At 41.6% G+C, this 124,915-nt stretch overlaps 1 protein-coding gene across 2 annotated transcripts; it reads right to left on the bottom strand.

Annotated features, from left to right (window-relative positions):
• Positions 1-8,811: 8,811 nt before the first annotated feature.
• Positions 8,812-93,553, bottom strand: gng2 (guanine nucleotide binding protein (G protein), gamma 2). Of its 2 annotated transcripts, XM_043697637.2 has the most exons (4): positions 93,000-93,540; positions 38,578-38,676; positions 23,383-23,476; positions 8,812-10,745 (listed from the first exon to the last, which is right to left on the bottom strand). In XM_043697637.2, the coding sequence occupies exons 3-4, from the start codon at positions 23,467-23,469 to the stop codon at positions 10,617-10,619; spliced, it is 216 nt and encodes a 71-aa protein (XP_043553572.1). In that variant the 5' UTR covers positions 23,470-23,476; positions 38,578-38,676; positions 93,000-93,540; the 3' UTR covers positions 8,812-10,616. The 2 variants fall into 2 exon arrangements, with proteins under 2 accessions (XP_043553572.1, XP_043553575.1); XM_043697640.2 differs by lacking the exon at positions 38,578-38,676 and having other exon boundaries at positions 93,000-93,553.
• Positions 93,554-124,915: the final 31,362 nt, after the last annotated feature.

The raw sequence follows: 124,915 nt of genomic DNA, 5'->3' as shown, positions 1-124,915 counted from the left end.
GTGTGCCACAAGACACACATTTTGATCTCGCCTCTCTGAATTTGTTGTTGGATGCCAGCTAGTATTAACTGAAGTTAACGTTTCAGAAAGAAATATGCTTTGGAATAGATGTCAGAGGACTTATTAGGTTCCCGGGAAGACATTATTTCCTAGTGGTCTTCATGTTTCAAAGGGACATTCAGAAGTAATGCAAAGAATGGAGAATTGAATGGTAGCAACAACGTGAAGTCACCAACATACACGTTGAAAGCATTAAAACATTGTTACTAAAAGGAGTGAGGATAAAGATACCGCTGGCAATTATAACAGACAGCAGGTACTGGAGAATTGTAACAGAAGAATTAACTGCAGGAATGTTTGGGATATGGTCAACAGATGCTTTAGAAGCAAATTGAAGGACAATTATACTATGAGTTATTCTAAATGGAATAATAACATTTTCAAAATTAGTTTGACATGGAACATTCTGAAGAAGAGGTGCTACTGAACAGACAGAGGACTTTGTAGGGAAAGGCTTCAGCCCAGTAATTTTTAGTTACAGCTTCATCCAATTGCATTGTGTTGGACAATGAATGCAGATCCACAGTGTTGGAATCGATTCATTAAAAGGTTACCTAGTAAGGGGCATTATAAGATTAAGGAATTTAAGAGATTTGCCTGCCTCAGGTTTGGGGAACTGTGATTGACATCACAAAAGAAGAATGGTGATTCCCAGTAGAATATTATAGTTGTGGTAAACTACTAGTTCAGCTGCAAAGAACTTAAACCAATGAAACATTAGTGCTATAGACGCAGGAATATTGAATATTCTTTAAGGAAATCATACACAAGGAGCAATCTGAGAAAACGTTTGCTAATACAATGTAATGTGGAAAACAGATCTCTTGGGATAATGTATATTTGACAAAGGCTATTGCTGAGAAAAGTTTGTGAATTTGCATTGCTGACGTAAGGAAATGATTGAAAGAAAATAAATTTCCAAAATAAAATGAAATAATGCAATTGCAATAATTAGACTGTTTCACAAATGAAGGTGTTTTCTCCACGAAATCGATGAAAGTCCTTGAAGAGGGAATCCTGGTTGCATGAGGAGTTACAACAAAATGAAAAAAATAAATCAATTTTGTTTTTGGATACTTTTGTGACATGCCATAAAAAGGGAGAACATGGGAAGTTGACAGTATTGTATGGAATATGAAAAAATCTTTCCATTAGTTATGATCAAGGACTGTTTGCATGTCTTCACAAATTTTATTGAAAAAGAGATCTGTTCACATAACAAGTAAGGAGATTGGGATTAATTCATTAATTAATTGACTGACAGGATCGATATAAAGTGAAAATCATGGGGAAATGTTTTTTTTAAGAAATCAGTGGGGCATAAAAGCATTCTCTGGATAGAAATAAACAAGAAAATAAATGAAGTGGAATCAGGTAAGACTGATGTATGGAAAGTAGCTGACCAGAAAAAAAGTATTTTATAGTTATGGCTGAGTAGAGATTAGATTCCCTACAAGTCCATAGCGACTCTCTGAAGAGTAACCCACCCCTTCTGACTAATGCACCTAATACTATGGACATTTTAGAACGGCCAATTCACCTGACCTGGATATCTTTGGATTGTGGAAGGAAACCCATGCATACACAAGGAGAATGTGCAAATTCCACACAGAGTTGCCCGAGGCTAGAATCAAACCTGGTGTTGTGAGGCAGCAGTGCTAACCACTGAGCCACCAGTAGTTAAGGTGATGTTTTTTTTTCTAAAATCCATAACAGTCATATAGTTTACTCTCCTGCTGACTGTGTTTCTCATGCTCCCTGATTTGTGCCTATTGTGGCACACTGGTAGTGTCTTATCCCTTGACCAGGACTGAGTTCAACTTACACTAGCCATGGAGGTGTTTCAAAACTTATTTAAACAGGTTGATTTAAAAATAGGAAAGATATTTTGGTATGCATCTCAAACTGGCTTGGGTCTGAATTGGAACATGAGAAAATATAAAATTACAGGGCAGTCCCACAAAGTACATCAGTTGTTCACACTACTTATCAATGAAATAATCTAACAACTTGGTCTCAATCTGACTCCGACAAATAATGGCTAAACTGGCAGACAAAATTCATCAGATTATCTTGTGATATACTGCAGTAGTCTGAGATGCCTCTGAATATGAAGGGAGACAATTCATCAAGAACACACATCAGCAAGAAGAGGTATGGAAAAGAAACCAGAGAAAGGAATGCCAGCAATCACGAGGCTAAGGACCAATTCCACCTTCCGAAAACACCTGCCAAATGAGTAGTCAGAGGTGTAGCTCTAGGATCAGGCTCATCAACCATACAAGGACCCAAAGAATCCATGACCAGTGTCATAGCGTCGTAGAGATGTACAGCATGGAAACAGACCCTTCGGTCCAACTCGTCCATGCCAACCAGATATCCTAACCCAATCTAGTCCTGCCTGCCAGCACTTGGCCCATATGCCTCTAAACCCTTCTTATTCATATCCCCATCCAGACGCCTTTTAAATGCTTTAATTGTAACAGCCTCCACCACTTCCGCTGGCAGCTCATTCCATACACATACCACCCTCTGTGTGAAAAAGTTGCCCCTTAGGTCCCTTTTATATCGTTCCCCTCTCAGCCTAAGCCTATGCCCTCGAGCTTTGGACTCCCCCACCCCAGGGAAAAGACCTTGTCTATTTATCCTATCCATGTCCTCATGATTTTATAAACTTCTATTAGATCACTCCTCAGTCTCCAATGCTCCAGGGAAAACAGCCCTAGCCTATTCAGCGTCTCTCTATGGCTCAAACCTTCCAACCTTGGCAACATCCTTGTAAATCTTTTCTGAACCCTTTCAAGTTTCACAACATCTTTCTGATAGGAAGGAGACCAGTGACAAGGGATTTCCCAGGCAGACAATTATACTTGTTAGGGAATGATTGCCAGCGACAACAACTGTAAACTAACTATACCCCTAGCCAAACTATTTCAGTACAACTACAACACTGACATCTACTTGGCAATATGGAAAATTATCTGGGTATGACTAGTCCACAAAAAACAGGACAAATCCAGCACACTCAACTACCATCCTATCAGTCATTAGAGATGTGATGGAAGGACTTGTTGACAAACGTTGTTTGCTTAACAATACTCTGGTTACTGACACTTGTAAAGGTTGTATCTTTACAATTTACTGTAATTTTGATTAGGAAAAAGTGAGGACTGCAGATGCTGGAGATCAGAGTCGAGAGTGTGTGGTGCTGGAATAGCACAACAGGTCATGCAGCATCTGAGGAACAGGAGAATCAACGTTTCGGGCAGGAGCCCTTCATCAGGAATGTAATTTTGACTGTCAACTGAATGGGGATAAGGCCAGTTTAGCAACAAAAGACTGAAAAAGGAATTTCTACCTTTTTAAAAAGTTGTTTCTGTTTTGAAAAGAGTTTCTGAAATTCATTGTGTTTACACTGCTGCTTCATTCAAGAAGCATGAGATGATGTTTGTGGATGGTGTAGCTCAGGGGTCTGTGTACAATGTGAGATTTGGCTGGCGAAAGATTGCTGATTGGTTGTGACTTTGTGACCAGTTGTGGATGCCAAAGACTATCAGCCTGACAACAACTCTCTCATTGGCTCCTGGGTAACCAAACAGCTTGTGGGTGTGAATGATACTGGCAGAAACCTTCAGACTATTGAAAAAACAGATGGCGTGTCTCTCCAGTAAAATACCTGAAGCCTGGAGAAAGACAGTTTATTTTCTCCTACAAGTTGATGGAAGCTGCTGCTTTTACCCAATAAGACAGTTTTTGTAATTCATGAACCAGTTATTCTGTGACGAAGTGAAAGAACCTGATGGAAATGATCAGAGGACTGAACAATTGGGAAACAAAAGAAACATTCCATTGAATGTTGAGGACTGGAGCATTTGAAGCGTTTCCCAGGAATTTATTTTCCCACCACTGAGAGGACCATTTTTTTGTCTTTATGTGTGTCAGACAAAAATTGCTGGAGAATCTCAACAGGACTGGCATCATCTGTGGAGAGAAAGCAGAGTCAAACTTTCGGTTTCAGTGACCTCCGTATCAAAATGTTCTGAAGAAGGGTCACTGGACTCTTAACTGCCCTCTGAGCAATTAGAGACAGACAATAACTGCTGGCCTAGCCAGTGACGCCCTTATGAATAAATGTTTTAAAAAACTGGGGATCTTCACTGATGATTGCACAATGTTCAGCACCATTTGCGATCCCTCAGATACTGAAGCGTCTTGTGTCATTATGCAACATCCAACAGGAGCTGATGAATGGCGGTTGTGCCACACAAGCTACCAGCAATAAACACCTCCAACAAGACAGAATCTGACCATCGTCCGTTGGCATTCAGTGGCACAGCCTTCACTGAATCTCCCACAATCAACAACAAAAACAAATTACTGGAAAAGCTCAGCAGGTCTGGCAGCATCTGTGGAGAGAAGTCACAGTTGATGTTTTGGGTTCCTCTGAGGAAGGGTCACTCAACCCAAAACATCAACTCTGATTTGTCTCCACAGCTGCTGCTCGACCTGCTGAGCTTTTCTAGCGATTTCTGTTTTTGTTTCTGATGTACAGTATCCACAGTTGTTTCAGTTTTGTTTAGTATTTATGCTCACTATCAACATCACAGACATTACTATAGGCCAGTAATTGAACCAAACCAACAATTTAAATACTTCTGACTCGTGATTCATGCATTGAATATAGGAGTTGGAACACATGTTGTGACTGTATAGGACATTGGTGAGACCACCTTTTGAATACGGTGTTCAATTCTGGTCTCCCTATTATAGGAAACATGTTGTTAAACTTGAAAGGGTTCAGAAAAGAATTACTTGGATGTTGCCAGGATTGGAGGGTTTGAGCTATAGGGAGAAACTGGGGTTTTTTTCCCCTGGAGTGTCAGAGGATCAGGGGTGACCTTATATAGGTTTATAAAATCATGACGTATTGATAGTGTGAATAGCCAAGGTCTTTTTCCTCCCAGAGTAGGGGAGTCCAAAACTAAAGGGTATAAGTTTAAGGGGAGAGGGGAGAGATTCAAAAGGGACCCGAGGGGTAACATTTTCACATGGAGGGTGGTGCGTGTATGGAATGAGCTACCAGAGTAAGTGGAAGGCTGGTACAATTACAACATTTCAAAGGCATCTGGATGAGTATATGAATTGGAAGGGAGTTTGGCCAAATGCTGGCAATTGGGACTAGATCAGTTTAAGATATCTGCTCAGCGCAAACAAGTTAGACTGAGGGTCTGTTTTGTGCTGTGCAACTCCATGAATCCCTATTGCCTGTCCACCATCTGCAAGGCACAAATCATGATGGAATATTTGTTTGAATGAGTGCAGTTCAAACATCAATGAAGCAGCTTGACACCATTTAGAACAAAGCATCGCACTTGACTGGTATCCTTTCACATTTAGTCCCTTCACCACTGATGTAAAGTAGCCTTAATGTGTAATATTTACAAGATGGATTGCAGTATCTCACTCAGACTCCTGTAAGAGCATCTTGCAAACCAGCAATCTCTGCAACCTCAGAGGACGATAACAGCAGATGCATTGGAACACCATCACCTGCTACTTCCCCTTCAATTCAAACACCATCCTGCTTTGGATTTATATTGCTGTCATTCTGTCACTGGGTCAAAATCCTGGGACTCCCTTGATAACTGCATTGTGGATTTGAGTAATCCCCAAGGAACAGCAGCAGTTCAAGGAGGCAGCTCACTACCACCATCTCAAAGAAAAAAAAATGCTAGCCACACACACACCTTGGGATTTTTAAAAAAAAATCTTGGACAGACAGCAGGTAATAAATTGTTACACAAGTTCATGGTAGTATGAATGATTTGGAGATGCCAGTTTTGGATTGGGGTGTACAAAGTTAAAAATCATACAACACCAGGTTATAGTCCAATTGGAAAGGTTTAATTGGAAAGCACACTAGCTTTCGGAGCGCCGCTCCTTCATCAGGTGATGGTGGAGGACACAATTGTAAGGCACAGTAAAGCAAGAATTTAATGTGTGACGTAACTGAAATTATAGATTAAAAAAATACCTTGATTGTCTGTTGAGTCTTTCATCTGTTTGAATACCACGATAGTTTCACTTCTTCCTTGCGTAAATCACAAAACCCTTTTTTAAAAGTTACATTCTCTGGTTAGCTGTGACAATTAATGTTAGCTAGACAATATGTTAAAGGTGTTAGTCCCCTGTGTTCCCTGTCTATGCCATGATGTTTAGATTAATTCTAATCTAAAAAGTGAGATAACAAAGTTTTACATGAATTCATGCAGTTTTTGAGCAAAGTACAAATTCACCCCACAAAATGTGTGTGTGTATGTGGGTCTTTGTGTCTGTCTATGTTGGGGGTTGTGAGTGTGAGAGAGTGTATGTGTGTGTGTATGTAGTGGAGTGTAGAGTGTCTTACGTTTGTGAGGGGGTGCATGTGAGAGTGTAGGAGTGTGTGCATGTGTCTGGGTGGGGGGTTGTGTCTGTGAGAGAGTGTATGTGTGTGTGCATGGGTGGAGAGTGGTCCAAGTCTCTGAGAGGATGCCTGAGAGAGTGTGGGAGTGTGTGTGTCTGTAAGGGTGTGTATGAATGTGTGTGTGTGTGTGTGTGTGTAGGAGTGTCTATGTATGTGTATAGTGCAATGGTGGTCACCTGTAATGTGACATGAACCCAAGGTCCCGGTTGAGGCCCTCCCTATGAGTACTGAACTTAGCTATCAGCCTCTGCTCAGCCACTTTTCGCTGCTGTCTGTCCCGAAGTCCACCTTGGAGGATGGTCACCCGAAGGTCCGAGGTCAAATGTCCTGGACCACTGAAGTGTTCCCCAATTGGGAGGGAACACTCCTGTCTGTTGATTGTTGTGCGGTGCCCATTCATCAGTTGTTGTAGCCTTTGCTTGGTTTCCCCAATGTACCATGCCTCAGGGCATCCTTGCCTGCAACGTATAAGATAGCCAACGTTGGCTGAGTCACATGAGTACCTGCCATGTACAAGGTGGGAGCTGTCCCCACGTGTAATGGTGGTATCCATGTTCACACTCTGACATGACTTGCAGCGCCTACCATGACAGGGTTGTATGGAGTTGTCCTGAGAGCCGAGCAGCTCGCTACGAACAATGATTTGTTTGAGGTTTGATGGTTGTTTAAAGGCAAGCAGTGGAGGTGTGGGGAAGGTCTTGGCGAGGTGCTCATCCTCATTGATAATGTGTTGCAGGTCATGAAGAACACGGCATAGTTTGTCAGCTCCTGGGAAGTACTGAACAACGAAGGGTACCCTGTCAGTTGCAGCATGTGTCTGTCTCCTGAGGAGGTCATTACGGTTCCTTGCTGTGGCACATCAGAACTGGCGGTCGATGGGTTGAGCATCGTACCCCATTCTTGTGAGGGTATCCCTGAGTACTTCCAGGTGCCCGTCACGTTCCTCCTCATCTGAGTAGATCTGGTGTACGCGTAAGGCTTGTCCATAGGGAATGGCTGTTTTAATACGTTTTGGGTGGAAGCTGGAGAAGTGTAGCATTGTGAGGTTGTCTATGGGTTTGCGGTAGAGTGTGGTGCTGAGGTGTCCATCCTTGATGGAGATGCATGAGTTCAAGAATGAGACAGATAGTCGAGAGTAACCCATGGTGAGTTTGATGGTGGGATGAAACTTGTTGATATCATGGTGTAGTTTTATCAGTGACTCCTCGCCATGGGTCCAGAGGAAGAAAATGTCGTCAATGTCCCTGGTGAATAATGTTGGTTGGAGATCCTGCATAAAGAGATCTTGTTCGAACCTGTGCATAAAAATGTTGGCATATTGGGGTGCAAATCTGGTCCCCATGGCTGTTCCATGTGTCTGGATGAAGAACTGGTTGTCAAAGGTGAAGGTGTTGTGATCGAGGATAAAGCAGATGAGTTTTGGGTGGAAGACCTTCCCCACACCTCCACTGCTTGCCTTTAAACAACCATCAAACCTCAAACAAATCATTGTTCGTAGCGAGCTGCTTGTAGGATGGTGTTTGGAAATTGGCAGTTGTTGGTGTTTAGTACTGAGGCTGTTGCAGTGATGCCATAATTGTGGGGGATGCTGGTGTAGAGTGCGGAAACATCCATTGTGACGAGCAATGTTCCCGGTTCGACTGGTCTGTGTGTGCTGAGTTTCTGTAAGAAATCCGTAGTGTCACGACAGAAGTTGGGGATCCCCTGTACAATAGGTTTCAAGATGCCTTCAACATAATTTGTACTTGCAGAGTTACATTGGACTTTGCTCAAAAACTGCATGAATTCATGTAAAACTTTGTTATCTCACTTTTTAGATTAGAAACAATCTAAACATCATGGCATAGACAGAGAACACAGGGGGCTAACACCTTTAAAATATTGTTTAGCTAACATGAATTGTCACAGCTAACCTGAGAATGCAACTTTTAAAAAAGGGTTTTGTGATTTACACATGAAAGCAGTGAAACTATCATGTTCTTCGAACAGATTAAAGACTCAACAGTCAATCAAGGTATTTTTTAATCTATAATTTCAGTTACATCACACTGTAAATTCTTGCTATAAATTCTGTGCCTTACAACGGTGTCCTCCACTATCACCTGACGAAGGAGCGGCGCTCTGAAAGCTCGTGTGCTTCCAATTAAACCTGTTGGACTATAACCTGGTGTGTGATTTTTAACACGGTAGTATGAATGTCTTGAGGAATAGCACCATTTCTAATCTTCCCCCTTAATGCTGCATTTATTAATGAAGTATATCATTCATAATACAGTTCAAAATGCATGTAAGTGAAATGTTCTGAAGATTTTATTTAAAACTGATACATTGTTCACATGGCATGAAAATGTGCAATACATCAGACTTTGTTCAAGTTTCCCTATACAAAGCTAACAAGGGTATACAACCAGAAATACAATACACATTTTTACAATGCACTCAGTTTAAGAAAATTCACACATCCCTTTTATTCTCACTATCAGATATAGCATTCCTGTAGATTCATTTAGGCACTACAACTCACTGCTGCCATGAACACAATTTAGAGAAAAATTAGACTCAACAAGCCATAGTCATACATGTCAGTCTTTCTTAGTTTGTAATGTTTTCAATGTAGTTGCTTTGGTTAATGTATCAGTTTGTTCAATGATAATTCTGACTTTTCTGTGCTAATGCGGGTCTAATACTATGATAAATCACTCCTTTGATTTAAACTGGAAATGAAGCAGCGGGCTTGTTTTGACAGTGTAATGGCAGATGTTAGTACATGCAGATCTAAGAAAGTTAGCAATTGAGTAAAAATACATATCTGAAAATATCAAAAAGGTTTGCTAAAAGGCGGTGAAACAGTCGGAGGTAAAATTATCTGATTATTCACAGAAGTTGAGACCTGTTTGTTCATCTGCGCATTACACTGTCCAATAAACTTTACTGCTGTTTTAGCCAGGTTAAAAAAAAACAAAGATTGTATTAAGGGATGAATTCTTTTGGTTTTAAAATTGTTTGATTGTGTTAAACTTATGAACAAATAGAAAATTTTGTCATCTAGTCTTTTTTTCAGTTCCTTGTATACAAAGCTACTTATTGACAATTGATCTTGCTTTTCAAACATTGTCATGTATGTCTATGTACTATTGTTTGCATGCAAGTTTTACTTCCAGTAAAACATCTGTTATATTACAATGTTTAATTTGGTATAAACAGTTTATATAAATGGTTTAATGACACATATTTCTTATAGTGTTCACAAGCATTAGTGAGAGAACAGGGCTGTTAAGAAATAGGCTGTGCTTCATTAACAGTTAGAATTTGAAATTAAAACCTTGTATTCTATATATTTACATTGCATCATTTTCGATCATCTAAACTAAAATCAATTAAAAGGGGAATGGCTGGAACACTTCCATGCAATTCTTTTGTTGCTATCACAAATATTAGGATCACTAAATAGCATGTGTTACTTGTACTAGCAGAAACTATAAGCAACTATACACAAATGTTGGAGGAGCACTAAGATTTTAAGAAAATACACAAGCTGCCAGCTTTGATGTTTTACAAATGACACTCCATTTGCCAAAATGCTTGTTAGTAACATTTCTCTTCCTTGAAAATCAGCTCTCAAAGCAAAGTCCAGCATATCATTGTGCTACTCTAATGCAAAAAGCACATAACCAAATGTTAAGGTACAACACCACAGTAATCTATCTTATTTGTATACTTTGCCACTTAAATTAAAATTATTTTGAAGAACAATTATCATTCCAATAAAATTATACATTTTCCTCAGTATTTACCTTTCTTAGAACAACTGTCATACTTTAGACATTAAACTATCAAACATAATTTATGGTTTTTGCAAGAGCAAAATTGTTACACATCTCTACACTGTTTCATTCTAAGCTGTTTTAGAATCTCTATTTTCACAAGGTAGGTCTTCTGCTTCCATTCCCAATAAGCTGACAAGATTCTTTAAACATGCACATCCCTGTAGCTTCCAGGCTTTGCTAAAAATTCTGTGGACATAAAGGTGTCCACATAGGTAAAATTCAACATCATTGTTCAGAACAGCCTGATTTTCAGGCTGTGTGAGACTTTACAGGACAGCACAAAAGAACTTCTTCTCTCTGAAGGGGTTTTCTGATGCAGGAACTGGTGTCAGCAAAGGATCTTCTTTAGCATGGGCTTCGCAGTAAGCCATCAAATCTGCTGCTGCTTTGGATACCTGGAATATATAAATAAAAGTTAGGCTTTTTTCAGTTTTATGTTTAGACAGTAATTAAATGATCACCTGCAAGGAAAAGAAAAAAGTCAAACAGAGTCAGGTGCTAGTTTTTCCACCAGAGAATGCCATAGCCATACCTTTAAAAATTGTTGCTATAGCGGGAAATCAGTGACATTCATACAGAACACCTTGACTCAGCAACAACAATTTGCCTCTTAGAAGCACCACTCCAAACATTTGCGCATAGAATCCAGAATCATTTTTTGGAGCAGTAATGAAGGGGTGCTGCACCCAGGGTGTCATTTATCAGATAAAATGTTAAATCAAGTTTTCACTGTCTACGTCGAGTCAAAGGAAGCTTGGTACTGTTTGAAAAAGTTTTAATCAAGGTTTATTCCTCATCCAACATCATAAAGACAGTTTTGTTTGCCTATTTGCCTCATTACTATTTACGGGGACTTTCCTTCTCACAACCTGCCTGTGGCTTCTGATTATATTTCAAAAATATTTATATTTATAGGGCGGCAGTATGGAATGCCCTGACTTGAAAACAAAGTTATTACTAGTTCTTTAAATGATCTTAGGTTAAAATTAGTAGACAAAGAAACTGTACAAACATGCTGTAACTGACACAAGAATTACATATCAGATTCCAGTACCTTCAGCTTTCATGCTTTTGCATTAATGTTTAAGCAGCTAGATTACACATCAGGAATAAAGTCAGAGAGCCTGAAGCGTGGAGAGATAAGCTGGAAGAGGGTGGGGGTGGGGAGAAAGTAGCATCGAGTACAATAGGTGAGTGGGGGAGGGGATGAAGGTGATAGGTCAGGGAGGAGGGTGGAGTGGATGGGTGGAAAAGAAGATAGGCAGGTAGGACAAGTCACGGGGGCAGTGCTGAGCTGGAAGTTTGGAACTAGGGTGAGGTGGAGGAAGGGAAAATGAGGAAACTGTTGCAGTCCACATTGATGCCCTGGGGTTGAAGTGTTCCGAGGCAGAAGATGAGGCGTTCTTCCTCCAGGCGTCTGGTGGTGAGGGAGTGGCGGTGAAGGAGGCCCAGGACCTCCATGCCCTCGGCAGAGTGGGAGGGGGAGTTGAAACGTTGGGCCACAGAGCGGTGTGGTTGATTGGTGCGGGTGTCCCGGAGATGTTCCCTAAAGCGTTCTGCTAGGAGGCGTCCAGTCTCCCCAATGTAGAGGAGACCGCATCGGGAGCAACGGATACAATAAATGATATTAGTAGATGTGCAGATAAAACTTTGATTGATGTGGATGGCTTCTTTAGAGCCTTGGATGGAGGTGAGGGAGGAGGTGTGGGCGCAGGTTTTACAGTTCCTGCGGTTGCAGGATGGGAGGGTGGGTTATAGGGAGGCGTCGACATGACCAGGTAGTCACGGAGGGAACAGTCTTTGCGGAAGGCGGAAAGGGGTGGGGAGATAAATATATCCCTGGTGGTGGGGTCTTTTGGGTGGTGCTGGAAATGTCGGCAGATGATTTGGTTTATGCGAAGGTTGGTAGGGTGGAAGGTGAGCACCAGGGGCATTCTGTCCTTGTTACGGTTGGAGGGGTGGGTTCTGAGGGCAGAGGTGCGGGTTGTGGACAAGATGCATTGGAGGGCATTTTTAACCACGCGGGAAGGGAAATTGCGGTCTCTAAAGAATGAGGCCATCTGGTGTGTTCTGTGGTGGAACTGGTCCTCCTGGGAGCAGATACGGCAGAGGCGGAGGAATTTGGAATATGGGATGGCATTTTTGCAAGATGTAGGGTGGGAAGAGGTGTAATCCAGGTAATCAGGGAGTCAGTGGGTTTGTAAAAAAATGTCAGTGTCAAGTCGGTTGTCATTAATGGAGATGGAGAGGTCCAGAAAGGGGTGGGAGGTGTCAGAGATGGTCCAGGTAAATTTAAGGTCAGGGTGGAATGTGTTGGTGAAGTTGATGAATTGCTCAACCTCCTCACGGGAGCACGACGTGACGTCAATGCGGTCATCAATGTAGCGGAGGAAGAGGTGGGGAGTGGAGCTGGTGTAATGATGGAAGATGGACTGTTCTACATAGCCAACAAAGAGACAGGCCTAGCTGGGGCCCATACGTGTGCTCATGGCTACCCCTTTGGTCTGGAGGAAGTGGGAGGATTCGAAGGAGAAATTGTTAAGGGTGAGGACCAGTTCGGCCAAACGAATGAGAGTGTCGGTGGAAGGGTACTGTTGGGGATGTCGGAAGAGGAAAAAACGGAGGGCTTGGAGGCCCTGGTCATGGCAGATGGAGGTGTAGAGGGATTGGATATCCATGGTGAAGATGAGGCATTGGGGGCCGGGGAAACGGAAGTCTTGGAGGAGGTGGAGGGTGTGGGTGGTGTCTCGAATGATGTGGGGAGTTCCTGGACTAGGGGGGGATAGGACAGTGTTGAGGTAGGTACAGATGAGTTCAGTGGGGCAGGAGCATGCTGAGACAATGGGTCGGTCAGGCTGGTCAGGCTTGTGGATCTTGGGAAGGAGGTAGAACCGGACAGTGCGGGGTTCCCAGACTATGAGGTTGGAAGCTGTGGGTGGGAGATCTCCTGAGGTGATGAGGTTCTGTATGGTCTGGGAGATGATGGTTTGGTGATGGGGGATGGGGGTCATGGTCGAGGGGGCAGTAGGAAGAGGTGTCCTCGAGTTGGCGTTTGGCTTCAGCGGTGTAGAGGTCAGTGTGCCAGACTACCACTGCACCCCCTTTATATGCTGGCTTGATGGTGAGGTTGGGATTTGAGCGCTGCGCGTTGTGAGGGTGAGAGGTTGGAGTGGGGGAGGGGTGTAGACAGGTTGAGGCGGTTAATGTCCCGGCAGCAGTTGGAAATGAAGAGGTTGAGGGCAGGTAATAGGCCAGCGTGGGGTGTCCAGGTGGATGCAGTGTGTTGGAGGTGGGCAAAGGCATCCTCGGAAGGTGGGCGGGTGTCCTGATTGTGAAAGTAAGCTCGGAGGGGGAGGAAGAAGTGTTCGACGTCACGGGATGTATTAAATTCATTGATGCGTGGACGGAGGGGGATGAAGGTGAGTCCTTTGCTGAGGACTGATCGTTCATCCTCAGTGAGGGGAAGGTCGGGAGGGATGGTGAAAACTCGGCAGGGCTGGGAGCTGGGATCTGGTGTGGGTGTGGAGCTGGGAGTGGGGGCGGAGCCGGTAACTGGAGTGGGTGTGGTGGTGGGGGGAATAGGGGTGGAGTCAGGAGCAGGGGTAGTGTTCCCCTCAGGGTCCTGAGGGCCGGGAATGGTGACAGTGGGATGTGGGGGGCATGTCTGCAGAATGCAGGTGAGTGGCGTTGGTGGGGGTGGAAGTGGTGACAGACACGGCAGTAGAGGTGGCGGAAGTCACTGAGCGTGTGACATCAGCGATGATTTGATGGGTGGAAGTGATTTCACGTGTGATGCATGAGGAATTGAGAGGGGTGGAAGTGGTTGTGGGAGTGGCCATGATGGGGGAGGAAGTAACATCAATCAGAATGGGGGTGGCAGCTGCACCAGCCGCATGGCTAATGGTGACCAATCAGTTCCAGAGGCCGGGGGCCACATCCTGCACCTCCGCCCTCAGACCCCACCCTCCAACCGTAACAGAACGTCCCTGGTGCTCACCTTCCACCCTACCAACCAAATCATCCGCCGAAATTTCCGCCACCTCCAAAAAGACCCCACCACGAGGGATATATTTCCCTCCCCACTCCTTTCCGCCTTCCGCAATGACCGTTCCCTCCGTGATTACCTGGTCAGGTCCACGCCCGCCTACAACCCACCCTCCCATCCTGGCACCTTCCCCTGCCACCGCAGGAACTGTAAAACCTGCGCGCACACCTCCTCCCTCACCTTCATCCAAGGCCCTAAAGGAGCCTTCCACATCAATCAAAGTTTTACCTGCACATCCACTAATATCATTTATTGTATCCGTTGCTCCCGATGCGGTCTCCTCTACATTGGGGAGACTGGAAGCCTCCCAGCAGAGCACTTTAGGGAACATCTCCGAGACACCCACACCAATCAACCACACCGCCCTGTGGCCCAACATTTCAACTCCCCCTCCCATTCTGCCGAGGACATGGAGTTCCTGGGCCTCCTTCATCGCCGCTCCCTCACCACCAGACGCCTGGAGGAAGAACGCCTCATCTTCTGCCTCGGAACACTTCAACCCCAGGGCATCAATGTGGACTGCAACAGTTTCCTCATTTTCCCTTCCTCCACCTCACCCTAGTTCCAAACTTCCAGCTCAGCACTGCCCCCGTGACTTGTCCTACCTGCCTATCTTCTTTTCCACCCATCCACTCCACCCTCCTCCCTGACCTATCACCTTCATCCCCTCCCCCACTCACCTATTGTACTCGATGCTACTTTCTCCCCACCCCCACCCTCCTCCAGCTCATCTCTCCACGCTTCAGGCTCTCTGCCTTTATTCCTGATGAAGGGCTTTTGCCCAAGACGTCGATTTTACTGCTCCTCAGATACTGCCTGAACTGCTGTGCTCTTCCAGCACCACTAATCCAGATTACCCACTGAACCTAACTTCGAACAAGGTAGCACTATTCCATACTAATATGTATGGGGCTATATGTTCTTGGATGTTTAGGAGCTCATAGCCAAATATCTAAAGGATGATAAATTGGGTTGGGGTTCAAAATGGCCACAATGGAGCTAGCTACCAATTTCCAGCCTGTGAACAGACCCACTAGCATGACCATTAAATTCCATCATTAAGATGCTGCCACATGTATTGAGGTCTTCCAGCTTTCATCTCAGAGTTTCTGCATGCATTGTGTTTTGCTCTTGTAACGAAGGTCAAATGATTGGCTTGTGGTGAATGCAAGTCAAAAGTCTAGTTTGTAGATAATACATATGTTGGAAATTTATAATGAGTCAGGGATTTCAAGGCCCATAAATCAATTATATTGTTGACAACTGTGGAGGTGGTGGTTTACTAGATGAATATCTGGAGTTGGTGGGTTGCCTTATGTTGAAAGGTTGGACAAGTTAAGATTGTATTCAACAGATTTTAGAAAAGAGAGCACTTGATTGAAAGATATAAGTGTAGTGATTGTAACAAGGTCAGCCAGGTAGAATATACGAGATCCCTGATTGAGCCAGATAAACAGCCCCAATCAGGGAACTCTGGCTGACATATAAGCAGGAGTGTCAGACACCTTGATATTCTGAGGGCTGGCTCTGAGGAAGCTAAACCACTGTCATGGACTTTCCACATATAAATAAAGAGTAACTTTGAGACGAGAATGTGTGAGAATGGTGTAGTAAGTCGATCAACCATGATATTTCTGAATAGTGGAGGAGGCTTAAGGAAATGAAAGGCCTGTGCTAAATGTGTATATCAAGATCTCTGATGCACAAAGACTTAGACATTGCATTTTAATCTATAAACTGATCTCTAGTTTCTTGTAAAATAAAGCGTACTTCTTTGTGGTGTCTCTACCAAGATGTAACTGCACAAACCTGAATCTGGAACGGACAGAAATTAGCAACTTTAGAAATGTCAGGGAATGTTGCAGTGTAACCAAATGCTGAAGTGAATGAATACAGTCGTCTACTTTGTTCAGCTCTACACATTAAGAGGAAGAATAGGTTCAGCTCTTGGCCTTATGGGTAAAAGTACAATCCAACACATCAGTAAATCACACAGATAGAAGGGTCCATCAACAATTCCCAAAGTGCTAGGTTAGCTGACCTCAAAAGTCATGAATTGTGCACTACAATTTTATCAGTTGTCTCTGTCTAAAGAGGAACAAAAATCAACCAAGGTTTCTGCTAATAGCCATCTATGTTTGACAAAATATTTGTGTGAATATTGGGTGGAAACAGGATCAACATGACTCATTATCCTCTAAGGTCTCATTTACCAACACTCACTACCAGTACCGCTGGAACTGGTCAACAGGAGTTGGTACTTTCAGGACAGGAAGTCTGAAAACATTTACTAATCTGATGATAATATTGTTTAACACTTCAGAAATACCTCAATATCAGAAATAGCTTTAGCTTTTATTTTTGTTTTGCTGCAAAATTATGTGCCATTCTCACCCCTTGTTTTCTTCAAGATTTCTCACGTCAGATTCAGTCAAGAAATTAAAGACCTTGAATTATTGTTGTGCAGTAAATGCCTAGCAACTGTCTGCCTATTGTTTTACCAGCAGGGATAAATATCAAAGAAAATGACAGAGTAATAACAGGAAATGGATTATCGGATTATTAATCATTGGAACACTAAATCTTCCACCTTGCTTCCATTCTGAGATTATTCTCAATGGCCTGCTACAGTGTTACAATAAAGACACACCACAAGCTGAATGGACTGCATCTCATCTTTCAATCTCAGAATTCAACAGATTTCTGCAAAAAATTAAGTTCAACAATGTTAGATTATAAACTCTATCTTAGCACTTAAGGCTTTAGGCACAGTGCTGTATGTACTGTATCACTCTATGAGTGGGCTATGATGAGATGTGTGGAGAAGGGTTAGTATCGTGATGATTATCTCCAAATTGGGAGCAACTCACTGCCTCTTTTATGTATCTGTCAAATGGGAGGCAAGTTTTTTTTTGCTAGACACATAGCTACCAATTAAACTGGATTATTTTGTTATCATAGAGACATACAGCATGGAAACAGACCCTTCGGTCCAATCCGTCCATGCTGACCAGATATCCCAACCAAATCTAGTCTCACATGCCAGCACCCAGCCCATATCCCTCCAAACCGTTCCTATTCATATACCCATCCAAATGTTTCTTAAAATGTTGCAATTGTACCACTTCTCAGCCCATTGGCCCATCGGTCCAGATCCTGTTGTAATCGGAGGTAACCTTCTTTGCTGTCACTACACCTCCAATTTTGGTGTCATCTGCAAACTTACTGACTGTACCTCCTATGCTCGCATCCAAATCATTTATGTAAATGACAAAAAGTAGATGACCCAGCACCAATCCTTGTGGCACTCCACTGGTCACAGGCCTCCAGTCTGAAAAACAACCCTCCACTACTACCCTCTGTCTTCTACCTTTGAGCCAGTTCTGTATCCAATTGTCTAGTTCTCCTTGTATTCCTCGAGATCTAACCTTGCTAATCAGTCTCCCATGGGGAACCTTGTCAAACGCCTTTCTGAAGTCCATATAGATCACATCTACTGCTCTGCCCTCATCAATCCCCTTTGTTACTTCCTCAAAAAACTCCATCAAGTTTGTGAGACATGATTTCCCACGCACAAAGCCACGTTGACTATCCCTAATCAGTCTTTGCCTTTCCAAATACAGGATTCCCTCCAACAACTTGCCCACCACCGAGGTCAGGCTCACTGCTCTATACTTCTCTGGCTTGTCCTTACCACCCTTTTTAAACAGCGGTACCACGTTAGCCAACCTCCAGTCTTCCGGCACCTCACCTGTGACTATTGATGATACAAATATCTCAGCAAGAGGCCCAGCAATCACTTCTCTAGCTTCCCACAGAGTTCTAGGGTACACCTGATCAGGTCCTGGGGATTTATCCACCTTTATGCGTTTTAAGACATCCAACACTTCCTCCTCTGTAACATGGACATTTTTCAAGATGTCACCATCTATTTCCCTACATTCTTTATCTTCCATATCCTTTTCCACAGTAAATACTGGTGCAAAATACTCGTTTAGTATCTCCCCCATTTTCTGCACCTCCACACAAAGGCCGCCTTGCTGATCTTTGAGGGGCCCTATTCTCCCCCTAGTTACCCTTTTGACCTTAATGTATTTGTAAAAATTCTTTGGATTCCTCCTTAATTCCATTTGCCAAAGTTATCTCATGTCTTAAATGTCTTATTAATGCCACAACTCTCATCATTAATATTCAGCTGTCAATTTCACCAGATGTCGAGAATTTTAGCTATCTGATACCAGTTAGGATCTTGGCCACAATCAGCCAGCCTGTCACTCAGGGTGGTCAGAATCAGGATGCTGCCCACATAATTGGGGAGGAGATGAACGTCAAGCAGCCCACCACCTGTTTTGAATCTTTCTGCCTTATTGTGGGCTGCTTCCCTAGGAAAGCAAAAAAAAAAGGAGAGCTCTAAAGGGAGATGAAAGCACGTGGCACAGTGATTATTTTGGCACCGGTGGGAAGATGGCCCGAGTGAGGGAATAAGCAGTGCTGAGGGCATGCAGGGTTAATGCTGTCGGGGCTTGGAGTGGGTAAGAGCAAGTAGCAAAGGTGTCGCAGGCAACAGTGAGATTGGCAGAGCACGAGCCTTGCTGGGAGGAGTGTACATAGCAGAGATAAAAAGTGTGTGAGATATAACCGATATGATTGTGGCACTTACACAGATGAAGTGGGGAAGGTCACTGACCTTCCTCCTACATAGCATTTTGGAGGAGTCCATAACAAACACTGTGCTAACCCTAGATGGCAATCTCACACCAAGTTGACATTGTGTGGTCTCATGAGCACTTGTGCCAGTCCCATGGGGTGAGGAAGTCCAGTATCTGAACTACCCCCTTGACCAGGATCTCCGGGCTTCTGCCTGCAAAACGGCCTCCAATTTCTCCTTGCCTGATATAATAAGGGGCAAATTTCAGGAAGCATGCAGGACAATTCTATCAGACAGTGCTTGTCCAGGTGCATAATAGACTTTAAAAATTAGTGCATCACCAGGGATTGTGGTCAATTCCAAAATAACAAGTGAATGGGAGTTGTTCTAGGAACAGCATGTGGTAAAATGGAGCTAGAATTGGACTAGAGGTGCCTGAGGGGTGTGGTAGATTGTTAAGGAGGCAAGTTTTGAGAAGATAGTGAGATTCAGCTCACAATCTTTCTTCAGTTCTGATAAAAGGTTATCAATCTCAAGTGTTAACTGTTCCTCTCCACAGATGCTGTCTGACCTGCTGAGCAATCCCCAAAATATTTTAATTTCAGGCTTCCCAAGATCTCAGAATTTTTCTTTGGAAACTATTGTTACCAACTTTGTTTTGCTTCTGAAATATAATCAATTGAAGTTGTTTCACGCAAGAACTTGTTAATTTGGTTTAGGGTTTGTGCCACAGACTGTTAGGATGGAGAATTTTTACTTGCAGTTTCCTTTAGTGGCAGTAACTGGTGTTGATCATGTAATTGAGGGAACATGCAAACTGCTTCCTCAGAGAGGCATAGATATCAGCCATGCATAGGTTTTCTAGCCATCTCCCAGAAGTGGTTTGCATGGCAATGCTCTTTCAGGCCTGCTTGCTCTGATTTGAGGCTGTTTATGCAACGTTTGAAGCTAAAGCCTAGGAAGATGATTTTAGAAACAAAAATAAAAAGTGCTGGAAAAGCTCAGGTCTGGCAGCACCTGTGAAGAGTAATCACAGTTAACGTTTCAGGTCTGGTGATCCTTCCTCAGAACTGATTGTGGTTAGAAATATGTTAGTTATATGCAGAAGGTAATTGGGGGTGGGGGAAGAACACGGAGTAAGGAGTAAGCGATGGGTAAGGATAGAGCCCTGAAAAAAAAACAGATCGACAGACAAATGAGTTGGCTAGAAGTGTGAATAGCTGTTAGTGGAAACTGGCGAGGGCAGAATTCAGATGTTCACTTAGAAATGCACTTTACTTGCACTTCCCACAATCTAGTCACTGCACTCACTACTCACAATGTGGTCTCCTCTACACTGGGGAAATGAAGCATAGACTGGACGACCACTTCGCACAACATCTGACCGCAAAATAAAAAGACACCTCAGCTTCCAGTTGCCTGCCCCTTTAACACACCGCCCTGTTCCCTGGCCAACATTCTGTCTCAGGCTTGTTGCAGTGCTCAAGTGAAGCTCAGTGCAAGCTGGAAGGACAAAACTTCATTTTCCACTTCGGGACCCTGCAGCCCTCTGGCCTCGATATCAAATTCAATAACTTTAGGGCTTGAACTCCCCTATGTCCTAGCCCCTACCCCACACACCACACCTTGTTATTCACAGTCTGCCATTACACAGTACCTATTGTTAGACACTAACAGTCTCCATTAGTAGCTATTCACCCTCTCAGCCAGATCATTATCTATTCCTCTGTCTGTCCCACTGTCCTTCTCTCTCTTTGGACTCTATCTGCACCTATTTTGTTTACTCCAACCCCCTGCCCCATCCTATCTTCTGCACATAAACTGACATTTTTCTAACTATCATCAGTTTTGAGGAAGGTTCACCAGCTCAGAAACGTTAACTCCGATTTCTCTTCACAGATGCTGCCAGACCTGCTGGGCTTTTCCAGCAATGTTTTTGTCCCCGATTCACAGCATCCACAGTTTTTTCGGTTTTTAAGATGATTTTAGAAGAGTTTGTCAATTACCTTATGTCAGAAGACATTTCACAGTTGTTTTACATTAATCATATGACTCAGACATCATTATTAAAAGAAGTTCACACATGTCCAAAGATGGCTTCTAACAGATCATGAAGTAGTGCTGGAGTTCCCCTTCTGCAGCTGAGTGGTTTCTGTCCTTAGCCATAATTTTAAAAGTGAAACTGTGATTCATTGAACTTTAGACATGCAACCTGTAATACTCCCATTACTTTTTGATTGGAATAATCTCTCTCATTTGTCCTTAGATCTAGTCGTGCTTCTGCACGACATTTCAAACTATTTCCCTATCAATGCCACATTTGTCATGTGAACAACAACAGAATATTGATGTGAAAGCAAAATACTGCTAATGCCGGATATCAGAAATTAAAACAGAAAGTACTCAAAAAACCTCAGGAGGTTCATCAACACTTGGAGGAGAAGGAGCATTGTGAAGTCACATTGGACTCAAAACATTACCTGTTGTTTGCCAGACTGAGTTTCTATAGCACTTTGTCTTTATTTTATCATAGAATATTGATGTTGGACCTTGTATAGTAGTTATTCCTGACAGTCATTTCACCCTTTGTAATGCATTCAGTCAATGTATTGCAGTGCATTCATTCTATGTCTTAGAATGAATCTCCTATGCTTTTGACATCAATCAGAGCCATATAATGAAACACAATTATAATAACATTAGATGTGACTACTGAAGGTCTCAACTTCTGCAGCTGCCATCAAAAATGTGTAGAAAGCCTCGTAGTATGAATACATTGATGATAATCTGACTGAAGTGTTTAAAGTAGTCATCTCCCTTCCCCTGAAACTTCTGGCTTTGTCTCAGCTTCCTCAGCAGGTAGATCACCTTAAACTCTGACTTCTTCACCAGATGCGGACACCAACATGAACCCTACGAATGTCATTCCTAAATGTTGCAACATTTATCTTTGGCCAATACTAGCCATCATTGTCACTGCTGCCCTAACATCATTCAACATCAGTAGCTTCATGAAAGTTCTGAGCTGAAGCAAACTCTTTGGCAAGGTCAGCACTCAATGGACTATTTAGTTTCCAGCCTATGCTGTGACTATTCCAACACATTCCTGCTGAAATGGCAAATTTTGGCCTGAATATGTTGTGAACACTGGTTATCTCCTTTGTTCTTTGATCTGGTATCCGGGTTTGATTCCAGCCTTGAGTGACTGTGTGGTGTTTGCACAGTCTCCCCATGTCTGAGTGGGTTTCCACCAGGTGCTCCGGTTTCCTCCCATAATCCAAAGATGTGCAGGTTAGGTGAATTGACCATGTTAAATTGCCCATAGTGTTCAGGGATATATAGGTTAGGTGCATTAGTCAGGGGTAAATGTAGGTTAATAAGGGAGGGGAACGGGTCTGCGTGGGTTACTCTTCAGAGGGTCAGTGTGGCCATATTGGGCCAAAGGGCCTGTTTCCACACTGTCGGGATTCAATACAAAAAATAATCTTGGTTGTTTTGAACATTGCATTTTGTACAAATTCAATTCAGACAGAAGGCCTCGAATAATAATGTAGCAGCTTGATACTTTTGAAATATTAATGGGAAAGAAGAAAGAAGAAACTGCTAAATGTAAAGACAAGGTCCAATTTCTTATTTCTGGGTGTTGTTTCATTGGTGGTAATTAGTTCTCAGACTTACATTTTTTTTCTCTTCAAATACTGCCTGCGTAAATCTGTGCAAATGACTTTTTTTGTCTCTCATGGGGATATTATCATTTCAGTACAGCTGCTGTAGGCATTGGGATTACAAAAATAATTCAAACAATTTGCAGAGATAAACGCATGTGATTTAATATTGAAATGCAATTTGATGATCCAATACAAGTGACTGCCATTGTCTACAAGCACCATCTACGCTGTCGACTAGACTGATAAAAAGAAATCTATTAACACTTTAAAGGATTGCTTTACTGTATTCATCTACTTACTGTGTATAATTCAATCAGTGACTCATAGAATACAATGATTTCTAGTTCCAGGGAAAAAAATGCCCAGGCTATAAATTTTAAGTAGTACAGATAAAAATGGAGTGCAGAGACTCAGAAATATATTGTCTATAATAAAAGTGCTAAATTCCTTTAATCTTGGCAAGTCAAATGCTATGAATTCCAAAAAGCAGTGACAGGAGCTAAAAGTTTGTTACACTTACAACTCACATACATGAGATTTAACACAAGAAAATAACTTCTCTATGGCATGAAGAAAGAGTGCAGACCAAACAAAAGAATAATATAAAGACAATTGAATTAACTCTTGTTCTTTTGCCACCGGAGGACAAGTGTAAAGAATAGGCTTCTGACCTTTATTCTATCAATGTTGGCTTCCATTTTTAGTTGTTCCACCATCTTTCTGGCTTGTGCTATGCCTGTTGTGTTGTTGCTCGCCATTTGATCTCTATAAAAGAGAAAACAGAATATATGTCAGTATAGTTACAGAATAAGAACATTGTTAAACAATATACACGTTGGTAAGTAACACACAACAATTATTAAGTGGAGACTTTTAAAGTAGAAAGGAGTTACAAATGTAGAACCACAAAAGTCAGTTCTGAGGCCTCAGTTCTTCAATGTTAGGAGACATTTTTCATATTAATTCCAAATCTTTGTTTAATTCAAGGCACATACTCAACCTTTCTCTCTTTGCTATTTTCTTAATTAAGGTGCATGAGATGAATGGGTCAAATATTCAATGTATCAATCACTAAACAATTCAGTGTTTTTACAAATCAAACAGCTGAATTAAATGGCAAAGTACTGGGTTGGCTTTAACAGAGGGGATGACACCGATATAAGATGAAACCAAAAACAGAAATTGCTGAAGAAACTCAGCAATTCTGGAAGCATCTGAGAGTTAATGTTTTGAGTCCAGTGACTCCTCATCTGATGTTTTTATGTATCCCTTCATTTTCTGTTTTTGTTTCAGATCTCCATCATCCGCACTTCTTTATTTATTATAGGATGGCAAAGTTATTTCCTAGATGATATCAACTTTAGAAAATAACAAATTTCATATTTGTCCTTTCTCTATGAACTTGGAACTGGACTGTACTGTGCTGTAACAGTTCAAATATTTCCATAACTGCTTACTTTAAATTTATTTTTTTCCACACTACTGCGTGAAAACAAGCCATTTGGCTCAACAAGTTCACACCAACCCTCCAAAAGTGTGACCCACCCAGAATCATTCCCCTATCCTGTTACCCTACATTTAGCCTGACTAATGCACCTAACTGAAACATCCCTGGACACGATGGGCAACTTAGCATGACCAATTCACTTAACCGACACATGGTTTGATTGTGGGAGGAAACCGGAGCAGCCAGAGGAAACCCATACGCAGGGAGAATGTGCAAAATCCACACAGGCAGTCGCCTGAGGCTGGAATTGAACCCAGGTCCCTGGTGCTGTGAGGCAGCAGTCCTAACCACTGAGCCACTGTGCCACAGGATCATAGGACAGAAATCATAGTAAGTTCTGTGTCCTATGATCCTGACCCAGTGGCTACCTGGACTATAATCTGGTGTTGTGTGATTTTTAATTTATACTATGAAGAACTGTGACGTAGAACTTTTAGTGTTCTCTATTTTTGTATTGAACCTATTTTAATACCTAAGATTTATAACCATGTACTTTATGTCAAAGATGACACCATATGTGGTGTCATTGCACACATTTCACCGTACTCCATAAGACTGAGAGACATATGAACAAAATTAGGCCATTCGGACCATTGCTTATGTTCTGTCATTCAATCATGGCTGATTTTTCAACCCCATTCTCCCGCTTTTGCCCCTTTGATCCCCTTGGCAATCAAGAACTTATCTTTGTTTTAAATATACTCAATGACCTGATCTGCACAGCCTTCCGTGGCAATGAATTCCACGGATTCATCACTGTCTGGCTAAATAAGTTTCTCCTTATCTCCATTCTAAAGGGTCTTCCCTTTACTCTTAGGCTATGACCTTGAGTCCTTGTCTCCTACCAATGGAAACATCTTCCCAACATTCACTCTGTCCAGGCTGTTCAGTGTCCTGTAATTTTCAATCAGATCCCCCTCCCCTCATCCTTATAAACTCCATCAAGTATTGTCCCAGAGTGCTCAAACATTCCTTGGGTTCCAACCTAAAATGTCGATTTTCCTGCTCCTCGGATGCTGCCTAACCTGCTGTGCTTTTCCAGCAACACACGCTCAACTCTAATCCCCAGCATCTGCAGACCTCACTGTCTCCTCATTCTTGTCTGGACCACTCCATGGCTAATACATCTTTCCTGAGAAATGGGGCCCAAAATTGCTCACAATATTCTAAAAATGTGGTTTGGCCAGAGCCTTATGAAGCCTCAGAAGTACATGCTTGCTTTTATATTCTAGTCCCCTCAACGACGGCACGGTGGCTCAGTGGTTAGCACTGCCACCTCACAGCGCCAAGGATCCAGATTTGATTTCAGCCTCAGATGACTGTCTGTGTGGAGTTTGCACATTCTCCACATGTCCGTGTGAGTTTCCTCTAGGTGCTCCAGTTTCCTCCCACAATCCAAAGATGTGCAGGTTAGGTAAATTAGCCATGTTAAATTGCCAATCTTCATAGTGTTCAGGGATGTATCGGTTAGGTGCATTAGTTAGGGGTAAATGTAGAGTAGTAGGGGAATGGGTCTGGGTGGGTTACTCTTTGGAGGGTCGGTGTAGACTTGTTGGGCCAAAGGGCCTTTTTCCACAGCGTAGGGATTCTAGGATGAATGACAACATTGTATTTGCCTTCCTAACTACTGACTCAACCTACAAGTTTGCCTTAAAAGAATCCTGAATTAGGACTCCCAAGTCCCTTTGCACTTCAGATTTCTGAATTTTCTCCCCAATTAGAAAATAGTCAATGCCTCTATTCTCCCTACAAAAGTGCACAAACTCTCACTTTCCCACATGGTAGTCCATCTGATACTTCTTTGCCCACTCTTTTAACCTGTCTAAATCTTTCTGCAGCCTGCCCACCTCCTCAATATTATCTGCTTCGCTACCGAAGCTTTGTATCATCTGCAAACTTAGCCCTCAGTTCCATCATCTAGATCATTAATGCATAAAGTGAAAAGTTGTGGTCCCAACACTGAGCTTTCCGGAACACCACTAGCTACCGGCTTCCATCCTGAGAAGGACCCTATTATTCCCACTCTCTGCTTTCTGCCAGATGCCAAGCTTCTATCCATGCTAGTACCTTGTCTCTAATACTATAGGTCTCCATCTTACTTTACAGCCTCCTGTGCGGCACCTTGTTACAGGCTTTCTGGAATCCAGAAAGATGTCATCCATTGGCTCTCGTTGGTCTAACCTGCTCAAACAATTCTAACAGATTTGTCAGGCATGACCTCCCCCTGGGGGAAACCATGCTGACTTTGCCCTGTTTTAACCATGCGCTTCCAAGCATTCAGAAATCTCATCCTTCACAATGGACTCCAAAATTTAACCAACAACTGAGGTCAGGCTAATTGGCCAATAATTTCCCGTCTTTTGCCTTACTCCTTTCTTAAATGGGGAGGCGGGGGGGTTTAGATCAGCAATTTTCCAGTCCTCTGGTTCAGTGCTGAATGTGCTTTGACTGTGACTGGACGGCCTTGATTAATAGGGAAGAGTAACTTCTTAACAAATGTTTTGTGCTGGCAAGACCACTAAAGCTAAGAAAACCTGAAACAAAGCTAATGGTGAGTACTCTTCATTTTTTTTTATGTCCTTGCATTATGGCTTACAGTACTGTCTAAGGTATATTCTTCATCTAAGGCTGTTCATCACAAACTCATCTTCAAAAGTAATAAATTAAAGCCTTTTATTGTTTTGGAATAGGTGATGCAATGTAAAATTAAATACACTGCATTTCATTTATATTGATAAATTTTTGCTTGAGTGTAATTTTACTTCTTGATTTGATTCTAACATGCAATACTCTAAGAATCCCTCAGAGAAACTATTTTGTGCAGCTGACTTGACCTGAAACATAAATTTAGTGCAGTGATAAGAGTTTTGGAAAATTGTTTTGGGATCTGTTGAGTCTTCTGGGTCATTTAAAACGTTAAGCATTAATCAATGTTTTCAAACAAAAAGACATCTCCAACTGTGCTCTCAAACCTTTGAGCTGGAATTTACTGAGAAAATCTGGAAGTTGTACTATGTTCTTAATGCAAGTCATCTCATATCCCTTGAATTCCGAATCACCATAGGGAAAACCATTTCCGAGCTGAAGAGTGCATAAACAAGTCAAACAGGCCAGATCAGGCCAAACAGACCAGTTAATCTCCAACAAATTCTGGGCCATAAAACTTTCAAGTACCGAGCTCTGTGATAACATTTCTGCTGTAAGACACACTTTTGGAATAGTTTTTTGACATTTAGGAATAAATGAGTAGCTTAAACAAACCTACTTCACATAAAGGGTAGTAATACTTCCCCTGGAAGGCTATTCAAGCAAATACTCTGACAAATATTTGACCAGTTACAATTAAAAGTACCTTGAGCCAGAATGTTGACCATGATTCCTAAACAGATAAGAAGCCATTTCGCTGGTATAAATGCCAGAACAATTCACCAATTAATGGAGTGTTTAATAATAGTTAGTAATAACTGAATAGTATTGAGAAATGCATAATTTGACCTAAATTAGAAAATTGGGCTGGATTTGCCTCTTGGAGATGGGAAGCAACAATCCGGGATGTTTTGGTGTATAAAATGTGCCCCCAGTGGGAAACTGACTAAGTTAAGCCCTTAAATTGGTTTCCTGTCCAATTAAATCTAGAGGAAGGTCCGATTGGTGGTGGGTTTTATACAACAAAAGAACCACCAAAGAAGTTTCTGTTGACATTAGAGAATGCACATGTGCCAATGACTGCCACTGTACCACAGGACCCTAAGATGGCACAGGTGCAATCACAGTACAAGTTAAAATCATATTATTGTCCCCATGATATACATGCAGTTTCCAATGTGCACAAGCACATTGTGCATCATTGCAGATTGATCTCTATGAAGCAGAAGTAGTCACAAGCAACTTTAAAAATGACACCTGCAGGCCACAAACCAAAGGTAATAAAAGATCTCATACTGATTTGATTCCATCTCAACGTGAACTGGAAGTATTTGCTAACATGCTCTTGTGTGCACCAATGCTTGTGGTGAGGGAGGAGAGTTGTAACAGAGATCATACTCAGAAGAGGTTGAACTCAATGATAAGTTCTGGAGGCTGTAACATGCCAAAGCAGAAAATAAGGTATAAACCCTCCAGCTGGCTTGAGTTTCAATGGAACAGAGTAGCTTACAAGGAAGGAAATGTAAGCATGGGAGCAAGATGCTTTATTGAAGTGGTAACAATTGGAAAGTTCAGGTCATTCTTACAAACAGAGCAGAGGTGTCCCACAAAGTGAACACCCAGTCCATGTTTAATTTCACCTATGTCAATAAAGGAAGCCATCAGACTAGAAGCATCGAAGGAGAACGTTTGGTCCAAAGACTAAAGCCAGGTTAGTTTGAAAATGATGAGCAAAGAAAACCTATCTTTGTCAAGAAATCCAAGAGACCATTTTTGACTCTAATAACTGTTTCAGTAGCTGAGGTAGAAACCATTAGAGAGATAAAAATATAAAGTTCTGGGGAAAATGGGCACAGATTGTAAAGACAAAAACACAATTCAAGGACGTTTGCAAGGAAAAAGAGTTGTAGATAGAATGGTAGTTTGCAAAGTCAATGGGTTAAGGGGTGTTTTTTGTGGAGGGGGCTTGATGACAGCAGACTTAAAAGGAAAAACACCCAACAGAGAGAACCATTAAAAATATCAGTGAATATGGGGATCAAGAGGGTAAGTTGAATGGACAGCAATTTAGCAGGAGTAGGCTTGAGGAAGTAGGAAGTGAAATAAAATGAGCTCATAGCAGTAATGAGAGCACAGCAAGGAGAAACTGCAGAGAAATTAGAAAAGTTGAGAGTTTAGGTTGAAAGCAGATGACAGCCAAGAGGAAATTTGACTCATTGGACGAGTGCAAAGGAGGGATGTGCAGAGGAAGTGAAACAGATGGTGACAATCTCAGGAATAAAGAAATCCATCAACTCCTCACATTTGTTGGAGGGGAGGTCGGAAAGGACAGGGGACAGGCTTTTAAAATGAAAGCTCACAGCACAGAAAAAAGCCGTGGTGGCCTTTGCATTCCAGGGACAATTCTGGAATGGTGAAAAGTTCTGTAGTCAAAAGCCAGATCCTGCTATCTTTTATGTGGCCCAAACAAATCTGGCAGTAGATGGGCTAATCAAGCTATCTACTTCCCTTGTGGAATTAAGTGAACAGAAAGGATAACCAGAGCAGAATGAATTGCCAGGGTGAAAGTTAATATCAATTTCCTTAGGGATTGGTAGGATAAATCCCCAGGACCTGATTAGGTGTACTCGAGAACTCTGGGAATCTAAGAAAGTGATTGCTGGTCCCCTTGCTGAGATATTTATGTGATCGATAGTCACAGGTGAAGTGCCAGAAGACTGGAGATTTGCTAACATGGTGCCACTATTTAAGAAGGGTGGTAAGGAAAAGCCAGGGAAATATAGACTGGTGTGCCCGATATCAGTGGTGAGCAAGTTGTTGGAGGGAATCCTGAGGGATAGGGTTTACATGTATTTGGAAAGGCAAGGACTGATTAGGGATGGTCAACAAGGCTTTGTGTGTGGGAAATCATGTCTCACAAACATGATTCAGTTTTTTGAAGTAGTAATGAGAAGATTAATCAGGACAGAGTGGTGCATGTGATCCATATGGACTTAAGTAAGCTATTCAACATGATTCCTCATGGTAGACTGGTTAGTAAGATTAGATCACATTTGGATACAGAATTGGCTCAAAAGGTAGAAGACAGAGGGCAATGGTGGAGGGTGTCTTTCAGACTGGAGGCCTGTGACCAGTGGAGTGCCACAAGGATTGGTGTTGGGTCCTGCTTTTTGTCATTAATATAAAACGATTTAGATGTGAACATCGGAAGTGTAGTTAGTAAGTTTGTAGATGACACCAAAATTGGACGTGTAGTGGACAGTGAAGGAGGTTACCTCAGAGTACAACGGGACCTTGAACAGATGGGTTAATGGGTACAAGGAGTGCCAGATGAAACTTAATTTAGATAAATGTGAGGTGCTGTATTTCAAAAAGGAAAATCAGAGCAGGACTTATACAATTAATGTTAAGACTCTGGGGAGTGTTGTTGAACAAAGAGACCTTGGAGTGCAGGTTCATAGTTCCTTGAAAGTGGAGTCTCAAGTAGATAGGATAATGAAAAAGGTGTTTGGTATGCTTTCCTTTATGGTTCAGAGCATTGAGTATACAAGTCGGGAGGTCATGTTGCGGCTGTACAGGACATTAGTTAGGCCACTTCTGGAATATTGTGTGCAATTCTGGTCTCCTTCCTATCAGAAGGATGTTGTGAAACTTGAAAAGGTTCAGAAAGATTTACAAGGATGCTGCGAGGATTGGAGTGTTTGAGCTATACAGAGCAGCTGAATAGGCTGGGGCTGTTTTCCCTGGAGCATCGGAGGCTGAGGGGTAACCTTATAGAGGTTTATAAAATCATGAGGGGCACAGATAGAGTAAATAGACAAGGTTGTTTCCATGGGTTGGGAGAGTCCAGAACTAGGTTTAGGGTGAGGGGGAAAAGATTTAAAAAGTACCTAAGGGCAACTTTTTCCATGTGGAGAGTAGCGAGTGTATGGAATGAGCTGCCGGGGGAAGTGGTGAAGGCTGGTACGATTACAATATTTAGAAGGCATCTGCATGGGTATATGAATAAGAAGGGTTTGGAGGGATATGGGCCAAATGCTGGCAAATGGGACATGTGGTTGGCACAGACAAGTTGGACCGAAGGGTCTGTATCCGTGCTGTACAGCTCTATGACTCTAAACATGGAGGTAAGGGTGTGGTTGAATAAGTTATGATTAAAAGCGAGATAGTTAGGATTCTGGGGATGGATTTTCCCAGAGACGGACACAGGAAGATTGTGGAAGGGGAATTGGGCAGGAACATCATACAAGGAATTGCTCATTTATCCATGTTTGGTCATAAGCTCTGTTTGTTTTATTATTCCCAACATCCATAGAGTTACTTGGTTCCTGTTTTTTTTTGGAACTTTAAGAAACAATTGACCTCTTATTCCACCATGTGCAGCTGTTTCCTCCCTAGCCCCTGATGAATTGCTGCTGTATCACTGTGTAGGATATTTATGTAAATAATTCTTTTCTAATTGACCAATATTTTTTTTTCATTTATGGGATGTGTGTGTCACTGGCGGGGCCAGCATTTATTGGCAATCCCTAGTTGCCCTTGAGAAGATGGTGGTGAGCTGCCTTCTTGAACTACTGCAGTCCACCTACTGTGGGTTGACTCACAATGCCATTAGGGAGGGAATTCCAGGATTTTGACCCAGTGACAGGTCAGGATGGTGCATGGCTTAGAGGAAACTTGAAGGTGGTGCTATTCTATGTATCTGCTGCCCTTGCCTTTCTGGATGGAAGTGGTCATGGGTTTGCAAGGTGCTGTCTGAGGATCTTTGGTGAATTTCTGCAGTGCATCTTGTAGATAGTACACACTGCTGCTACTGAACGTCGGTGGTGGAGGGAGTGGATGCTTGTGGGTGTGATGCCAATCATATATTTTTTGTATTGGATGGTGTCAAGCTTTTTGATTGTTGTTGGAGCTGCACTCATCCAGCCAAGTGGGGAGTATTCAATCACACTCCTGACTTGTGCCTCGTAGACGGTGGACAGGCTTTGAGGAATCGGGACGTGAGTTACTTGCCACAGTATTCCTAGCCTCTGATCTGCTCTTGTAGCGATTGTATTTATATGGTGACTCCAAGAAATACTGTGCAACAATAAACTATTCTTCTTCCTCCTCCTCCTCGCTGCCCTGGCTGCAGCCATTGGCATGGTTGACCACTTTGGCTTGCTCCAGTGTCTCTTCTCCATCACACAGCTGCATGGAACTAACCACTCTTTGTTCCATTCATACCTCCTGTACCGAACTCAGAAGCACCCACAGGGACTTCAATTCCCATTCACGTTCTGTTATGTCTGATGGTCCCAAAGGATTTATCCCTGGCTTCCTCCCATTTCTCACCTGCATTTGGCCAACTGGCAACATCATCCAAAAACACAATATCAGTTTCCAGAAGTATAATGATGACAGCCCTGCTCTGCCACACCACCACTTCTCTCAACTCCTCCACTGACTGCATTTAATTTGGCACTGCTTGTCTAACATCGAGTACTAAGTGAACAGAAATTTCCTCAAAGGTTGAAGCTATTGTCTTCAGTTTCCACTTCAAACTCTATTCCTTAGCTGAATTGATTTTTTTTCCCTGGCACTTTCTGAGGCAGAACCTTACAGTTCACAATCTGGGTGATGCATTTGACCCTGACAGATGCTTCCAACCACATATTTGTGCCATAAATCAAGGCCGCCTATTTCTAGCTACATAGTATCTGACTCTGTAGCCACCTAGCTCAACTTTGGCTGAAGCACTCATCTATGCCTTTGTTATCTCTCGCTTTGACTGTCCCAATGCAATCCAAGTCAACTTTGCACATTCCATCCTCTGTAAACTTGAGGTCATCCAAATCTCTGTTGGCCATTTCTTAACTCACACCAAGTCCTGTTCATCCATCACTTCTGTACTTGCTGACACTAGGTTGGCTCCTAGTTAAGCAACAACATAATTTTAAAGTTCTTATCTATATTTTCATGGCTTTCGTGACCTTGTCCCTTCGTATCAGTTTAAATACTTCCATTCCCACAATTCTGAGATATTTACACACTTCAGTCTGGCCTCTTGAGCATTCCAATATTAAATGCTTCATCATTAGTAACTATTCCAAGGTCCTACATCTGGAATTCCCTCCCTAAAGTTTGCTGCCTTTCTGTCCCCCTTTATGACATTCCCTGACACCAAACTCTTGACCAAGTTTTTGGTTACCTGCCTTAATATCTTCTTATGTAGCTCAGTGACAATTTTATTTGGAAACATCCCTATGAAATGCATGGAGATGTTTTGCTGTATTAAAGGTACTATTTCAATGCAAGTTATTGTTGGCACCATCCTCTCTAGGTAACCATTTGGGCAAGCTTCTTGCAGTAAAATTGAAGTAGACTGATTCGACTGAGGAGCAGAGGAAATCTTTTTTCCATTCCTAATCCATTGCAAAATCTAATGAAGAAGTGCATGCAAATATTTCATTTGTTAGCTTCCACACCTTGTTGCACAAGACTTTTGTAACCAAATCAGAACAGAAAACATTCACTTTATGTAATTACTGCAGCATTTAGAAGCAGTTTAGAAGATGGATCAGATCAGCTTCCTCAACAATTTAAATCATTGGTCAGGGTGCCAACAGATTAAAAGGCACAAATAGTTATATTGCAGTGGTGCTCAAGGACAGGGAAGAACAGATGTGAGCCAAGTCCTGTGTATTTTCTTTGTTTCATTGTTTAATCTCTATGATATAACTATTTAAATTGAAACTGACACCCATTACTATAAAACTGTTGCACTGTTAAACTAATGTGCACATTTGCATGAACAGGATGTTGAGGTTTTCTTGTTGATTTTACAGGTGCTGAAAAAAAACCTAATAGTTTCTTAGTGAAACATTCAAACCCTCAGCAAGTAGAAAAAGAATATTACAGGCCCAACACTAACTTGGGTCATAAAAAAGCTGACATAGGAACAGAATTGTTTAAGGTACAGCACTCAATAAAACACTTCAGTTCTCTTATCTCTTCTAGCTTTTTGTGAAAATGTATATTAGCTATTTCGCCTCATTTCTCTGCTCCTTCCCTGCATCCTTTGATTTTTTTTCATTTGCAAATATTTATTTTCTTCCATTCTAAAAACATATTATGTATTCAGCCTTTACCTTTACAGGGTGTTCCACACCCTAAAATGCTCTGCTCATAAATGTTTCTTCTGATCTTTCCTCTTTATTAATGATTGCGTTAATTTTGAGTCCTACAAGTACCACCTCCCTGATCACAGGAAATAGCATTTCCCTATTTAAGTTGTTAATATTAACATATTAAGAGCTATATCAAATGTTTTCACCCATTCTCGGTTTTGCAAAAAGCCTCTCATTTTTCTCCACAGCTACTTTCTCATCCAGGATGCCCAAGTAATCTTACTAAACCTCCAGTTTATTGCCAATCATAAATTGTACTAAGTGTTATTTTCTAAGGAAGGAGCAGTATTGTGTTTCTCACACAGTGTATTATCATACCACTAAGAGACAGATCTGTGTAATCTACCATGTTTGAACAGAAATTATGGTAAAGAATCATATCTTGATAAAACTAGAAGATTATTTCAGTATACTGTACTTAGGAGTGGAGAGAGAATTAGAAGGTATTGGGAGGAGAAGATAAAGATGGTAAAACCAGAAGAACAGAAGTACACCATTCAGTCTTCAAGCCTGATCCACCATTAAATAGGATCATGGATCCTATTCACTTTCCTCACATCCACTTTCCTGCATTTCCCTGTAACCCTCGATTCATTTACTGATCAAGAATCTGTCTCAACCTTAAATATTACACAAAGGCTGTACTCCCACAGCTTGCTGTGGCAAGGAATTCCAAGACTCTCAATCCTTATAGTGAAGAAATTCCTCTTCATCTCAGTCCTAAATTGGTGCCCATTTATTCTGAGACGATGCACGGTGTTACAGGTGAAGTATTAGTATGAATAGAGGATTGGTTGACTAGCAGGATGCAAAGAGTGGAGATAAATGAGTGCTATTCGAGATGGAAATCAGAAATTAGTGGTGTGCCTTAGGGATCAGTGTTGGGACTGCAATTACTCACAATTTACATAAATGATTTGAAGTTGGGGACCATGTGTAGTGCGTCAAAGTTTGCAGATGACACTAAGATGAGTGGTGGAGCAAAGTGTGCAGAGGACTGTGAAACTGAGGAACATAGTTTAAGTGAGTGGGCAAAGGTCTGGCAGGTGGAATGCAATGTTAATAAATGTGATGTCGTCCATTTTGGTAGAAATAACAGTAAAAAGGATGATTACTTGAATGGTAAGAAATTCAGCACACTGCTGTACAGAGAGACCTGGGTGTCCTTGTGCATGGATCACGGCGGGTTGGTTTGCAGGTGTAACAGGTAATTAGGAAGGAAATGGAATTTTGTCCTTCATTGCTAAAGGGATTGAGTTTAAAAGCAGGGAGGTTATGTTGCAGCTACACAGGGTGCTGGTGAGGTCACACCTGATGTACTGTGTGCAGTTTTGGTCTCCTTACTTGAAAAAGGATGTACTGGCACTAGAGGGGGTGCAGAGGAGGTTCACTTGGTTGATTCTGGAGTTGAGAGAGTTGGCTAATGAGAACAGAATCAGTAGACTGAGATTATATTCATTGGAATTTAAAAGGATGATGAGGGATCTGATAGAAACCATAAGAAATTATGAAGGGAATAGAGAAGATAGATGTGGAGAGGATGTTTCCACTAGCAGGTGAAACTAGGACAAGAGGGCATAGTCTCAAAATTAGGGGGAGCAGATTTAGGACTGAATTGAGGAGGAACATCTTCACCCAGAGGGTTGTGAATCTATGGAATTCCCTGCCCAGTGAAGTAGTTGATGCTACTTCAGTAAATGTTTTTAAAGCTAAGCTAGATATTTTTTGAACAATAAAGAAATTAAGGGATATGGTGAAAATGCGGGTAAGTGGAGCAGAGTCCACAAAAAGATCAGCCATGATCTTATTGAATGGTGAAGCAGGCTTATTCCTGCTCCTAGTTTGTACGTTCTTATGCCCTCTGGCTCTCCTATGAGGGCAAATATCCTCTTAGCACTATGGAATGTTAATGTTAATGATTGTTAGGTGGAAAGGCAAGTTCTCCTCCAAGCTTGGAAATATATCTCCATTCCTTCACTGTTGCTGAATCAAAATGGAAAGGACATCACCAACCCAAAAAAACCCAAACATATAAATAGAAAGCAGGAATAATCAGCAGTGCTTCATCTGGAGGCTCACTGAAGATGTTACTAGTATGTTGACAAAACATCTGAAAATGAACCTTCCAGCTCAGCGAGCAAACCTACATCCACAATTCTGTATGTTTCAATCTCGCCATCTTTCATTTTTCTAAACTCTAAAGTATACAATACAACCTATTTAACCCTTGCTCGTAAGACAATCCCTCCTCAACAGGGATCATCCAAATTAATCCTTACTGAACTGCCTCCAGTGCAATAATATCCTTTCTTAAATAAGGAGACCAAAAGTGTTCACAGGACTCCAGATGTGGTCTCCCCAGCACTTTATACAGTTGCAGTAAGAATTTGCTATTCTTATACTCCAATCCCCTTGAAAGAAAAGGTCAAAATTCTATTAGCCTTCCTGATTACCTAGCTTTCTGTGATTTGTGAACAATATCTTGAGTAGTTTTTAATTCATTTGTGGGACACCAGTGTCGTTGGATGAGCCAGCAGTTATTGCCCATCCCTACTTACCCTTGAGAAAGTGGTGGTGAGCTGCCTTCTTGCACTGTTGCAGTCTACCTGCTGTGGATTAACCCACAATGCCATTAGGGAGGGAAATCCTGAACTTTGATTCAGCAACAGTGAAGGAATGGAGATATATTTCCAAGCTTAGAGGGGAACTTGCCTGTCCACCTTTGTGTTGCACACAGAAATAGTGCAAATCAGTTCCTTCAAAAACTATATGTTACAGGTGCCCAATTTGAAAAAGACCCACTCATCCTCTCATCCTCATTCCCTGATTCCTGGACATGAGCTAATTCTCTATCCAGGTAAATATACTACCTCCAACAAGTGGGAGCTTGTGGGGACATCTCTCCAGAAGGATCCGACCAGATACCGATTAAGGAGGAGACTATCAAGGAGGGAATGGGCGCCCTAACAAAAACATGTTTTCAGGGATTTTGACTTTAGAAATTAACCACTTCATCGGAAATCTTAAATTAGAACCCTTCTTTTTGGACGTATGTTAAATATTTCAGTTTACTCAATGTCAATTGCCAATTACTTCTTTTTTGTGTGTTAGGATGTTTTCTCCACAGCACTAATGAAAATAGTTCAGGTTGCAACAAAAAGAAAAAAAAAGAGTTACAGATCCTTTTACATTAAATGATTCTAAGCTTTATGCATGAACAGCATAGTACAAAAATCAGTCATTTACAGCACCCATATAATCATTAACATTCGTGGTGATACCAGACCTCCAAAAAATGAAGACAGTTACATCTATAAAGTGTATCAGAGAAGGGAAAGATTTGCAAATTATCCAACAGTTCCATCCCTGCCGGCTTAACTCTATGGTTAACATTTAACCCTGTTTCTATCGTCATACCTAAGCTCTGCATGGTGTGACAGAAATTTATACTGTTAACTGAAACTGCCTGATTTTAATATATTAAAAGGAGCAAAGTGTAGACAAATTACTAGCAGAGGACTCTGTTATTGCCAACATCTTTGCCTGATTTTAAAGAGAAGACAAACCCTTACCATTGACCATCCAAAAGGAGGACTTCAAAAGCCTTTCTGAAACTCTAGCAATTTCCTAAGTATTTCTTCAAGCCACGTGCTATGAAGAGAAGTACTAGCTATTCCTGGCAATGGTTATTATCTAAGGAACTACTCAGAATGGTAAATATAAATATAGTTATTTAACTGAAAAGTTTTAATCACTTTGGTTTGGCCTCATTAATTTGTTTAGTAAGTCTCCTGTATTTTGTTCTAACGTGCAAAGCAAAAAGATTTCCTGCTGACTTTTGCAATATTGAAAGCTCTGTGTCAGCTCTTTCCAGTACTGTTATGCTTGTGTTTTACTCAATTCATTATCCCCGAGTCAAAGTTGTTTATGACCTTCTTAGCTCAGCTACATCTAAAACATTGCATTACGAACAATACTCCTACCATTAAATGACATTTAAAAATATTAAAAATTATTCAATATATTCAGCAATGGTAATCAAATGCACTTCAGAATAAAATCAGCCCTAAATTTGAAATGAAATTCAAGAAGGGGGTAGTCAGCTGAAATCTGCTTGAAGTGTAAATTTAATCAGCTGAATCCAAATTGGATTTGCAACATATTTGCCTGTATCTGAAGTGAACTAAGGGATCACAGCACACTTTCATTCATTACTGAAACTTCTTTTACCAATACAGCCTCACACTTAAACTGGGCAGTAATTCTCATTCAAAGCTCAAACGAGAAAAAGAAAGAAAAAATCCAAGCACAATTTAAGAAACTTCATCGACTAAAATCAGATGATTTCTGGTTAATATCTCTGATACAGATGTACAATTTCTATAGATCAGAAAGTTAAGCATACCACTCTGTTAAAGCAATCATTTCTGTAAGTGTGGATCATTTCAACTGTTTGTTTGATAACACACTCAACCAAAGCTTATTCTTTCCACAGAACTAAATATCTATAACATTTTCCATACTCAGAAGAAAATAAAATGTACCTAAATACTCAATGTGGTATTATGTTCTCTCTGAGGGCTTGGGTTTCTTTATGATCCGTTTTTAGTTTCCTCTTCTTCTGACAACTAGTTCAATACAACCTAAAGCAGATCAATAGAGGCCAGTTATTGCATGGAATTTAAGTAGTATGAAAATAAAGCTCATTTGCAAGCAGGAAACAAAAAGTACAAAACAGCCTTAGATTTGGCAATAATTTTCAAATCTTTTAGTCTCTGTTTCAGGTTTGCGCTTCCTCTGCTGCACCCAGTATTGTTCCTTAATTCATAGAATCACAGAATCCCTACAGTGTGGAAGCAGGCCATTAGGCCCAGAAAGTCCACACTGACCCTCCAAAGAGCATCCCACTTATACCCACCCCCCTACCCTCTCCCTGTAACCCTGCATTTCCATGGCTAAGCCACCTGGCCTGCACATCCCTAGATGTTATGGGCAAGTTAAAATGGTCAAGCCACCTAACCTGCATATCTTTACACTGTGGGAGGAAACCGGGGCCCCTGGAGGAAACCCACACAGACATGGGGAGAATGTGCAAACTCCACACAGACAATTGCCTGAGGGTGACTATTGTTTATTAATTGTCTAATAGGAGTTATATATAAATAGCCAGAATAACACATTTTCTCCCCCATTTCAGCTGAGGGTCCACTGTTGTATTTATTCAATAAATATTTGCAAAATTAGTTCAAAATGACATTGGTTCATGATTAAAACAGCTGATGCCCGATCTCTTCAAAATCAGGCTAGATGAAACTTGGCACATCCAAAATACCAAAATGCAGGGAAACTGGGGGGGGGGGGGGGGGGGTTTGTCTGTGTGAGCCAGTCTTTGGAAGGTAAATGCAGACTTAATGGGCCAAATGGCCTCTGGTTGGAATGAAAGCCAACCAGATATCCTAAATTAATCTAGTCCCATTTGCCAGCACTTGGCCCATAGCCCTCTAAACTCTTCATATTCATACACCCATTCAAATGCCTAAAAATGCTATAATTGTACCAGCCTCAACCACTTTCTCAGTCAGCTCATTCCACTCACACACACCATTGTTTGCATGAAATATTTGCCCCTTAGCTCCCTTTTAAATCTTTGCTCTCTAACCCTAACCTATACACTTGTTCTGGATTCCCCCAACCTAGGGAAAAGATCTTGTCTATTTACTCTATCCATGCCCTGCATGATTTTATAAGGTCACCCGTCAGCCTCCAGGAAAAATAGCCTCAGCCTATTCAGCCTCTCCCTATAGCTCAAGCCCTCCTGGGTTAGAATATATATTTTTAAAAAGCATTATTTACAGGAAGCCTTAAATGAGCCAATTTTACAAGTTACATAGTGCAATTTAAAGAATTCTACAGTAGTTAATATGTAATCAGATGTGAAGAAGGGCTCATGCCCGAAACGTCGATTCTCCTGCTCCTTGGATGCTGCCTGACCTGCTGCGTTTTTGCAGCAACACATTTTCAGCTCTGATCTCCAGCATCTGCAGACCTCACTTTCTCCATGTAATCAGATGTTCCAAAATGATAGTCGTGGGCATCTAATTGGAACATTAAAGCCATTGTAGCCTTGGCCCTATCATAGAATCCTTACAGTATGGAAGCAGACCATTTAGCCCATTAAGTCGGCACTAACCCTCTGAAGAGTATCCCACCCCCTATCCTATCCCTGTAACCCTGCATTCCCCATGGCTAATCCACCTAGGCTGCACATGCCTGAACACTATGGTCAATTTAGCATGACCAACTCACCTAACCTGAAAATCTTTGGATGGTTGGAGGAAACCGGAGCATCTGGAGGAAACTCACAGAGACACGGGGAGAATGTGCAAACTCCATACAGATAGTCACCTGAGGCTGGAATCGAGTGCGGGTCCCTAGTGCTGTGTGAGGCAGCAGTGCTAACCACTGCTGCACTGCGCTGCCCCATGACAGCACAGCAGCAATTCACTTGGTTTTTCAAGAAGATTAATAAAGCATCTGGCCTGTAAGAGTTGCTGAATTTAATAGACTCCTTAGCAACATTTAGAAAAAAAACCAAAAAGTACAAGATCAGAATTTGCATTTTTTTCTTCAATTCTTTTATAGGCTGTGATATCACTGGCAAGACCAGCATCTGCTGCCATTGCCCAATTGCCATATACCATCACACTTGTTGAGCTATTTCACAGGGTAAGTAAGAGTCAACCACATTGCTCTGGATCCACAGGTCCCATTACACCACTAATTATGCTGAAATCGAATAGACTGGCATGTAAAAATTAGGAATTGGGTTCTCTGAAATCTATCCAGCATTTCTTAGTTCAAGTCACCTAAAGACATCGTTCAATGCCACTCCTATGCTCCGGAGTTCACATGCTTCATAGATTTCTTGGCTGGCAGGGGTTAAAGAGACATATTTTATTTTATAAAATTGAGCAACAATGAATGTCAGCATTATCAAGTACAATATAGCTACAGTATAGCCTGTCCTTTGTATAAAAAATGTGCTTGGGTTAGTTTGAGTCAGAACCACCACCTCAGGCATTTGGGTCAAATGCCAGCTGTGGTCCGTAGAAACATTTCAAAGATTCCTAACAAAATGTTAAAACAAAATTTGTAAAATTATTCAGCATGATACTTTAAGAAACAGACCAGCTCTTTTCCAACTGTGAAAGGGACAGATACTCTAAAATAGGAGATTACAATAAAGCACAAAAGTTTAATAATGTACCAAATGTTTACTCATTTGAAAAACATACACCTACTAAAGGATGTTGTTCACATAAATATAGAAAACACAGAAACATGGGCCTACACCTAGTGGAAAATCTCCAACGTTTTGAAAGGTTTGCATTAGAACTACATACCTGTTTTGTTAGAGTTGTTTGCAGAATATTAGTACAATCGATAAACTAACTGTTGTGACAAAGCATGTTAGCTCTTCAGATTACTAATTTTGAGACTTAGAAGCAAAATAGTCAAACAATGTCAAAATTATAGAAATTGCACAATCAATTATTTTAACATAGTGAATGCTCAAAAGAGTATGCCCATTATTGAATGGTGTTTGGCAAACATTCCTCTCTACGTAGGACAATGACATCTTTCCAAATTGGCCTATCAATGAATCAATCCACCTCAGAAAGTACCAGCTTCCAAACTGAGCAGTACACTGCTGGTCCACTGGAGTGAAAAAAAAATAAAAAGCATAAATATTTGCCTGTTCCTCTCCAAAAATCAGCAATAATTATTTAATTAGTTTTGATATTAAATTGAACAGGGTGGAGAATATTCTATAATTTCAATTTTCTCCAAAGAAAACTTTAACCCCCTGAATAAATGATCTTGGTTCCTGGTTTGCTTTTGGTTATTTTCCAGTTGATGACAACCAGTTGGTACGTGGATGTTATGGAAACCTGACACAGGAAGGATGGTCAGAAGTGGACGCAGTAAAATAGGTAAAATAATCAGTGGTGAGATGAATGGCTAGAGATTACATGACTCGGCTGGGTATGATTTTGGCAGGAGGCCACAGAAAATACCAGGCAGTAATCCAGCAACTTCACCCATTTACCCCATAACAGAGTTGGGGGGGTTGGTTGTGAGGGACTGATATTGGCAGCCCACTCACCATGAGTAAATACATCATTTTTTTAGAAAAGAGACTTAAGATTTTTTTTTAAAATGGTGGATAGGATTCTTTCCTACCCACTTATATTTCAAAGCCCACTCATACCCATCCCAAAATCCAAAAGCAAAAGCTCCCTGACTTACCTAGATCTAGATTTCTATCAGGTGTCATCAATGGGCCTGCCTGAAGTCACAGCAGTGCATTCTATGGAGGTCGGGTGCCATTGAAACTGACACCCAGGGTCGGAAATCCCATTTGACACCAAGTTAGCGTAGGTAACAATCTATCCCTGTGAATTTCTGCCCAAGGAGGTTTTATTTACACACAGCAAGCACATTATCTGCAATGTACAGCCTGAAAGGGTGGTGACAACAAACTTCACTAATAGCCTGTAAAAAGAAATTGGGCATTTGTACGTCGTTCTGTTATAATGCACGTTTTGTCAACACGCATTGTCTATAATATGATTGATGAACAGGGGACGCTGTTTCTAAAGTGCGAACTTTGAAAATGTGTTGGCTATAACACGATTGCATTGCCAAAACTTTAAGTGCTGCTTTCATTATGCAATGTTTATGTAGCGCAGGGTCACACAAGAACACAACCATCGCATTATAGAAGAACTGTTTGTACATGAAAATGCAGCTTGTAATGAAAATGAGCAAGTGATCGGCGGGGGTGGGGTGGGTGCTCAAATTGCATAATTCTTTCAAACAGGCAGCTCAGACAAGATAGGCTGAATGATCTCTTTCTTTGCTGGTAAGCTTCTATGACTGTCAGGCAAATATTCAAAGCTAGAATACAGACATCACATCGCGTATAAAGCATTTCTTTGTTTGTAGTCACCTGGAATTTCTGCCAAATGTCTACCCCAACCCTGGCATAAACCCTGGAAAAATGGCATGACTGGCCTCTGCCACAGAATTTCAATCACAACGCAATTTAGAAGTTTCTTGTTAACTTTTGTAAATAGACTTTTGCTTTCACCCTGAAAAGTGCTAATAATTAAAGGTTGTAATAGAAAAATATCTATTGAATTTTTAAAAAGAACATACAACTGTTGAGGACACATAATTGTATTAGTTTTAGCTGATGTCTCAAATTTGACTAACTTACAATAGAAATCCAGTCATCAGCTATCTCTCGATTGGAGGATGATATGTACACGGGGTTGCTGGTTTCTGCCATGGGTCATCATGGGGCTGAACTGGCCAATTCTTGTCCAACAGATCTTTGAGTACGTGGAACAGGATGTCTCGAGGTAGTGGGATCTGAAGTGCAGGATTAGCTTTCTTTTCTTTCTCCACGATTGCTTTGCCTCATCATTACGTAATTTGGTCTCAAGTCATGATGCAGTTTGATAGACATGTTGTTGCCATTTTGAGCAATTGGTAGCAAGCACCTCCCAGTCATTAATGTCAACATTGCGCTTCAAGAACAAATTCAAGGTGTTGCCAACTGAGTTGCAATTATAGTATTGCACAATGGCTGCACGTTTCAGCATTTTTGCAATTTGTTTCAAATATAAATGTCTTTAAATATAAAGAATCTGTTTTAAAGATTTTTTTTCCCACCTAGTATTACACCACAGTATGTACTGTTTAATTATTCTGAGGAAGGGTCACTGGACCTGAAATGCTAACTGATTTCTCTCCACAGATGCTGCCAGACCTGCTGAGATTTTCCAGTAATTTCTATTTTCGTTCAGATTTCCAGCATCTGCAGGTTTTAATGTGAAACATGAGTCAGTTTTCCTCTCTCAGGATGAATCTATCACTGTCCTTGTTGTTGCCGGTCAGGCAGTCCAGACTGCTGCTACCCATATCGTTGCACAGTCTGAAGCCCGGGTTCAGAGCTGCTCTGTTTCCCCCCCAAGACTACTATGCCCACTATTGTGCAAAGGCTTAAGGACCCGAGATCAACCTTGTGAATAAGGTCACAGTGTTACACATTTCTGAGAGTAAATAGCAGTGTGGGCAGAACTAGATCAGTCAACACTAGATTAGGCTAGAACTTGAGTGTCTTGAGAGCATGTAGACTTGAACAAACAATGATGATGATAATTAGACATTACCCAATGTTATAAGATCAGAGCCAAATATCTGTGATTAAAATCTATAGTAGTAATTAGTGTATAATAAATAGCATTTCATTGAAGTTTAAGCCTGAAGACAATTCGCGGCTTAAGCTAGTCCAAACCCAAATGTTGCATCAAACCATATGAGAAAAGATGATGCCAGTGGCAGAATACACTGCCAAGAGAATTGTGGCAGGAGTGAAGGTCAAGAAACTGACCCAAGATTGTTGAGAGAAAACAATTCAATTTTTTTTCAAGAAATTACTAGATAGAAAAGCTAGCAGCCAGAAAAGCCACAAAGCTGAATCGCCACTTTGAAGCAAGAATTGCCCAACAGAAAACCTGAGAAACCATCAGAGCAATCAATCCAAGTCTCAAAAAGCCTTTTACAATTAGTAATAGGGAATCAAGCCCTTAAAGGAAGCAGGGACAGCAATGAAAGCCCCTGAACAGTTAAGGGAATAAATGTGAATCGAGTACCCATGGAAAGAAGCAAATTACCAGGTACTCAAAGCAAATGTAATCCCTTAAGGGCAGGTCAAAAGGTTTTGTTTGGACTGAAAAAAAACTAAACAGTGGAGCACAGTTAAGACAAATTATTTGATGACAAAATTAACAAAATATTCTTCACGTTCAGGCTTTAAGAAAAATGAATTGAAAAGACAAGAAAAGGGCAGAAATAAAAGTGGTTACAGCAATTCAAAGTATCAAAGCTCCGACAGCGAAGTTAGTGAAATCTTTATTATTTTGATGGTTTGAACAACAAATACGAAGTTTTACTTAGCACCCAAGAGATTTTTTATTGATTTTATTCATTAACATATGAATAATCAGTTAAAGGAGGAGAAGATGAATTTGAATATGTGATGTCGAATTTGATGAGAATTTCTCAGACGTAGCACATCAGCCTAAATTACATCATGGCAGACATCAAAACAATTTTTTAAAAACTCATTGTGAAAATGATTTCATTCAATAAGATCCAAAGTTGCTACACTGCTGAAGTTTCGCAACCACCTTGCAAAAGGAATATCTAGATTCATCTCTTTGAAGACACCATATTGTCATGGGATATTTGAAGTTTACTTTAGAAAAACACTTAAAACATCATAAACTTTATCAACTTTCAATTTTTGTATTCTAACGACAGTCTTTACAAAAAGAAATATTGCACAATAACTCTAATGAACTAAAAATACCACGAGGCAAAGGAATGAGTGTAGTACAGGATCAAATCCTAACAAATTTTTTTCTAATCTAGAAAATAATCAAAAACGTCACATACTATCAATTATTGAGCAATACAAAAAATTCAGAGATAAATGTAAGCTTTCAAATCTATTTATAGATCAGCAAGTTGGTAGACATTGAAAGCACAATTCCTAAGATTTTGAACAGCTTTTTGACCAGATATCAAATGAAATGCAGAACATGTTGTTAGCACAAGTCTCTACTGCAGGGGAACAACATCTAATTGTGCATAACATAAAGAACAGATCAATAAGAAATGAATACTCATTCCTCATAACAGATTTTGGCAATATAGAATTTCAAGAACAAATAAACCATTTTGACATCACCCTTCAGTAGCAGATATCAGCTTCCAGGAGAGACTGTAGATAATTTCATTAATGACCTATATGTACCATTTGAACAAAACATCTACAGAAAACAACGTGTTCATTTTCAACAAAAATGTCACTGGTCTCTTAGATCAATGAATTTCTTCAATCCAAAGAGTTCAATCTATAATTAGTCCAATACCTGTGAATATAGAACCTAGAAAACTATTTCAGAGGTATCATACAGCAAAGGTTCCATTGAACGAAGAACATGTGACTACTTAACCACAATAAACCACTTGATCAGAGGAGACAGGCTTCTCATCTAAACAGTACACAACGTGACAACAACAGCATGAATTCCTAAAGAATTGAATACTACACTATCTTGTTACAGGTGGAATTCCAAAACCCCACATCAGCAAAGTCAAAACTGTTCAGACTTCCATCAATAATGTACTGTAGAAATTGAGTCACTGATGACATGCTACAGTCTGAAGAACATACCAAGCAATAGATCAAATTGTTCCCAACCTATTTATGCCTTGGATCAGAACCTTGAAGAGCACATCAATTTCACAAGGCAAGAAGCTTCATTTCATGAAAAGTAATGTAAAGATGGATTATTTAATTTCTTCCAAGAGGAACTAACCGCAATGTCCAACATTAATAATAGTGTTAAATACTTAACACCTTGTAATTTTCATAAACCCCTTCTGTTACAAAAGTGCAAGTCCTTTAGAGTATTGAATCTCTGAAATCAGAAGCCAGCAGAGAAAACGCAAGATCATCAGCTTGACCTCAAGTGTTTCTGCTCATGGTCACAGACTTTCCTATCAAAACTGATTAATCAAGTCAAAGACTTGGGGAAGGATAGGACAGGTAAGGCAAGAAAATATTCAATAAATGTTATCGGATAAATAATCTGAGTAACAAATTTTACAATGTAAATAAATGTTAATCAATGTTTATAATGAGATGCTAAAGCTTGGGGAACGGTGTTACGTAAGGGCTCAAGGTCTGAGTGCAGTCGTGTGATGATGTCATGGAACGGAACACCAGAGTATAAATAGTATTGTGGAGGCAAAGTTAAAATAGACGAGACCAGATTACCCACATTACATGAGATGAGATGAGATGAGACACGATGACACTAGACTGGTACTTTAGAAAGCTTTAAGAGCACATGGACATGAACACAGAAAATAGATTAATAACTATAAAGACCATAACAATATATCTGTGTTAACCATGTAATGTAGTATTTATTATTAATATACATTAAGTAGTAGTGTTAGGTGAAGTCGAAACCTGAAGACATTGCTGCTGTTGCCTTCTCCTTGACCAATCTGTCTTGACTCGTGATGTGGCATCAAAACCACATGACAAAAGGTCCACTACTATTATTTAGCAGTCTTGTTGCAACCATTCATGTTACACTGCTTAAGGGCACTAGGGGTATACAAAAGCACACAGAAGATAAGCATGATGGGAATAGAGTCAGAGATGTACAGCAAGGAAACACAGACTCTTCAGTTCAACTCGTTCATGCTGACCAGATATCGTAAAAGTCCCATTTGCCAGCACTTGATCCATATCCCTCTAAACCCTTCCTATTCACATATCCATCCAGATGATTTTTAAGTGTTGTATCTGTACCAACCTCCACCACTTCCTCTGGCAGCTCATTCCATACACGCACCACTCTCTTTGTGAAAAGGTTGTCACTTCAGTGCCTTTTAAATCTTTCCCCTCTCACCCTAAACCTATGCCCTCTAGTTCTGGACTCCCCCCTGTCAGGGAAAATAATTTGTCTATTTACCATCTCCATGCCCCTCATGATTTTATAAATCTCAATAAGGTCACCCCTCAGCCTCCGATGCTGCACGGAAAACAGCCACAGCCTATTCAGCCTCTCCCTATTAGGTCAAACCCTCCAACCCTGGCAATATCCTTGTAAATCTTTTCTGAACCCTTTCAAGTTTTACAACACCCTTCATATAAGAGGTGATTAGTTTACCTTTATATGCAACAAGAATTCATTTGCAAATTTCATTTGGAACATCGTGTTTTTTTTTTATTTTGTATGTCGCAAAGACAACAATGTAGTGGTCAGTAAAAGGGATGAAAAAGCAGTATCAGTAAATGGCAGATTAGGACTATGCCAAAGAACGTGGCGCTGGAAAAGCACAACCGAGGCAGGCAGCATCCGAGGAGCGGGAGAATCGACATTTCGAATAAGCTCTTCATCAGGGGTAAAGCTCTTTCCAGCACCGCACTTTTTGACTCTGATCTCCAGCATCTGCAATCCTCACTTCCTCTTTGATTTGGACAATGCTGATGGGTATCTGACTCAAACTGTTCAGTGCTGCCTCCTTTCCATTTTTGTTCGGTCTCTCTTCCATTACCCATTCTTCTTTTTTTTATAAAATGAATCACTGATCATTTACCCATTCACATGCTATTCCATGAGGAAGGTCAATCTACACAGTCTTCTTAACAGCAACTGTTTTTTGGCAGAAACTTTGAAGTTCTTCAGCACTTACCACACCACATCCTGTAAACCTTTGCAACTTCAAAGAACACTAGAAAGCGCAATTAACACTTGTACAGTCTCAGGTTCTGCTGCAGGAAATGAACCAGTAACTAATCTGTAACAAGCTAGCACGTTCAACGAGGTAACCTTAATAGAGGATGGCAGTTGAAATATTGACCCCAAAATGGCAGCACTGATGTCAAAAAAAGTAATGTTTTGCTTTGCCTGATCTTCACTCTTCTGGAAGTGCAATGTTGGCATTTATTTCAAGAGGACTAGAAAATAAAAGCAGGGATGAACTTCTGAGACTTTAAAAGGCTCTGGTCAGATCACATTTAGAATATAGTGAGCAATTTTGGGTCCCATATCTCAGGAAGGATGGATTGGCCCTGGAGCAAGTTCACAAAGAGGTTCACGAGAATAATCCCAGGAATGAAAGTCTAAATACATGAAGAACATTCAAAGATTTTGGACCTATACTTGATGGAGTTTAGGAGGAGGAGGAGAGATCTAACTGAAATTTACAGAGCACTGAAAGGCCTGGTAAGATGGATGTTGGGAAGATGTTTCCAATAGCAAGAGAGACCAGGGCCTAAGGGTACAATCCCTTGGAGTAAAGGGAAGATCCTTTAAAATAGAGATGAGAAACTTCTTCAGCCAGAGAATGATGAATCTATGGAACTGATTGTCACAGAAGTGTATGGGGTCATTCAGTATATTGAAGAGAGAGACAGATAGGTTCTTGTTTGTTAAGAGGGTCAAAGGTTTCAGGGAGAAGGCTGCAGAATGAAATGGAGAAACCGATCAGCCCTGATTGAATGGCAGAGAAGACTCAATGAGCCAAATGGGCTAATTTCAGTTCCTATGTCTTAGGGTCTTACGAGGAGCTTGGATAAGGTGAATAGACAAAGTCTTTCCTCTGGGGTGAGGGAGTCCGAAACTAAAAGGTTAAGGTGAGATGGGAAAGATTTTAAAAGGAATCAAGGGCAACCTTTTCACACAGACGGTGATGTGTGTATGGAATGAGTTGCCAGAGGAAGTGGTGGAGGCTGGTACAATTACAATATTTAAAACGCAATTGGGTGATATGGGCCAAATGCTGGCAAATGGGACCAATTAAGTTAGATATCTGGTTGGCACAGACGAGTTGGACCGAAGGTTCTGTTTCCATGCAGTACATCTCGATGACTCTCTCAACCTGATGAGCATCATCACTGACATGAGCGCATTTGGATAAAGAAGGAAGCCGCAGGTCTCTGACACTGAGGATTACTGGATACCAAGCATCCACTCAGTCCCAGGCAAAAGACCAAAAGCCCTCAGCCATTAATAGCTTCAAAGTGCACAGAGACTCAGAAACATCAGACAGGTTTCTCAGAGACACTTGGTAAGTTGCATAGAAGGATGGAGGATTTCACCAATATTATCAGTAAGGTACAGACTCTGACATTTGTGCATCTTGCATCTTCATGGATAGGCTGCCTTCTGCTTTGGCCACATCTAGCATTGTCAATGACTGTCCAACATAGGCACAGACCTTCACTCCATTACTGTAGCCATTGGTGCTCATCATCAATGGTAATGCAAAAGGAGACGAGGACCTCAAACTCACTTCAGGTGTTCCTTCTCCTCAGGTATGAAATGATGGTGCCAATAGGCATCCAGTTCGAAAAGGAACCACAGATGAGATTCCCAGAGGAATTCCTTTCAGGAAACTTCGGAGATGCGAAGCCTACGACACTACAGCCTAGAAATGTCCATGCCAAGGAGGGTAAGTTTGTAGCTGGGCAGGCCACTCTCAGCAGGCCTGGGCCCTCTAGGATCCAGTGCAAAGCTGGGTGGTGATGCAGTCATAGTAATATCACTGGACTAGCAACCCCGAGCCTCAGATAAACACTCCAGGCACGTAGGATCAAATCCTACTATGGCAGGTGGTGAAATTTGAATTCAGTAAAAATCTGTAATTAAAGGCTAGCCTATGATAACCAGATAACCACTGTCAATCGTCATTAAAAACACATCTGGTTCACTAATGTCCTTACCTAGTCTTGTCTACATGTGACTCCATAGCATGTGGTTCACTCTTAACTACCATATGAAATGGCCCAGAAAGCTATTCAATTTGAGCTAAGTTAAAAATCACAACACCAGGTTATAGTCCAACAGGTTTAATTGGAAGCACACTAGCTTTCGGAGTGACGCTCCTTCATCAAGTGATTAGGAATGGGCAATAATGCTGGCATTACCAGTGACACCCAGATCCCATGAATGAGCACGAAAAGGATAACCAGTCAAGTTTTCCAGGTCAACATGGCTAACTACAGTGAGACTCCCTTCACCCCTGGGAGTCACTGTCTATAAGAATGGTGCCACAAGACTGGAGGATAGCAAATGTTGTTCTCCTGTTCAAGAAGGGGAGTAGAAATAACCTTGGTAATTATCAACCTGTAAGCCTTACTTTGATTGTGTGGAAAGTGTTGGAAAGGGTTATAAGAGATAGGATTTATCATTATCTAGAAAAAAATAAGTTGATTACGGATAGCCAACACGGTTTTTTGAAGGGTAGGTCATGCCTCACAAACCTTATTGAGTTTTTTGAGAAGGTGATCAAACAGGTGGATGAGAGTAAAGCAGTTGATGTGGTGTATAGGGATTTCAGTAAGGGGTTTGATAAGGTTCCCCACCATAAACTATTGCAGACAATACGGAGGCATGGGACAGAAATTGGCTAGCTGAAAGAAGACAGAGGGTGGTGGTTGACTGGAAACATTCAACCTGGAGTTCAATTACTAATGGGGTGCTACAAGGATCTATTTTTGGGTCCACTGTTATAGAGTCATAGAAATGTACAACATGGAAACAGACCCTTCGGTCCAACCCGTCCATGCCGACTAGATATCCCAACCCAATCTAATCCCACCTGCCAGCACCTGGCCCATATCCCTCCAAACCCTTCCTATTCATATACCCATCCAAATGCCTCTTAAAATGTTGCAATTGGACCAACCTCCACCACATCTTCTGGCAGCTCATTCCATAACGTACCACCCTCAGCATGAAAATGTTGCCCCTTAGGTCTCTTTTATATCTTTCCCCTCTCACCCTAAACCTATGCCCTCTAGTTCTGGACTCCCCGACCCCAGGGAAAAGACTTTGTCTATTTATCCTATCCATGCCACTCATAATTTTGTAAACCTCCATAAGGTCACTCCTCAGCCTCCGACGCTCCAGGGAAAACAGCCCCAGCCTATTCAGCCTCTCCCTGTAGCTTAGATCCTCCAACCCTGGCAACATCCTTGTAAATCTTTTTTGAACCCTTTCAAGTTTCACAACATCTTTCCGATAGGAAGGAGACCAAAATTGCATGCAATATTACAACTGTGGCCAAACCTGTACAGACGCAACATGACTTCCCAACTCCTGTACTCAATACTCTGACCAATAAAGGAAAGCATACCAAACGCCTTCTTCACTATCCTATCTATCTACGACTCCACTTTCAAGGAGCTATGAACCTGCACTCCATGGGGTCTCTTTGTTCAGCAACACTCCCTAGGACCTTTCCATTAAGTGTATAAGTCCTGCTAAGATTTGCTTTCCCAAAATGCAGCACCTCACATTTATCTGAATTAAACTCCTTCTGCCACTTCTCAGCCCATTGGCCCATCTGGTCCAGATCCTGTTGTAATCTGAGGTAACCCTCATTGCTGTCCACTACACTTCCAATTTTGGTATCATCTGCAAACTTACTAACTGTACCTCTTATGCTCACATCCAAATCATTTATGTAAATGACAAAAAGTAGAGGGCCCAGCACCGATCCTTGTGGCACTCCACTGGTCACAGGCTTCTAGTCTGAAAAACAACCCACCACCACCACCCTCCATCTTCTACCTTTTGTTTTAAAAAATTCTCAAGGTCAGGTTCGTAGGAGAGTAGTCTGACACAGAACAAACGACCAAGAGGCGAGTCTGCTAGAATATGAGCATTTTATTCCCCGCAGCGTCGCCACAACCAGGTACATGCTTACAACGGGTCTGGCTTATACTCACTCTACATGTTACCGGAACTGGGAGCCGTCAGTTCTCGTAGAGCGGTTGCCAACAACCCACGCTCGGCGGTTAAACGTAACCCCGGAGCAGACTCACCGAACTGGAGACTTTTCCAGCTGATATACTCTTTTCCAGATATAAACATTCATGTGAACAGCAGAGCAAGGCTAAAAAACACATTCCATTCTGGTTACATACAGATAAGAAGATTCACACGGGGAGGTGTGTAATAAGATTCACACGGGACTAAGCAACACCTCCATTCCGGTTAGATTCACACATGTATTGGGACATAATTTTTAACCGTTTCACCACATTCCACTGCTTGGAATTTTACACCACACCTTTGAGCCAGTTCTGTATCCAAAAGGTTAGTTCTCCCTGTATTCTATGAGATCTAACGTTGCTAATCAGTCTCCCATGGGGAACCTTGTCGAACGCCTTACTGAAGTCCATATAGATCACATCTACTGCTCTGCCCTCATCAATCCTCTTTGTTACTTCCTCAAAAAACTCCATCAAGTTTGTGAGACATGATTTCCCACGCACAAAGCCACGTTGACTATCCCTAATCAGTCTTTGCCTTTCCAAATACATGTACATCCTGTCACTCAGGATTCCTTCCAACAACTTGCCCACCACTGAGGTCAGGCTCACTGTTCTATACTTCTCTGGCTTGTCTTTACCGCCCTTCTTAAACAGTGGCACCATGTTTGCCAACCTCCAGTCTTCTGGCACCCCACCTGTGACTATTGATGATACAAATATCTCAGCAAGAGGCCCAGCAATCACTTCTCTAGCTTCCCACAGAGTTCTCAGGTACACCTGATCAGGTCCTGGGGATTTATCCACTTTTAACTGTTTCAAGACATCCAGCACTTTGTCCTCTGTAATCTGCACATTTTGCAAGATGTCACCATCTATTTCCCTACAGTCTATATCTTCCATATCCTTTTCCACGGTAAATACTGACGCAAAATATTCATTTAGTATCTCCCCCATTTTCTGTGGCTCCACACAAAGGTCGTCTTGCTGATCTTTGAGGGGCCCTATTCTCTCCCTAGTTACCCTTTTGTCCTTAATATATTTGTAAACACCTTTTGGATTCTCCTTAATTCTATTTGCCAAAGCTATCTAATGTCCCAGTTTTGCCCTCCTGATTTCCCTCTTAAGTATACTCCTACTTTCTTTATACTCTTTTAAGGATTCACTCGATCTATCCTGTCTATACCTGACATATGCTTCCTTCTTTTTCTTAACCAAACCCTCAATTTCTTTGTCTGTCATTTTTATAAATGACCTGGATGAGGGCATAGAAGGATGGGTTAATAAATTTGCAGATGACACTATGGTCGGTGGAGTTGTAGATAGTTACAAACGATGTTATACATTACAGAGGGACATAGATAAGCTGCAGAACTGGGCCGAGAGGTGGCAAATGGAGTTTAATGCAAAAACAAAAGTGCGACGTTATTCACTTAGGAAGGAATAAGAGGAATGCAGAGTACTGGGCTAATGGTAAGATTCTTGGTAGTGTAGATGAGCAGAGAGATCTCAGTGTCCAGGTACATAAATCCTTGAGTTGCCACCCAGCTTGATAGAGTTGTTAAGGCAGCATACAATGTGTTAGCTCTTACTGGTAGAGGGATTGAGTTTCAGAACCATGAGATCATGCTACAGCTGTACACAACTCTGGCGCGGCCACATTTGGAATATTGCATACAGTCCTAGTCACCGAATTATAGGAAGGATGTGGCAACTTTGGAAATGGTTCATAGGAGATTTACTAGGATGTTGCCTGGTATGGAGGTAAGGTCTTATGAGGAAAGGCTGAGGGACTTGACGCTGTTTTCATTAGAGAGAAGAAGGTTGAGAGGTGACTTTTGAGACCTACAAGATAATCAGAGGGTTAGATAGGCTGGACAGTGAGAGCCTTTTTCCTCGGATGGCGATGGCTAGTATGAGGGGACATAGCTTTAAATTGAGGAGTGATATAGGACAGATGTCAGAGGTAGTTTTTTTACTCATAGTAGTAGGGGTGTAGAACACACTGCCTGCAACAATAGTAGACTCGCCATCTTTAAGGGCATTTAAATGGTCATTGGATAGGCATATGGATGAGAATGAAATAGTGTAGGTAAAATGGGCTTCAGATTGGTTCCACTGGTCAGCGCAACATCAAGGGCCAAAAGGCCAGTACTGTGCTATTATATTCCATGTTCTATGGTGGACACTAGAACTTGAGGTTGAATAAGGCAGTACAGAAGAGAATTTAACACCTCACTTGAAAAAGGAGACCTTCAGCACACCCAGTCAGCAAACCCTCTGAGGCATTCAGCTTTGATCTTTGCACTTCAGTCCTGGAGTGGGATTGGAATACCACCTTCTAGTTCAGGAAGTAAGTTTGCCATAAACTGACACTTTATATGAGAAGCGAATGTAACTAAAACACTACTGTCATTACCGACATTTCTTCCAGGTGTCCTATAAAACAATTACTGAATAGGGTAGTGGCATTAGCAGCCAATGGAATATAAAGGTTGCCCAGATAAATTATTTGCTTGAGCTCTGGGCTCTTTTCACTGTGTTCAGCTATCTCACATTCAGAGGGTGGTTCCTCCAACACCCAAGTTCTCTTCCCCACTGTTGGACTGAAACTATGACTTCTTAGCACTTTGAAGGTCAAGCTACAACAATTTCCCAATGTTTGAAGTTTTGAAATCAATTCAAAATGATAGCATCCCTTTACTGCTGCTAGTACAATCCTCTTTCAGTAATACAATACAGAAAAGGCAAATGTGGAATCATCATGTACCACATCAAATTATTAAGTTAAATTCTTAAGCACTGATCTGTAAATCCCAATGCTCAGAAATATAATTACCTAGAGAACACCAAGAATCGTGCAGCAAATTCCATTCTCTGTTTTTCAGGACAGTCTGGCTATGTTGTTTCTAAACCAATGCATCATTCTGAAAGCCCAAAGTTATATCAAAAAGAGCCTGATTGCTGGAAAGCATCAGACACCTCCTTACAGAGGCCAGACAATATGGCCTTCCCATTAATTTCTGGAGGAACATGTTGGGTGCATTAAAACTAGCTAGTACAAATGACTGCCATTTCAGGTAACATTTTAAAGTTCTGAACTGCTTGACATAAAGCTGAATTATGCTACATTACAATGTTGTAGAGAATTGACAGCACATAGTATTAACCAACTATGCTATCAATTCAGTTTGCATCCAAATTGCTTTTCTAAAAGAGTCTAATTCACGCTGTTTAGAAATTAAATTGAGACTTGTGCAATGAGGTAACATCTGCGGTTTATATGGCAGTCAACAATTTCATCAGACTTGATATGTTAGCTGCTTTTCTTGCCACATTGGCTGAATACTTCCAACATTTTCTGTTTTTATTTCAAAATTTCTAATATCTGTAGCATCTTGCTTTTCAGTTTACAGGAAGCTCCAAGGTCCAAAGTTGTCATAATCTAGGACTTGTTCTTTCAGGACACCAAACATGGTTACTTTGCGATGTGGCTGGAATAGCCCAGTACTTGCTAAACACTTCAGCAAACCATTGTTAATACTGACTGACCTTGGTCTAAATGCTGGTTCAGTCAACATACAGAATTTCATTGTATCTGCAGTTCATTGTTAACATTGGGGAACGCTGTCAGAAGTCAATATTTAGACAATTATTGCAAGGTTTGAATTGTTCACAGGAGATTAACAAATCACTCTTAAGAGCCAGTGCAAACTCTTCAACAGGGAAAGACAACATTTTGAGGGGTTTCTCCCACTGTTTGACTTTACTGAGTTTGGGACATAACACACAAACTCCATTGTCACTCTTCAAATTTATGTACACCTGAAACTATTTTACAATAATTTTAAAAAGTGATGTCAAAACAAAGCAAGGATTTTGATTTATAAATAGTATGATAATTATATTGGTCAGTAAATAGCCACTGAAAATAGGCATGGGGATGATGAGGTTTGATTATCCCATGCCCACTGATTGCAATCCAAGCAGCACACCAGCTTCATACATGCACTGATCGTTTCTATGGTTGGTGCATCCAGCCAGCACTACCCTTACTATTTAGTGGCTTGGCACATTAACAGGCATCATCATGATGAATGGTTTGTACTACTTGATGCTAACTTGTACTGCTTAGAAATAACCTGCACTTTTTAAAAGGGGAGGAGCAAACGTGACTGGAGCAGGAGTTTTAGCTAAGTATTACAGTGGATTAGAAGCTGCTTTAGGATAGGAATGAAGTATGGCACAAGAGAGAACAAAGTAAGCTCCAAGCTCTGAGTTTGCACTGGATGAAGGGGGCGAAAGAGGAGGAATGGGGAAGTGGAGAGGAGGCCCTCCATATTCATGATCAAACAGCAGTGAGAGCAGGATTGCTGTCCTGGGACATGCTCAGAGAATCCAGTGAACCTGGAAGCAGTGCCATCAAATGATCTCACACAAGTTGTTAAGGTCAGCAATTAATATCTCATCAACTGCACTGGTCACTCACAAACTGCAATAATTTACTTACCAAAGTCTCTAATTATCAGGAGTTATATCTTGCATACATGTGCTTTAATAGTAAAAACAATGTTTTGAATCCAATCTGACTTTTCTAAGGAATACATATGCTCCACCTCATTCCTGCACAATACAGCTATAAGCTTTGCCCTCTTGCAGCTTGCACACACTGTTATTGGACTTCTGTCTGGATGATTCCTGATGAAGGGCTTATGTTTGAAATATCAACTATCCTGCTCCTTGGATGCTGCCTGACTGGCTATGCTTTTCCAGCACCTGATTCTTCGAATCTGATCTCCAGCGACTGCAGTCCTCTCTTTCTCCTTCTGAATAGATCTCTCACATTTTAAATTGAATGCTGACCTCACTCTTTGAACACCTTCTCTGCAGCTGTAACATTGCATTCCTCACTCCTGTTCTATTACCCTAATGCACTTTGTACAATATGATCTGCCTGTACTGTACTCACAAAACCTTTCACTGTACCTAGGTACATGTGACAATAATAAATCAAGTCAAATCAAAATCAAAAAATCCTCAACAATGGGATGCCCTACAAAAGTTTAAGGCTTAAACAATTGCAGCAATCTTCAGCCAATAGTGCCGAGTGGATGATCTGTCTCAGTTTCCTCCAGTGCTCCCCAGCATCACAGACACCAGTCTTCAGCCAATTCGATTCTCTCCATATGATATCAAGAGGAGACTTGATACTGCAAAGGCTGCAGGTCCTGACAACATCCAGCAATAGTACTGAAGATTTGTGCTCCAGAACTTGCTACATCTCTATCCAAGCTAATCCAGTACAACTACAACATTGGAATCTACCCAGCAATGTGGAAATCTGCCCAGGTATATCCTGTATTCAAAGCAGGTCAAAACTAATTTGGCCAATTACTGTCCATCAGTGTACTCTTGATCATCAGTAACATGATGGAAGGTATTGTCAACAGTAGTATCAAGCAGCACTTGCTTAGCAATTGGATGCCAGGAACTCAGTTTATGACAGCATTGGTTTAAACATGGCCAAAAGAGCTGAATTCTTGAGGTGAGGTGACATCAATGCCACATTTGACTTATCTTAGCATCAAAGAGCCCTGGGAAAACTTGAATCAATTGGAATCAGGAGAAGTAAAGCTCTCTGTTGATTGGAGTCATACCTGACACAGAGGAAAATAATTGTAGTGGTTGTTGTTCAATCATCTCAGCTCCAAGACTTCTCTGCAAAAGTTCCTCAGGGTAGTGTCCTAGGCCCAACCATCTTCAGCTGTTTCAATGATTTTTCCTCCATCATAAGGTCAGAAGTGGGGTTGTTCCCTGATGATTGCAAAATGTTCAGCATCATGCGTGATTCCACAAATACTGAAGCAGTCCATGTTCAAATGAAGCAAGCCCTAAACAATCATGAAGTACCAAAGGAGAGTTGGAATAGTCTTGATGGTTGCTTCGTAGAAGGATTCAAAACTACCTCACACAACAGAGAAAGTGAGAAGAGTAAGGAAAATCAAAGTGATTACTTGAAAGCTCTAATACGTTCTTGTTTTGTCCCACATGTACTGGAGGTACCCTCAACATGATGGAAGGTAAAGAGGAACTTGTGATCAGAAATAACAAAAGAACAGGAAATGGTTTACTGGGATTCAGGTTTAAAGAATTCGTGTTCACAGAATACGCTGCTATTACCTCTTTTCGTTGAAATGTAAAATCTTATGACATGTTTTTTTTCAGTTAATACCTGGGAGTTTGAATTTACTTCTAAAAGTTACTGGTCTCTACCAGGATCATAACAGAAGAGCTTATAGAGATGGTGAGGAGTAAGATTATGAAGGGATTTGTAAACAGGGATGTAAATTTTAAACTGAGGCATTGGTTGACCAGAAACCAGCATATTCATAAAGCCCAGGGAGGCAGGGTGAAAGGGACTTTGTATAAGTAAAGGCACAAGCAGCAGAGCTTTGGATGACTGTGGAAGGCTAACCAAAGGTTCACTGAAATTCTTAAGTCTAAAAGGTAACAAAGGCATGAACAGGATTTCAGCATCAGAGGAGTTGGAGCAGGGGCAGTGATTGGGGATATTTCAGAACGGGAACCACGCACACACACAAGTGCAAGCATGCACTCTTTTTTACTTCTCCCAAATTTCAGCCATTGCTTGACTGGTGGAAGACTAAAACCAGATTTTGCAACAGGAGATGAGGAATACTCCTGTAGAGACTCAATAACTGAGATCTTGTGGTTGTCAAGAATGTTTAACATCAGCAAGGAGAAACTGAAGCTGCTGCGCTTCTCCAGCTCGGCTTTAGATTTGAACAAAGATGGCAGCCTTAACACAATAAGTTTAGAATATTCAGGTTTTGCAGTTAAAGTAAATCAAATATTGAGACACACACTCTACATTAGATCTCCCTATATCCCCTGCTGAGCTTACTTTAACACACAGGTGACTATTTTGTTCATTCATTCCCGCAAATTACAAGTTCAGGACTCACAGAAATATTTTCCCTCAAAAGAAAGTCATTGACATCTCTGCAGAACTGTAAGGCAGTGATTTTTTTTTTAAAAACCGATTCAACAGTTAAGAGGAAATAGTCCACTTCACGTAACAGCATCTCTAGTCCTTGGAAACGGTGCCTACGTGACTTGCAATTATATTGGTGCCTCAAAATTTATTCACTCAGTGAAATATCAATGAATTAATTTGAATATTATCTAAATACTATGTAATAAAATAAATATAGGTTACACTCAAGTCCTCAACCATGTTTTCCAATCAGATCTTGCCACCATTTATTCCAGATGCTAAAAAGACAAAATTGGCTTTCTAAGCATTGTCTTTCTGGTGTGCCTTCAAATCCCCATTATGAATTAATAGTAACTCAAGATAATTGTCACATATTAGCAGCAGAATTTAATGGGACGGAATATAACTTTATTGAGTCAATTTTATACATATGCCCCTACAACAGGCAAATCAATAACCAACTGAGCAGTGCAGAGGTTGATATGGGATTTTCCACTGAGATTCTTCAGAGGATCAAACTCTCACCTCAGACCGATACCCCACTGCTGTTGCCTTATTCAGATGTTGCAATGGAATTTCACATCTTAAATAACTAATAATCAGCAGTGCTTTAAGAAGAAGTTGAACAAGGCCCAAGGATTTTAGTTTTTTTCCCATCATATTGTGAAGCAGAAAGGAGTATGCCTGCCCTCCCAGCGAAAGGAAACTAAGTGACGATGAAGGCTCAAGAGACAATACAGCAAACTTATTAGCGGTTCTGTTCGCTGAGTGGATGTTAGGTTGTATTGTATGCTATAAGTCTACTTATTGGCCAATCCCCACTTCTGCTGTTCTTTACACAACTGTACATTTTTTAATCTCCTTTCTCTGTCGGCAATGCTCTTGCACTGAACATGTTACATTTCCACTATTACTTTTGTTTTAACTGAATGCTTGGAATCTAAAAGTCTCCCTTCATCAGACTGAGACTCCTTGTTGCCAACTGCACAGTGCCACAGAATATGGGGCAAGGTCATACAGTCAGAGATGTACACACGGAAGCAGATCCTTCAGTCCAACTTGTCCATGCTAACCAAATATCCCAACCCATTCTAGTCCCACCTGCCAGCAACCGCCCATATCCCTCCAAACCCTTCCTATTCATATACCCGTCCAGATGCCTTTTAAATGTTGCAATCATACTAGCCTCCACCACTTCCTCTGTTAGCTTATTCCATACACATATCACATCTAGTCCCATTTGCCAGCACTTGGCCCATATCCCTCTAAACCCTTCCTTATCATATACCCATCCAGATGCCTTTTAAAATGTTGCAATTATACCAGCCTCCACTAATTCCTCTGGCAGCTCATTCCATACACACACCACCCTCGCGTGAAAACGTTGCCCCTTACATCCCTTTAAGATCTTTCCCCTCTCACTCTAACCCTATGCTGTCCAGTTCTGAACTTCCCCATCTCAAGGAAAAGACTTCTCTATTTACCCTATTTATGATCCTCATGATTTTATAAACTCCTATAAGGTCACCCTTCAGCCTCCGACGCTCCAGGGAAAAACAGCCCTAGCCTATTCAGCCTCTCCCTATAGCTCAAATCTTCCAACCCTGGCAACATCCTCATAAATCTTTTCTGAACCCTTTCAAGTTTCATAATATCCTTCCAATAGGAAGCACACAATATTCCAAAATTAGCCTAACCAACATCCTGTACAGCTGCAACATGACCTCCAAACTCCTATACTCAATGCTCTGCCCAATAAAGGAAAGCATACCAAACGCCTTCTTCACTATCGTATCTACCTGCGACTCCACTTTCAAGGAGCTATGAACCTGCACTCCAAGGTCTCTTTCTTCAGCAACATTCCCTAGGACCTTACCATTAAGTGTATACGTCCTGCTAAGATTTGTTTTCCCAAAATGCAGCACCTCGCGTTTATCTAAATTAAACTCCATCTGCCACTCCTCAGCCCATTGCCCCATCTGATCAAGATCCTGTTATATACCGAGGTAAACTTCTTCACCGTCCACTACACCTCCAATTTTGGTCTCATCTGCAAACTTACTAAACTATACCTCCTATGTTCATATCCAAATCATTTATATAAATGACAAAAAGTAGAGGACCCAGCACCGATCCTTGTGACACTCCACTGCTCACAGGCCTTCAATCTGAAAAACAACTGTCCACCACCCTCTGTCTTCTACCTTTGAGCCAGTTCTGTATCCAAATGGCTGGTTCTTTCTGCATTCCATGAGATCTAACCTTGCTAATCAGTCTCCCATGGGGAACCTTGTCAAATGACTTACTGAAGCCCATATACATCATGTCTACTGCTCTGCCCTCATCAATCCTCTTTGTTACTTCTTCATAAAAATCAATCAAGTTCGTGAGGTGAGGAGAAAGAAATGATCTTGGTTTTAAGGTGGCATGTAAGCTGATTCACTTTTGCTATGTTGCCAATTTGAAACACGAGATGAATGTTCTATCACATTTGTGAACAGCAAAGTATAGTATTGAACTTTATCTGTTCTGTATTTATTTTACTTAAAAGATTGACATTCCTCAGGTGCCACCCACCTGGGAGTTACAAAGTAGCTCCTTACTGCAGGATTTATAAGTAGCTCTCACTGACACACAACTCCAAGTTTATATTTTTGCCTCTGCAAATTTAAGCCATTTTAATGCTACCAATGCATTGTAAATGACTACTTTACTGAAGAAGTTCATTTGCAGTAATATAATAATACATTTCACAGGTACAAAAATTAAACAAAATAGATATTATGGAACATTTGCATTAATAACTAGAGGGCCATTATATAAAACTAAATTTTTTTAATACATTAGCTGAAGAGGAATTGGCAAAGGATGGCATATTAATGGACCGAATACCCACAAGTGATGCCAGATGGCCAGGTAGCTCTGGACGCTAGCAAATCAAGAGCGATCAGCTGTTGAGAAGTAGCACATGGTGGAATATACTACATGTGCTCTAACTACCTGTAAATATCAGCCACAGCTGCAGACATCAAAGGATTCTGTCACTCACTCATGTTAGCTCCCTCAGGAAGACTTACATTCTCTTATCCAATGTCAGTCACTTTAAAAGACACCGCTGCATTAGACACAGGCATAGGTGGATGGATTAGTAAATTTGCAGATGACACTAAAGTCGGTGGAGTAATGGACAGTTTGGAAGAATGTTACAGGTTGCAGGGGACTTGGATAAACTGCAGAATTGGGCTGTGAGGTGGCAAATGGAGTTAAATGCAGCTAAATGTGAGGTGATGCACTTTGGGAAGAATAACAGGAAGGCAGAGTACTGGGTAGATGGAAAGATTCTTGGTAGTGTGGATGTGCAGAGGGATCTTGGAGTCCATGTACATGGATCCCTGAAAGTTGCCACCCAGGTTGATTGTGCTCTTAAGGCATACGGTGTGTTAGGTTTTGTTCGTAGAGGGATTGAGTTCCGGAGCCGCAATATCATGCTGCAACTATACAAAACACTGGTGCTGCCACACTTGGAATATTGTGTAAAGTCCTGGTCGCCATATTTCAGGACGGATGTGGAATCATTGGAAAGGTGTAGAGGAGATTTACCAGGATGTTGCCTGTCTGAAGGGAAGGTCTTATCAGGAAAGGCTGAGAAACTGGAGTCTGTTCTCCTTGGAAAGAAGGCGGCTAAGATGGGATGTGATAGAGACATACAAGATGATCAGAGGATTAGATAGGGTAGACAGTGAAAGGCTTTTTCCTAGGATGATGACATCAGCTTGTACGAGGGGGCATAACTACAAATTGAGGGGTGATGGCTTTAAGACAGATGTCAGAGGCAAGTTCTTTACGCAGAGAGTGGTAAGGGCGTGGAATGCCCTACCTGCTAATGTAGTCAACTCAGCCACATTAGGGAGATTTAAACAATCCTTGGATAAGCACATGGATGATGATGGGATAGGGTAGGGGGACTAACAGAATAGTTCACAGGTCAGTACAACATCGAGGGCCAAAGGGCCTGTTCTGCGCTGTATTGTACTATGTTCTATAATTTTATTGGCAAGCACTAAGCCAAAGATGAAATAGCTAAAATCAGAAATTAAAGGAATTGTGCTTACCTTGAAGAAAGAAGCCAAAAGGGAATGGTTAAGATTACGAGGCACTTTCTGAACTTGCAAAACATTTTTATGCCACATTTCAGAATCAGGTGCACACTTTAAAAATGTGGGAAACTAAAGAAAGAATTCAGACAACTTCCTTTTTGAAAAAAGAGCTGACATATGAAACAAACTTTAGAAACAAAGTGTAGGTGGCGAACATTAAGGTGCGTCACAAAGGAAGTCACCAAGCTCTAAGCTACATTCTATGACCTTGATTAGCAGAGATAAACTGCAAAGAAAGGCAATCGAAGATCTGGGCAGCAGAGTCTCTAAGGTTCTTCCTCCTCTCCTAAGCACTTTTGTCCAATAGGAAACCTTATATTTGGAGATCCACATTTCCACCCACACCACTCTGGACAACTCCAATCTCCAGCTCTACTCTAGCAGCTTTACTTTAGAGAACTCATGTTGTCGGAGTGATCCCGGAACTGCTTGTCATCATCCCGAAAACTGGTAATCAAGCCCCAATACATTATTGGCCATCATAAAATGGAGACCTGACCAATGGTGTCACTAAAATGGTTACTTGCCTGACTTTAACTGCTATCTAAGACAAAACCTCACACCGGTTTAATCAACAAAGAAGAAAAACATTATAAACAAACTTATTCTTTCTAACCAAGTGAAAAAAAATGGGTTAACTAATACTAAGCAAATTTAAAATATAGGAAACAGAAATGCAGAAAATAGGAAGAGTAGGTCATTTATCCAATTGAGCCTGCTCTACCATTCAACAAAACCATGGCTGAATCTCTACATCAATGCCATGCTCCGCTCTTCTCCCATTCCCCTTGACACCTTTAGCTTTAGAAATCTATTACTTTTTATCAACATATTCAGTAGCTTGGCCTCCACCACCTTCTGTGTTAGAGAACGCCACAGATTCACCACCCTCAGTGAAATAATTTCTTCTTAACTCAGTCCAAAATGGCCTGACCTTATCCTGAGACCATGTCTCCTTGATCTGAAAAGTCCCAGCCAGGAAAAGCATCATTCCTACATCCAGACCTGTCAGAATTTTACATGATTTAATGAGATCTTCTCTCATTCTTCCAAACTTCAGGGACAGACCCAATTGACTCAAATCTCTCCTCCTATGAAAAACTGCCATCCCAGGCATGAGTCAGGTGTATATTCACTGAACACCCTCTGTGGCACATATATCCTGTTTGGGTAAGGAGACCAAATTTGCACACAATACTCTAGGTGTGGTTTGAACTATATCGCTGGACCACTTCTCATTCAAGTGCTCTCGCAATGAAGACCAACACACCAATTGCATGCTTCACCTGCATGTTTGCTCTCAATGACCAGTGTACAATGACACCCAGGTCCCTTTGTACACCAATATATCCCCAATCTTTCACTGTTTAAGTAATACTCTTTCATTCTGTTTTTCCCAATGAACTGGACAACATGACACTTATCCATGCTATACTGCATTTTCCCACTCACTCAGCATATCTAAAAATTGTCCTGAAGCCTTTATGCATTTTCCTCACAAGTCCTACTTAGTTTTGTGTCATCAGCAAACTCAGAGATATTACATTTGATATCTTCATCCAGTTGACTTATATAGAGAGAGAGAGAGTTAGGCCCGAAGCACTAAACCCTGCATACCCCACTTCTCACTGCCTTTCACCCAGATAAAGATTCACTTATTCCTCGAGTCTGGTGTCAGCAAATCAGTCAATATCAGTATACCATTAGTAATCCCATGTGCTTCGACTTTGCACAATAAGTTCCTATGCAAAAATTTATAAAAAGCTTTCTGAAAGTTAAAATATACCACATCCACTAGTTCTCCCTCATTTATTCCACCAGTTGCATTCTCAAAAAAAGGTTTGTCAAATAATTCCCTTACATAAATCCACATTGACTTTGTGCAATCTCATTGATATTTTCTAAGCATTCCTTTATTACATCCTTAAAGACTCTAGCATTTTCCCTACTGATGGTGTTCGGTGAATTTTCCATTTCTGTCCTCCCTCCTTTTTTAAAAAAAAATGGTGTCACATTTGCTATCTGTCAATCTACCAGGGTTGTTCCAGAAATTTTGGAAGATAATAAGCAAGGTATGCACTTCCCTGGCCACCTCCTTCATTACTCTGACATGAAGACTATAAAGCCCTTGCAATTTATCAGTTTTCAGTCTTGTTATTTTCTCCAGTACTTTTTTTTTAAACTAATACTAATCTCCTTCAATTCTTCCTTCTCATTAGATGGTTGGTTCTTTAGCATTCTGTGAAGTTATTTGTGTTTTCTTCTTTGAAATTGTTTAATGTTCTGTCATTTCCTTGTTCTCCACTATTGATTCTCTCATTTCATGTTGTAAGTGGCCGACATTTGACTGCACAAATATCTTTTTCCATACTTAAGTAAGCTCTTACAGTGCATGTAAGAGTTTTGCAGATTTACTTTCAAATTTTTTTTTTCCCCTCTTCATTAGTCTCTTGTTCCTCCTTTGCTGGGTTTTAATGTGCTCCTAGTCCTCAGGCTTACTGCTTTTCTTTAAAGCAACTTTATGAGACTCCTTTTGGGAGCTAAAATTACCCTTAATTTCTTTTGGTAGCTCTGATTGGGCCACTTTTCCTGTTGTGATCTTCCACCTGAAAGAAACATAACTGTTACAATGTACATATTCATTTTTTAAACATTAACCAATACCTATCCACTGTCACTTTTTAATGAAGTTTCCCAGTTTGTAATGTCCTTTGTTTAGATTTAAGATTTTAGTTTAGGATTGGACTCCTTCCTTTTCGACCCCAATCAAGAACTCTAATCATATTATGGTCACTTTTCCCCTTAAGGACCTTGTACAACAAGATTACTCATTATTAATAATAATCATAATACTCATTGCACAAAACCAATTCTAGGGTAAGCTGTTCACTAGCTGGTTCCTCAACGTACTGGTCTAAACCAAAAATGGCATGTACAATCTTCAGGAATTGTCCACCACAGTATTATTGCTATGTGGTTTGCCTACTGTATGTAGCTTAACACCATCCATTATTGCTGTAGCATCTTGTTGCACATATCTTGAATTTTCTATTTAATGACATCCCATAATTTATTACTATTGTTTAGAAGCTAATAGATATCTCCCACTGTGTTCCATCACTTGTTGCTTCTTAGCTTCATCCACATCGATTCCACAACTAGATTTACTGCACAAAGATTCTTTTTCACAATCGTACGGATTTCATCCTTCAAGAACAATATCACTCAATGTCTTTTTCCTTTTTTGCCTGTTCTTCCTAAAGATTGAATATGCTGGGATGTTCAGTTTCCAGCCTTGGCAACGTGCATCTTTATCTTTGTAAACACAATCATAATTCCTGAAGAAGGGCTTATGCCCGAAACGTCGATTCTCCTGTTCCCTGGATGCTACCTGACCTGCTGCGCTTTTCCAGCAACACATTTTCAGCTCTGATCTCCAGCATCTGCAGTCCTCACTTTCTCCACAATCATAATTTGTCAACATTTCTACAAATGTCTGTGCATTCAAATATAGTACCTTTAGATCTGTTCTGACAACATTTTTCATACTCTTTTACACTATGGATTGATTTGCTGCTAGCCCTTGTTTCCACTACCTTAAACTTTTGCTTCCTACTTTTCAGGCTTTCATTTCCATCTTTGTTTCCCTCATTCTTCAAACGCCCTTGCCCATCACTAGCCCCGGTCACTTTTCCTGTTCTTCTGCTTCTCTGGTATACACCCTCTCCCTAAGTACCAGTGGTTAGTCCCAGTACTGCTGAGCTGCAACCCATCAAGTTTGCACAGACCTCATCTTCCCCAGCATCGATCCCAAAGCCACATGAATCTAAACTCCTCCTTCCTACATAGTGACTCCAGCTATGCATTCAATTGTTCTATCTTGCTTGGACATTGTAGTGGTTCTGTTCGCCGAGCTGGGAATTTGTGTTGCAGACGTTTCGTCCCCTGTCTAGGTGACATCCTCAGTGCTTGGGAGCTTCCTGTGAAGCGCTTCTGCACTTGTGTCTGCAACACAAATTCCCAGCTCGGCAAACAGAACCACAACAACGAGCACCCGAGCTACAAATCTTCTCCTAAACTTTGCTTGGACATGGCGGTGGGAGTAATCTGGAGATTACCATCTTCAAGGTGTTCCTTTTGATTTATTTTCCAAGAGCATTTATTCTGCATGCAGGATCACATTCCTCTTCTTTTAACCAATATCCGTGGTACTGACACTGATTACAACCGTTGGCTGTTCTCTCTCCCCCTTCAGACTGTCCTGCAGCCATGTCCCTGGTACCAAGCAGGCAGTGTGCATGCCTGATGTCAACTCTGTGGTTACAGAAATATTCCTGTTCCCTGTATGATAGAATTCCCTATTACTACTGCTCTCCCATTCTTTATTCCTCCCCCTCACCATGCCCCTGAACAACTCCTGGTGTCACAGACTTGACTCTCATTGGCTGACCTCACCTGCAGCAGAGGTCTTGATTTGCTCGATTAGCCCTGCCCCAAGTTTCAGGGAGACTTTAGGTTGAAAATCAGTAACTTCAAGTTCCACAGGCTGTTACCAGGTTGCTTTTCAACCCAAAGATACCTGGTGCCAGCCTTACAGGACCTTGTGTAACTAATAAATGAATACTACACTGTTCCACTTTTGACTTTCACATTGTGAATCAATCGACAAAAGAAAACACATTGTCCTCAAAAATGCAGCATTTACATAACAACATCCCCTCAGCCCACTGGTATCTGTTATCCTGCAGCGCTCAGTCATTGTCCTCTTCAAAGCTCTTGTTATGCTATCCATCAACCTTGACCTGCCTTCTAATATCCTCAACTGTCAGAACCTCACCAATCAATCCTCCAGGTACAACTATCTTCCATGTATAATGAATCTTGACCCGCGATCTATAGACATTGACCTTCCCTGTGTAGTCCTGCTTCTTTCTGTTTCAAGAAATGTCAATATAGACTTCAGCAAGGTGTTCAACAAGGTTCCCCATGGGAGACTGGTTAGCAAGGTTAGATCTCACGGAATACTGGGAGAACTTGCCACTTGGATACAGAACTAGTTCAAAAAGGTGGTGGTAGAGGGTTGTTTTTCAGACTGGAGGTCTGTAACCAGTGGAGTGCCACAAGGCTCGGTGCTGGGTCCACTACTTTTCATCATTTATATAAATGATTTGGATGTAAGCATAAGATTTACAGTTAGTAAGTTTGTAGGTGACACCAAAATTGGAGGTGTAGTGGACAGCGAAGAAGGTTATCTCAGATTACAACAGGATCTGGACCAGATGGGCTGAGAAGTGGCCGATGGAATTTAATTCAGATAAATGCAAGGTGCTGCATTTTGGGAAAGCAGGACTTATACACTTAATGGAAAGGTCCTAGGGAGTGTTGCTGAACAAAGAGACCTTGGAGTGCAGGTTCATAACTCCTTGAAAGTGGAGTCGCAGGTAGATAGGATAGTGAAGAAGGCGTTTCGTATGCTTTCTTTTATTGGTCAGAGTATTGAGTACAGGAGCTGGAAGGTCATGTTGCGGCTGTACAGGACATTGGTTAGGCCACTGTTGGAATACTGCATGCAATTCTGGTCTCCTTCCTATCGGAAAGATGTTGTGAAACTTGAAAAGGTTCAGAAAAGATTTACAAGGATGTCGCCAGGGTTGGAGGATTTGAGCTATAGGGAGAGGGTGAACAGGCTGGGGCTGTTTTCCCTGGAGCGTCGGAGGCTGAGGGGTGACCTTAGAAAGGTTTACAAAATTATGAGGAGCATGGATAGGATAAATAGACAAAGTCTTTTCCCTGGGGTGGGGGAGTCCAAAACTAGAGGGCATAGGTTTAAGGCGAGAAGAGAAAGATATAAAAGAGACCCAAGGGGCAACTTTTATACAGAGGGTGGTACGTGTATGGAATGAGCTGCCAGAGGAAGTGATGAAGGCTGGTACAATTGCAACACTTAAGAGGCATTTGGATGGGTATATGAATAGGAAGAGTTTGGAGGGATATGGGCCGGGTGCTGGCAGGTGGGACTAGATTGGGTTAGGATATCTAGTCGGCATGGATGGGTTGGACCGAAGGGTCTGTTTCCATGCTGTACACCTCTATGACTCTACGAGGGAGTTGCCACCTCCATCCCTCAACTAGCTTTGTCATGATCACCTGATCTCAGTACCTCCACTCTCCAGCGCAACAACGCTCCCTATACAAAGAAAGCAGTTACTAATCTATTTCAATCCACTAGGAAGACCACTTCACCTTGCATACATCATCTTTAATCAACCTGAAGGCATGCATTTACATCTGGATACTGATTAATGGCATGACAATATATTAAAAACAACTTCTCACTATTTGCCAAATGGCAAGTGCAATCCACAGCTTTTATCCCGCCATCAGGAACATAACAGTTTGCTTTCTCCTCCGTTAAGTGCCCCTGTCCACTTGGCTTCCCCTTTCCAGGAGCTTCAAAACATTTCACCTACTGTTTCTCAAAGGCTGCCTCCTTTTGTATTTTAGGCTACCTTCGCCCACCCTCCTCCCTGACCTATCACCTCCATCTCCACCCCCATTCACCTAATGTACTCTATGCTACTTTCTCCCCACCCCCATCCCCCTCTCATTTATCTCTCCACTCTGCAGGCACCCTGCCTCTATTCCTGATGAAGGGTTTTTGCTCGAAACGTCGATTTTCCTGCTCCTCGGATGCTGCCTGACCTGCTGTGCTTTTCCAGCACCACTCTAATCTAGACTCCTTTTGTATTTTGTCCACTTCCCTCTCTACCTCAGCCTAGCTGCCACTGAATCCTCATTCTTGCCTTAGTATTTTCAAACTTAATTTTTCCAATGCTCACTGAGCTGGTTATCTATTTCCCATCCTCTACATCTCAGCTCATCCCAAAGTGCTACTGCTTATATCCTATACTATACCAAGTCCTTCTGATGTATCACCCCTCATCCTGCTGACCTACAGTTGCTCCCAGACCCTTCAATTTAAACCCTTGTGCTGATCCCTTCTTGATATTACCTGGTTCTTCTCTCAACTCCAAATTAATCTGTCCATTCCTCGGAATTGGGCCTTGTCTGCATCTTACCACCTATTGACACACCGTAGACAGCCCTTTTTTTTAAAAAAACTACCTTGGCTCTGCAAAATGGAATTCGCTTTATAAACCATGGCCCCTCTCCCACTCTAAGTCCGAGTCATTGACTTGGCTGATTATTCTTCTGTTAACTGTCGAAGGTTGTTTAACTACAAATTGATGTTGTTGCTGTGCATCCAGACTACATGATTTTGCTTGCAGACAGTCACGAAGCTAATGATTTTAGTGACCTTTGCACAGACTTGCATCTACTTTGATCTCCACAGTGTGAGTTCAATGAATATACATTCCTTGCCACAATTCCTTTTATAGCATCTCATCATTTTTCCTCTACCTGCAGGTTCGTGTATAGAGTGAGAGCTCAAATCTATATAACAATAACAGATACAAAAGATTCTTGTTGGGACATACTAAGTGAATCAGCATCCCCAAGGGGGGAATATAACCTGGAGTGCAGCTCCTAATTCCAATTTAGTGGGTTCTTGTGGGTTGTACATTTCCATGATCCACAGTGTTAAACATCTAACAGCGTTCACTGTTCAACAACAAACACAAATAATCTTAAGTTTGGAAAATCTAAAAGTTTGTAATTATATGTAGAAAGGTATCGGAGAGTGCCTTCCAGACTGGAAGACTAACAAGTAAGGTTTTGGTAACAAACTTGAAGGTCCATTACTATTTTGGTATCTCCTAAGCTGGAGCCAGGTATGATGCAGTATTTGTGGATCATTACAGATTTCAGTCAGGAATTCTGGCACATAACTATAACAGATGCTAAGTTTTTTTAAAATTCTGTGTTTTTGCTATTCAGCTTATTTGTTATTCCAGCACTGTATAGAGAAAAAAAATGCACTTTACAGTTTTAGAAAATGTGTCAATACACTTGTGTAATATTCTTAAATGATCATCTCAAACTGGTCTCATAGTAACCACATCAAGTAACAGACCTGTAATTGCCTGTAATTCAATCTTGCGTTGTATAGTTTGAAATGATCTCTGCAAATATAACAAGTACTGAGTATTGCTCAATTTTGCACAGCAAAAAAAAAAATTCCACACCACACTAGAGTAAGATTCTGGTGCTGACCAGCCAACAGACAAAACCAGAAACATAGATAGTCATGGTTGACACATTATAAATTGCAAGTTTAGTCTGCCCCTGCACACAAATAAATTTTACATCTTGGACCATTCATGAGTCATGGAGATTGGTGAAGATGCAAATTCATTTTTGGAAAATAAACAGTTCCAACATTAAAACGAAACCATGCCATGAGGCAAGAAAACCCGTTCGAATTTTTTGCAATACAGGAGGAGATCTGTATCCTTGCTTCCACATCACCAGTTGGATTTCAGAAATTTGTGATGTTTAAGACTTCGAGTTTAACTTAATTTTCACAAGTTATATTCATTGGGATATCTACTAACAAGAGTTGTTTTGACAAAATATAGAAACCATTCTCGAGCTAATTGCTTCAGATCACTGCGTTACATTTTCCCTTCACATGCCATGAGATGTAGAACTGCTGAGAGCAGAACCCAGGTTAAGGCATAGAAGTAGAGCCTGAAAGAGATTGGAACACTGGCCTGGATTTCCCAATGGCTGGATAGTCATTTCTGCAGCACAGACTAGAGTTGAACACCAGGAACCTGTGGAATCCCAGAGATAACAGACTCCAAGAGAATTGCCCAGGAAACTGAAGATTGCGCTGTGCAATTACCCTACTCCCTGGAACCCTCTGAACATACCCACTGAAATCAGACAATTCGGAGGGTTCTGCTACAGTTAATAGTTTTCCCAGAAAGGTTGGACAATTAGAAACCTGATGCAGCTCCTTGGCAACTATTGAACTGAGCCCCCTCCCCAAAACTCACTTCAAACACCCCTAACTAATTATCCACCAAGGCCTCCTCCACACTCTGGACCAGGACCATGCTACCCTCCTCTTGGTTCTCCCGGAATCTGACAAGCCTTGTCCACCCTTGATCTGACACCATTCTCTGCCCCAGGACCTAACACCATCCTTCATAATCCACTGCCAGTGTACCCAACACTCCTTTGGGACTGGCCACTCCACTCTCCTCCCCTGGGACTTGACATCTCCCCTCCCCCTTACACAACATGATAATCTCCCTCTATATCTCACACTCCCCCGCCCACCCGAAATGCTTACTTAGTTACCATGCAACCTTCTTATCTTGTGCCATAGTATCGAACCCACTTTGCTTCCTACTTACCTGACACTCTACAACCTAGCATCTTACCTTCACACCTCCCTTGCAGACTTACTATTTTACTGGAACAGTCAAAGTAGCTGTCTGCACTGCTGGACAATTAAATCCCATAAGGTGGTGACTACTGGCATGGTGTGAAGAGGGAGACTGTGATTGGCCTTCCCTCAACTAACCTGCTCTGCAAGTGCACAGTTGGATTGAAGGTATTTTCCACCTTTCTGCAGGATCCATGATCAGAATCTCTTTCTAGAAATGAGCTCTCCTTTTTAAACAATGGAGTGGCAATCTGACTATGTTTGTCATTCTTCAGAAAATCCAGCCCATTAAATGCAAGTGAACTGTTGAGTATCAGCTTGGGAGAATAGCATGAGCAAGACTGAAGGGAAAAGAAGTGGCTTGTATGAAATAACAGTTTGTTACTGCAAGAAGATTGCAGCTGGTAACACAAGTTTACTACATTACTTCATATGGATAGATTCAAGGGATACACAATGAGTTTCAGTGATGAAGAGCCCATGTGACTTTTCAAAATGTAGGTAATAACTCAGCCACTACAAGATGATAAGAATGAAAGGGGGACAATTGGCAGACATCTGGAACTGGCAGTGTTGCAAAGGAGAGGTGTGCTGGCATGGTTGTGTGCCAGTGATAGTTGACTATGATTAATGAACTGACAGAGAATAACATATTGTTACTGAAATTGAGAAATATCAAATAGTGGGTTAGAGCAATGCCCTTCACTTCATAGTCTTTGACTTGAAAACTATATTGAAAAAAAACTATGCCGTGACCTATTACAAAGAAGGAACTGAGTCAAAATGCCAAACACATTTCACATGCAACCAGTCATTAAAGAGAGAGAACTTCCATTCCAATGAGAATATTTACATGAACTTGTGTTGTAATGCGCAATTGAGATCATAGCTGCGAGACACTGTCAAATGTACATGGAACTTCAGATTTCAGATGAATCACGTTATATTTAATCTGGGCATTTTTAATGTTGATTCTATTGGGAGGAAAAAAAAGAGGAAATTATTCCATTCTGCAGGGATGGATTCCTCACCTTGGAGGGTGCATCATCTGAAACTAATAATAATTTTGAAACTGGAAAAATAAAACTAATTAAATACAACCTAAAACATTTTAGCAAGGAGCTGCATCAGCCAGTCAGATCGTGATTAGTAGGGTGCCTCATAGGACCATGTTGGGAACATATTATTTATTCTATACAAACATAATTTAGAATTAGAGACAAGAACAAAACTATTTGGGTTTGCTGACCACTTCACATTTCAGGAGAACTCCAAATAGCAGATAGCCTAGGAAGGTTTTAATTGATGAGGCTAACAACTAGAAATAATGAATAAAAGGGAATTAAACGAAATAAAAGGAGATTTGGGAATGGGAATAAATGGTGAATGCTTAAAATGAATCTTAGTGGACTGCAAAACACATACAGAACAGGGATCCATTAAAACCATCAGCACAGTGTACAGAGGTAAAGAAGGCATCTTAATGTAGAAACAAAGTGAGTGATTCAATAGCAATCACAGACTTTAATAGCAAGTTTATATAAAATACCAGTTAAACTCATGTACTACTGTACACAGTTCTGCTCAATGTACTTCAATGAGAACATCTGGGATTTAGAAAGAGTACAAGCAAATGAATATTGGAGTTTAGGCGCTTGAGACACTTAAAGATACTGTGGGGAAGATGGAAACTTTGAACTGCAAACTGACTCAGAATGAAACTTTATCAAAGTGTTTAGAATTCCAAGAAGTGCAAATGAACAAAATCTGCCTGACAGACCAAAAGATTAAAGGGCATAGTCTGTCAGACGAAGCAAGTTGAACAAAAAGAAACTTTGACTCCTTCACAAGTCAGTTTATACGAATGATGATAAATATGAATGGGGGTATCAGCAAATGTAAATGCGTGATGCATAATTCCGTAGTGAAAATTACATTTTTTCTCGGGAGGATCTAAGAAAAAAACTGATATCTTTTGAAAATGAGAAATAGAAAATTAGATAATCTGACTGCTTCTCTCCAGTTTCATACATATTTTTCTAGATGTTAATCCTAATTATATCTTAATACGATATTTATTGCAACTTATCAACCCCGAGTCTTCAGTCTTTTCACTTGATGTTGAGTGTATCAAAGTCATTTTGTTTTATTGATAATTCTATGCATTCAGAATTTTATACAAGATAAAGTACATGCACATTTCTTACCTTTCTGCTGAGTGCTAAGTGCATAATTCTCTCCACGTGCAGCAAAAGAATGATCACTATCTGAACTAGAATACGTGCAGTCATCTCAAATGCGACAGACCATCTTTATAACCAGCTTGATGTAAAAGCATTCATCTTGTGCTTTGTACTGATTTAACCTCCTCCCATTATGTCCATTGACCGGAAATCATAATACTCGAAGCTAACAAACATAACTAAATCTATATTCTGTCTATTGAGACTTTTAAGATAGACACCATCATGTGTTTTAAAGAATGAGTAATCAAGATGTTCAATTCTTATCAATAAATCCCACTTACATTATATTTGTCTCACTATTTTATTATTTGGCTTTGCTCCAAGTCATTAAGTAAATTACTCAGTATCGTACACAATAATGCACAAAATATGCTTATTTATAATGGACAAATAATACACAACCATCACAGGACTACAGCAAAATCATTACAGCGCGCATATCTACTCAATAACAATCATTTCACAACCTAGTTCTTAGGATTTAGACTCAGAGGAACTTTCTACCACTCCCAAAATATTGCAGAGAACAATTATTTCCTGTTTGGAAGATGGGGTATGTTACAAAGCTGCAGTGCCATGGAGAGGCTCTGGTTTCACAAATTGCACTGATGGAACTTCAGTCATTTGTAGTCAGTGCATACTTTCGGACACTTGCAGTATTACACGCACAAATAACGGTCTTTTAGCTTTGTTCCTTACAGCCGAAAAGTTGTCTCTTTCACATTTTACCATTGAAATGCTCATCACACGTCTCACTACCAACAACACCCAACATTCTGCCCACAGAACTTGGGCTGTACAGTGTTATTTTTAAAATGGCATGACAGGAAAAGGAAGTTTTGCAATAAAACCAAATGGTTTTGGTTTTATCAAATGAGAAATAAGGAGATTTGCCAGAAAAAACACCAAGTGATAGTTTGTTAAAGGAAATGCTTGCAATATCTCCCATTTTCCTGAATGCACTTAACCATAAATGGATTATCAAAAGTAGTTTGTCATTGATTGTGCAATCAAAATCTTTCCAACTATTGAAGGCTGTTTGAAGAATGTTTAAGAGAATTATGTGACCATTACATTTACCTTTTGAAGTAGGAATAGGCTGACACCTATGAAGAACATTCACTGGGGCACTGATTATTGTAACACCTTCCATACATCAGAAAAACAGGATAAATAAGTGCTAATAACAGGCAAGAATTAGGGTCATTAATATTGAAGAAAATGTACAGGATAAATTCATGGGACAAAAATTCGACAAATCCTTAGGACTTCAAAGACCTAAAGGGTTCTAAAAAAAGATAGTTGCAGTGATAGTGTACACAAGGGCTGAGGTTTTCCAAGTAGATTGCAAACTAGCAAGTATAACATCACTAGTCAAAAAAGGAGGGAACTTCAGAAGGATATTTTAATAAGCACCCAGCAAAGCAAAGCACAGTATTAATTAGAAGAAGTAAACAATTTTACAAAAAGAACTCCTACTTGGTAAATTTATTAGAGTTTTTTAAGAATGTAATTAATTGTATAGGTAAAGAGGAGCTAGCAGATGTAATATACTTTGATTTCCAACATGGATTTGATAAGGTGCCATATCAAAGGTTAATGCACAGGATAACTATTACAGAGTTGGGGGTGATACATTGGTGTGGATCGACGACTGGTTAAGAAGCATGAAGCACATAGGAGTGATAAGTGGGCAATTTCAAGCTGGCAGGGTATGACTAGTGGAGTGTGCAATGATCAGGACTGGGATCTCAGCTACTTACAGTCTATATGAATAACTTGGGCAAAGAGGTAGAATAATGCATCTAAATTTGCTGATGAAACAACGCTAAGTGGGAATGCAAACTGTGAGGAGGACATAAAGGGGTTACAAAAAGATATTGATAACCTGAAGGAATGAGAACAAAGTGGCAGATAGAGTAAAATATGGATAAATGGGGGTTATTCACTTTGATAGCAAGGATAAGAAAACAGACTTTTTTTTAAAAAGGCATGAATATGTAAGCATTGATGCTCAGAGAGATTTGTGATACTTCTATAAGGAACACAAAAAGTCTGTCTGCAGGTACAACAAGCAATTGAGAAAACAAATAGCATGTTGGACTTTGTTGCAAAAAGATTGGAGTACAAGAATTAAGATATTTTACTACAATTGTATAGGGTCTTAATGAGACTAAACCTAGAAGATTGCTACTTTGGTCTCCTTAATTATGTAAAGATACATTTATAGAAGAGGCAGCACAGGGAAGGTTCACTGGATCCACTGGCCGCTCCAATGCTGGGGTTGTTCCAAGACTCTGCATAAATTGGATCTATACTCTCTGGGGTTTAGAAGACAGAGGTGATCTGACTAAAATATTCAAGCTTATGAAGAAGCTTGATTAAAATACTGTTCAAAGGACATGGAGACACCATTTCACAACAAAGGCCTATTGTGTGGGATTTAGATAAAGAGAACTATCTTCATTCAAAGGGTTGTTCATTTTGGAGCACTGCGTATGGTCCATCATTGAACACATTTGAGGCTGATTTTTGGTCTCTCAGGGAAGCAAGAGTTATGGGGAATGAGTGAGAAAGTGGAAGTTGAAACACAAGTTGAATAGCAGAGCTTAATAGGCCAACTGGTCTCCTCCTCTTATGTTCTTGTTCCTTCAATAAATGCTATAATTATCAAGTGAGACAGCAATATGACTCAATTAAATACTTAACATGTTGTTGCAAGCTTTTTGTTTTGCCCGTACTAATTTGCTGTAGGGTTTGGATAATTATAGAACTTAAATTTTAGAATTATAGAAGTTAAACGTCCTGACCAGTCTTTAATGGGACTTATTCAGTAGAACTATGTCAACCCATTTAGTGGACAGATGGAACATCATTTCTTCATGTAGTTGTGAATATTGTGTTCAGACCCAGAACATACAAAGGTTTGAGCAGAATTGACTTTTAGAATTTGCAATCCATCTGAAGACGTAAATGCTGTAGGATGCTCACTGAGATACTACTTCAATGGTTTCCAGTGTAAATAGGAATAGCTTAATCTAGACAGCTCCCAAAAATAAAGAATGCAGGATTTCTGTTGTTTATATGGTAATTAGTCAAGATATTGTCTGTTATGATGAACAGTTGAGAACTCTTTAGCTTTTCAATTGATTGCAATGGTGCTTCATTTCTTTTCATTGCCAGCCTGAGGTCCTTTGATGTTCTAATAAACTGTTCAAGATTCTAACTACAATACTCTAACAATCCATCCATATTATGATAATATCTCTTGTCACATTAAAGAAGAATACACATTATTATTTTCCAGTTATAGGCATCATAAAGCTGGACACAAAAGCTGGGCAGAATGCTGTATATCAGAGATGAAAATATCACTTTTAAATCTAACAAATGCAAACTCACGTGTGCCTGAGATATCTGGGTGCCTCACAATATAATAAAGAATAGTGGGCTGTTGGCAAAGGAGAATACATCAGTATTCCTATTTTGTGTTTGATTTTTAGTTCTCTCTTCCTGCAGTAGTTTCTGTCAGGGTAAATCCCTTGTCCAATTCAAAGAATTTCTGGAACTAAAGATTTGGTGGCTCAGTGGTTAGCACTGCTGCCTCACAGCGCCAGCAACCTAGGTTCAATTCCCACCTCGGGCAACTGTCTGTGTGGGTTTCCTTTGCGTGCTCCGGTTTCCTCCCACAGTCCAAAGATGTGCAGGTTAGGTGAATTGGCCATGCTAAACTGCCCATAGTAATAGGTGGTAAATGTAGGGGAATGGGTCTGGGTGGGTTGCTTTTCGGAGGGTCGGTGTGGACTTCTTGAGTTGAAGGGCCTGTTTCCACACTGTAGGTAATCTAATCAAAAGACTTAAAACAAGTAAATGGATTAATTCACCTTTCCATTTCAGAACATGTATCAATTAGAAGCAAAAACTGCTTCCTGCCAAGTGTTGTACCACAAGACACAAAGATCAGTGGAAAATATTACAAAGTCAGTTGTTATCAACACATGGTTTAGACTGGGCAGATCTTCTGTTCTCACTGGTGGCAAACACGGAACAAGGAAGGGTATGGAATTAGGCAGACACACCTAAAACCCATTGCCTTCCTGGATCCACCAGAATAAGACTGGGAAGGCATATCGTCAATCTTCCTGTGCTACCATCAATTAAGTGGCTAATACAATTGCCACTGAAGAGCTTCTTCTTGCCATTGTTGGGATGAGCCCAGCTGCAGAGAGGTCTGTCCCTGAGGTATTTATGGCAGATAAAACTGCACAATCACTGAAGGACTTGACATTATGGATGGGCAGACTGACAATAAATTTCCACATTATGTCTGCATTTTTAGGTTTGAACTGTCCTTAACAAATTGCAAATTGTTGGGTTGGAGGAATCAGGAAATTTCCTGTACATACTTAGGGATAGGGTGCCCTGCATGGTATGAGGGAGAGTGTGTGTGTGTGTGTGTGTGTGTGTGTGTGTGTGAGTGAGAGAGAGAGAGAGAGAGAGAGAGAGAGAGAGAGAGAGAGAGAGAGAGAGAGAAAATTAGAGAAAATGAGAGAGGGGGGAAAGAAGAGAGAAAAAGAAAAAGAAAAAGAGAGGAGAGAGAAAAAGAAAGAGAGAAAAATAAAGAAAGACAGAGAGAAAAAAATAAAGAAAGAGACAGAGAGTTGGAGTCAGGCCCACCACTCTCAGATGCAAATTGGAAATTGTCCAAGGCCTGCCATTTGCCAAGGATGGCTAATTAAAAGGCAAAGGAGAAATTTCTGCTCCATGGAATTTATTTCTAATTGTGCTCTTAACCATTATGCTCTCTACCTCTCACCCCAACCACTCTCCATGTCAACCCCTACCCACCACTCATTCCAAGAGCCCATAAAGTCACTATATCAACTCAGTGCTCACTCATTAATCTATTTTAGCACCTTAGGTACAAAGTACCTAGTTACAAATCTAAGATGGCATTGTGGTGACATTGTGTACTTTTCACTGTACTTGTATACTTTTGTTTTGGAATACACATGACAGTAAAACCTAATTCTAAATCACTTCTCTTCACCCACTACCCTATGCCAACTCATCCAGTGTCCATGTGCATACTTCAAAATCCATACTAAGATGAAACAAAATAAAGTTCTAAATATCAATTGCAGGTTTTGCTATATAAAACACATGCTCCCATTCATGAAAGCCTATTCAATGCATTTAATTTCTCTTACAAAAACATTTATATTCATAACCCAACAATGACAGCTAATCCTTTAATAATCTCTAAAGGCTGTCATACTGCACATTCAAACTACAGCTGTGATGATAGGCTGTGGAAAGCAGCCAAGCAGTAATAGTGTTATCCAATAGCCATTATGGTAATATCAACAAACAAATATTGATACTGCCAGCATCAATTGTTTTAAAATCAGAATGCAGTAGTTTTATTTAAACTGTAAACAAAAGGCTATTTAAATAACTTTGCAGCTTGACAGTTTCACAGACCTTATCCACCTTTAGGAGGACTTGCATCTACTCGTCAAAAATTACTCACCACACACTGCGAAATAAGGCCTTGACTTCCGTGAAAATAAGATCAGTTTGAACTGAGCAGCATGTTGGAATGGCCTGCTGAGTTGGAGTTTCTCTGATATGACAATCACATCCTACTCCCACTCTCCTATCAGCAAATTTAGGATTTGTCAGAATGGCAGTGTGACTTCCAAACCCAGGTTCTTAGCACCATTTTGGATTGTAAACTGCAGAGTCACCACAACTCTGAAAATCTGGGCTTTTATCTACCCACTAACTCCAGACTGTATAGGAACTCTCCACACAAAGCCTTTAAGACCATAAGACATAGGAGTGGAAGTAAGGCCATTCGGCCCATCGAGTCCACTCCGCCATTCAATCATGGCTGATGCGCATTTCAGCTCCACTTACCAGCATTCTCCCCGTAGCCCTTAATTCCTCTAGACAACAAGAATCTATCAAACTCGGCCTTGAAGACATTTAGCGTCCCGGCTTCCACTGCACTCCGTGGCAATGAATTCCACAGGCCCACCACTCTCTGGCTGAAGAAATGTCTCCGCATTTCTGTTCTGAAATGACCCCCTCTAATTCTAAGGCTGTGTCCACGGGTCCTAGTCTCCTCGTCTAACGGAAACAATTTCCTAGCATCCACCTTTTCCAAGCCATGTATTATTTTGTACGTCTCTATTAAGTCTCCCCTTAATCTTCTAAACTCCAACGAATACAATCCCAGTATCCTCAGCCGTTCCTCATATGTTAGACCTGTCATTCCAGGGATCATCCGTGTGAATCTCCGCTGGACACGTTCCAGTGCCAGTATGTCCTTCCTGAGGTGTGGGGACCAAAACTGGACACAGTACTCCAAATGGGGCCTAACCAGAGCTTTATAAAGTCTTAGTAGTACATCTCTGCTTTTATATTCCAACCCTCTTGAGATAAGAGACAACATTGCATTCGCTTTCTTAATCACGGACTCAACCTGCATGTTTACCTTTAGAGAATCCTCGACTAGCACTCCCAGATCCCTTTGTGCTTTGGCTTTATTAATTTTCTCACCATTTAGAAAGTAGTCTATGCTTTTATTCTTTTTGCCAAAGTGCAAGACCTCGCACTTGCTCACGTTAAATTCCATCAGCCATTTCCTGGACCACTCTCCCAACCTGTCTAGATCCTTCTGTAGCCTCCCCACTTCCTCAGTACTACCTGCCTGTCCACCTAACTTCGTATCATCGGCAAACTTCGCTAGAATGCCCCCGGTTCCCTCATCCAAATCATTAATATATAATGCGAATAGCTGTGGCCCCAGCACCGAACCCTGCGGGACACTGCTCGTCACCGGCTGCCATTCTGAGAAAGAACCTTTTATCCCAACTCTCTGCCTTCTGTTAGACAGCCAATCCTCAATCCATCCCAGCAGCTCACCTCGAACACCATGGGCCCTCACCTTGCTCAGCAGCCTCCCATGTGGCACCTTATCAAAGGCCTTTTGAAAGTCTAGATAGACCACATCCACTGGGTTTCCCTGGTCTAACCTACTTGTTACCTCTTCAAACTTATTTACTAATTTCCCAATAAATATCAGACTTATAGGGCAGCACAGTGGCTAGCACTGTAGAGTGCAGTGTAGAGTTTGCACATTCTCCTCATATCTGTGTGGGTTTCCTCTGGGGGCTCCAGTTTCCACAGCCCAAAGATGTGCAAGTTAGGTGGCTTGGCGATGTTAAATTGCCCACAGTGTCCAGGGATGAGCAGGCTAGATGGATTAGCCATGGGAAATGCAGTACTATGGGGATAGGGCAGAGGGGTCGATCTGGGTGGGATGCTCTTTGAAGGGTTGGTGTGGACTTGATGGGTCGAATGGCCTGCTTCCACACTGTAGGGAGTCTATGATTATATCATAGAATGTATCTTAGGAGTTCTGAAAAAGAATTATCAACTCTGTTTCCCTCTCCATGAGTGGTGCCAACTGACTGAGTTTCTCCAGTAATCTCTGCATTGGTTTCAGATTTCCAGCAAGAACAGTACTTTATGTGGCTATAATCTACCTGCCATTTTATTATAAAAGCATGTACCACAGCATGTTGGAAATGCTTTAAAAATCATATTTCATTCATATTTTACAGAATATGAATTTTGGCACAGGACATATAATATTAAGAACTCATACTGTAATCAATCCTCAGAGACGGTCCAAATGTCAATGCAAATAAATTGAACTCATTTTCTGGCCTCCAAAACCAGAGATGTAAACCCTATTGAGCATTATCCTTACAGCTAGAGTTAGTCCAAAAGCTGCAAAGCACAATTCGGAATCTACTTATGTGCCGTTGGCCACAGTATGGATCAAGAATATGCACACACATCTGTCCCTGACCACACTCCAGTAGACAGCAGAAGTTACTAGGCAGGATTACAGAACACTGACACTGTCAGGCCACCCCTAACCGTCGCACATTTGTACATGCAAACGTCGTTTGCTGCAATAGTATAGGTGTTGTACTTTGTTGGATTACTTGGACACCGAGGCCCTGGTTGGGATCCACCAGGTTAAGGTAAAGTTGCCATAGGGCTGCTCTCTGAGAGCCAGAAAGATGACTGGTGGTGGTTTGACCTAAGCTCACCAAGCCTCAGGTGAGGGAGGAGCTTGGGAAGGAAAGTCCTCCATGGTAACAAAGACAGAAATTGCTGGAGGAACTCAGCAGATCTGGCAGCATCTGTGAATTGTGAGAAAACAGGGTTAACATTTTGAGTCCAGTGAACCCTTCTTCAGAATGGATAGTGGCTAGGAAAAGGTGGTATACATGCCAAAAACAGGAGAGGGGTGGTAAAGAAGTAAGTGATAGGTAGAGATAGAGCTCAGAGGAAGAGAGAGGCAGTTGGCCACACAAAGGGATGGATAATGGTGAGCCAGGGAAAAAGAAAAGCTGCTAATGGGGACCGTAACCGAAAATAGGTCGGCTGTGATAATAGGCCTAGGGTGTGGGAGGATTGGGGTAAGGACTTGGGAGAAGGTGCTCAGGCCCTTAAATTACTGAACTCGATACGGAGTCCTGAAGGCTACAGGGTCCCCAAGCAGAAAATGAGGTGCTGTTTTTCCAGCTTGCATTGGGCCTCACTGGAGCACTGCAGCAAGCCTGAGAGAAATGCTGGCCAGGGAACATGGTGGTGTTTTAACGCGGCAGGCAACTGGAAGCTCAGGGTCTTTTTTGCGCACAGCACACAGGTGTTCTGCAAAGTGGTCACCCAGTCTGGGTTTCATTCCACACCCCCCCGCCCCCCCCAAACTATACACACAATGTATAGCAGACCACTCACTGTCTCCATTTGCACCTCTTTTTTTCTCCCTGCCTCACCATTATCCATCCCTTTGTCTGCCTTTTTCTCTTCCTCTCGGCTCCACCTTCAGCTATCATTTTCTCCTTTAGCCCAGCCCAGCCCACCCCCACCTTCTGCTCCCCAAACCAATTGTTTTCAGCATATATACCATATTTTCCAAACTACTATCACTTCTAACAAAGGATCACTAGACCAGAAATGTTAACTCTGTTTTCTCTCTACAGATCCTGCCAGATTTTTTACTGAGGTTCTCCAGCAATTTCTATTTTTGTTTCAGATTTCCAACGTCTGCATTTCTGTGTTTTATTTTAGTTCCTCATGGTAACTTCAGCCGGTCCACAAATATAAGCCACACTGCTGGCATGACTCTGTATCGCAAATCAGCTGACCAGTCAACGAAGGGCAGCACGGTGGCACAGTGGTTAGCACTGCTGCCTCAGCACCAGAGATCCGGGTTCAATTCCTGCCTCAGGCAACTGACTGCGTGGAGTTTGCACATTCTCCCCGTGTCTGCGTGGGTTTCCTCCCACAGTCCAAAGATGTGCAGGTAAGGTGAATTGGCCATGCTAAATTGCCCATAGTGTTAGGTAAGGGGTAAATGTAGGGGTATGGGTGGGTTCCGCTTTGGCGGGTCGGTGTGGACTTGTTGGGCCGAAGGGCCTGTTTCCACACAGTAATGTAATGTAATGTAATATAATCTAAGTACAGGCAACATTAATATACTACAACAGTTTTATTTGTGTATGTCCAAGAAAGAAAGGAGAAACAGGTTTAACAGAATAGCTATTAATAATTACATTTTGATTGCAATATTTAACACTGAATTGCATAGCTTTTTGAAATACCAAGAACATAAGCTTACAGAAACAGACATATATTAAAAAGAGCAAAAGTGTTGTTGTGTTTGTTAAGTGAAAAGAATTGGCAACTAAATAAGTTAGGCTTGCTTCATGGGGGAGCCAGGACAGTAATCCTGGTCCCAGATTCTTCTTGACTTTGACCAAACATATCGTCCATCAGAGAGAAGCATCAACCCATGGTCTGATTCTCAGCTCTTCAACCCATTGACCCTACTCGCCCCTTGCTGTCAGTGCACTTCTGCAGTTCTCACCAAACGTCTGCTGCCAATTTCCAGCTCCCACCACAGATTCCCAATTTCCCACTGCCACTTACCACAGCCTTCAGCTGCCGTCACTTGTTCTCCTCCATGCAACCATTTGCACCCACGTCAGTTCCCCAGCTCTGTCCCATAGCTACTGCGGCCTGTCCCCTAGCTCCGACCCATTCTTAGTGTCTTGACAAGTCTCCAGTGCAACCTTTTGCTAAGCTCATGGTTGAAGTATTAACTGACCTAAAGATGTATGGTAGCAGACCCATGTGAAAATGTGCCAAAATCTGAATGGTCCAGATCAAAATCAGTGATTGATAATCCCACTATGAAAACATATATTCATAAACACCATTCCATGATAATAAGTTGTATTTATATATTACCTCCAGCATAATGAACACCCAAGGCTTTCCACGGGGTCATTAACAATTACCACAGGTAATATTTGGTCAGATGAGCAAAAACTGAGACTTTAAAGTGAAGAGGAGAAAGTGAGGACTGCAGATGCTGGAGATCAGAGCTGAAAATGTGTTGCTGGAAAAGCGCAGCAGGTCAGGCAGCATCCAAGGAGCAGGAGAATTGACGTTTTGGGCATGAGCCCTTCATCTCTGCATACCTCAACACGGTCCAGTCCCCCTTAGTCCAAGAACTCCCCACCTACGTTTGGGACACCACCCACGCCCTCGACCTCCATGATTTGCGCTTCTCCGGTCCCCAATGCCTTATCTTCACCATGGACATCCAGTCCCTGTACACTTCCATCCTGCATCACGAAGGACTCAAAGTCCTCCGCTTCTTCCTTTCCTGCCGTACCAACCAGTACCTTTCCACTGACACCCTCCTTCGACTGACTGAACTGGTCTTCACCCTGAACAACTTCTCTTTCCAATCCTCCCACTTCCTCCAAACCAAAGGAGTAGCCATGGGCACCCGCATGGGTCCCAGCTATGCCTGCCTCTTCGTAGGATATGTGAAACAGTCCATCTTCCACAGCTACACTGGCACCACCGCTACATCGAGACTACACCTCCTCCCACCCTGCCCCCTGTAAAAACGCCATCCATATTCCCAATTCCTTCGTCTCCACCGCAGCTGCTCCCAGGAGGACCAGTTCCAATACCGTACAACCCAGATGGCCTCCTTCTTCAAAGACCGCAATTTCCCCCCAGACGTGATCGACGATGCTCTCCACCGTATCTCCTCCACTTCCCGCTCCTCCGCCTTGAGCCCCGCCCCTCCAACCGCCACCAGGACAGAACCCCATTGGTCCTCACCTACCACCCCACCAACCTCCACATACATCGTATCATCTGTCGTCATTTCCACCACCTCCAAACGGACCCCACCACCGGGGATATATTTCCCTCCCCTCCCCTATCAGCATTCCGAAAAGACCACTTCCTCCGTGACTCCCTCGTCAGGTCCACACCCCCCCACCAACCCAACCTCCACTCCCGGCACCTTCCCCTGCAACCGCAAGAAATGCAAAACTTGCGCCCACACCTCCCCCTTACTTCCCTCCAAGGCCCCAAGGGATCCTTCCATATCTGCCACAAATTCACCTGCACCTCCACACACATCATTTACTGCATCTGCTGCACCCGATGTGGCCGCCTCTATATTGGGGAGACAGGCTGCCTACTTGCGGAACGTTTCAGAGAACACCTCTGGGACACCCGGACCAACCAACCCAACCACCCCGTGGCTCAACACTTCAATTCCCCCTCCCACTCCACCAAGGACATGCAGGTCCTTGGACTCCTCCATCGCCAGACCATAGCAACATGACGGCTGGAGGAAGAGCGCCTCATCTTCTGCCTAGGAACCCTCCAACCACAAGGGATGAACTCAGATTTCTCCAGTTTCCTCATTTCCCCTCCCCCACCCTGTCTCAGTCCCAACCCTCGAACTCAGCACCACCTTCCTAACCTGCAATCTTCTTCTTGACCTCTTCTTCTTGACCCCCACTCCGGCCTATCACCCTCACCTTAACCTCCTTCCACCTATCGCATTTCTAACGCCCCTCCCCCAAGTCTCTCCTCTCTACCTTTTATCTTAGCCTGCTTGGCACACCCTCCTCATTCCTGAAGAAGGGCTCATGCCCGAAACGTTGATTCTCCTGTTCCTTGGATGCTGCCTGACCTGCTGCGCTTTTCCAGCAACACATTTTCAACTTTAAAGTGAAGGTCTAGCAGAGATTTCAGTGAGTGACAAGTTCTTTCAGCAACAGCGTGTGCTGAGATCAGGATAGGATCAGATGTGAGGAATGCACTGAGGGCAGGGTATGTGGATAATGAGGCACATTTGGTAAGACACAGCAAGAAATCTTACTGGGTCTCGTGAGAAGAATCATGAAACAGAACTAGAAGCAACTTGCACTTAGCCAAAAAGAATTAGCTGTATGTTTTTTTCCCCCAAACCTAAGAACATTTAAACATTATAGATGTAATCATATAAGCAACCATAATAACTGTCTGTATCCATTGCAACATAAGGGATCTGCAAACCAACAGCTTGAAGGTTTGATGGTTACACAATACCTGTGACTAATGGCAAGGTTATCATCTGGAACCATGTAAGTCAATGGTCACTCGTTTAACTGAATTTGCAAAACACTGAGTGGGATTCCCAGCAGGCTCCGGCAAGTAAAGAGAAGTGAGAAAACCCCAATCCATTAAGTAAGATTGTGTTAGTTGCAGAGCAGGAGGAATGCTTTCCTCAGGTCCATCAGGTCTACTTACATTGGTAGTGCCCTAACCCCCCCCCCATTACACCCAGTTCACTCCCCTAGCCTTGCGTTGTTCTGATTCTCCCAAAATAGGAGGCAATCTTTGGAGGCATGAGGGTGGCTCATTGTAGAGCCAGCAAGAGACCCACATTCCCTTCTCTGGGGGAAGGAAAACAGTCTCAAATTATGAGAGAGTCAGGCATGTAACAGAAGGCCAGGGAAGGGGCCTTCCATGAGGGAGTAAGTCTCTGCTTGCCAAGCCAGTCACAGACCAACAGCTCTTCCATTCAGCAGTGTTACTGGGAAGATGATGTCGAAAAGAGTGGTGCTGGAAAAACACAGCAGGTTAGGCAGCGTTTTGGGCATAAGTCCTTTAGCAGGAATGTGGGTGGGTGAGGTGCAGGTGGGCATGAGGTGGCAGCTCCTGGCATGTCAGTTTAGAATGACACAAGCCAGAGTCTAATGATGGCAGGAGAAGCTTTACAGAGTGAGGTCATGAGGGAAAGTGGTGGGCAGTAAGGGCATGGGGCTTCTCAGTGCAGTGTCCCCACCCCTGTCTTCCCAATTTCCAGACCTTGATCAGACAGAATGCCTTTGAATAAGAGGCCTCACCATAGAAGAGCACAAGAAACAGGCACTCTGCTGTTCCCCTCATGTCACAATGTCACCCACCGCTATGTTAATACCAGCAGCAGCAGGATACAATCCTTAAGTGGGCATTAATTGCCCAGTTCATGCCCTCATTCATAACAGAGAGGCTGTCATGGATTTAATCAGGGTGGAGGCCAAAAGGTGGCAGTATTTGTATCTGCCAACGTCTTGGCAACGTGCCACAGGGGAAGGCAATAAATACCATTCCATAAGTCTAGTGCACCTTCACTTATGCAGACTTCCTCAGACCCAGCCAAATTCTGATATTTTGAGGTGTCCAGTGCTCCTGCACCATTCGATCCTAACCCAAGCCCCAAAGGTTTCAGACACTTAGAATGGATATCTGATATATCTTAGAGTCCCTTTAGATCTTTTCAACCTTTGAGCAGAAGAAAAACAGGATCAGTAAAACACCATTATTTTTTCTGATGCCAATAACCATTATTCTCTTTTTTGAGATCAGTAATACTAAGAATCAGCACATACCACAGTAATCATGACATTTTTTTTTCTGTAATAACATCTTAAGTGTTGCCATTGTCAGGCTTATCTCATTTAAAACTTCTCTTTTTCAGCCTTAAAATCTGTAACATTGCTCCTGGTTATCCAGGAACTACAGAAATATAGTGGAATCCTAACTAATGTAGGGATCTCAAGGACAACAAGAGAAAAGAAATAATCATGAACAATTAGCATGAATTTTACAAAGGGATCATTTTGTTTAACTAACTTTACTGATTTTTTTTTAAAGAGGTAGAGAGTGATAATATAGTAGATATAATTTATCTGGATCATCAAAAGCCCATTTTGGTGTCCCATAATAGACTTATGAATAAGGTCAGAGAATGTGAAGTTGGAACACAAATATCAGAATGGATTGCCAGCTGACTTTGAAAAAAGGCAGAAAGTGAGAGAAAATGGCAGTTCAGACCACAAGAGGCAGGGAAATGGTGTTCCATAAAGACCAGTGCTGGGATGCACATTTTATATTAACTTACATTAACATACAAACACAATTTCTAAATTTGCAAACTACATCAAATTGTGAGGGGGGATTGGTAGTCAATACCAAGGAGGGCTGAAATAAGTTACAGGAAGAAATTAATAAATCTGCAAAATGGGCAAACATTTGGCAGATGAAGCTCAACACACAAATGTGTAGTAGTACATTATGGCAGGAAGAATAAAACTTGGAAGATCTAGATGAGGGAGAGAGGAGAAAAGGAATCAAGATATGCAAACGTATCAACCGCAAGAAGTTGCACCACTCTTTAGCAAGGCTTCCAAAAGACAAACCAAGCAATAGGCTTTATTTCTAGAGGAATGGAATTGAAAAATAAGAAAGCTGTACTAAACTGGTGTCAAACCTTGGTTATACTTAGTATTACAGGGCAGTTCTGCACTATATTTACAAAAGCAAAGGTGATTGAGGCAATAGAGAGATGGCAAATAACACCAAATTGCATGGGGAGATATATCTCAAAACAGATGAGTAGGCTGCGTCTCTTCTCTCTTGATGTAAAAATGCTGAGAAGCAATCTAATCGAGGTCTAAAATTACATCAGATTTTGATCGAGCGGATGAAAAGAGAATGTTTCCACTTGTGGGGGAAGGCATAATATAAACACTGCCAACATAAGATTGTAGCTGAAAAAGCGCAGCAGGTCAGGCAGCATCCAAGCAGCAGGAGAATCGACGTTTTGGGCATGAGCCCTTCTTCAGCCCCATTCCTGAAGAAGGACTCATGCCCGAAACGTCAATTCTCCTGCTCCTTGAATGCTGCCTGACCTGCTACGCTTTTCCAGTAACACGTTTTCAGCTCTGATCTCCAGCATCTGCAGTCCTCACTTTCTCCAACACAAGATAGTAGCCAAGATATTCAATATACAATTCAGAAGATACTTCTTCACCCAAAGAGTAGTGAGACTGTCAAGCTCAAGACCTCATGGAGTGATGAAGCAAAAAGTATTGGAGGAGAAGAGAATTGAAGATTACAATGATGGATTTAAATGAGGAAATATAAGAGTAGAAATGAATGTAAATGAAGGTTAACCTAAGGGATAGGTTGGTTGGACCAAATGGCTGTTTCTGACTCACATTCCCTTTGTATTCCTATATAATTCCATGCAGTGTGACATCTCTCATTGCCACTAAAAATGTCTATTTCTGCCACAACAATTTCTGCATTCAGATTAAAAGGTCTCCTTAAGTTTAAAAGAAAGAACAGCCAAAACCTGTTTTATAATAATATGTTCATTGATCATTGTACATACAAAACTATTACAACATGGTACCATTTTCCAACATTCACTTTATTCTTGAATTTAAATAACTCTGACTATGAACTAATGCTATTGTTGTTGAAAGTGGCATTAAAGTAATGAGTAATAATGGTACCAGTTACAACCATACCAGGACAGTACTGTGCCAATCTCTTCACATCCAAAGGCAACATCTGTACTTCTATAAATGAATCATTGTGATCATATCTAATTCAGTGCAAACACCTGTTGTAATTTATTCATCAATACAGAATGAACAATTGTTGGACAATGGGAAGCCATAGTTGTAGACTCCTTGTATTGGTATCTGTATCAGATTGAACCTCCTTGTGACAATGAAATAAGTGCTACAGTTTAATTATTGGATTCATAATTCAGTTAACAATTGAACACAATATTATTAACTTAATAAGTAGTGTTGGTCAATAAGCTAGTCTAGCTAACATGTCTAAACATCAGTAAAAATAACCATTGACAGCAGAATAAATCTGGCAACTGATTTAAATGTTATTAAGATCAAATGCTTATTGGATTTCACTAATGTTTCCATGTAACAGACTGTTCACAGGGAATATACTGTCTAAAACAGAAATTTGATTCTGAAGTGTCTATCATTATGGATGGCAACCGAAATCTCTTTCTCAGATTAGGAGGGACATTGGAAATCCCATCAGCCTGTAAATTTTCAGAGACTGCTGTGTGTATAATTTCCCAAATGGTTCACATTTGTGTAACAGTTACATTCCCCTGAGCACATTAAGCTTGAATATGGAACCAATTGATTAAACAAGTCTCAAATTACACAATAAAAGCCAATTAGCGACTATACAAAGCCAAGGTTATTTTGATACAAGTTTGTCCACAATATTTTTTTTAATGTTTGAAAACTGTATGACCTATAACACAAAATAGAGTCACCAATCAAAAACTTAAAACTCAACGGTTGTGGAATCCATAATGAGAAGACATTATTTGCCTCTAATGCAAAATGCTGCAGACGTTAGAAACCTGAAATGAAACAATTTTTGTTAAAAATTGGAAATGATCAGCTTGACAAGCAGCAGCTATGAAGAGAAAACTGTGCAGAGAAGCTGTGCAGAGCTCTGGGTCTATGACTCCACAGGCACTCCCTGACCTGCTGAATATTTCTAGCATTTTCTGCCTTTACTTCAAATTATTTGACTGGTATTTCAGATCAGAAACTATCTTTTCTTCAATGTCTAGTTACCATGTTTCAAGACACAGTCCTACAGAATTCAAAAGACATTAATGTAGCATGCAGCTATGAATCACTGAATTAATTTTGAGGTATCTATATTTTCTTCAATAAAATGGAGGAGGTGCAGTCTAAATAAGTCATGTGATTTCACAACATTTAAAAATAGCATTTGTAGTTACTAATTAAATGCTATTACTGGCAACCAAATCAACACCTTTTTTCTATATGATGGACTTTTCAATGCAGATACCCTGATATTATGGGAAAAAAACTGATTGATTTTGCATTGCCCCATTTAGTCATCTCAACAGCTCTCAGAATTACAGTAATTCAAATATTAAAAATGTCTTTATTATATATATTATTACTACACTGTTGTTATTTTATATATTGGGTTTGAAGAATTATTTTATAAATATAGACATTTAGCTACAATGAGAATATGAACATGAAAACACATTTGCACAGCAAAATCCATACTGGCTCCTTTGTGATATATAGTGTTAGCAAAAGAACTGAGCTGCTGACTGTTGGTGTGTTATTTTGCATAAAATTTACAGTCAGCATTAAGTGATATAGCACAAATTCCCAATCACATTGAATGAATTACAATTAAATCATTCTACCCTCACAGCGGACAGCTATTCCTCTCGCTGCTAACAGCTACATACTTGGTTTCTGCAAGCTTTCAGATTAAAAGCATTACATTTTCTTAACACCAACATGATCAAATATTCAGTATTAGTTGTTGTACAGTTGTTGATAATATCATTTTGTGGAATAATACACACAGATCTTTAACATTTGCAGTCCCAAATGCAATCAAGTCTATTTTGGCAAAAAAAATAAACTCATCAACAGAATTCTTAAGTGTAGTATTAAAAACAGGAAAGGAAAAAAGCTAATTTACCTTGGTCATTAAATTGAAAGCAGATATTCACTCTTCTCTTCTTAAAACTGGTTAAATATGCAGGAGAATCCAAGCTTACCAGCTGTGTAGGCAGCAGCCCTGAGAGACGAGTCCACACCCAGCTTTGTCTTCAATCATCATTCTGTCTACAGGAAGCAGCAGGTCTCCCACTTCCTCCCCTTTCTAGCTGCTGTAACTTCCCCTTCTCTGCCTCTCTTTCTCTCTCATTTAGCCCTTCTGTCTTGTGTGCCTTGTGCTTCCTTCCTTACTACTATTCCTTTCAACTGCTTATTTCTGTATCAATTTCACCACACTTTACAACCAATGCTCTGATCTCTGAGCTTGGCTTGAAGCATTAGGTGAAGTAATCAAAGGAATTCATCTTGGTATCTGAAATATTAAATAAATGAAAAAAATCATTCTGAAGGCTTGCTTCGCCCCCCCCAACAACAGAAACCTCTGTGTGACTTTTACATTCTTCCCAGCTGCTGGTATGAAGGGGTGCCTCCTAAACAACACTACCAGCTAGACAAACATTCAGCAGCAAAGATTTCCTATATTAAAACTCAGAGTTATTTTATTATATCTGCACCCAATCTACTTCTTTTATTGCAGTTCTTTGTTTGTAATGTTCCTAAGAGGGGCACAGTGAACTTTAATAAAATGGATTTCCCCAGTGCTACCATGGCAACGATGAATGACTGATTTCCTGTGTTGTTTATGTAAATGTAGCAACGCCGCTGTCTTTGCACAGCAGATACAGAACAGTAATCAGAACCTAATCCTCAGAGGTTTAAAACTGGAATCTTTTTCTTTCTTTGCGTGCGTCAAGTATACGTCTTTCTCAAGAAAAAGCATGTGATTTGTTCACAACTAAAGTTCCAGTCATGACAAGTATTGACATGATACAGATAACAGATTGTACATGTGTTCTTTCTTTTGAGCGCCCTACTCACTTGCTACATAGCCCAATTCCTGAAGGGTGACAGCTGAGGATTTACTATTGATTTCTGTGAACCAGTGATCTCTAAACATTTTGTACTACATACTACTGTAATTCAACCTGGATACGAACAGTACACGTTTGGCCAGACCTGCCTATGCATGTCAATCTTCCCTTTGAATTAGATATGACTCCAACCAGTTCAGAGATTTCACCCTCAGTCCCATTGACTTCAATTTTATTAGAGCTTAGCGAGATATCAAAGACGGTAGAGGGATGAAAAACGCAAGACTTCAGCAAGGCGAGCGTGGGGCTGTAAAGAACGACACATCAGTGGGAGTATAAAGACAGGGGTTTCAGTGAGAAGGAATGGAGTATAAATATTGAGAACAGCATATAAAAGAATGGGATATTTAGGAGGTGAGCACGTTACAGAGAAAAATAAGATATATAATACACTGAACTATGTTCTATGGGAGTTAGGTATACAGAAATTGGGTATGCATGAGTGGGATATATAGGCGTGAGGAATACAAGAAAGTGGGATATATAGACAGGAGTACATTTGAATGTATAAACAAGGAACAAGAATAGACCACTCAGTCCTTCAAGCCTGCTCACCATTCAATAAGATCATGGAGGAGGACTGTGGGGCACAGTGGAATACCAACTGTTGGTTCTGAGTCAGAATACAGACAAAAACCCAACATCTGGAAACAGGTAGGTCATTGGATATTTCCTATTTAATAGTAATCAGACAAACTAAGGAGTTTCAATAAGGGTACGTAGAATATTCAACAACATTTTTAAAAAACACAGAAGAGCTGAAAGCATTAATTAAATTTAATTAGTTAATTAATTAATTACAGCATCACTAAGGTGGCGGGGCAGGTGATGTTTTGTAGCTCAGGAAATTGAACAATTGGGTTTGGTTAGTGAGGAGTTTGTGTTAATTTTTATTTTTAAACTCTGTTCTTAAAATCCAAATCTGGTCGGTAATTAACGGTAAATGGGAGGTACTATGCAAATAAGATTGAAGTTTTAGCTAACTGGTTAAATCTGGTGTGTTTCTAATCCCCATTCAGTTCCCAAAAATATGTCCTTTAGTGCAGCGGGAGGAAAACAAATGCATTGAGGAAATTGTGTTCAAAGTTGAGAGTTTTTTTTTTAAAGTGGGGAGTTTGATGAAGATGGAAAGGAGAAGAAAGTGTTTGATTGCATCCTTTTGCTTTTGCTTTTTAGTATATCTTGCCATTTAGGAATTGATCTTGCTCCACTACAAATAAAAGCTAGTTGAGCTAGTGGTTTGGTGCGTATCTGGTATGTAGTTCTGTTTTAAAATTGTGTACAAGTTGGTGGTAATTAATTAAATTATTTCAGGATAGCAGGATTCTTTATGCGTCAAGACTGCAGCACGTGGGTGCTACTGGATTCTATTGTGATCTATGGCAAACATGTCTGGAGAAAGTGAAAACCAAAATAACTACAAATGTTGTAAATCAGAAACAAAAACACAAGTTGCCAGGAAAGGTCAGTCAGTCTGGAAACACCTGTGAAGAGAAATTGGGGGGGGGAGGGAACCTGGTGACCCTTCCTCAAAACTGATGGCAACGGGAAAATGTTGGTTTATATGCAGATGATGGGGTAGGAGGAGGGGGTAAGGAGTAAATGATAGGTGATTGGGGATAGAGCTCAAAGGCGAGAGAAAAACAGTTGAGCAGACAAAGGAGTGGATAATGATCTGGCTGGGAAGGTGTTAGTGGTTAACAATGTGTTGTGTGTAATAGCATACTATGTGATCACAAGGCCTGGTGTGTGGGGTGGGGGCTAGGACATAGGACAGTTCAGGCCCTAAAGTTATTGAGGAGAAAGTGAGGTCTGCAGATGCTGGAGATCAGAGCTGAAAATGTGTTGCTGGAAAAGCGCAGCAGGTCAGGCAGCATCCAGGGAACAGGAGAATCGACGTTTCGGGCATAAGCCCTTCTTCAGGAATGAGGAAAGTTTGTCCAGCAGGCTAAGATAAAAGGTAGGGAGGAGGGACTTGGGGGAGGGGCGTCGGAAATGTGATAGGTCAAGGTGAGGGATCTTCTTCCTGACCTCTCCGCCCCCACCCCAGTCTGACCTATCACCCTCACCTATCACATTTCTGACGCCCCTCCCCCAAGTCCCTCCTCCCTACCTTTTATCTTAGCCTGCTGGACAAACTTTCCTCATTCCTGAAGAAGGGCTTATGCCTGAAACGTCGATTCTCCTGTTCCCTAAAGTTATTGAACATTATACAGAAGATCCTTGAATATCAGGCATTTGACTAACAGAATTTCAGATTATCTGAACAAGATCGCAAGGTTCCAATGCATGGCTACCTATGTTATCTGGCATCGATTATCTGGCATTCGAGTAACCAAATGAAATACTCCCTGCCCATGTCATTCGGATAATCAAGGTTCCTCAGCAAGCCTGAGACATAGATTTTGGCTATTGGGAAAAGGGTGGTGTGTTGAAGTGGCAGGCAACTGGAAGCTCAGGGTCATTTTTGTGGGCAGAACGTAGGTGTTCTGCAAACCAGTCACCCAGTCTACACTTCATCTCCCCAGTGTAGGGGAGACCACATTGTGATCTGTGAAGGTAGTAGACTAGATTTTGTGAAGTGCAGGTAAAGCACTGCTTCACCTGGAAAGTATGTTGAGGCCCTTACCAGTGGTCCACTCTTTCTTCACTCTCAACACTCCCCCCAACAGCCACACAGCATCTTCCTCTACAATTACCAAAGGTGTAACACTTTCCCTTTTACTTCCTCCATCCTTAGTGTCCAAGGCCGAAACACACCTTCCACGTGAAACAATCTAGTCTACTGCATTGTCTGCTCACAATGTAGTCTCCAGTACATTGGGAAAACAAAGTGCAAACGGGGTGGCCGTTTCACAGAGCACCTATGTTCTGCCTGCAAACATGACTCTGAGCTTCCAGTTGCCTGCCACTTCAACACACCACCCTGTTTCCTGGCCAATACCTCTGTCTCAGGCTTTCTGCAGTACACCAGCAAAACTCAGTGTAAGCTTGAAGAACAACCCCTCAGTTTTGCTTGGGGACACTGCAGCCATCCGGACTTAATATCGAGTACAATAACTTTAGGGCCTGAACTGTCCTATGTCCTAGACCCCACCCCACTCACCAGGCCTTGTGATCACATAGTCTGCTGTTACACACACAACACATTGTTAGCCACTAACAGTCACCATTAACAGCTATTCAGTTTCCCAGCCAGATCATTATCCACTCCTTTGTCTATCCAATTGTTCTTCTCTCTCTTTCGGCTCTATCCCCAATCACCTTCATCCCTTCACCCACCCTACCTTCTGCATATAAAGTGACACTTTCCCAGCTACCATCAGTTCTGAGGAAATGTCACTGGACCTGAAACATTAAATCTGATTTCTCTTCACGGATGTTGCCAGACCTGCTGAGCTTTTCCAGCAATGTCTGTTTTAGTTTCTGAATGACTAGGACCTACTTCTGGGGAATGTGAGATCTCTACAATTGAACCTGTACTAGAATGGGACGAACATCCTTGCCAGAGAGTTTGCACATGCTGTTGGGAAGAGTTTAAATTAGTTCATCAAGGGCAGGGGTCACAGTGCTTTCATTCAATGGTAAAACAGCATAACCAAGACAGATCAAGTTCAGTTGTGTCTCAAAGGGGTAAGGTGAGGCTGGAGTGAGACAGATGTGTTAGGCTATGGATTGACACATGGAACTGCAATGTCATCACTGTCACAAAGCCATGGTTGTGGAAAGTATAAGACTTGCAACATAACATTCTGGTGTATATGATTTTCAGGCAGGAATCAAAGGATACAGATGTGAAAATGGTGTTGACCTTGTTAGTTAGGAATTCATTTACTGCAGTAAGGAGGGATGGTAGCTTGGAAGGATCGTCAAGTGAGACTTTGTGGGTCGAACCTAGGTATAAAAAGGGGGCAATCATGCTATTAAGAGTATATTATACCCCCAGTCAATGGGCAATAGAGGAACAAAGGAAAATGAGGACTGCAGATGTTGGAAATCAGAGTCGAGATTAGACTGGTGCTGGAAAAGCACAGCAGGTCTGGCATCATCCGAGGAGTAGGGAAATCGACATATTGGGCAAAAGCCCTTCATCAGGACTGAAGACAGAGAGCCTCCAGGGTGGAGAGATAAATGGGAAGGGGTGGGGTTGGGGAGAAAGTAGCAAAGAGTAAAATAGGTGGATGGGGGTGGGGATGAAGGTAATAGGTCAGAGAGGAAGGTGGAGTGGATAGGTGGGAAGGAAGATTGGCAGGTAGGACAGGTCATGAGGATAATGCTGAGCTGGAAGGTTGAAACTGGGGTAAGGTGGGGGGAGGTGAAATGAGGAAACTGGTGAAGTCCACATTGATGCCCTGGGGTTGAAGTGTTCTGAGGTGGAAGATGAGGCATTCTTCCTCCAGGCGTCGGGTGGTGAGGGAATGGTGGTAGAGGAGGCCCAGGACCTGCATCTCCTAGGCAGAGTGGGAATACGAGTTGAAATGTTGGGCCATGGGGCAGTAGGGTTGATTAGTCCGGGTGTCCCCAGAGATGTTCCCTAAAGCGCTCCGCGAGAAGACGTCCAGTCTCCCCAATGTAGAGGAGACCGCATCAGGAGCAACGGAAACAATAAATTATATTGGTGGATGTGCAGGTGAAACTTTGAAGGATGTGGAAGGCTCCTTCGGGGCCTTAGATGGAGGTGAGGGGGGAGGTGTGGGCACAGGTTTTGCAATTCCTGCAGTAGCAGGGGAAGGTGCCAGGAAGGGAGGGTGGGTTGTTGGGGGTGGGCGTGGACCTGACCAGGTAGTCACGGAGGGAATGGGCTTTGCAGAAAGCGGAAATGGGTGGGGTCTGTTTGGAGGTGGCGGAAATGTCGGTGGATGATGTGGTTTATGCAAAGCTTGGTAGGGTGGAAGGTGAGGACTGGGGGAGTTCTGTCTTTGTTACGGTTGGAGGGGTGGGGTTTGAGGGCGGAGGTGCGGGATGTGGATGAGATGCATTGGAGGGTATCTTCAACCATGTGGGAAGGGAAATTGCAGTCTTTAAAAAGGAGGCCATCTGGTGTGTTCTGTGGTGGAACTGGTCCGCCTGGGAGCAGATACAGCAGAGGTGGAGGAATTGGGAATACAGGATGGCATTTTTGCAGGAGGCAGGGTGGGAGAAGTTGTAGTCCAGGTAGCTGTGGGAGTCAGTGGGTTTGTAAAAAATGTCAGTATTGAATCAGTCGTCATTAATGGAGATGGAGAGGTCCAGGAAGGGGAGGGAGGTGTCAGAGATGGTCCAGGTGAATTTAAGGTCAGGGTGGAATGTGTTGGTGAAGTTGATGAACTGCTCAACTCCTCGTGGGAGCACGAGGTGGCGCCGATGCAGTCATTAATGTAGCAGAGGAAGAGGTGGGGAATGGTACCGGTGTAATTACGGAAGATGGACTGTTCTACGTAGTCAACAAAGAGACAGGCATAGCAGGGGCCATACCAGTGCCCATGGCTACCCTTTTGGTGTGGAGGAAGTGGGAGGATTTGAAGGAGAAATTGTTAAGGGTGAGGACCAGTTCAGCCAAATGAATGAGAGTGTTGGTGGAAGGGTACTGTTAGGGACGTCGGGTGAGGAAGAAACGGAGGGCTTGGTGGCCCTGGTCATGGCGGATGGAGGTGTAGAGGGACTGGATGTCCATGGTGAAGATGAGGCGTTGGGGGCCAGGGAAATGGAAGTCTTGGAGGAGGTGGAGGGTGTGGGTGGTGTCTCGAACGTATGTGGGGAGTTCCTGGACTGGGGGGATAGGACAGCATCGAAGTAGGTGTAGATGGGTTTGGTGGGGCAGGAGCAGGCTGAGACAATGGGTCGGCCAGGGTGGTCAGGCTTGTGGATCTTGGGAAAGAACAAATACGGGGTGAATTCACTAAGCCATGTAAAAACAATAAAAGTGTAATTATTTTAAGGGATTTCAAAGACAGTACCCCAATCTTAATTGGGATAATCATAATGTAAAGAGTATAGAGGGACAGGTTTCTTAAAGTATACAGAAGAGCTTGTTATATCGACGTGTAGAAGGTCCAACAAGTGACATAGCAGAGCTGGACTGGATATTCGAGGTGACAGTGGGGAAGCATTTTAGTGAAAACAACATTTTAAGTTTGTTATAGAAAAGGAGAAAGACAGTCTTCAAAAAAGGATTTTGGATTGGGCAGGGTAAATTTTATTAAAATAAGGCACGTCTGGGCAAAATAGACCCACAAGAGTTACTTGAGGATAAATCTACAGTAGAACAGTGGGAGGTGTTCAAAAAGATACTGGGGTGAGTATAGACCCAACATGGTCCTTTTAGAGAGCCTAGAGAACCCTGGATGTCTATGAATATTCAGAACTGCATAAAAAGGGAAAGAGAGATAAACAACAGGTACAAAGGGAGCAAAACATAGAGTGTCAAAAGTGTGGGGGAATCTCAATAAAGCAATTAGGAGAGCAAGGAGGGGCATGAGCAACTACTGGTGGAGAAGATTAGGAAGAATCCCAAGAAATTCTACAATTATACCAAGGGGAAGCAAATAACCAGTGAAAGAATAAAAGTTTATTAGGGACCATGGGGTCAATCTGTGTGCAAAGCCAGAGTACATTGGTCAAGTGTTAAATGAATATTTCACATTTGTCTTTACTTGAGAGAAGGAGGCAAGTATAGAACTTAAGAAGTTCTTGAACAAATTGATGCATGAAACAAGGAGGTGGCTTTAAAAGTGAACAAATCCCTGGGTCTGATCGAGTTGTATCCCAGTCAAGATTAGAATGGTGCAGGTCAGGTAGCATCTGCGAAGCAGGAAAATCGACATTTTGGGCAAAAGCCCTTCATCAGGAATGTTGTATCCCAGTCTGTTGTGGGAGATAAGGGAAGACATTACAGGGGCTCTGACCCAATTTTTTTAAACCTTGTCTCTGGTAATAGGAAGATGCCAGAGGACTGGAAGATAGCAAATGTTGTTCCAATTTACAAGAAAGGTGGGAAGGATAATTAGATTAGATTAGATTCCCTACAGTGTGGAAATAGGCCCTTCAGCCCAACAACTCCACACCGACCCTCCGAAGAGTAACCTACCCAGACCCATTTCCCTCTGACTAATGCACCTGACACTATGGGCAATTTAGCATGGCCAATTCACTTAACCTGCACATCTTTGGACTGTGGGAGGAAACCAGAGCACCCGGAGGAAACCCACGCAGACACGGGGAGAATGTGCAAACTCCACACAGACAGTCACCCGAGGGAATTATAGCCTGTTAAGTCTAACATCAATGGCAGGGAAACCTTTGGAGAAAATAGTGAAGGAAACAATTAATCTCCATTTAGAGAGGCAGGGTTTGATCAGGGATAGTCAGCATGGCTTTGTCAGAGGGAGGTCATCCTGAACAAATCTGGCGAAATTCTTTGAGGAGGTGACCAATTGCGTGGATAAAATAGGGCAGTTGATACAGTTTATATGGATTTCAGCAAAGTCTATGACAAGGTCCCACGGGATACTAATAACCAAGTTAAAAGCTCATGGGATCCAGGATAACTTGGCAAGTTGGATTCAAGACTGGCTTAGTGACAGGAGTCAGAGTGCGGTGGTAGAAGACTGTTTGTTTGACTGGAACCCAATGTGCTGTGGCATGACACAGGAATCAACACTGGGTCCCTTACTGTTTGTGATAGTTATAAATTATACAGATGAGAAGATGGGGATGGATAATGAGTAAGTTGTGGATGACTGGATGTTTGTCAGCAAGGAGGAAGGTGTTACAAGGGATATAAACAGATTGTGTAGATCAGCGGTAGATAGAACTTAACCCTGATAAATGTGAGGTGATGCACTTTGGGAGGAGTAACAATACAAGGGAGTACTCAATGAATAGCAAAGCACTCGAAAGCGCAAATAAACAGAGGGATCCTGGGGGATTTGTGCACATATCCCCAAGGGCTAATTGGGTAGTTAAGGCATGTGGAATGCTTGCCTTTATCAGTTGTGGCATAGATTATAAGATTACGGAGGTCATATTCGAGCTGTATTGAAGTTTGGTTAGGGTACTGCTGGAGTACCATGTGCAGTTCTGGTCAGCATGCTTAGGCAGAATGTGACTGTACTGAAGGTTGTACAGAGGAGAATCATCAGGATGTTGCCTGGGATGGAACATTTCAGCTATGAAGAGAGGCTAGATAAACTTGGGTTGTTATCTTTGGAGCACTGAAGATAATGAGGGACCTGATAGAGATGTCTAGGATTATGAGGGACATGGACAAGGTGAATAGAATGCAGTTGTTCTTCTTAGTTGAAGGGACAATAACAAGGAAACATAACTTTTAAGTGAAATGTTGGAGATTTAGAGGGAATTTGAGGAAAAGAGTGGTGGGAGTGTGGAATACCTGGGAGGGTAATTGAGGCAGTAAACCTCACAATCTTTCAAAAGTACTTGAATGAGCACTTGAAATGTCATAACATTCAAGGTTAAGAGTCTAGTTTGGAAACATTGGACTGGTGTAAATAATGTTATTTTAACAGTACAGGCTCAATGGGCTGAAGGGCCTCTTCTGTACTATATTATTCTACCTTAGTTGGCAAACTAAATAATCTGATAGTTGAATCAGCCAGTTCAGTAGAACACTAGGGCAAAGATTCTCAACTCTGCATCACCAGTACTCTAACTGTCTAAGACCAGGTTTCAGGAAATTTAACAGAAATAACCAAAGTGGGGAATATGGACTTTGTGCAATTTATCTGTTTCAAAAATAAAAATTTGCTGTATTTTCAGAAGTACATCTTTTGACTTTGACTTTTAAAACATCTTTGGTACTTGACTTTTAACTGCTGCCAGAGGCAGGATCAGAGGCCAGTGGCACTAAATATATCAGAAACAGCCTGTGTGCTGGTTCCCCAGCTCCATTTTACCTCAAACTATTTTCACACAGACTGCAAGGGAATGTAACAGGACTTGCTAATGACCTTTAAAGCCAATTGTGGAGGCGATCTGGAATTTTTCATTCAGCTTCTTGACGGGGCCAGATGAACTGTCTGGAAGCATCTGCCCAGTAATAGCACAGAAGGTGCACCACTTTTAACAGACTGGTGACACTCTATCCCTGCCTGGGTGCAGCAACACAGTAGCATGTAAAGGAGCTCCCCCTCAACACCCAAATCATGATTTTCCTTCTTCTTTATGTCTGACATAGACCTTACTAGCAAATCTTTGGAAACTCTGACACGAAGGGTTGTGAATAGTCTGTCATTGAATATAGTTAAGGCTAAGATTGACAGATTTTTGGTGTCTCAGTAAATCAAGGGATATGGGAAGCAAATGAGTTGAAACCCAAGATCAGCCAGGGTCCTCTTGTATGCTGGTGCAGGTTCAACAAGTCATTTGATTTACTCCTGCAGTCCTCACTTCCTCACCAATGTGTTGTGTATTTGTGTTCACTGCTGTGTTAAATGGCAAAGAGGCTGAATCATGTGCAGCCTGCACAAGAATTATGTAGCCTTGCCTCTAAGGGAGCCTTCATGTTTCAGTGCCCTATCTTAGCAGCACCCAGCTGTCCCATGGGTCTGCTGTAGCTGCAGACTTACTGATTGTCCCTCTCTTTGGGCTGGCAGCTCCAATTCTGCCGTGCCCTGACTAATCTTCTTTAACAGGATAACAAGCAGTAAGCAGTCAAAAACTAGGGGGTGCACCTCCAGGTCCACAGCAGCAGGCAACTCCCAACCTTATCCAATTGGAATACATCAACATGAAAAAGACCCTAAACAACAAAAACTAAGTCAAAGAAGTAAGAACCATGTTTTTATTATGGAGCTAATTATTGTGCTACACCTTAAGGCATTGAGTGATTATTTCAACACTGAAAAATATAATTAAGCTCTAAATAAACCTATTCACAGGTATAGCTGATTTTAGATAATTCCTTTGATTCAAGAAATAGATTTTATGGTTGAAATTATTATTGTTTCCAATATAGCTCAAATGATAATTATTCTAAATTTGTTCCTAGACATTTTATTCTTAAGTCATGAGAGTGAATAGCTGAAAACATTTGTCTTAATTCTATGCATCGGGTTTTAACGCTTGTTTTAAAAATGATGTTTTTGTCATTTTTTCCATGTCATAAACGTAGTCAGAAATTCAGTTAGGTTTATTTCAATTTTGATTTCTTTTCTATTGATACAAAATTCAATCCACATATTTTCTTTATTATGTATAGAAACTATCGCAATTTGGCAAGTATTTGGTTTATAAAAGCTGAATTTTTGTCTTAAGACACCCAATTTTTTTAATTTTAGGCAATCTTTAAATAAAAGGTCCTTTAGGTAAGACAATTTGCAGAATCCTGCTCTCGAGACACAGAAATCGAAAGAGGTGCATGTCTATTAAACTTGCATACAACTTTAGTCAGTCCACCCTTAATATTATGCGTAGTTCTGATTCACATGCAATAAAAATGGTAGAGGAAGAACTGGAGAAAATGCAGAAAAAGATATACAGGGTTCTTAAAACCAAGCTGAGCCTTTATAGTTGTCAGGTAAAGGTGGAAGGGCTTAGCCTATATTTTTGTTTCAGAAAAGAGATGACGTAATCAAGGTCTATAACATTAACAAAGGGTTGAGCAGAGTAGATGTGAATAGAACTGGCTGAAATTTCCCAGAAATGAGCTTGAAGGTGGAAGAGATGGCAATTTGAAGAGCAGGCATTATTCACTATCTGTCACCCTGCCAATTGGATCAGGGTCAGTACCTGTTTTTGACCCAACAACAGGACTTCTTTGGGGTTTACAGAGTTCAACCCAATAATTTAGGTTTCCACTTGAGGGAATAACCAAAAAGAATAACCAAAATATTTATTAGGAAGTGGTTAGAATGTGGAGGTATTTGAATGAGAGTAGATCATGTGAAGTACAAACTTAAGAATAGACCAGAAGAGCTGAATGGCCTATGTCAGTGCTGCACTTTAGTAAAAAAATGTTCTGGAGCTCACTTCTTTCCCCAAAACCTCATTCAGATGCTCACTCCCCTTACTGGAGCCTTCATCCAGGCTCCAATGAAAGATTTTGAGGTTTTACTTTAACCTAAGCATTAGACCCAAGTCAATACAATTATAGATATTTATGATCAACCTTTTCAGATGGGATATGACACCCCTCCAAAACAGGGGGACTTGAACCCAGGCTTCATGACTCAGGGAGAAGGACACTGCCACTGAGCCACAAGATCCCCCTTCCATTACAATTATAGACTAAGTTCAGAGAGAGCTGAAAATGTGTTGCTGAAAAAGTGCAGCAGGTCAGGCAGCAGGTCTGAAGAAGGGCTTATGCCCGAAACGTCGATTCTCCTGTTCCTTGGATGCTGCCTGACTTGCTGCGCTTTTCCACCAACACATTTTCAGCTCTGATCTCCAGCATCTGCAGTCCTCACTTTCTCCTCTAAGTTCAGAGAGAGCCAATCCAAATGTTTACAAGCCCTGTTCAGGCCATTTCAGGGAGAAATATGTCTTCATATATTTCAGAGAATTTGGTAAGTTTAGCAAAGCAAATATAAAAGAAATGATACTCAATTTAAAAAAAAGTCAATCCATTTGGGACACTAGTACAGAACACTTGTTGACTGGGATTACAGCTCTTATCTTCTTCTGTTGACTGGAATTCACCTCTGTTTTCACACTTCCTTTCTTGTAGACAAGCCATTAACCATCTCTAATAAAGCCAGTCTAGCCACTACCCCTATCCCATTTATGATCAGACACATCCTGAAGTCTAATTGGCTTGCCAGTGAGGAATCTCAGATTGGCTAAAACAGTATAATCCTAAATTCTAACTGGTGATTCTTTAAAACTATTGGTCATTTTACTGACATCTCTTATTGTTTACGAACGAGAGGGACCGTATTGTTGAAGAGGAGAGTGTGAAACGGACTGGTAAGCTAGAGGAGATACTTGTTAGGAAGGAAGATGTGTTGGACATTTTGAACAACTTGAGGATAGACAAGTCCCCTGGGCCTGACGGGATATATCCTAGGATTATGTGGGAAGCAAGAGAGGAAATTGCAGTACCGTTGACAATGATCTTTTCGTCTTCACTGTCAACGGGGGTGGTACCAGGGGACTGGAGAGTGGCGAATGTTGTGCCCCTGTTCAAAAAAGGGAATAGGGATAACCCCGGGAATTACAGGCCAGTTAGTCTTACTTTGGTGGTAGGCAAAGTAATGGAAAGGGTACTGAGGGATAGGATTTATGAGTATCTGGAAAGACACTGCTTGATTAGGGACAGCTAGCACGGATTTGTGAAGGGTAGGTCTTGCCTTACAAGTCTTATTGAATTCTTTGAGGAGGTGACCAAGCATGTGGATGAGGGTAGAGCAGTGGATGTAGTATACATGGATTTTAGTAAGGCATTTGATAAGGTTCCCCATGGTAGGCTTATGCGGAAAGTCAGGAGGCATGGGATAGAGGGAAATTTGGCCAATTGGATAGAAAACTGGCTAACCGGTCGAAGTCAGAGAGTGGTGGTAGATGGTAAATATTCAGCCTGGAGCCCAGTTACAAGTGGAGTTCCGCAGGGATCAGTTCTGGGTCCTCTGCTGTTTGTAATTTTTATTAATGACTTGGATGAGGGAGTCGAAGGGTGGGTCAGTAAATTTGCAGATGATACGAAGATTGGTGGAGTTGTGGATAGTGAGAAGGGCTGTTGTCGGCTGCAAAGGGACTTAGATATGTTGCAGAGCTGGGCTGAGGAGTGGCAGATGGAGTTCAACCCTGCCAAGTGTGAGGTTGTCCATTTTGGAAAGACAAATAAGAATGCGGAATACAGGGTTAATGGTAGGGTTCTTAGTGAGGTGAAGGAACAGAGGGATCTTGGGGTCTATGTTCATAGATCTTTGAAAGTTGCCACTCAGGTGGATAGAGCTTGTAAGAAGGCCTATGGTGTATTAGCGTTCATTAGCAGAGGGATTGAATTCAAGAGTCGTGAAGTGATGTTGCAGCTGTACAGGACTTTGGTTAGGCCACATTTGGAGTACTGTGTGCAGTTCTGGTCGCCTCACTTTAGGAAAGATGTGGAAGCTTTGGAGAGGGTGCAGAGAAGATTTACCAGGATGTTGCCTGGAATGGAGAATAGGTCGTACGAGGATAGGTTGAGAGTGCTAGGCCTTTTCTCGTTGGAACGGCGAAGGATGAGGGGTGACTTGATAGAGGTTTATAACATGATCAGAGGAATAGATAGAGTAGACAGTCAGAAACTTTTTCCCCGAGTACAACAGAGTGTTACAAGGGGACATAAATTTAAGGTGAAGGGTGGAAGGTATAGGGGAGATGTCAGGGGTGGGTTCTTTACCCAGAGAGTGGTGGAGGCATGGAATGCGCTGCCTGTGGGAGTGGTAGAGTCAGAATCTTTGGTGACCTTTAAGCGGCAATTTATTAGGTACATGGATGGGTGCTTAAGCTAGGACAAATGTTCGGCACAACATCGTGGGCCGAAGGGCCTGTTCTGTGCTGTATTATTCTATGTTCTATGTTCTATGTTGTCTCCTGATTCAACATTTGGCATGTCATTCACATTGTAAGATCATGATTTTGTTGTAGCCTATCTGAATAGGCCTGCAAACTTATTACACCTTTGCTGACAATACAGCACCAATGGACCCATTTATGTGTTTACCTGGGGTATGTATTGTTAACTGCCAATTATTTAATGTAATTCTAAAAGTTCCAACTGTTACATCTGAATGTTCTAAAAAAAAGCCAAAGTTTCTCAATATGTCTTAATTAAAAGAACCATTTGTCAACGCATGACTTCATCATGACTCTGGTGCCTAAGACAAGTTAACTAAAAATAGCAAGAGTACAAGCTGCTCTAGTATAAAATTCTATATGGAGTCTATAGATATAATCTGTATATTTCCATTGAGACAACAGAATGCAATCAATCTAAACAACTACAAAACTCACATTAGAACCTAATTTCAATGTAACCCATATAATATATATATATATATATATATATACACACACACACACCTATATATAGAAAATATACCTGGAGGCTTGTATTTAAGTTACAAAAATAAACCAATTTAAGTCACAAGTAATTGAGTCCTGAGTAAGCGTTGTGTCCATTTCAAAGGCATCTACTTATTTGACCTCTGATTAGCAAACCATAGTTTACTTCTCTTCATTACAGTGCTTGTATTAACTTGGACCATATAATAGCAATAAAAGGAATTACCTTACATTTAGTCTGGTCCATATGGATATTCTTCCTTACACAATATTTTTACAACTAACCACTGTTAAACAAAATAGAATTTAATTCATTTGTTCCATCAAGTCATAATTAATACCTATTAAAAATAACAATCCTACAGCAGAACCAGCATCAAGTTTCTTGTTGAAAGAAAATAATACATATATTTAATTGTATTACTTGTTCTTATTTAGAAAAAAAAGTGATTATGTGAGTTAAAGGGTTTTGTGATATTTTTAAGACATGGAAAGGGACCTTCAAGAAAATAGAATGAGAACTTTGCTCTCAGGTACAGTTGACACTGTACTATAAAATCTGGCTTGTTAACGGGAGATATATGACAGACTTGTCAGCAGCAACTGAAATTCTTCTCACTGAGATCAAGTAACTCCATAGCTCAAAGCTTTTACAAGTAAGGTGGTCATACCTGTATATAAAATTGGTAGGTTAAATGGGCTCTGTGCTGAGATATCCTGCATAGTCTAACTGATTATGTTTCTGTCCCTGAAGTGTGAAAACCCTGCTCTCCACCTATTTATTGTCATTTGGTCATTAAATCTCTGTGGGGCAGCAAATATTCCTCTTAGAATGTTCTGGTGTCTCCTAGAATTCAGTTCACTACGACTGACCTTTCAGTTCAGACAAAACGTTTTCCAGTTGAAATTAACCCATCACCATCTCATTCGACATGTGGCAATACTGGCTGCACCAAGCATTAATTGCCATTGAGAAGGTATTTGTGAGATGCCTTTTTGAAACACCACTGTTCTGGGGTTTAGATACATCCACAATACTGCCTGAGAGAGAATACCAGGATTGTGACCCAGTGATAGTCAAGGAGTGGTAATAAAGAGTTGTGATATACTTCCAAGTCAGGATGATGTGTAGCTTAGGCAGAAATGTGCAGACAGTGGTGTTGCAATGTTTTGCTGCCCTTGTTCTTTTACGTGGTGGAGGTTATGGTTTGAAAGGTGCTGTTGAAAAAGCCTTGGTGAGTTACGATAGTGCATCTTGTAACTGGCACACATTTATGTCACTGTATATTTATGATGAGTTAAATGTTAAAAATGATGAATGGGGTTTGAATTAAATGGACTGCTTTGTTCTGGACGGTGTTGACATTCTTACATGTTGTTGGACCTGCACCCATCCAGGCAAATGGAGAGAATTCCACTGCAACATTGATCTATGCCTTATTGATAATGGGGATAGGCAATGGGGAGACAAAAGGTAAGTAAGTCAATGCAGAATTCCTAAACTCTGGTGTGCTCTGGTAACCAAAGTACTTATATGGCTCGATTAGCCTAGTTCCTAGTCAATGGTCAATGATAGCAGGGGTTTCAGTTATGGTAATGCCAATGTACATTAATGGGAAAATCTGTGTACTTCAAAATCTATGTATTTTCTGATAAATAGTTATCACCAGTACTTGTTTGCTGCTTGGAGATTTGACTACCACAATTGTGGAACACTATAAGACACAAGGATTAAACCTTATCTTACCCAATCTTTTCCTAATGTAAATACACACTTTCTGAAAATAACATTAGAGAAAAATTGAAATGTGAACATATCCAATTGTTTTCAATGACAACAGGCCAATTGTAGCACCCTTCTTGCCGGGAGAATGGGAACAAAATTGATTGGATTCATCCTGTCCTTATCTCATTATTATGAAGGTTGATGATGCATTACCATCACCACAATTCCAATGGGCTGAATGGCCTATTTCATGTTGCAAGTGCTACAATCTAAATGCTAATTCTATTTCTTAGTCAATTCCTTTTGAGGTATCTCACAAGAATGGCCATATGTATGGTAAACATGAAATTGTTTAAATTCAAAAACATTTGAATCTGCTAGCATCTTTCTTTTCATTACAAGATCTTTGTTTACAGTCAGCAATTGACTTTCCCCCAGTTTCTGTTCGGTACCTTTGTGCTTCTCTTTCACTGTCTTGTCTATTGACTACTTGTGTTATATGAATTAGTCAGTGACTAATCCTCAGTGAGGGTCTGTAAACATCTTCCTTCCTTTTTCATTTTGGCAACAATCAACTTGATGGGCGATATTTAAGGCGGCACAAGAACTTTGACATGAAAGTGAGACTTCAAAAGACGGGTGGCATGGATATACTTAGAGTTTTGGAGGGATCTGAAAACAGAAGAACTGAATCTGTACTATCCTTATTTTGTGTTGGAAACTTTGAGATATGCAGTTTCCTCCATGACTCTCTTGTATGCATTAGATTTAACACATTGTGTCTTAGCACCTAGATGATGTAAGATCACAATGAATCACAGAATCTTACAGCACAGAAGGAGACTGAGTCAGAAAGTAATGAGTTCCAGCGACTTGAGTACTAAAACTTTAGTGTATTAAGCTGTCCCAAGGAGCAGAGAAAGTGGACACACTGACAGGGAAATTTGTGAATGAAGAAGTCAGCAACAAGAGCGTGGTCCCTCCAACCTGGAGATTGTGCGCAGAGACCTTGGAGTGCAGGTTCATAGCTCCTTGAATGTAGAGCCACAGGTAGATAGGATAGTGAAGAAGGCGTTTGATATGTTTTCCTTTATTGGTCAGAGTATTGAGTATAGGGGTTCTGAGGTCATGTTACGGCTATACAGGGCATTGGTTAGGCCACTTTTGGAAAATTGTGTGCAATCTTGGTCTCCTTCCTATTGGAAGGATGCCGTGAAACTTGAAAAGATTTATAAGCATGTTGCAAGGGTTGGAGGATTTGAGCTATAGGCAGGGGTTGAATAGGCTGGGGCTGTTTTCCCTGGAGTGTTGGAGGCTGAGGGGTGACTTATGGAGGTTTATAAAATCATGAATGGCATGGATAGGGTAAATAGTCAAGGTCTTTTCCCTGGGGTGGAACAATCCACAACTAGAGGGCATAAGTTTAGGACGAGAGGGGAAAGATATAAAAGAAACCTAAGGGGCAATTTTTTCACACAGAGGGTGGTACGTGTATGGAATGAGCTGCCAGAGGAAGTGGTGGAGGCTGGTACAATTTCAACATGTAAAAGGTATCTGGATGGGTATATGAATAGGAAGGGTTTGGAGGGATATGGGCCGGCTGCTGGCAGGTGGGACAAGATTAGTTTGGGATAATTGGTCAGCATGAACGAGTTGGACAGAAGGGTCTTTTTCCATGCTGTACCTCTCTATGACTCTATTTGCCTTAGAAAAATGCATCAAGAGCTTCACACAAGCAACAGGAAAAGTAATTTATTTCAATAAAGGAAAGATAAAAGACACATGAAAGGTAGGTTTTAAGGAGATTTTTATGGGAAGAAAAGAGGTTTGAAGAGACAAAAGGACAGGAATGTAATTAGACGTAGATCCTGAATATACAACTATCAATGGTAAAGTGAAAGGTGAGAAAATGCACAAGCGATCATGGGCAGAGAAAGAGAATTCAGTGGAAGAGAGGTTGATGGGGCAGAGGAAGTTGCCAAGACAGGAGGGGTAAGGCTATGCACAGATTTAAAACAAGGAAGTTTATAATTTGAGGAACTGAAACTAAGGATTGCATAGGATATCTACACAAAATTGATGTGGTATACAATCATGTACTAAAGCAAACATAGTACACTGCAATGATCAATTAGTATTGGTAAAATTCAGAAGCAAGGAACACTGTCAAAATGCATTTATCATTTCCTGATTATTGTTTAGCTTGCTTTAAGGGATATAATAATCATTATGGCAAAGTTCTATATCATGTGCAATATTGAAACAAATGCAGATTAGGGAAGAGATCCTGCTTTGGTATGTTGGTATTAAATTGAAAAATAGGACTTCATGGGTAATAACAGCAAGGCCAGCATTTATTGCCCACTGGTAAAGGTGGAGATTCAGTGATAATGTCACTGGGCTAATATCGTTCTGGGGCCATGGGTACAAATCCCATTATGACAAATGGTGAGATTTGAATTCAAGTCATAAATCTGAAATTAGAATCTAGTTAGGATGTGGCCATGAAGCCTTTGATGATTGTTGTAAAAATATTAGTTCACTAATCCACTTTAGGAAAGGAAATTTGTTATCCCCACATGGTCTGAGCTAGATGTGACTCCAAACCCACAACAATGTGTTGTCTGAAATGGCTAATTAAGTCAATCAGTCATAGCAAACTTCTATAGAAGCTAAGAAGAGAAATGAAACCTGAAGGACCACCAAGCATTGAGGAGACACAGGAAAGAACATTAACAAATCCAATATTTGTAACCTACAAGATTCGTCTTACTAACCACTGGTGAGTTGTGCCCAAAGTTGGAGAGTAGTCCCACAGATTAGAAAACCAAAGGTTTGGAATAGTCATACTCACAGAATTATACTTTACAGACAATGTCACCTACACCATCATTGCCACTGCTGGATACAGGAGTCGTTTCAGAAGCACAGTGGTATCCAGTCCCTGAAAGTTCTTCGCACACAGACTCCAGACCCCATTATGTCTCAAGGCATCAGGTCAACCATATACACAGAAATCTCCTGTTGATGAATAAACATGTCTCCATGTTGAAAACCAACTTGAAGAAGCACTGACAGTGCCCAGGGTGCAGAATGTATCAGGTTAAGTGTTTTCGTTTTCATTAATTTATCATCCATCCTTAGCTGTTCTTGAGGAGGTGGTGAGCTGCTGGCTAGATCTGTTCTGGTGCATGTGCTGTTCAGGAGAGACTTCAAGGATTTTAACCTAGAGACAAAGAAGGTGCAGTAATTCATTTTCATGTCAGGCAGTGAGTGGTGAGGAGGAGAACTTGCTGGTGGTAGTGTTCCCATTGATCTACTGACTTTGTATTTCTGGGTGGTAGGGATTGTGGGTTCAGAAAATGCTATCTATGAAGCCTTGGTCAATTTCTGCAGTGTATCTTGTAGATAGTACACACTGCTGTAACTGAGCGTCAGTGGTGATGGGAGTAAATGTTTGTGAATGTGGTGCCAAATAAGCAGGCTTCTTTGTGCTGGATTGTATCAAGCTTTTTGAGTGTTTTTGGAGCTGCACCATCCCAGACAAATGGGGAGTATTCCATTGCACTCCTGACTTGGACCTTGTGGATGATGGATGGGCACTGGGGAGTCAGGAGGTGAGTTACTCACTGCCAAACTCCTAGCCTCTGTCTTACTCCTGTAGTCCCAGTATTTATATGGCTAATTCAGTTCAGTTTCTGATCAATGGTAACCTTAGGATTCAGTGGTGATAACGCCATTGAATGCCAAGGGATGATGGTTAGATTTATTTTATTGTTGGAGATGGTCATTTCCTGACCCTTGTGTGGCATACTTTACTTGCTTCATGTCAAACCAAACCAAACCTGCTGTATTTGAACATGGACTGATCTATGTCTGAGGAGTCGAGAACAATGCTCCAAATTGTATATTGACTGTCAAATTGAGAACATCTGGGATGCTGAGGACCTTTGGATGAGGCCAAGATGGATCATCCACTTGGCACTTCTTGCTGACGATTGTTGCAAACGCTTCAGTTTTATCCTTTGCGCTGATGTGCTCTGCTCCCCCATCATTGACGATAGGTATATTTGTGGTGCCTCCTCCTGCAGTGAGTTGATTAATTGTCCACCACCATTCACAACTGCAAGTGGCAGGATTACTTCTGATCCATTGCTTGTGGAATTGCTTCGCTCTACCACTTGGAGTTTACACTTGCAATGGTCACCACATTTTGGTACTGTTCCTGGCATGCGCTCCTGCACTTTTCAATGATACAGAGCTGATCCCCTGATTTGATGGTAAAATGGTGGATATGCTGGGCCTTGAGGCTGCGGATTGTGATGGAGTACATGGATCCTCGGGCGAACGTGAAGACTGCAGATGCTGGAGAGATCAGAGTTAAGATTAGAGTGATGCTGGAAAAGCACAGCAGGTCAGGCAGCATCTGAGGAGTAGGAAACTCGACGTTTCAGGCAGGAGCCCTTCATCAGGAATGTGGCTGTGAGCCACCAGGATGGAGAAAAAATGGGTGGGGCTGGGGAGAAGGTAGTTGTGAGTGCAATAGGTGGATGAAGGTGAAAGGTCGGAGAGGAGGGTGGAGCGGATCGGTGGGAAGGGAGATTGGCAGGTAGGACAGGTCATGAGGGTGGTGCTGAGCTGGAAAGTTGGAACTGGTGTAAGGTGGGGGGAGGGGAAATGAGGAAACTGGTGAAATCCACATTGATGCCATGGGGTTGAAGTGTTGAACTTGGAAGATGAGGCGTTCTTCCTCCAGGCGTCGGGTGGTGAGGGAGTGGCAGTGGAGGAGGCCCAGGACCTGCATGTCTTCGGCAGAGTGGAAGGAGGAGTTGAAATGTTCAGCCACGGGGTGGTGGGGTTGATTGGTGCGGGTGCCCCAGAGATGTTCCCTAAAGCGCTCTGTGAGAAGGCGTCTCGTCTCCCCAATGTAAAGGAGACCGCATCAGGAGCAACGGATACAATATTACGTTTGTGGAAGTGAATCTATGATGGATGTGAAAGGCTCCTTTGGGGCCTTAGATGGAGGTGAGGGAGGAGGTGTGGGCGCAGGTTTTGCAATTCCTGCGGTGGCAGGGGAAGGTGCCAGAAGGAGGGGGGGGTGGGTTGTTGGGGGGCGTGGACCTGACCAGGTAGTCACAGAGGGAACAGTCTTTGCGGAAAGCGGATGGGATGGGGAGAGAAATATATCCCTGATGGTGAGGTCCATTTGTAGGTGGCGGAAATGTTGACGGATGATGCGGTTTATGCGGAGGTTGGTAGGGTGGAAGGTGAGCACCAGGGGGGTTCTATCCTTGTTGCAGTTGGAGGGATGGGGTTTGAGGGCGGAGGTGCGGGATGTGGATGAGATGCATTGGAGGGCATCTTTAACCACGTAGGATGGGAAATTGCAGTCTTTAAAGAAGGAGGTAATCTGATGTGTTCTGTGGTGGAACTGGTCCTCCTGGGAACAGATACAGCGGAGGTGAAGGAATTGGGAATACGGGATAGCATTTTTTCAGGAGATAGGATGGGAAGAGTCTTAATCCAGGTAGCTGCGGGAGTCGGTGGGTTTGAAAAATGTTAGTGTTGAGTCGGTCGTCATTAAGGGAGAAGGAGAGGTCCAGGAAGGGGAGGGAGGTGTCAGAGATGGTCCAGGTGAATTTAAGGTCAGGGTGGAATGTGTTGGTGAAGTTGATGAACTGCTCAACCTCCTCGTGGGAGCACGAGGTGGCGCCGATGCAGTCATCAATGTAGCGGAGGAAGAGGTGGGGAGTGGTGCCGGCGTAACTACGGAAGATGGACTGTTCTACTTGGCTGAAAAAGAGACAGGAATAGCTGGGGCCCATGCAGGTGCCCATGGCTACCTCTTTCATCTATGAGTTGCTAGTTCCATTTGAAGTCTGTCCCATTTAGCAGTGATAGTGCCTTACAAAATGCTGCATGTTATTCTCACTGTGAAGGAGGGACTTCATTTCCAGAAGGACTGTGCAGTGGCCACTCTTTCCAATACTGTCATGGAAAGGTGTATCTAACAAACTGGTGAGGATGAGATCAAGTGTGTTTTCCCTGCTGTTGGTTACCTCGTGACCTACTACATACACAGACTAACAGAAATGTAGAACTCAACCAGCTTCGTCAGTGTGGTGGATGTCAACCCACTCTGATATTGAAGTGCCCACCCAGAGTGCCTGGAGTTCAACTCTGGTTCAATGATGTTTGCAGAAGGGCACACCAAGAGCAGAATCAGGCACACCTAATAACCTGATAAGGTTTTTTGCAGGTCAAACACTGGATGCAGCATGCCAAAGCCAGGGCTAAGTGATCTACTTATCACTGTTCAGCCATCTCCAGCCATGAAAGGTGATTCTAATCCTACTTTAGGAAGGATGTTGTGAAACTTGAAAGTATATTACCAGGGTTGGAGGGTTTGAGCTTAGGGGGGGCTGAATAGGCTGGGCTATTTTCTCAGGAGCATCGGGGGCTAGAGGTTTATAAAATCATGAGGGGCATAGTAGGGTAAATAAACAAGGTCTTTTCCCTGGGGTGGGGGGGGGGGTTAAAAACTAAAGATATAGGTTTAAGGTGAGAGTAGAAAGATATAAAAAGCTAAGGGGCAACATTTTCATGCAGAGGGTAGAGCGTGCATGGAACGAGCTACTAGAGGAATTTGGTGGTGGCTGGTACAATTACAGCACTTAAAAGGCATCTGGATGGGTACATGAATAGGAAGGGGTTAGAGGGATATGCTGGCAAGTGGGACTAGATTAATTTAGGATATCTGGTGGACATGGACAAGTTGGACCAAAGAGTCTGTCATCATGTTGTACAGCTCTATGACTCTATAACACCAGGAGGAGGTTCTGCACAGAGTCTCATTCTCAACAACAGGAGAACCCAACACATCAGCAGAAAAGACAAGGCTGCAGCACTTGGGTATATCTTCAGCCAGCATTGTCAAGTAAGTGAGCCAGCTTGGCCTTTTTCTGAGGTGCTCAGCTTTAACGAACCAAACTTCAGTCAATGTGATTTATTCCATGTGATTTCCAGAAATGGCTAAAGGCCTTGGATGCTGCAATGGGAGTAGTGAAGGCAGCAGCTTAGTGCTACTGTCACACATGATTGGAATCCCACCATGGTGATGGTAAAATTTGACTTTCATAAAAGTCTGGAATGCAAAAAGACTTAGCCAAGAGTTGCAAAGGACAAGAAGTGAATTCATCCTGAAAATATAACTGAGAGAGGACTCAATATGTTTTAAAAAGGACAGAGTGGTGGGGGAGGGGTTGGGGATGGGGGTTTATTCTAAACATAATAGAAAGAGGATGTAGTTTTTAATAAGAGCAGGGAGAGGGAATTTATTCTAAACACAGTACAGCGAGGAGGCAGCAGTTTTAAAAAGTGAGAAGACGGAATTCATTCTGATCATAGTAAGAGAGGAAGCAGTAAGTTTAAAAAGATTACTGAGTGTGTGGTGGTGATTTATTCTGAACACAGCACAGAGAGAGGAGCAGTATAATTTAACAACAGTGAAGAAAATGAGGAGATGATTTATTTTGAACAGAGAGAGGAGGCAACGGTAACTTTAAAAAGAGTGAGGAGATTTTTTTTTTCTGAGTATGCACAGAGAGAGGAAATAGCAGTAAGTTTGAAAAGAGAATGGAGAGCGAGGAGGTGATTTATTCTGAACACAGCAAGAGAGATGAGGTCACAGTGAGTTTCCTTCCGGAACTGCTTGGCTAAGTTTTAAAATGTGTGAGAATGGCATCACTGGAAAGTCAGGAGCTGATTAATTGTTGAGCAATTGCTGTTAGGGACTGTGCTTCAATCTCCAGAATCAGAGAAAAACCTACACTTCTAAACTAGCACAAGGGAGGGAACCAGTGGGCATGGTACATATTGATACCAATGACATAAGTAAAAAAGGCAAGAGGTCCTACAAGGTGAATATAGAAATCAGGATGTAAATTACAAGGTGGGACCTGAAAGGTGGCGATCTCAGGATTCCAACAGTTGCATGTTCTAGTAATGTAGAAATACCAGATTTTATCAGATGAACATGTGGCTGAAGAAATGGTGTGGGAAGATTATTGGGACATTAGGATTGGTTCTCAAGGTGATTGGACGAGTACCAGTTCTGAACACAATGCAGAGAGAGGAAGCAGTAAGTTTAAAAAGAGCGCAGAGTGTGTGGAGGTGATTTATTTTTAACACAGCAGCAAGTTTAAAAAGAGAGTAGAGAATGAAGAGAGAATTTATTTTGAACACTGAGGCAGGTGGCATCTGGCCAGGACCAAGACCATTGTCAGCATTTGATAGGGGAAGGAATGTTGTTTGCTTGTGTTGTTTGGGAGGGTTTCAACTAGAGTGGCAGAGAGTTAAGGAACTGACCAGGGAGAGGGGGGGAGAGAGAGAGACAGGAAACAAGGAATGCAAATCGATTAAAGAGTCAATTGCAGCATTAAACAGGGATAATGTCTTAAGGTTCCTCAATTGGAGTCAAATAAGTGAGACTGAAAAGAAGCAATCACATTGTTGAGATTGCACTATACATCCTCTAAACTGTAAGGGAGAGATGCAAGGATAGAAATGGAGGTAAATTTCAGAGAAGTTCAAAATAATAAGGTAATAATATTAGGGATTTCAACCACCCTGATAACTCGGATAGACAAACTGTGAAAGGATTAAAGGTGTCAGGATTCTTAAATTGTATCCAGGAGAGTTTTAAAGCCAGCGTACAGAACGTTCTACAAGAGGAGGTGGTGCTCAACTATGTTTTAGGGAATAAAATTGGTAAGTTGTAAAGTTGCCAGACCGCATTTTGGTGATAGTGGCCATAACTCAGTAAGATATGAGGTGGGAGTGTGGTGCTGGAAAAGCACAGCAGGTCAGGCAGCATCCGAGGAGTAGGAGAATCAACGTTTCGGGCAAGAGCCGAAAGGATTCTCTGCTCCTCGGATGATGCCTGACCTGCTGTGCTTTTCCAGCACCACACTCTCGACTCTGATCTCCAGCATCTGCAGTCCTCACTTTCTCCGAGCTGTGAGGTGGTCCCTGCAGTGACTGGAGTCTAGATACCCTGGATGTCGAAATGTACAGGATTAGATATTGGGAGAAAAAGGGAAGCTTACATTAGGTTTCAAGGGCCCAAAACAATAGAAGCTTGAGGAGAATACAAAAAGTGAATGGGTAACTTAAAAAAAGAAATTAAGTGAGCGAAGAAGACCTTCAGGACCCTGGCTGTAAAGTGGGACAACCTCCTCCTGTCTCTCATGTCCATGCCAGATCTAACAAACTATGCAGCAAACCTCTAGACTGACAGTGCTTGTCTGGGAGATCAACAGGCCTTTAAATATGGCACCCTCAGCAGGGATGCCAGTCAATTTTGGGATATTCAGTGGTTGGTGAGTTATTACGGGAATGGTGTGTGGTAAGATGGTGGCTGACAATGAATGCAGCAAGTTTGGTAAGATTTGTCAAGAAAACTCTCAGCCTCATGTCAAGAATCCCTCCAACAAACTATGTGACTTGCATTTAATCCAATTAAATCATAGGATTCAGGTTCAATGGAGCTCTGATTCTAACATCATTGATGTAGGGTATTATGGGTTTGTTTATGGTTCAATCAAATGTAAATTGTGAAAATATAAGATGCTTTGACTCAACATGTTTCAAATTGGTTTAATTTTGTGACTAAATATGTAACAGTCCTACACATATTAGTTTGTATGGTTACTGTGAGTTTTAATTTGTTTTAAGTAAAACAATTATTGTAGAATCACACACCGCCCTTGCAGTTTGGGAGATTGAAAATTGGTGGGAATATTCAGATATATCAGTTGGAAGATTGGGCTGGTAATCTATCACTGGGAGGTGACAATACCTACTCAAAGCAAATGCATAAACTATTCAATAATGCAAGCTTATGTTGGTAAAGATCTATGAAATTCTTAAACTAAGAGACACAAGGTGTCATGTAGGAATGATCTTAAAAGTGATTGGTATGTCAAAAAATGAATTAGGAAATAGAAGGAAGTGATACCAGTAAGATGGCCATCAGTTTGATATGAGCAAGGCAGCCTTTGTGTGGAGCTGCAGATGATGGGGGAGATACTAAATGAGTATTTTGCATCAGTATTTACTGTGGAAAAGGACATGGAAGATACAGAATGTGGGGAAATAGATGGTGACATCTTGAAAAATGTCCATATTACAGAGGAGAAAGTCCTGGATGTCATGAAATGCATAAAAGTGGATAAATCCCCAAGACCTGGTCAGGTGTACACTAGAACTCTGTGGGAAGCTAGGGAAGTGATTGCTGGCCCTCTTACTGAGATATTTGTATCATCGATAGTCACAGGTGAGGTACTGGAAGACTAGGGGTTGGCTAATGTGGTGTCACTGTTTAAGAAGGGTGGTAAGGACAAGCCAGGGAACTATAGACCGGTGAGCCTGACATCGGTGGTGGGCAAGTTGTTGGAGGGAATCCTGAGGGACAGAATTTGCATGTATTTGGAAAGGCAAGGACTGATTAGGAATAGTCAGCATGGCTTTGTGCGTAGGAAATCATGTCTCATGAACTTGATTGAGTTTATTGAAAAAGTAACATAAAGGATTGATGAGGGCAGAATGGTAAATGTGATCTATATGGACTTCAGTAAGGCATTCAACGAGGTTCCCCATGGGAGACTGGTTAGCACAGTTAGATCTCATGGAATACAGGGAGAACTAGCCATTTGGATACAGAACTGGCTCAAAGGTAGAAGACAGAGGATGGTGGTGGAGGGTTGTTTTTTTCAGACTGGAGGCCTGTGACCAGTGGAGTTCCACAAGGATCGATGAGTCCTCTACTTTTCATCATTTATATAAATGATTTGAATGTGAGCATAGGAAGTATAGTTAGTAGGTTTGCAGATGACACCGAAATTGGAGGTGTAGTGGACAGTGAAGAAGGTTACCTCAGATTATAATGGGATCTTGATCAGATGGGCCAATGGGCTGAGAAGTGGCAGGTGGAGTTTAATTTAGATAAATGTGAAGTGCTGCATTTTTTGAAAGCAGATCTTAGCAGGACTTATACACTTAATGGTAAGGTCCTGGGGAGTGTTGCTGAACAAAGAGACCTTGGAGTACAGTTTCATAGCTCCTTGAAAGTGAAGTCACATGTAGATAGGATCATGAAGAAGGCGTTTGGTATGTTTTCCTTTATTGGTCAGAGTATTGAATACAGGAGTTGGGGAGATTATGTTGCGGCTGTACAGGACTTTGGTTAGGTCACTGTTGGAATATTGAGTGCAATTCTGGTCTCCTTCCTATCGGACAGATGTTATGAAACTTATAAGGGTTCAGAAAAGATTTACAAGAATGTTGCCAGTGTTGGAGGATCTGAGCTATCGGGAGAGGTTGAATAGGCTAGGGCTGTTTTCCCCGGAGTGTCGGAGGCTGAGGGTTGACCTTATAGAGGTTGATAAAATCATGAGGGGCATGGATAGGATAATTAGACAAAGTCTTTTCCCTGGGGTGGGGAACTAGAAGGCATAGGTTTAGGGTGAGAGGGGAAAGATATAAAAGAGACCTAAGGGGCAACCTTTTCACGCAGAGGATGGTGCGTGTATGGAATGAGCTGCCAGTGGAAGTGGTGGAGGCTAGTACAATTGCAACATTTAAAAGGCATCTGGATGGGTATATGAATAGGAAGGGTTTGGAGGGATATGGGCCAGATGCTGGCAGGTGGGACTAGATTGGGTTGGGGTATCTGGTCAGCATGGACAAGTTGGACTGAAGGGTCTGTTTCCATGCTGTACATCTCTATGACTCTAACCATTTAGAAATTGGACAACATCACCAAGGCAACTATGTCCATGCACTATTCGAGATGCCTCTGATCATGCACAGAGAATAATGGGCCAAAGTGAGACTGCAGTCGCTGAAGAGTAGAGTCGAGAGTGTGGTGCTGGAAAAGCACAACAGGTCAGGCAGCATCCAAGGACCAAGAAAATTAACATTTCAGGCAAATAACTAAGTATAGTACTGAGCTACTCCAGAAAATTAAGGGATGATTCTTCACTGATTAAAGCCATATCCAGCACAAAGGAAGATGGTTGTGGTTATTGGAGGTCATTTATCTCAGTCCAATTACAACACTGCAGGTGTTCTTCAGGATAGACATTTTCCTCAAAAACCTGTTCAGAGGTATTAATACACCACTATGGAGCAGGTGGAACTTGAACCTGGGCCTCATGATCTAGAGATAGGGACACTGCCACTATACAGCAAGAAACCCGGTTCTTCAGGATGGTGTCCTCAGCCTAATAATCTTCAGCCACTTCATCAATGATCTTCCCTCCATCATAAGGTCAGATGTGAGGATGTTTGCTGAAGATTGCATAATGTTCAGAACCATTCTTGACTCCTCAGATTCTGAAGCATCCTATGAACAAATGGAGAAAAGCCATCCATGTCTACCTTCCCCAAGCCCCAATCCTCTCATTCAACATCCACTCCCGCTACATTGGAACAACATCACAATGTTTCACTATTAATTGCATCAATCATTGGATAAATATATGAACGATAATGGAATAGTGTGGGTTAGATGGGCTTCAGATCGGTTTCACAGGTTGGTGCAACATCGAGGGCCGAAAGGTCTGTACTGTGCTGTAATGTTCTAAACAAGTTGAACTGATCTTAAATGTTGGGCACACCACTTTTTTGGTCCTTCATCATCCCCAACAAAGAGATTTGTGAATACTTTTTTTATGCTGATAATGGACTGGTTTATTACTTGATAAAAGATTCCCTTCATCTCTGCTCAGCAAGAAATGCAATGAATGTAACCTGTGATTTCCTTTCCACTTTCCTCAAAGTCTAATAAAACCTTAATTTAAAATTATACCTTAATTAGAATTGTAGCGTAAACATCAATTGTAGCCTGAGACTAAACTTGTTCTTGATGTGTTGAAACACATGGCAACTATATTAGTAACAAAATGACCCAAAGTACTCTGCTTGCAGTGTAGGGAAAAATAAGACCCCACTGTATTGAATGGTTATAAAATGTAACCTTAGCCAGAATGCAGAAAGTCAAAAGTGAATCAATAGCACTGATTAGACCTTGGGCACAAATAAACTTAAAAATAAGTACTTCTATATCTGTGTGATTATATATTAGAAGTGAAGTCACTCAATGAGTAAAATTTAATGCCCTCTCCCTGTGGAGAGTTTGCCACTGATAACTCTGTTTCTCTCTCCACAGATACTGCCAGTCCTGCTGAGTTTCTCCAGCATTATTTTTGTTTCAGACTTCCAGCATCCACAGTTTTGCCATAGTATTTGGCCCATGGAGTGCCTTCCTGCCAGTTGAGAAGTTAACTGAGCAATAAATGCTGCCCAACAGCTGGCACTAACCTGGTGGAGGCTGGGGAGTGTGGCACACCATGTAGGAGGAATGATGAGTAAACTCACGGATATCGCTTGTGGGCTTCCAAAGGCATTCCTTGCTCAAAAGCATTCTCCGCAAACGTGAGACATCCAGCATCACGAAGGGAGGGTCCCACCCTGGTCTTCTCTGCTGTCACCCCTTTCCCACAATCCACAACCCCACCCTCCCATTCCCTCACTATCACTCACCTCTGGTCTGGGATCTGATGATAACACCAGGCCCCAGTTGGTTGCCAGTTGGCAGTTGCACCCACCCCACCCCTCTCATGGTTTTGCCATGCAATACAGCTGCTGGATTCTGATTGACTGGCAGCTCATGACACCAAGGCTTCCAATTGTCAGGGTCCTTTTCCTGGGCAAGGATCGCCACAATCTAACTGTATCTGAGCTGAACTTTATTCAGCAAGTTATAACAGAAAAAGATGATTTATAGTTCCCACTGGCTCTCCAGCTGGTCGTCAGGACCATCACCACATTAACAAAATACTGAGCAATCTTACCATTTTTTAGTTTATGCATTGAAGTTTGCTCATATGCCATTCCACACAACTTTCCCCTTTATTATCCAAAACATTGTCTGATTTAAAATATTATGTTCAGTTTTATTTCTAAGCATTATTGTGAGCAGGGATTGAATTGCTTCCCTGGTTGCCCTGTGCTCGACTGACAACATGACATTCTTTAGTTTAAAAGAGGTATTTCGTTTCTCTCTCTCTCTCCCCACTTCTTGTCCTCAGGTATGCTGAGAAAAATGTCCTTAAAACATACAACACTAGTTTGTCATGTGACTGCCCTCACCTAGCTCACCAGTAATTTGAACATGATCATGCATTCTAATTGTGTCTTGATTAGGTCAGATCTAGATAGTTCCCGCTTTGCCAGAGTCTAATTGTTTAAGTGATTAGGCTCTCATCATTTAATTCCACCCAGCTGAGTATCTGGATGTTGTGCTAATGAAATAGGAAATACATTCACATTCCTTTGATGTCAGTGCCTTTGATGGATTTCTTTGGAAATTGAGTCTCAATCCCTTGGTTTGGAATGTGGAATGTACTGCAATGCAAATTAGCTAGCCATCTTGTCTGTGAGTTCAAGTCACTTCAGTCTATTTTTAAAAGTTCAATTCAGGTTTCTAGTCAATGTAGTAAAAACCATTATCTGGCATAAAGCACACCTTCATGACAAGATATTGAACATTATGGAGATGTAAAGTTTTTAAGATTCTGCACATTTATATTTTCCAGAACAGCAATATAAGAAAAACTTACACAAGTTAAATTACAAACCAAATTTGCTGATCAGCCTTAACCTAATGTTGGTTTATGAGCTCAGCTTTCAAAACTGTGATGTGCATTTTGCATTATATGCATTAATACATTTTACTTTTATTCAAAACACGTTAATATATTTTACCAAGCTCCCAAATCAGTGCTTTCAAAATTATTTTCTAATATGACCCATTTTAACACGTGAAATCAATGCGACTCCAAATACCAACAAAAACTGAACAGAAATAAAGCAGCACTACAACATTCAGTGCATAATTAAATTTTGCAGAGTATAGATCAACATATAATACTTCATATAATATAAAAATGTGTGTTTTAAAATGTTTTGTAAAAATATTATTAATAACTGGTCTCACCAGTCATTAATTCATCTGAGCCATTCCAATTCAGGAAGCAGTGGGAACTATTGATGTTTACCTTTGCATTCAGCACATCACACCAAGTTTCCCAGTAGGCCATCTGACACAATGGGAGGGTTTCAAATAACACTGAA

This window comes from Chiloscyllium plagiosum, unplaced genomic scaffold (genome assembly GCF_037043375.1).
Source record: "Chiloscyllium plagiosum isolate Xiang-an unplaced genomic scaffold, Cpla_swu_hap1 HiC_scaffold_8, whole genome shotgun sequence".
Classification (NCBI taxonomy): domain Eukaryota; kingdom Metazoa; phylum Chordata; class Chondrichthyes; order Orectolobiformes; family Hemiscylliidae; genus Chiloscyllium; species Chiloscyllium plagiosum.
The sequence above is the reverse complement of the archived record's forward strand: the minus strand, read 5'-3'. Positions and strand labels throughout refer to the sequence as shown.

What these genes read in the sequence shown, in the direction of transcription:
- gng2 (XM_043697640.2), bottom strand. Translation starts at nt 23,469, where the DNA reads ATGGCGAGCAACAACACAACAGGCATAGCACAAGCCAGAAAGATGGTG. An exon ending in CCAACATTGATAGAATAAAG is followed by an intron (nt 10,746 to 23,382) that starts GTCAGAAGCCTA and finishes TATATATTCCAG; the next exon opens with GTATCCAAAGCAGCAGCAGA.